Source organism: Bacillus rossius, chromosome 8, assembly GCF_032445375.1.
Source record: "Bacillus rossius redtenbacheri isolate Brsri chromosome 8, Brsri_v3, whole genome shotgun sequence".
In the NCBI taxonomy this organism is placed as follows: Eukaryota; Metazoa; Arthropoda; class Insecta; order Phasmatodea; family Bacillidae; genus Bacillus; species Bacillus rossius.
Window position 1 is genome coordinate 12,814,347 of NC_086336.1, and position 144,179 is coordinate 12,958,525.

At 36.7% G+C, this 144,179-nt stretch overlaps 3 protein-coding genes across 3 annotated transcripts; 1 reads left to right on the plus strand and 2 right to left on the minus strand.

The window, feature by feature from the left end:
* Positions 1-15,214: 15,214 nt before the first annotated feature.
* LOC134535521 (CDK5 regulatory subunit-associated protein 3) lies at positions 15,215-59,377 on the minus strand. Its single transcript, XM_063374664.1, has 10 exons — positions 59,267-59,377; positions 56,372-56,546; positions 53,522-53,760; positions 52,743-53,013; positions 49,381-49,493; positions 44,202-44,339; positions 40,330-40,470; positions 25,481-25,689; positions 19,140-19,311; positions 15,215-15,451 (listed from the first exon to the last, which is right to left on the minus strand). Exons 1-10 carry the CDS (start codon positions 59,270-59,272, stop codon positions 15,380-15,382), a joined length of 1,536 nt encoding a protein of 511 aa, XP_063230734.1. The 5' UTR covers positions 59,273-59,377; the 3' UTR covers positions 15,215-15,379.
* A 178-nt stretch (positions 59,378-59,555) lies between these two features.
* Positions 59,556-61,387, plus strand: LOC134535522 (trafficking protein particle complex subunit 3). The gene has a single exon (XM_063374665.1). It carries the CDS (start codon positions 59,740-59,742, stop codon positions 60,274-60,276), a length of 537 nt encoding a protein of 178 aa, XP_063230735.1. The 5' UTR covers positions 59,556-59,739; the 3' UTR covers positions 60,277-61,387.
* Positions 61,388-72,712: 11,325 nt separating this feature from the next.
* On the minus strand, positions 72,713-84,618 carry LOC134535525 (transmembrane emp24 domain-containing protein 7). The gene is made up of 3 exons (XM_063374669.1): positions 84,322-84,618; positions 83,924-84,169; positions 72,713-74,093 (listed from the first exon to the last, which is right to left on the minus strand). The coding sequence occupies exons 1-3, from the start codon at positions 84,472-84,474 to the stop codon at positions 73,860-73,862; spliced, it is 633 nt and encodes a 210-aa protein (XP_063230739.1). The 5' UTR covers positions 84,475-84,618; the 3' UTR covers positions 72,713-73,859.
* Positions 84,619-144,179: the final 59,561 nt, after the last annotated feature.

Consider the following 144,179-nt stretch of genomic DNA (forward strand, 5'->3'; position numbering starts at 1 on the left):
TTTCATTTTTGTGAAAAACATGTTTTGAAAATTTGAGTCAATATAAATAATATTTATTTAAAATATCTTCCAACCCAATCGTGGAGTCGTGTACAAAGAAAACGGCAAGACAAACGTTGGCGAGGCCATTGTGTCAAGGTTTGAATGAATACATGGATTGGTGTTTACGTCTGATTTACAGTGGGGTCATTAGAGACGATGAGCGGTGATGTCTATGAGAATGGAGCATTTGAGGAATGAATGGGTTGGGGAAACGGGATAACCCTGAGAAAACTTACTTGTTCACTGCGTCTGCCACATTCACCACTTGCGAAAAAAAAATCCAGGTTTAACCCTATCTGGAATTGAACCTAATGCCTTCAAGTGGAAGACGAGTAATCTGATCACTTAATCGTCATGGCACGGAATTGTCAACACAAAGATCTGGAAATTTAGGTTTAAAATTATATTTACCTTACATAACGCTTCTGTAGGGGTTGAGCTAAACAGGACGTAACAATGGTTCACAAAATTTTCCCAAAGTCATAGTAAAAGATTAACTACACTATCTTTCAAATTAATCAGGGAGGAAAAAATCCTAAATTTAATCCATACGTGTGGTAAATAAATAAAAATAACCCTCCGTGTTAGTTTTATACTGGCACAGTTTCAGAAATGACTAAATGAGAGGAGGATAATGTTAGATCCTTGCTTCACTACCTCACAAACCCATTTATTGGTTAAAACCAACCAAGGTTAGAAAGTGTATTCACTCACATTATTAGATCCAACGTCATCTCTAGAGCCGTGCATATACCACTAAATAAGTGCAGGTTGGCATCACCCGGGGCTTCGCCCCCACAGAGTCCGATATGCCACCACCCCTCCACCCCTCCTATCTTCATGGCACGTCGAACTTCCCGCCAGCGACGTACCTACGTGTGACGTGTTTTAAATAGCGCGCCACAAATACCACAAACTGCCTCGTTCCCTCATGAAATAATCATCCGTAAACCCCAACTGCGCGTGTTATTTCAGGATCCCGCCTACCAACACGTTTTAACTCTGCAGCAACGAATCCCAACTTGCCGAAGGCCATCACGACATATACTTAATTATATTTTGAACTATGATCTTAGTACGCAAATTCACTAAATGTTTTTTTGAGGCTGGAATAACCTTGCCATAATTTTAGGAGTGCAGTTCTGTTTTAATACTGAAACGTTAACGGCACGAATTTGAATGGCCTAACGGTCTTTTCAGATTGGCGTCACACTCCTCCACGGCCATCGTTGTGAGGTCTTCATGTTTGCATCACAACTGATCCTCGTCATCTCGACTTCTTTAATTAATCCAGATACTTTTCTAGCGTTATCGGAGCTCACTTCGGTAGCTCGACTGCTTAGTTATTTAAATAGTGAACCGCTAGCCGTGGTTCGTTCGTTAACGCGAATCTTGCATCAATGGCGGCTTCAGGATGACTTTTCGGGAGGGGCTATCGCACAAAGAATGGTCGTAGTTGCAAAAAATGAAAGTGGTCAGATATTGGCCATGGATTATTATTTACAAATTAAAGGTTTCAAATACAGAACCTTGCAACTTTTGATGAGATTAAAGTTTAACATATGAAATTAAATATTTAAGTAAACATAAATATACACTAATCAATAAAAATTGGTCTCGGGAGGGGCTATGGCCCCCACCCCCCCCCCCCCCTTCTGGAGCCGCGCTTGGCTTGCATCCAACCACGAGGTGACTCTGGACATTAACGTAAGCCAGTCGAGGCGCTAGTTGTACGTGGAACAGTGGCGCGTGTTGGGTCTCAATGCCGAGGCTGTTGTGTTCTTCCTGCGTCCGCCCACGTGTACAGCTCGGATCAGTTGCTTGATGAAGCGACCCCAAGCAGCCGTTGCTGACTGACTGACTGACAGGGATGTCATCATCGCCAGTAGCGGACCCGGGGGCCGAGTCCCCGAACTTGGGCCCGCGAGGAGTCCCAGGCCGCTGAATGCGGCCCCTAACCTCCTGTTCTGTGCCTGTAAATAATACCTACGTTTAGACGGGAATTGTGAAATAACTGACTTTGGAAAATTGTGCTGCGAAGCTTGGTGACTGCAGATGACCTGAGTTAAATTTAATTTTGTTTTCGAGAAAAATGAATTTATTTTTACTTTAAACTCGTGTGTTGTCCAGCCCTCCTTGATTTTTTTTTTTTTGGGGGGGGGGAAGTTATTTAATATTTAGCTGGCCTTAACTGCTCAGGTTATCTTGTTGATTTTTTTTTGCCCACGTGTGCACGAGTTACTGTAAACCGACGTGTGGGACGCCATAAGAGCCCACTTCACTCGGGGAAGCCTTCTTTCCACAGACGAGAGAGCCAAACGAACGATCGTGCATCTTCGGTTTTTTTTTTTTTTTTTTGGTTCATTGTAACTCATGATAACTGATGGTCGATTAGGTTAGGTTAGCTACATTATAAATACTTTAAAACATTGTGGACGGTTGATTTGGTTAGGATGGCTACATTAAAGATACTGTGAAATCATGTAAACGGTTCCCTAGCCCTGGATAGCTACATATTAAAAAGTTATTTGCTAAGCAACCATAAAATGATTTTACAGTATTTTTTAATGTAGCTATACTTACCTAATATAACCAACCATCCACAATGTTTTAAAGTATTTATAATGTAGCTAACTTATCCTAATCGACCGCAAAATTTAATGCCACATCGGTTTATACAATGATATAGAACGGAAAAAAAAGCGAGCATGAACTTCGGGGAACTTCGGGTGTGGCTCTCTCGTCTGTGAAATGAAGGCTTCCCCTTCGCTCGCCAGTCCGCAGCACGGGTCATACACTCCCGCACGGATGACGTCACGTCCAGAGGACAGAGTCTCTGCGGGTCCGTGCCTCTTAGACACGTCCTAGCGTCCGAAAGCGAATCCCCCGACCACATCAGGGCAAACAGAGAACGGAATTGGCTATTGCCAGCTACATAAACCTATATCAGCATTTTACTGGAGGTTTTTTTTGTGTGAAAGAATGGATAAACTGAAATCAGAATAGATTGATGAATGGAATTTAAACATGAGTCATACTAAAGGTCAATGCATTGCCATCACATCTCACTCTATGGGCAGTAACACAAGTCAATGATAGAAATGGGACGAGCAGAAGTTCTCAGATAAAACCCAAAAGCTCAAGCCAATGTCCACCAAATTGCTAAATAGTATCTATATATCTGTTTACACATGAATATAGCATTAAAAAAATTTTCTTCACATTAATGAACTGGACAATGATCTTTCATGTCATGAAAATTATAAAAGTTTGATAAATGCTGTACTAATGTGTTATTCTTTTTTCCCGTAGGTGCTGCAAGACGCATGACTTGTGCTACAATATCACCGAGTGTCCCATGTTCCTAGAGTACTTCGTGCCGTACGTCTGGAAGTGCTACCACCACAGGCCTATCTGTGGTAACTGCCAGTGTTTTGTACCTCTGTTCACGTTAAATGCTTATCGGATATTAAAACATGCTTGATTCAAACTTGCCATGAGAATCCATCAAGCTTGCAACTTGCTTGTAATGGCAAGTATGTTCGTTTGCAAAAAGCTTATTTCAAGCAAACTAGTCTACATGTGTCAAGCTTACAGCAAACTTGTGATCGCACGTATGTTAGTTTGCAGTAAGCTTGATTCAAGCTAACAAGTCCAAAACTGTCAATCTTGCAGCAGGCTTGTGATGGCAAGTATGTAAGATTGCAGTCAGCTTGATTCAATGATACAAGCTAACTAGTCTACATGTGTCAAGCTTTGCAGCAATTTTATGATTGGCAAGTATGGTAGTTTGCTGTAAGCTTCATTCAAGCTAACTAGACTAAAAGTGTCAAGCTTGCAGCAAGCTTGTGATAGAAAGTATGTTAGTTTGCAGAAAGCTTGATTCAAGCCAATTAGTATGTGTGTCAAGCTTGCAGCAAGCTTGTGATGGCGAGTGTATTAGTTTTCAGTAAGCTTGATTCAAGCCAGTGGCGTAGCAAGCGGGTGGCAGGGATGGCCCCCGCCAGGGGTGCCGGAGCAGGAGGGGGCGCCGCCGCGACGGTTTCGCGTTACTGAACCCCCTCCCCCTCTCTTTTAATCCAAGAGGGGGCGCCATTTTCAATTCTGGCCAGTGGCGTCAGTCACCTTAGCTACGCCACTGATTCAAGCTACTAATTGATATATGTGTAAGCTTCCAGCAAGCTTGTGATGGCAAATAAGTTAGCTTGCAGTAAGCTTGATTTAATTTAACTAGTCTACATGTGTCAAGCTTTCAGCAAGCTTGTTATGGCAAGTACGTTAGCTTGCAGTAAGCTTGACTCAAGCTACATGTGTCAAGCTTGTGATTGCAAGTATTTTAACTGGCAGTAAGCTTGATTCAAATTAACTGATCCACATTTGTCAGGCTAGCATTAAGCTTGTGATAGAAAATATGTTATATTTCAGTAAGCTTGATTCAAGCTAACTCATCTACAATGTCAATTTTGCAGCAATCTGATGATGGAAAGTTTGGTAGTTCTCTGTTAACTTGATTCAAGATATTAGTCTAAATATGTATATCTAGCAGCAAGCTTGTGATGACAAGTATGTTAACTTGCAAAAAGCTCAATTTAATTTAACTAGTCTCCATGTGTTTATCTTGCTGAAAACCTGCAAAGGCAAGCTCACAATAAGCTTATTATAGCATCTAGATGCAGAGAACTAGCCAAGTACAACCCTTCCGGAAACTTGCAGAAAGCAAGTCTCATCCTTATAGTCTTGAATCACGCTTGTGTTAGGCTTGCGTGGCAAGTCTAATTCAAGTAAATGAAAAGGTTCCCGTATGCTTGCATGCTAAGCCACATTTATGAGTTACCATATCATAACCAATAAGTTTGCTTGAATCATTTACAAATTTAGGAAAAAAATATAAAATTTTGAAATCTGTTGATTATAATAACCCATGTAATTCATGAATTCATTTTCTAACAGGTTAGCACACTCTGCTGACTTGGGTGATTATTAACTGCTGATGAAGTAATGAGACACACTTGTTTCCTGTAACTGGGTTGCACATGATTCTGCTCCTACCACTGTTACTAAATACTCATATTTGGGCAGGTCTTGGAGATAGATTTGGCTCTAATCAGAACAGTATTACAAAAATTTTATTTCCTTAAAAATCACCTTGCTACTGAAAGAATTTATGAAATGTTGAAAGACCATTTCGGTGAAATATTCTATGGTTAAAAAAAATTGCAGCAATGCAAAATATCTCTTCATAGAAATTTAATAACACTTTTCAACAATAAATTTTATCTCCTGGAATTATTGACACACCATGGTGTATGTGAAACACTAATTTATTTAAAATACGTTACACCTTAATTTTATAGTATTCAGCAGATGGTAAATTTTTGAATTGATAATTAACAAGAGAGAAAAAAAGGTGTATTAAAAATGTACAGATGTGTGTATTGCATTTGATAAGCATGTGAGAGTAGAAAAAATTATGTAATATAAATTACAAATTATAAATAAGTAATTTCTCAATGTAATGATAGTACCACTTGGTACATGCCATTATTGATTATAAATTATGTCTAAATTTCAGATAAGGCTATTTTCTAGTGTAATTTATTATATTTATTTGACTCAGATAAGAAATACAGGTTGTCAAATAAAAATGGCAAGGATTTCTAAAAGTTGTCAATACTTACAAAAATAAGAATACAAAGGTTTTCTTCAAAATAAAAATTGGTCATTTTTAAAAAATAATTAATGCAAAAAACATTTAACTTATAGCAATTAGAAATTAACCCTTTATAGGGCAAAAAGTCGAGAATCGTCGGAATGGATTCTTATTTTGTATTCATGTTTTAAAACATCTTTTAAGTGACAAAATATATAATTTGAACTGAATTTGAAGTTTTTAAATTAATTTAGGGGGTGGTTTTTGAATTTCCTGGTGTGTTACCTGTCTTCTTGCGGCTCACGAATGTTCCTATCATTTCATTTGCAAGTTTTGAGCGGTACATCAGCTGCGTCAAGGGTTTCTGTCCTTTTTTTTTTTTTTATTTCTGTGCTATACACTATATATGAATTCACAATAGCACAGTCAATCAAGTAATAGAAGATTCTAAGCCACCATCTTCTTGATTTCCACCCAATTTCATAGCACAAGAGTTGTTGGTCAAATAAATCTACGCCCCCCATATAAGAGTTGTAGTCTGCAATGGATTTTGGGCATTCTACCTGCTGCCTGTCTCCGTTCTTTTGTGTTCGCAGCACAGTAGTTTTTTCTGCACTGTTGTGCATGTTGCTAATCACGCATACAGGTTTTTTGCCCCTATCTCGCCAGCGGCAAATACTGACATCTCCACACTGAACCCCTTCCATATCACCTAATTTCATTTCTGAGTCCTTTTTCATCAAATGTTTAGGGTAAAACTTTCTGTTCGTCCTCAAAGTTCCACAAGCAAAAATTGAAATCTTTAGTAGATGTGATAGAAGTGTGACTGAACTGAAAAAGTTGTCAAAGTAAACACAGTACCCCAATCCTTTCAGTGGCTGAGAAAGCTTCATTACAACTTTCTCACCCAAACACCTGGTAACAGTACCATCCCTAGATTTTCCACTGTAAATATCAAAAGACCACACATATCCTGTAACTGCACAAGCTAGAACCCATACCTTATAACCTCTTTTCGTAGGTTTCAAAGGCATATATTGTTTCATGCAGTTTCTGCCTTTGAATGGTATCATACTTTCATCTATTGATAAATGTCTTGTTACTGGAGAAAAAAAAGCTCGGAAAACCTTCAAAAGATGGTCCATGAGAGGACGTACTTTATAAAGTCTGTCGAAGTCAGGGGATTCTTTTGATGGCATTTGAGTATTATCATTTAGATGCAAAAAACGCAGTATCTTCAGAAATCTTTTCACAGACATTATACGGGATATTCTGCTAAACTGGAAGTTTTCGTCTCTTGACCAGTATAGGCGCAAACTTGGTAATTTATGAAAACCCATTATTACTAGTATTCCAAGAAATGCACGGAGCTCCTCTTCAGAAAAATGAAGATGGCATCCATTTTGTTGGGCATAAAGATTCGTTTGATTGACAATGTGTGACAGAATGGAAAGTGGTAAAAATAACTGCAAAACTCCCCAAAGACTAGATGTATCAATTTCCACTAGAGCACCTGTTTTACCAGTAAAAGCAGCATCCCGAAAAGAGTGTGGATCTTCGCCCAATTTCTTCCATTCTAGTGATGGATCTATCCTCTCTTCATTTGGTGTGTCACTTTCATCACTACTTGAACTAATGTCAGGGTGTAATGGAAATGGTGTGAATGTTTTTCTATTGTTAGGCGCATATGAAGGATCAGTTTGAGAGTCATCAGAATCCAAATCACTTTCAGATGAGTCATGAACATTTTGTGAACGATTGATGGTTACTGGAAAATCATCTGCATCATCATCTCCACCAACATCCGAGTTTACTGCTTGCTCATCATCTAACGCAAAAAAGTATTCAATTGCTTCATCAGATGTAAGGTGTTTACCAGAAAAAGCCATTTCACCTAAAACAACAGAATTCAATTATTAGAATTTGTAAGTAAATGTCTAATACATCATCAAAGTAAATGCAATGATAAAATTATAATAATAAGTATATCATCACACACATATGAACACTCATACGCTCATTGGTAGGATAGTTTACCACCATTTTTATATATTTTATATATATTATATATTTCTATGCTTTAGAGTTTTTTTACTAATGAAAACATAACTACTACGAATATAAGGCACACACAATTATACACCAACTAAATGTTTTTACTAAACTAATTTTTTTCCCTTTTTTTTCCACCAGCCAGGTAAAATAATCACTTCTCACAACAGTTTATAGTAAATATTATCCATGCCATGTATTTAGAAACCCTAAATGTTGCTATGCTTTACTTTATTTTACTTTTTTTCAAAGAAATATTCAAAAGATTTTTTACAGATTTATAGGTTATAAAATAGTTAAAAAAATAGACTAAAAATTATAACCAATGTTTTTACTCAGTATCAACCAAAAAAATTAATCTTACTGTGAAAATATATTACTGATATTTAGAAAAAATGTTGCTTACCTGAATAAAAATATCCTTGTAAGAATTATGCAGTCACATCATGAGAAAATATGCAAAAATATACATAAATAACACAAAAATAACAATGCTCTGATGGTCACTGGTAGGATTATTTACCACCCCTGGCTTTGTAGCTAGAAAATGGCTGCATACCAACTTTCTGGCAGGAGTGAACTGCCCTGCCATTTGTTGAGTGACAGTGGAACTTCGGTAAACTATTGTACCGTTAACCGTTTAGCCTGCTCAACAGGTGGTAAATATTTGTACCAGTAACCTATAAAGGGTTTTAACTAATTATTTGTTATATATAAAAGAAAGAATCATATTGCTAAAAATTATCCTAAATATATATAGCTTAAATAACTAAAAATCAAAATGTCACTAAAACTATTTTAGGAGATTTTTTTAAATTTAAATAATAAAGTTGCATATGAGGTACGAAGTAATTACTGTAAGTCAGTATGCAGGAAAACATCTGAATGAGAAACTTGTTATCAAGGTGTCATTGCAGTTAGAATGCCCTCCATGTGCCGGATGAAGTGAATGGTTTGCTCTTGTGTTGAAGCAGTGCATCAGGATGGGCAGTGCGCACAACGGCTGTGCGAGTGCGACCGGCAGCTGGCCGAGTGCCTGCGCAGATTCCCGTGCCCACACACCAAGGCCGTCTGCACGTCGTCTCCCTGGAGGCTGCTGCAGAACGTCTTCATGCAGTAGCGTGCCCGCGGTGATGAGCCCTCGTCGTCCGTGCCACTCCCTCATCGTGACTACTGCCTGCGCAAGTCCCCGTGCCCCCACCACAAGGCCGTCTGCACGTCGTCTCCCTGGAGGCTGCTGCAGAACGTCTTCATGCAGTAGCGTGCCCGCGGTGATGAGCCCTCGTCGTCCGGGCACTGCGATCCTCCCTACCACTCCCTCATCGTGACTACTGCTTGCGCAAGTCCCCGTGCCCCCACCACAAGGCCGTCTGCACGTCGTCTCCCTGGAGGCTGCTGCAGAACGTCTTCATGCAGTAGCGTGCCCGCGGTGATGAGCCCTCGTCGTCCGTGCACTGCGATCCTCCCTACCACTCCCTCATCACGACTACTGCCTGCGCAAGTCCCCGTGCCCCCACCACAAGGCCGTCTGCACGTCGTCTCCCTGGAGGCTGCTGCAGAACGTCTTCATGCAGTAGCGTGCCCGCGGTGATGAGCCCTCGTCGTCCGGGCACTGCGATCCTCCCTACCACTCCCTCATCACGACTACTGCCTGCGCAAGTCCCCGTGCCCCCACCACAAGGCCGTCTGCACGTCGTCTCCCTGGAGGCTGCTGCAGAACGTCTTCATGCAGTAGCGTGCCCGCGGTGATGAGCCCTCGTCGTCCGGGCACTGCGATCCTCCCTACCACTCCCTCATCGTGACTACTGCCTGCGCAAGTCCCCGTGCCCCCACCACAAGGCCGTCTGCACGTCGTCTCCGCAATGTGGTTCTCCTGTCTGCTCCCTCATTGTGGCTACAGCACCGGGAGACAACTCTAGGGTTACCAGACATCCTCTCTTTCATCCGGGCGTTCTTATTTCCTCTTCCTGTAGCAACATCAGCAGTCTGGATGTCTGTCCTTGTTTTCCAAGTAAAAACAAATACATGCAAATCTCTTACTGTCACAAATTTGTGACAGTGATTTTCTGAGATAGACTAGTTACATTTAAGTGTGCAGTTCTTAAAACTAGGACTGCAAATTTTTTGCATATCATTTGGTTTGCAGTGTCTTATAGTTGTTTCATAGTTTATGCTTAAAAATTTATTTTCAAAACAAATTTCCTGCCTCATACAACACACTGATGAAATACTAGGGTGTGTGTGACTGATTAACTGTTACCTAAAGTGTAGGGATAATAAATATGCAGAGCATAAAAATGTTCGCTCTTGCGCGTTGCACTTAATGACCTTACTAATTTTTTTTTGTGTGCTGTTCAGCTGGTAACCCTAGTTATCTTGGATCGTGAGCATTCAGGGACTTTCTTTGAGAAGATACCCTAAAAATAAATTTTCCACTTATTGGGTTAGGTGGAATAATTTCTTTAACAAAAATTTAGCAGTGAAGGAGAGGACCTATTCACAGATTGAAGTATAAAAATCAACAGTATTAGTTTAGGTGGTACATATATTGAGAGATAAAACATTTTAAATAATAGATTCTGTTTGTTGTTGAAAGATTAATGTTTATTTATTTATTAAAATATGTTTTAGGTTTAAGTCTTAAAGTAAAAAAAAGAAACTAACACAACATAGACATCTTAAGGAAGGGAACTGCTGGTTCCTTATTCTAAGCGAGGCAAATATTTGATGTGACACTACAGACTGAGAAATAAACATTATATTTGTGCAGGGTGTTCTCGCTACGTGGATGAATATGTGACTTTTCACTACGTAATTAAAAACTTCAAGATTAAGGGTAAGATATTTGAAAAGAAAGTTGTGTTTGTGAGTAAGGCAAAGTACACCCAATGAACCTTCACCAACTTTAGGAATCAGCATACTGGACCACTCTCCTGGTTTAATGCCAATGAAATAACAATAAGTGTTCTCAATAAAAGTATTAATCCCTTATTTAAAAGTACATGAAAATTGCTTGAACAAGAATAATCTATTCATGCAGTGAAAGTGTCAAAATAACCAAAACTTTGAAAGTTAATAACAAGAAGTGTATAAGAATTAAATTTTGTTTCAAAGTTAACTGTGATAATGAACTTGGTAAAGCAGTGTGAATTACTCTTGTGACACAGTGAAATTGTAAATTAAGTTGAAATAACTACATATGCCAATGTGTAGTTTAATGATTCACAAATAGTCTACGAATAATACTATTGTGAAACTGTCACATTTTAAAATTTTATCACAAAATTTTCTATATTAAAATTTCAAACCACCATTCATCATTAATATTTACATCTGCTATTCTCAGCTGTTGTGTGTTCATGACTTCTTGAAATCCTAGTACCCAAGTTCATCTTTTTATGTGTCTCATCTTTCTCACGTATTTTTCCGAGCCTTTCATGTTCTAACAGGGTACCTTCCAAAATATATACCTTCTCGCTTGTTCCTATCATGGTAATGATTCCTTCATCTTCATTTACTTTTCTATGGTTTCAAATGGAATAAGTTAAAACTTGTTAATATGTTTATCACTACAATATGATTGCTAATTTCTTTCAAGGCTCGCATCTTGCAACTCGCAATCAATGTTGTGCAATCCATTTATGATGAAGCCATAAAGAATGGGTCAATGTGCAGTGCATTTATGTATTTTTGAGATAATTCATCAAAATAAGTTAATTTAAAAATTTATCTCATGTTTTTCTAAAGCAAAAAATATTAAGACACCCAGCATTATCTGAAGACAACTGTTAAATTATATTGGAAATTAAACCACCATTTATACTGGATTACAGCACAAATTTTCTAAACTACAAGACCAAAATATGTTGTCAACACATTTTATAAAGTAGAGGTAAATGATATTATTGATTTAAGTAACTTATTATTTATTTCTTATATGAACAACATTCAAAAATTATCTGCCCGATTCCAAGGTTTTTTTTAATAATTGCAATTGTAAATTAAGATGAAGGTGCTAATAGATTACTCAACTTAAAAAAAAATTTTTTTTTAATTATTTTAATGAAATAATCTTGCAAAATTAACATTGTTAATGAGTGGCATTTTATATTATAATCCAATGAATTACTTACTGAAGAGCTTTTCTCCCTGAATAATTAAATTCTGTATGTCCTTTCTATGGTTAAAATTTTTTTTTCACCAAGGAGAGCTCATTTAGTTTTTGAGTTTTCCATGCAATATTTCTCACTTTCACAAAATTCATGGAATTGGTAGACTAGTATCCATGACGCCAATTATTTTTATTCTCGTTGGCAGGATTGTCGAAAAGTGGGAAAGATTGCGAACATTGCCGCGATTAGACTTACATTGTCGGGATTCTTCTGTTTTTCTCCCTAACAGTTTCATTTGTCATCCATCTCTACTGATAAAAAACCAGATGAGCTAACAAATATTTTGTGAACCACTTTCTCAAAATCACTTCAACCAAATTTGTTATCAATTTAGCAACTGTCAGCTTAAAATCCATTATATTCAACTCAATTAGACTCAAAAAGTCATTACACAACTAAAAAAAACTAACAACATAGTAAAATTTATATGTTTTATTCGCTCTTATGATGAAAGCAATAGGAAGCCCAAAAATTGTGAACCACAAAATTAACGTAATACAACATTTCACTGTTTCTAAGTTTCATTCCAGATTTCGAATTTTTTGTGGACACAAAGTTAGCCACAAAATATGACAGTTTTACATGTGTTGATCAATGCCATTTATAAAAGCATCACACAGTATATCAGATCTTAACACAAAACCGAAATTTTGGTACCAAGGTATTTTGATACATCAAATGTATAACTTTTATTCTAGCACAGCATCATTTGATTGTACTGATGGATGACACAAATGTGTTATGTTATTCTTTGTGCTATGTATATCAGATGTGTATCTTCAAATCTTTAGTTATTTAGTGAAAAACTGTGATGGGTTTGTTTGCAAGTAAAAGTGCTACGTATTATATTTCTTTTCACATGATGTGACATTTAAAAAAAAATTGTTTTGCAAGCAGATAAAACATCTGAAAAATGTTAAAAATAATGCTAAACCTATATTTTTATTTGTTTATACTGGGTGTTTTAAAATATATATTTTTTAGGAGGTCAAGAAATAATTGTTCACTGTATGAAACGACATCTTATCCTGTGTTTTATTCATAACATCTACAAACATACACATATTGTATTTTCTGCACTGTTTATTGTAGATGATACGAGTTTTTGTGATGCTTTATTTATTATCTAGTGCCTGCATGATAAGTATTATTATTTTTGTGTGTGTGTGTGTGTAGACTTATTAATTTTTTTGTGGATTATTTCTGTTACTTAAAACTGTTACTAAAAAATAAAAATAAAGTAATTTTTTTTTAATAAATAAGCCATAGAATAAAAATGTTAAGAAATAAAGAGAAAAAATTAATGTTGTGTACTTTTAGAAATAGCATAGTTTTTTTTGCACAGATTGTTCACACAGCTTTTATGTTCTCACACTAATTTTATGCAATGCTTTTATATTTTTGCACAACAATTTTGTTCCACTTTTGGCCAGTTTTATTCACTGTTATTATGAATATTCATAGTTCACGTTCAAGTACAAACAAGTACAAATATAGTTTTAAAAAAATTAAATTTTGTTTGATTTAAAAAGTTAGTTGTTGATTATTTTTGTTAAATATATTTTTATGTATACTGATATGTTTCTAAAAAATTAAACTTTACACAGTTCAAAATGTTTTAACATAGGTATCTATAAAAAATTTAGTTTATGATACAAACTAATTACATGTATTGTTACCATCCATTTAAATGTAATGGACTAATAGGAGATAATCTAAAACCATGAAAATTGTACAAATTAAAAATATTTTAAAATAACTTAAAAACATCAAGAATACAATAAAATCGTTTGAATAACTGATGAGACCTTTTTAATTATTTCTACAGTAAGACCAAAGCATGACCACATTCTATATAAAAATCTACCAATAGCAGACATTTTACGTAAATACAGTGAAGTCCCACTAATCTTAACTGATTGGAACTGGAACCTGATGTGATTACCATATTTTGGGATTAGCCAAATAATTGCTGTAATGCAACAGTGTGTAGTAAATACATCTCTATAAACATTAAGTTATCACACAACCTATAACACTTTTATAAGCACATAATAGGGTCAAGACCAAGACTGCATAAATAATTTTTTAAATAAAAAAAAAAATTAAGTTTAATTTGGATTTGGATATTTTTTTTATTTTATTTATTTATTTATTTTTTTTTTTTACCAGAAACTAGTTTGATAACCAGATTTTCAGATTAGCAGCTTTAAAATTAGAGATTCACTACTGTACTGGTAATTTTTGTATGGATAAATAAACAAAGGTAAGAAACAAATACAACCATATAAACCCTTATAGTTTGTTTTATTAAAAATGTTTAATTGAATGGATAACTTCTGTACATTTTAAATCAAAGCTTGCAAAGATTTACAAAATGTATCAGTAGCCCTCGGTTAGTTAGTATAATAGCTTTTGCATTTCACTCAGACAAATAGTAGTTTGTACATTTTTCTGGAAGCTAAGCAGTAGAGCAAATGCATTTTATGAAATGACATTTCAATGCTACTTAGATTTAAGTATTAAGAAATCATCAAAAATTCACTTTTGCTCCTAATTTTATGATTTACACTTTCAATTCACATTGAAATTATTAAAACTTTCTGTCATTTAAAAAAAAAAAACATTTGAAGGAAAAAAAACTTTTCTTGAAATTTTTTATAAACAGGAATAAACAACACGTGCATTAATTTTCTTATGTTACGAGATCAGTAAAGAGTTTATCTGCCTAATTATAATCCTAACAGTGTAAAAAATGAATTTCTTAATTATTAAATGAAGAATTTTTTCTAAAATGAGTACAAAACAAATTTATTTATTTTTGGTATGTACTCATACAATAGAACCTCCATTATCCATGACCCAATTAACCGGGCATTCGGTTAACCAGGTTTCCTTTTTAAAAATTAACTTCGGGGAGGGGGGGGGGGGGGGAACCAAGCTACAAAGTGTAATTCATTAGGGAAGGGAAAAGAAAGGAGTAAAGCTGTGTCTTTTAGGTCATTACAGATAGTTTCATTCATACATACTTTTACAAAATAATAATTTGCACATTTGTTTTGTATAAATTACTAACAAAATCTTGCTGTATTGTATAACCTAAATACATTTGAAATTGATTATCCTTGATTTTCGCTTATCTGTGCTGATAACCCCCCCCCCCCCCCCCCCCCCCCAACAAACTTCCACGGTTATTCAAGGTTCTACTGACATTCATATCATAATTTGTTTTAAAATGTATTTTAACTACAAAATATTTAAAAAAAATTAAACTAAAGGGAAAAAAAAACTACAAAAATTAAGTTTGAAAATATTCTATTATAATATCTCAATCGTAAAACCACACAGTATATAGGTAAGATTTACATATATACATCAACACATTCCATCATGCATTAAACAACACTGGAGAAATACAGAAGAACCTGACAACCGGAATGAACTCATTGTTTCAAATAACTGGTCACAATGTTTTGATACCACCCATTAGATTCACTTCTCTGTTCTTGTATTTCTTAGAGATGTCTTGTTCAATCTGGAAACAAAAATCACAATGGTGTATGAATTTTGTGTGTAAAATAGTGATGACCATTCCCAACAAAATGAAAAAAATATTATTTTATTTTATGCTATACTACAAGCTTCGCTTGCCCAATTTCAGGTATTGTAGACTTTTTACCATTGTAAGAAAAGTATGTGGTAAGTTCAAAAAAAAAAAAAAATTCTAAAGAAATATACAATAAATTCTCAGGCAAATAAAAAAAACAACTTATAACAAAACTGTTTAAGAATAGATCAAGTATCTGATTTTATAACTCCCATTTTAGTATGTTTCAGAATTTATTTAAAATAACTAAATGATTTCACCTTATAACAGATACCTACTTTTTTATTTTTTTTTTCCTAAAGATTTTTGAAACATTTGCATCTGTATTTGAAATAGTGAGTACAGGTATAAAATTTATTTTTGAACGTAGTTGATTCTTAACTATGCTAATTATTACTTAAAGAAAAATCCCACATATATCACCGCCCTTCTCTTTCCCCACAGCGATGCCTCTGTGAAAATTTAGAGCTACATATGCAGTAAATATGCCATTAACCAAATAAAAACAAACTCATCCTGTTCTTTTTTATGGTAGATGTGAAATCCAAAATAATTCTAATAAATTACATATATATATTATTTTAAAATTTATCTTACCAATACTGATTTAGTGGATCCATAAAATTATTTTTAAAAATATAATTCACCCCTGTAACAAATTAAGAGGTGAAATTTCAGAAAACATTTAATAAGAGAGGGTAGATTAAGATATAATTATTTACTATTGCTAATATCTTAAACTAAGTTTGATTTGATAAGAAAATATTATTTTTTAATGATAAAACCATATCTACAATCCTTTATACCAAAAAGAGAATATCAGCAAGTAGTAAAAAGTGTTGGTAGATTTTTCATGTTTATATAAATCACATACCACATAAGTTACATACCGCTTGATTAGCTTCAGACACATGACTTTAATAATATTTATGTTTTGAATATTTATTTGATGATCAATACCCTAAAAAATGAAATTTTTCTTCTGATAATAAACAAAAAGCAGCATATATAATTAATTGATAGAATTTTCATAAATGTTTCTTTTAATCAAAACCTCACCCTATTATGTAATTTAACTGCTTAATATATTTGAATTCTGTGGTTAATAGTTTAAGATTGCAAGAAGTAAAAAAAATTTATATGAAAGAGAAAAAAAAGGTACCACTGGGTATCAAATTCGAACTGCCGGATTGCTACACAATGCTCTTGTCCACTGCGCTACGCCGCTGACTTGACAATTCATGAACAATACCTCTCAAATTCTACTTTAAAATCAAGAGCTCTTTCTTGTTTCCTAAGACCCACTCTGATGAGATATTTCAGGACGTTGAAAGGAATACCTGCCTGCTTCCACTCACACAGTTTAAGCCAAATCGGTGAGCCCTGACTTAGACCCTCCTCTTGTAAGAGGGAAGTTTCCTCTGATACCCTCAAATATATTGAGGTACCATAATTACTTAAATTAAGCTGTAACTGAAAAAATTAAAATTACCAAATACTTTTTTTTCTTCTTCTTTATGTTCTACTAATACTTCTTAGTAGTGATGGGTCAAATACAATTTTTTTCTCAAAACCAAATCTCAAAATTGGTTATTAAAAAAGTGACTCAAATCCAAATCTAGATATCAAGAGTCAGATATAATATAACATATCCGTAAAAATTCAGAAAATTTAGATCTGAAGAAACTTTCAATCTATTATTTTTTCATTTATATAAATAAAAATAAATTTTTGTTCATTCAAAATCTTAAATCTCCGAAAGTTCTTCACTGATTGCTTTGAAATTTTGACAGGACATTGCATTCAAATAGGCGCGTGTTTTCATATACTACCTATGCTACACCTGTGACAGGTAAAAAGATAGACAAAAAATATAGATAAGTAAAAGCATAGATTTGATTTTTAATATTTTTATTGCTTAGCTTAGCTTAGCGCAAATCGTTACAATTGTGCGGTTTGGATCTGGACACGAATTACTTCTCACATGTGTGTTCTAGAGTCAGCAAACCAGACAATCTCTATATATTTACAGACAATGGAACAACAATAAAATTTTGTACCCACAAGCATTGTCAAATTAAACATATAATAATGTGTGCTTTTTCTTTTCTTTCTTTTCCATTTAATCAGACTCTGAGCTACAGCCACTCGTGGCCGCTACAGCTAGTCTATAATAAAATATATTATAATAACTTTTTTGTGTCAAAATTTTACAAGAAGTGTTAAACAAACATACCCAGAGGATTATCTGGTGACAGAATAAAAATTTATTTTATAGCTTCTCCTTGTAGTCCTTGTAAATTACACAGGGGCTTATGTTGCAATTTATGAATTTTCTTTCCTCACTATATTTATAAAAATGAATAAATTAATGGGTGATATCAATCTACCACTATGTAACACATCATCTCACTTGTTACATTTATCTATCATAACATTTATCTATCATTAATCTATCATATAGAAACATATTGCAACAAAAAAAAAACATAAATGTCTCTAAATGAAGAGAAAATTTGCAGAAAATATTTTTGTAAAATATATGAACTAAAAAAAACAGTTTACGTATCTGCTATTAAATACCAAAATGGGTGAAAAACTGAACTCATTTCATAACTACCATACTTACCTGCACATAATGAAATAACTTCTTTACAAAACTGTGGAAACTGAAAGTAGGGTTTCCCAATATAATTGCAAACTTTTATCATGCCACTGGGAACAGCTTAGATGAAAAACAATAGTCTCTACCTCTTAAATGTGTCACTTATGCCACTTTAGACAGCTGTTAATTACAGCCTCCTGAACCTCCACTTAGTTGACAAACTAAATGCTCTGCCCATAAACTGCATCACATCTGCCACTAAGTCCGGTGCTTTCTGAACCTATGCACAGACGTAACAGATGAGATATGCAGGAGGAGAGGGTGCACTTCACTGTGGCAGCTGGGGAAAGCACACCCTCCCCCTTCTATTTCACCCCCAGACAACCACAGCATGTCACCACATTCTTTGCTTTCTGAACTAGTCATAAAAAATAAAAAATATTCTAACTGCAGCTTGGTATTTTAAAAGAGAACATGCAAGATATTATACTGACTAAAGTGAAACCAGAAAGGGCTAAATCTAATAATTTAAATAATTTTCAAGTGCTATGTGCTTGAGTTGCGATTTCTAAACCACAAAGTCTTATTCATTAATTCAGAATAAAAAAAGTTTTGGGTTGCACTATATTGAGAGACGCTTTATTTTCGGGTAAATACTGTATTTTGTGAATAAAATAGTTTTTAAAACATTAAGCATTTTATGTGAAATGGAGTGTCTTTTTCATTATTTCACTGTTAATGAGAATTATTTCTATTCACCAGAAAAGAACGATATCTTTGCAATCACAGCCACCCAGTCTCTAAGTAATGCAGAGTCACTATAGTTTGAAAAACTTAATTAACTATCAATTTTTTATTTGTTTTTTTGACACAACACAAAAAGTTGTCTTGAACAAGAATAAAATTTGGAAGTAAAATGTTTCAGCTGCAAGCAAATGCTGTTTGAAAATTTCTCCAGCTCCACACTTCCCCGCGGACCACGGCCGGGTGGCCGGCAGTCAGACCGCTCACCTCCTCCTGCAGCTGCCTCGTCTTGGAGATGACGAGCTGCAGCTTGGGCGCCAGGGCTGCCAACTCGAGCCGCGCGTCTGCCCTGCGCCGCCGCACAGCCTCCTGCGAGGCAGTCATCTTCTCCACGGCCGCCAGCTTCTGCTTCAGGGAGTCTGCCAGCGTGTCCACGTACCTGGGAACACCACAGCGCTGCACAGAGTCCGTAGGGACCAGACCATGTGGTCAGTTACAATAGAACCCAAGTAACACCGAAATGCAAGTCAATAAACTGCACAACTCTGAAATGCAATTCAAAACACCATACTGCACCGAAATGGAACTTATACTAGGAAATTAAGCTGTATTTAATAAAAACCTGTTTCAAATTACAAATAAAAAAAATTTTTAATGTTATTAATTCAAGGAATATGCATAGATCAGAAAAATTTATTTAATTAGTTTGATTGCACATCTCTAATTGAATCACTATTGAACTAAAAATGCTCATGAATTTATTTTTATTGTTCTGAATGTATCCATTTCTATTGTAAGTATGCAGCATATAAAAATTACACTATTTTGATGGAATAAGTATTAAAAACTGAATTTATAAAAATTATAACAATATCACAGATCTCTTTCGCTTCAAAAACAAAATTGGGCTAAAAAATATGTATAACCATTTATTGTCTCTACCTATCAGAAACAGGCGTTGCTATGATTTATAACATTATAACTAGTCGAATGATGTATGTTAATATATGGTGAAAACACATATATTTTTCACAGTTGCGTCCGTGTGTTCAGTCACGGCTGTGTGTTCATCAGTCGTAACAGTGTGTTTAGTGGCGGATGTGTTCACGCGCAGTCCTCAGATTACTTGATCTTTCTTTCGTGCATCATAATTTTTAGTAACTTAAAAATATTAATTCTTCAATGTCTCCCACGAAAAAAACAAGATCCAGTCCGGCAAGAAGCCAGCAAAAACCTAAGATGGAAGTCAAGTTTAAAACATTTAAATTAGAATAATTAATTGAAAATATTGTAGTGGGAACTTGCACACTTTGAAGACGGGCCTGATAAATGACCCAATAATTTTATTAACTGAAATGAATTGGTATTGGTTATTTTTGATTAAGCCTGGCAGTTTATCAAGCACGTCACTGCTATCCATAGTGTGTATGTAAATTCTGCTATAGAATATATTAAATAATAATTTTGTGTAGGTGATAGGGTAAAATTATAATATTATTTTAGCCTTATAATAGTGTAAGTGTTCTATAGTATGATTAATTGCAGACATAAAGTAACGCATCAATTCAAAGTTGGCAATCACTATAGCATTTGGAATAATAAACCACGTATGTGATCTCACCTCTAGTCAGTAAGAACACAAATATATTCAACTTTCTAAACATTTGAGGTATCCAAATTAAATTGCCTTTCATATGAATTCATAAAATCAGAAAGTTATTACAACCTTTAATGTTAGAGGCTTAGGATAATAACTTTTACATATAGTAAAAGTAGAGTATTCATAAGTTTTTGACATCAAATTTATGGCACGAAGTGAGCAAACCTCAAAACTATCGATGCGAGCCAGTAAGTTATGATGCGATACATAAGTGATAGGAATCTGTTTCTGCAAATATTGAACATACTAATCAAGTGTCGGCTATTAGCTACTGAGTGACAGCAGAGATGATCTTTGGCATCATCTGGACCTCTGGTTCGTCCTGTCGATGACTGGAACATCGTTGGATAGCTGAAAACGCTAACTACGGCTATGAGATGTGTTACTGAAAAGAAGATGAGAAATCTGCGATTTCCATGGCATCTGTAAATCCTATACATAGTTCAGAAAGAGCTCACCAATGTCGACCTCTTGAAAATAGGCTCTACTTCATCGCCCTTGTAGTGCACTTTTCAATGATTGTGACAGATGCTGTAGGAAAACAGGGAACATTATAACTCCCTAAATCTGATGCATAAAATTCAGTTATTCCTAATCCTTTAACTTCTTAAAGAGCTATAACAATTGATGCGAATCTTCATGTTTCTCGTGCGGGCTCCGAGGATTCAAGAAGCCGCTCACAACAAAGAAACGTCTTGCTTTCTTAATGGCATACTTAGGTACATACACTCACTATTCTAAAATCAAAAATTCTTTAACTTTGCTTGTTGTGAATACCAAGGAACAAGGAAGCTATGAGAAATACTACTGACTGAAACTAATAAAACCTTGGAAAAGAGCAAAAAATACCAAAGAAATGTGTTTGGTGCATGGATTTATAAAACTGAATAAAAACTTTAAAAAATATGCAATTGAAAAACAGAAATTAAATATTATCAACGTCCAACACTAGGTGGACTGAAATGGCTCCTACTAAGGTTGCTCTCTTCACCATTACATAACCCAAAAAATAATAATTTACTCAATTAAAATATAAATTATTAAAAAAAATAGAAAATAAAGACTGTAAACAGACTTATTGTTTACAAGGTAGATTTCCTTTGTGCCAAGGTTGATGACTTCAGAAATGAAAATGTGGTACTTAAGACTGCTCATCCATTCGCACTTCGTAATGGCTGAAATTAAGAACTATTACAAATTAAGCAAAGTTTGTTATCTAAAAATAAAACATTAATACTATAGTCAAGCTTTTATGAAATCACCAAGTGGCAAAAAAAAAAAACGAAAGTATTGCAACTTCTGGCGTCTTGGCTAAGGGTAGTCCATCTGTGACCTACATCCAACACAGCATAAGCGCAATGTCTCGAGTGGCAACAACTCTAACCAACATAGTACAGATGAAGACGGATTCACTATTGTGCAACGTGCATGTAAACCTAAATCAATGAGAACCGTGAAGCTAAATGGGAACATGATTACAAAAATGTGCCCGTGCAAGCGGGCACAAGGAACATTCCTACCTTCTAAACAGTGAGCAAACCTATTTCTAAAAAAAACAAAAGCAATGTTTGTTGTTACTCTGTAGCGTTTTGAACGGCACGTGATGCATCGGCCTCCGGCACTCCGCTCCCCTCCTCCTTCTCCCTCCTATCCCCCCCTCCTAGTGTTTGTTCTATGTCTACTCGTTCACGCCCTCCCTGGATCGGCACATGCGCGTGCTGTGGCGTGATCTTATAAATTGAGCTGCAACCATGTCGGGAGCCTCTTTCTTTCTTCTGGTTTTAGTCAGGCTCGGTTGTCAGCAGTAGCTGATCTGTTGTATTCTACTAGCATGTAGTCCGTTAGGTTCAGTTTGAACTACGTGGGTGTGCGACCTCAGGGGAAAATGTAAGTTGGTTTGAGTTGTGTGTGAGGCGGTGGCCCTTACCCTAATGTAGAGTCATATATTCTTGAATTGGTTTGTCTAAATTCCTTTTCGGCCGCCACCTTGAAAATTGTTTAGTTTGGATTAATGCATTAACGTAACTTCACTGTCAACTTCGTTTTTCTTGGTAACTGTCTCCCCGAGACGACGTCGCACGTATTTGATTATTTCTTATTAATGTAAATTCGTTCTTTAATTGAAACTGCACTTTGCAGTAGTTTTGTATAACGTAAATAATGTAACTTCTTTCTTTAATTGTTTAATCGTAACTGCACTTCGCAGTAGTTTGGTAAAACGTAAATAATGTAACGTTTTTCTTTAATTGTAACTGCACCTTGCAGTAAAATGTCTGAATTTAACTGCATACTTGGCACTGCTTTTGCTTCGCGTCAACTGCGCGTTGTATGATGGGATCGCTTACGGTGTAGCCGGCTTACCTTCGAAGCTTGTTGTTAACAAGCCCGTTTTGTCAAAATCATTGTTCTTGATTTTTGTTTTTAGCCTTGCCTAAATTGTATTCACTTCACATTATCAGTAACCTAATGTTAAGATTTGATGTTTGAATAAAATGTCTGTGTACCTGATACCATTTACCTTGCATACCTGATCTGCTCCATACACGTATACCCCAGTCCATGCCAGGTTCTGGCCTCCCATCCCAATGCTCCTAAACTAGATAGGCTTTTCAACTCATTTTGATCCGTCAGTCCTGGAAAATGAGATTGTAGATTATATTTCCAATGTGCTCGACCTATCTGAAGTCAAAATTATGTTATTGTCAATTAACTTTCCTATAGGGTTTGAATACTTTGAATGTTCATTTTTATCCATGTACATTGTTTGTTTTTGTTTTATTGTGATCTGTATTCCTATTTAGTGGTGTTACTGTTCTTTGCATCCATCGAGCACACCCTTGCAATCCCTTTAATGAGTTTTGGCGTGCAGGTCACAAATGTAAATTAAATATAAAATAATTAAAAAATAAAAATTTAAGCATTGGGAGTTTATTTGCTACTAGGGCTGTGTGAATGTGACTTTTTCAATACAAATCAAATGTGAATCAAATAATTGCAAATATTTGCGAATAGCGAATAATTTGTGAATATTTTCTAATTAAGTTCTAGGTATAAATCTGAATAATTATAGTCAAAATTTAGCATAAAATAAATTGTTGTTTAAAAGAGTAATGTTCTTTAGCTTTATATACATTTTTATGTGTCTTCTAATAGTTTAGTAATAAAACACATTCAGTGATAAAAATGTCATCAAAAGCCAAGCCTACACCTTGCAATCAGCATTACGTAAATTGCAGTGCAAAAAGACCAATTCCTTTACATGTTCTGGATCCAGGCATTGCCTCTTGGAAGTGACAATGTTCCCAGAAGCAGAAAAACAACATTCTGAACTTCACTTCTTCTTCTGATGATTAAAAACTGCAAAAAAAGTTTATGAAAGTAAACAGATCTTTGATGTAACAGTTTTAATCTCCGCAGTAAATAGTCAAGCAATTACCAATCAATATATCGAAGAGTTGTTTATTACAACTGCTCGTAAGCATGGTCAATATTCAGTTCTCAGAGATTTTTGGGATCAAACGTGTCAAGGCAAAATAATTTTTAATGAATTTTGTTTACCTTGTCTTTTTAATTTTATCTAATTATTTACGTAACATTTTCGGTAGTTTAAAAAGCGATTGCGCTGGAGCAATTCTAGCAACACAATTCTCTGGCCATGGGCCGCTCTGCTGGCCATAACCACAAACGGACACATTTTATCTTTTGCTGTAGCCATGATGGCCGCTGTGTTTACTTTTCTATTGTCAAAAAATTCTCTAGATTTGTATTAGTAAAATTAATAGAATGGTGACCAAAGAGTATGTGTGCATTAGTTTTTAAAGGTAAAGCTGATGCGCTGGCATTGTTTTAAATGGTTTTACACTTTTATATGGCACAAATATGGCTCGCCCAAAAATTGTGCTTAATTATGCTACACATCACGTAAAGTTTGCAGTAAAATCGTAAGGATTTATGATAATTTTCATGCTACATTGGCTTTAACTGTTCTCAGTATGCCCATTTACCTAACCTAAAATTTGATGTAAGTAAAGGTCTGCTTACAGTTTTTTTTTCTCCATTAAGTCTCTCGGAAAATGATTTCTCGAGGTTCGACATATTATTGTATCACACGTTTTGTCAAATAAAAGTAATATTTTAATTCATTCAAAAATTTTGAATGTTTGAAAATTTAAAATAACTAATTTGGTTTCAAATGTGAATCGAATCAAATATTTGATTTGCACGAATATTTGCAATTTTGAATATTCGGACACCCCTATTTGCTACCATATTTTGCATATTTAGCTAGTAATGAAAAAAAAAACATGGTTTTGCTTGGAGAAAAGAAAGCTATCTTACAGACATCAATTTAAAACTAACACAATTTTGATAGTGGACAAAGGATTATTCCTGTATATTCTTGAAAGTTTTGAGTTATCTGAGTATACTTAAGTGCTTTTTAAAAACCTGTAAGTCTTAGATAAAAAATTGCTACTTATGAAAGGTATATTCTTATGCTTATGATTATGTATATCCTAATACATGTATTTACAGAGAAAAGCTATTCTATAATTCAGTGGTAATAAATGACTTGCTATGCTTTTATGCGGTCTTTTGTGGACATACAGACATAGTTGACAATCCCACAGCAGCCCGTTTCAACACATGCAGTCAGTTGCAAGCAGAAAGTTGAAGGCAAAGGAAGGTCGCTCGTACGCACGTGCTTGTTAGAAGACGACGGTACTGGGATGAGGGGATTTACAACAAACCATCTCACCCTCACAGACATCGCTGAGTCAATTGCTCCACGGCAGTCTCCACATTGCTGGCACCCAGATCAGGATCCCCAACCCACCAGGAGCTCATCTGTTTCTCCTGACCATTCCCCAGGTACACGTCAACTTACAACATTTTGCCCTAGGTACATTCTCAAGGACGAAGTACGACCAGCAGCGGCCGGGGGCTGTACCTGGGCGAGTGCTTGACGCTGTGCAGGTGCTGGATGCGCTGGTCCGAGAGGTCGCAGATCACGTCCTGCACCGCGGCGAGCATGGCCGCCAACCCCGCCGCGCTCTGCATCTGCAGGGCGGCCGGGGCGTCTTGGAGCAGGCTCAGGGAGAGCAGGTCGCCCGACTGCTGGCTCGTCTCCGCCAGCCGCACCTTCAGGAACGCCTCCAGCTGCAACCGTCCCCGGCCAGCGCTGCCGTCAGGCTTCCGCCCACTTTCACTTCAACGGAATTTCAAATCAAATATCAATTGGACGGTCTCCGGGTAAAAGGTAACAAGTCACATTTTGGTGATTTTTAGTTTATTCCAGCAATAAACTCTTAAGTATACTTAGAATATGTAATGATTTTTAATCATTGGCAACTATGTTGGTAAATATGTTGGTAAATAAAAGAATAATGCAAAATTAATTTAAGTATTTAAATTCAATTTTTTTCAATTTTTATCTAAGAGTTTTTTGTTTCTCCTGCAAAAAATGAATTCTTGACTTGTTACCTTTTACCCGGAGACCGTCCAATTTATTCCAGAACATAAAATACTTTCCACAAATGCATTTAAACATAAAATTGAACTATATTACAGGGTTTCACAGACATTGTCTAATAAACTACCTTAGCTTTCGAGAAATGTTGAAGTGGCAGTTTGTACCGCCGTACTTTGTGCTGCAGCACTGGCATCTTCAGGGCTTAGAACGCAAGAGGAGCGAAGCCACACCAGATCTCACTCCGAATGACCATTACAGCCGATGGACTGAGGCCATACATGACTGCTTTATTGACCGATGGAGAAGCCAATGGCAGGAAAGGCCAGTTATTATTGGCTGACACTTCAGCCAATAGTAGTAGTCCTAATGTGATCGCCTACCTGAAGAAGACCCCTGGGAAGTATTAATAGAGAACTTCCACAACGCCAGGCGGAGAAGAGTTTGAGCTGGCAGAAATAATAATGAGGCACTGCCCCATCTCACTAGGTACACTAACCAGCCTCAGGTCTTGGGGTATCGTCCCATCCTCAGGCCTTGCCCTTGCTTCCGCTAGAGAAAGAGAGAAAATGGTCCATGGTTAAGAATAAACTAACAGTAGAACACCAAAAAAATAATAGCACCTACTTTTTCATCTTGTTTTTTCCCCACACAGTTGCAGCCCATTACAACTGCACAGTGCTCAAGCCAGCCAAGGGTAGAGGGGCACCGCCCCTTCTCTGGTCTACCCCTGCCTTCGATAAAGGAAGGGGAGAAGCGGCCCATGGTTTAGTAACCAAACAAACTAACTCTAAATAACTCCATGCTGTTGCAGACCTACCCAAATGCACAGCAGCCTCGGGAAAATACGAGAGTGGGATCTAGCTAGTCCTCCAATCCCCTGAAAATAAACTTTTGAATTATTAATTGATAAACCATCAGTACAGCATGTTATCATAAACAGCCTCAAAAATCTTTACAGCCCAAGTAAATTCAAAGGTTTTCCGCCTTTTTCCGTAGCCTTGCAAGTTCGTAAAATTTTCTGTACAGTCCGCATCAGAATTTCCATGAAGTTTAACCAACCTATCTTGTACTTGAGGTTCACTGCCATTTTCCCTGTATCTCCCGCAACATGCACATCGCCAGGAGGCTCTCCGACTGCTTTGGCTATGGGTTTATAGCTCTGGGCTGCAGGCACAATATACAAAAATGTAAATAGACAAGCACAATAACCAAGATATTCTCCACTAAAATTGGAAATAAATAAATCACTAGCCTGCTAAAAAAAAAAAAAAAAAAAAAATCCTTGCAATCAAACAGCAAGTTCTAGATACTCCAAGCAGTCCATACAACCAATTAAATTAATAACATTTTAAACTCAGCACTAGCCAGCAGACTGCCCCTCCTCCAATTGGCTAAAACCAAACACCTTAGCCAATGAGAGTGAAGCACCATCTTCAACGCCCTGCTTCACTAACCACATGCACCACTTGCTTTTTGCTTTTTCTTCAGCACCTTCCAGTTATTCTGAATGTTGCCAAATGAGACCAAATACCTAAAATAACTACATATGGTTAACTCAACTAACTGCCAAAGACCAGAGCTGGGAGGGGTAACAAATGGAAGATTGAGGGGGAAATGAGACTATGGCGCTCATCTTTCCTATCAGACCAAGTGCCGGGCCCTGCCGGGTAGAATTACTAAAGAAAGGAAGGAGCGTGGGCTTGTCCCCCTTCAAACTCCCATGCTCGACAAGAGCCCCTAAAATAGCTTATGCCACCACCGTGCTGAGGGCTTCGCCCTATGATGATGAATGGCGAGCTCTCTGTTGATTTTCAACCCTGAAGATGCCTGCTGCAATGCAAAGCAGAACAATCAATCAAATAGTTCAACACATCTCAAACTCTAAAGCTAAAAGAGATTTTATACAGTCAAACAATTTTATTTTAAACACATTTCACAGGAGTCTAAGAAATATTTATGGAAGCAAAACCAAAAAAAGCCTTTTGACGGTTTTATTCTTGCTTAGAATTTTCTTTGTGTTGTACGGATAGACATTAGTGATCTTAACGCCAAATATTACTGATTAATGCTATTACTTTGATGACAGCTGTCGTGTCTGTCCTGGTCCCTAGGCCCGCTGTTGCCCATAACCGTCTGGTCCGGGCATGAGTGTAAAAAAGTGTTTGAGTGCTGCTTCGAGTGGTGAGCGCACCCGAGCGTGGCGGCTGGTGTGATAAATGACAGTGCAATCTGACCCGGATCGCATACTGTCTCCCACGTACCTCGTGTGTCCCCCTCCCCTGCTTCCCGCTCGCCGTGCGCCGGTGCGTGGGAGTCAGTCGTAAGCTCGCCTCTCATCCGCGATGGACGCGTCTGAGCGCTGCTCCGCACTTCGAAGCTAGCGACCCGTGAGTGGTTCGCCGTTTAGCAGCCAGTGCCTTAACGACATAGACCGAACTACGGACATAAATAGACCGAACTAAGTAGCGTCTCGAGTGGCCGACAGCTCGAGGGGTTGCTGTTGTCCTGGCCTCCTGTTGCAAGCCACAAGGTGAGAACCCGTTCACTCCCTGAGTTTTCGGCTGGCCGGCGCTCTCGTCACGACAGGAAATAACTCGCAACAGGAGTCAGAGAGTCAGGTGACGTCAACTTTGAAACAGAGGGTGTAATACTACGGTATTATCAGACTAACTGAAACTGTTTGTTATTGTTTTACGTTCGAGGTTAATACCGCTTCCCAATACTTTCGGCAGTGTTTTGTTTCACGCATGGCGGCGCGCGCAGCTCGTGCTGCGTCGTCATGACAACTGCTAAAATAAATAATCGCGCGGCGTTTGGAACAGCTTTAACGAGCCTATGCTTGATTGATATTGACATTTCATTGGCTTCATTAAAAAGGACGCTAACGTGTCGCGGCCGTGATTGGCCCTTTTCAATTAACAATTTAATTTCGGCAAGAGAGAAGAAAAAGAGTGGAAAATTACGCCATTTAGTGCGTGTGGTAGTGTATTCCCTCTGGGAATATTTTATTCGTGGCGATGCTAATTTCGGCGTTATTGGTCTGGAAATTACGTCAAAATACTGGGCAATATTAATTGACGCCCTGTAATTGAATGCAGAAGAATCACATTCAATTCACGTGAGTGACGAAGTATTTTACGAATGACCTTAATCATCCAGAGTTAAGGTATGGTCTGCATCATCGCTATATAATAAAATTGACGTAAATTTTACCGTCAACGTATGCGAACTGTAATTGTATAAACTTTGGATTATCATAAAATTAGTTGAACATTGACTTTCGGCGATTAACGGCAAATTTACTCACATTAGCACAAACTATATGTACACAAGTCCAGAAGTCTTTAGGTTAGGCGTTTCATGCTTGAGCAAGCCGGAGCAAAACCCCAAAACTTTTACTCAGTGAACAACTTCCGGAACTTTATTTATTTTGTATTATTTTATTCAAGAGTCAGGTTATCTACGACATCCCATAGACTTTATTTAATATTTGTTTGTTTGGTTATTATTTCCATGACTCGAGGTTTCTCATTATGGTTAAAACAATAAAATAAGTCTTATTGTGTTATTTTGTTGTTAATTCTTGATTACCTCTGGCGCCCTATTATTAATTCCTGGAATAATGTTCCGAGTAATTTAAAAATGGAAAATCTTAGTTTCATCAAGTACACGTCTGTGTACAGAAGGGAGTAAGAAATTACAAACCATTTTTCTGGCGCACGAAAAGTGGGGCCGATAGTGTGCATATTTGTATTGTGTTCTTATGTTCTAAGTTATAGCAGTAAATATGGAAACTAGGGGAAGGAGTAGACGTGTCAGTCAGGACAGCTCCAGGGACAGCAGTGTGGAGTCTACACACTCTGTGGATGTATCTGTTCCCACATCACCTAGCCAAGTACATAACACAGATTTTGTTACCCCAGTAACACATGCTGGAGCGGCTAGAGTAGATGTGACACAACCCCAAGCTACCACCGCACCACACACACCTTTGCCTTTATTGCCAGCTGCCATAAGTAATGAAACAAGTGCTAGCTTACTCATTATGCTGCAGAGCATGTGGCAGGAGGTGAAAGCTAACCACCAACAACAACGAGAACAGAGTGCTAAGTTAGAGGAGAATCTCCAGGGCACTAGTGCTAGATTGGAGGAGAGGCTCAATAGTACTAAAGATAGTATTAAGCAGCAATTGGACAAACAACAACAAGAACAGAGTACTAGGCTAGAAGAACAGAATGCTAGGATGGAGGAACAAAATGCTAGATTGGAGGAAGTTCTCAGGGACACTAAGGAATCTATTAATAACACACTTCAAAGGGAAATGAGTGAAGTCAAGAGTAGTGTGTCTGCTATTTCTGTGCGGTTGGCAGAACACGAAAGCTACACTGATACACAGTTGCAGCTAATACAACAACAGTGCAGTAGTACTACAACTAGGTTAGCAACAGAGTTGACTACACAGACCAGCCAGCTGAATGACAGGCTAAATCAATTAGCTGAGCAAGCTGCTCAGAACAGCTGTGGCCTGGAACAAATTCAATCCACATGCCAGACCATGATTGAAAAGGTGGTAATCAATCACACCACAGACATGAGGGAGCAGGTGGACACACTAATGAAAAGGCAGACAGAATTTTCACTTGACATAGAGCAGCAGGTAGGCAAACTACAAGAGAAGGTATTGCAGTTGAGGGTAGACAATCTTACTCGCACATCCAGTCACCATGTAGCATTGGCCCCAGCCCTGAACATCAATGCCAATGAAATACTCAGTAGCTGTGATTCACCACAGACTGAGCAACCTGAGGTCCCAATCACACGCTCCAACCCAGCTAACACACACACCACATTGGACCCATTTGCAGTGATGCACCACCCGGCACGCCAATGGTCAGAGGCGATGCCTAGGTTCTCTGCCCATGAAGGAGAGAATCCAATGAGATTCCTTCGACGTTTCGAGGAATACGCTGACATGTTTAGGCTAAGTGATACTGAACGCCTGAAATGCATGGCAACTGCACTGAGGGACCATGCGTATTACTGGTGGGAGGTATTACAAAGTACCATCACTTCCTACCAAGAATTCAAAAGCCATTTCAAACAGCAGTTTTGGAATGTGAAAATACAGGGAACATTGAGAGCACGTCTGCATACCGAACGGTATGATAGCAAGAAGAACCGAACTCTGGAGACACACTTGTCTCAAATGTTCGAGAGGACGCGCTACCTCGAACCAGAGATGGGTGATATCGAATTCATGGCGATGGTGACCTCCCAGCTACCCATCAAGTACCAAGTACATTTGACAGGGCGTAGCTTTAACAATATCACAGAGTTCCGCGAACAGGTCCTCGCTTTCGACCGGCTGGAGCGGCTGTCCAGGAACAACAATAGCGAGGTGGAGAAAGACCTCAAGCCAGCACATCAGAAGGCAGCACCACTCTACACACCCTGGCAGCGTGGTAACGACGGCGGCAAGGCCAACGTCCACTGCACGTCATGGCAGCCTGCGAAACAGTACCGGACAGGGAAGTGGAAGACCAGGAGGGAATTCCAACCTCAACATCAAGGAAACCGCCAGCCGAAGAAACCCTACACCCACAACCAAAACCAGTGGTGGGGAAAGCATTATCGTCCTGAAGATCCAAAGGGAAGGCCACCCAGGTGGGAGTACAGGAGTTACTCTAACCGTCAGCCGCCCAACAATATGCAACAGCATATGTTGCATCCCCCTGTAGCAGACACCGCTCCTGTGAATCAATCACCAGCGAGTTTCTCTACAATCAACCATCCTCCAACCACATCGTACCCCTTGCAGCGTGGATATTTTGCTCGGCAGCAGCCGATCCCACCCAACTGCACAGTAACGCAGCCTCAGCAGACTGCGAATTGCAGCTACTCTCAAGCTGTAATTGAGGAGCATCAAAATAATTATGCTCAGTAAGGTTGTAGGTATTACCACCAACCTTATACCCGGAAGAGACACACCTGGACATGACATGGAGGGGCTAACAACAGAGAAGGAATAGAGGAAGAAATCGAAGAACTGGTAAGAGACAAATTAACAAGAGAAGCCGACCTCAGGAAGAAAAGGAAGCCAGCATCCAGGATCAGTAAATTCACTGTAGGAGACTTAGTTCTACGCCGTACAGCACCAACTAGTAACAAGTGGGCTCATCTAGCGAAGAAGCTATTTTTATTGTACTCAGGTCCCTACAAAGTAGTAGCTGTGGAGAGATGTAACTGCTACACTCTACACGACCCTGATACAGGAAAAATTGTAGGAAATTACAATTTGAGTCAGCTTAGGCCTTACAAAACACCTGTGGTGAATTAGAACACCAAATATGTACCATTATTACTTGTGTTATGCTAAAACCATTGTATTGTTTATGTTGCTAAGGAAATTTAAATATATATATCCTCATGAGTTGATAGAGGTAATCCAGGTGTATAGGTACCTCATTGCTTCGATATGGTAATTTATATTCGAAGAATTAGGGTGTTTGTCAGTTGATGATTTTATTTTAACTGATATTTGTGCTTGGAGCATATGTGTTGCCTGAGCGTTGGTTTGGTACATTGTCCTAGAGGGACATACCAAATATTATGTACTGTGTGTACAGTTACTGTGTTGAGACACAGTTATTATCACCCTATTAGTCGAGTTCGACCATATTAGCAATGGATATACACGTGAAGTTTAAATAAAATTTGGCATAAGATGTGTACAAACACTATGTGACATATTACAATGTATAACTAATGCAACACACAACTAAATACTAAATATAATTAATGGCCTAAAGATTAGTTGACAAATATCCTACTAAATGAACACACTTGGTGGTATGAGTACTTACAGTTTGATCCAGGCTACTGCCTTGCCCCTACCTATGCTTCTTCATCGTCTAGTAGTTAATAATGCACTTTGATTGGGTTCCCACAGGACACCCGAAACTATAAGTGGATATCAACTTCATCCACACTCTTATTAATAGGATGTAAAAACACTCCACTTTATATTGAGAAAAGAAGAAATGAAAGATAAAGAATTTTAAAGATTGTCTTTAATGAACAACTTTAAAAACATAAACACTATACACTAGCACTCAATCAAGAATATTTATCTTGAAGTTATTGTCATTATTTCATAGCTGAGTAGCAAATAATGTCTCTTCTTGTAAATAAGTGTAGCTATTGTGTAACATGTAATGAAGGAAAATATTCACATATGATATGTGAAAAGCATATTTAATATGTTATTGAAAGCCCAATATTATTGACAAGTCTCAATTAAGGAATTGAATGTAATTATTTACTAGGTGAAGATATTATGTTGATAACATCCATAAAATATATTTTATTTATTCATCACCTACTACAAAGGTAAACAATAACCTGTTGTTGTTATTGCAAAGCACTATGCAAGACTATTGTTGCAAATACTGTTTATTTATGCATTACATTACCTTATTATTTAACAGAGTTATTATGTGTTCAATTAATGTTTATATTTATAATTAAGTTGTTATGAATTATTAATTTTATGAGTTTGAGGAATCTCGAGTCATTTAATTTATGTTAGAGTAGGGGAGCAAGAGAAGAAGAGGGGTTAGTGATAGCATGAGGCACGATCACAGGACGCTGTATATTCATATCGCGCGAGTGATAAGAACTGTTATAGGACGTGTGATTAACGTGTGTGTGTCTTCTGATTGCCGACGAACTGAACGAGTTTTGTTGCGGTCCCCTTCGACACCGTCTGCAGCATTAGATGCAGCAGCAGCAGCAGCAGCAGCAGCAGCAGCAGCAGTAGTCCAAGGCACATGTAGAGTCATGTGTTGGACATTTGACTCAGCAGCTCGTACCAGTTGGTACGACCCCAGCGAACACGTCGCAGACCCAGTGGGTCCGCATCAGCACGACACCACAGCATCCATCGTGATGTCATTGGTGACATCAGGTGATGCGATCATCGATGAACAGCACACTGGTCCAGCAGTCTTCACGACGTCGATCGCCTACAACAGTGTATTATTGGCTGAACCGCCATCCCAGCACTGTGGTTTACACCGCAGTCGACCTCTCTGCTCAGCTGTCACTTACCATGTATGGAGATTGGTGAGCTGTCTTCTACATCCTTGCTTCGCCTAATCAGGTAACTGATACTCCACAACATGTAGACAGATCATGTTTACAAACAACAGTGCGACTGTCCAGCCTACGAAGTGTAGTGTCGGTTGGCAAGAGAATAACGTTTTTCAACTTTCATCGCAATGTTGCCAACTTGTGAAGTAACCAGTTCCAGTTATTTGTTTTAACGATCTAAATTGAATTTAACTTTTTGGACAGTGAAATATAAATTTATATCGGGAGCGGCACTGTAATACTACGGTATTATCAGACTAACTGAAACTGTTTGTTATTGTTTTACGTTCGAGGTTAATACCGCTTCCCAATACTTTCGGCAGTGTTTTGTTTTGTTTCACGCATGGCGGCGCGCGCAGCTCGTGCTGCGTCGTCATGACAACTGCTAAAATAAATAATCGCGCGGCGTTTGGAACAGCTTTAACGAGCCTATGCTTGATTGATATTGACATTTCATTGGCTTCATTAAAAAGGACGCTAACGTGTCGCGGCCGTGATTGGCCCTTTTCAATTAACAATTTAATTTCGGCAAGAGAGAAGAAAAAGAGTGGAAAATTACGCCATTTAGTGCGTGTGGTAGTGTTTTCCCTCTGGGAATATTTTATTCGTGGCGATGCTAATTTCGGCGTTATTGGTCTGGAAATTACGCCAAAATACTGGGCAATATTAATTGACGCCCTGTAATTGAATGCAGAAGAATCGCATTCAATTCACGTGAGTGACGAAGTATTTTACGAACGACCTTAATCATCCAGAGTTAAGGTATGGTCTGCATCATCGCTATATAATAAAATTGACGTAAATTTTACCGTCAACGTATGCGAACTGTAATTGTATAAACTTTGGATTATCATAAAATTAGTTGAACATTGACTTTCGGCGATTAACGGCAAATTTACTCACATTAGCACAAACTATATGTACACAAGTCCAGGAGTCTTTAGGTTAGGCGTTTCATGCTCGAGCAAGCCGGAGCAAAACCCCAAAACTTTTACTCAGTGAACAATTTCCGGAACTTTATTTATTTTGTATTATTTTATTCAAGAGTCAGGTTATCTACGACATCCCATAGACTTTATTTAATATTTGTTTGTTTGGTTATTATTTCCATGACTCGAGGTTTCTCATTATGGTTAAAACAATAAAATAAGTCTTATTGTGTTATTTTGTTGTTAATTCTTGATTACCTCTGGCGCCCTATTATTAATTCCTGGAATAATGTTCCGAGTAATTTAAAAATGGAAAATCTTAGTTTCATCACGTACACGTTTGTGTACAAGGGTGTCGAAGATGTATTTTCTCTAAGTATAGCATTATATTACATGAACAGTGAGGATTTATGGTGCGATGTTATGGACAGCTGCGACATCTCATACAAATAAACTTCTGAAGGCTATTTTAACATCAACCTGAAACTAATAATAGAAATATGTATATGATTAACTCTAAACAACAGAGACTGGCTTGCCTGCTTCCCGTGGAGTATTTGAACATCACTGTTCTCCAATCGCACATCCTTTTAGCCAGTATAGTAATGCCCTGAGCCTGCAAAATTCAAATTTGTGCACTACTGTTTGTGCCTCTAATTTCGCAGGGTTTTTCTTTCTTGACACATGTTTTGTTTTGGCATTTTTTAAATGTTGAGTCAAATACAGGTTGTCCATAAAACAAGTCTCAGTTTCCATGGTATTTATTTAATTATTTTTTATTTTATTTATTTAAATTGTGACATGTCTACCAACAGCTAAGGCCATAGTGGTAGACACCATACATATATACAAAGAGGTTACAAAGACACATGGACAAACAAATACAAACTGGAGAACAAAAAAAAAAAAAAAACCATAAAGAAACATAAATATATAATACAAATATCACGGAAACTAAAATACAATGAAGTCAAAAAATATAATAACATATTAGAAGTTAGATAAGATGTTCTTGAGGCAAATTTTTTTGTTGGTTTGATCAAAATGATTCAAGTTTGTTGTAATTAGAAATCAATCTATATAATAGATCATTCCTTTTATTGAAAGTACATAAAAAAGGTGGTTTGCGACAATTAAAGGAAGAAATTTTAATACCGGTTGATTCTAGGACATAAGGACAATTAAGGTAATTATAATAACAATTATGAATAAATAGAGCATCAAGAACATTTCTTCTATCCTTAAGTGAACCTAGAAGACTATTTAAGTTGATTGAACTATTGGTTTTTTGTATTATATAGTGGCCGAGTTTCATTTGAATTTTGTCCAATTTCCCAATGTCAGTTAAATTTGAATTATTCCAAATAATAGAGCCATATTCAAGTTTAGATCTGATTAAAGACATAAATAAGGATAATATTGAATCAATATTAGTAGAATGAAAGGTGATGTACTTGATGAGACCAAGAATTCTAATAGAGTGACAAATAAGTGAATCAGTATGTAAATGAAAGAATAATTTGGAATCCAAAAGTACGCCAAGATCTTTAACATGTTTAGTTTTTAGTATGGGAGAATTGTCAAGGTTGTACCTATAACAGATAGGATAGTATTTTCTAGTAAATGATATAATGGTAGTTTTATCTTTATTAAGCTGTACCAAATTTGTGTTGCACCAATTTGCCACTGCAGAGATATCGGATTGAAGAAGATAGCAATCATGATAAGAAGATATTTTGCGATATATCTTTAAATCATCAGCGAATAGAGTCCCAGTAGAGTAATTAAGTTGATGAATGATGTCATTAATGAAAATATTAAATAATAGGGGAGAAAGGGAACCACCTTGAGGAACACCAGAAGGTGCAGTATATAGAGTTGATTTTATATTCTTTATTGCAACAAAGAAATTTCTGTTTGTTAAATAGCTAGTTAGCCAATTTATGTATTTGTCACTTAGTCCAAAAGAAGAGCATTTAGAAAGAAGAATTTGATGATTTACAGTATCAAAAGCTTTGGCCAAGTCAAAGTAGCAAGCATCAACTTAGCAAGCATAAACAGTTTGATTTTTAATATTTACAACCAATCATACATCAAATTGAAGGTTAAAAAAAGTTACAAATGTTCAATATATGCACCTTTAGTTATACGGTGCACATCCAACCTAAAGTCCCATTCTTCTTACACTTTGGTTAACAAGTCCGGAGTAATGGAAGCAATAGCCTCTCTTTAATTCTACAGGTATGTCTGAACTCTGGAAAATCATTAGGTAGCGGCAGAATGTAGACACAGTCTTTTATAAAGCCCCAAAGGAAAAAATTGCATGGTGTTATGTCAGGCGATCGTGGAGGCCATTGTAAAAGAGCTCTGTCATTTGGAATTTTTCGAATACTTGCAAACTCCGAGCTACATATAGTCTTTCAATTCATACAGCTCTAGTCTGGTCACCAACAAAGCCATCAGAGACAGTAATACACTCATGAGTTTATTACACAGACCAGAAACATTGGGAAAAACCAAAATCAGCATGACCAGACAGGGATTCAAACCCAGCTCCTATGAAATAGTCCGTATCTTACCACTGCATCACCTAACTTCATACCATTCAGGGGTAATTGGGTGGAAAAATTTACCATAGTCCTCCATGAGATACCATAGCAGCATTCGCCTAAAGAATTTTTGAGGCAATTTGGAAAAACCAAAATCAGGATTGCTGGACAAGAATTTGAATTCCAGTACAGTACACTCAAATGTAAGATGGGCAGTTCACCGTTACACTGCTTAACTCAGGCCAATGCTAGACATCAAAGTAAACAGTGGAAAGGCAAAACATTTGGGGAGGAACCAAAACTATACTCTCTCATCAGTTTCTTGCTTGCTGAATAATGCTGCAGAAAAAAAAATTATGGAATAAAAATTTATAATCTCAGAATGTTTTGATATGAAACATAAACAAAAGTAATGTAAGTTTTTTCAAATTATCTTATCTGCTTTAGAAACTAAAAAAGAGAACATTTTTGTGTATAATTACAAAAAGCAAACCCACACAAGAAAGACATCCTTAAAAAATGTTTCTTTATAAGTCAATCTTTATGTTTAATATATAATAACAGTCATTTAGTCCTGGAGTAATACTATAATATTAAACATGCATCAAACAAAGGAGGAAAATACAAAAAACATTATTTACATAATTTAGTACAGATTAAAGTGTATTGTGTGTGTGTGTGTGTATATATATATATATAAACTAAAAATAAATAGTATATATGGCAATGTGTGCAAAAATGACTACAGTACACTCCCAATTATTAGCGAAATTAAGTGGCAGGGCCACAGCGGATAGTAAAAATCGTGGATAATCCGCAAAAACGCCGAAAATGGGGGAAAAAAAAAGGAAACATTAATTTGAACTTAAAAATCTAAACATTTACGTACATTAAAAGTTACAATTAACAGTAAAAAATTTTAAATGATGTTAAAATTTCAGTATTTTACTGAATAATTAACATACAATGCATTTCAGTAATGTAAACATAAAAGTGGTCAACCATACGACTAGAAACAAAGCGCGACAGAGACAAAAATAGCAACGCATGCCAACATACTGCGTGAGTTCCGAGAAGGCCTGTGGCGTTTTACCGTGTACGGTATACAATACACTCGTCAGTAGAGTTCAAATTTGCTCACTTGTAATAAAATACAGATTTATATTAGTGATGGGTCAATTCCTGTTTTTTCCCGGTTCTCGGTTCGGTACCGGTTCTTAAAAATTGGTTCTCGGTTCTCGGTTCCTCGGTTATGACTTAAAAAAATAAAATAAATATTATTCACACATTATTTATGAGGTGTTTTAAGTAATAAACTATTTACTGTTTTGGCTACAAAAAAGCACTAAAAAGCATGTGTCCATAATTACAACTTCAACAATTTACTGTTTATAACACTGAAAATAATAATTTGTTTGTATTGTTCTGTCCTCAATGTTTTTTATTGTATGCTTACAAAGAAATGCATTGGCATAATGATTCAGTCTTTAAAGCGGCTATCAAAGCAAATTAAAAGGTTTAGTATAGTTTTGAAGCTACAGTAAACACACCAACCTTAATAAAACTAAAATTTACTATATTAATTAAACCCTACTTTAAAACATAGGAATAAAAAGAAAAAGTTACAATAATGGAAATAAATACAATGATGGTTAACTTTCAAAGAATTAGAATATTAAATTGTCCATCAAACTTTTTGCCTACATTGAATTCAGTATGTTTGCACAGTCAACAGTAAATTACTGCCACACTTCTGATGCCATTTCTTACACAATTTGCTCTATTTGGCCAAAATAATTATACTTTACAAGTGTCAACAAGCATTTTGTAACTTCCCCCTTCAAAAAAATCCCGTTTGTCTAAATGAGAAAGTTACTAGCCATTACACTAGATGGCTGCAGATGCAGTGAACTTACATTCCAAAGCACTGCACAAAAAAATGCATAAAATTTTATAACGCCGAAAATTATTACGGAAAATTTTTAATCAATCATTAAGTATATTAAACAAATATTCTGTGGAATTTGCAATACACCAGTCACCCTTACTTACGTGTCAATGACTCAATTAACTGCCTATTTTTAAAAACAAATTGAAACAAACATGGCGTCTTTCTGTTCTCACATCTCTGCTGAGGCACGTCATAGAGTTGCACACCTCTATGAACTACATCTATGGCACCTTCAACTGTTATGTTTTGATTGTAAAACGTACTTTGTTTACAGATGTGGCGAGAACATTAAATATTTTCACATGTTATTTATTTTATAGTTAGAGATGAATATTATTCCACGGAAGTCCAAAAAAATAATTCATATGTGGTTTGGACGTGAGTTGAGCCATTTCATGCTGCAGTTAAGTTATAGTGAAGGACTATTTTCGTAAAGGGTTTTGCTATACTGCCAGAACCGGTACCGGTACCGGCACCGACATTTTAGCTGCGGTTCTCGGTGCCGGTTAAAATGCTGAGAACCATAGGAACCGAGAACCAGTACCGACCCATCCCTAATTTATATATGTGCTGTATTTTTTCGTAGCATGCGCGGATAATCCGCACTGCGGATCATCTGCCCGCGGATAATAGGGAGGAGTTTACTGTATCAAAACTGCAAATGAATCAAATAGTGAAAAATTTAAACCAAACATAGCAAGAGAAAACTAATGCTGGTGGAGTAACAATAAGATCTTTTGAACAAACCTCTTTGAGGTCATCTAGGAGTGTGTTCTTGGTGGCTGGGTTGTCCATGACTGTGTAGGCCTCTTCGCCTCTCGCAACGCCTCCTTCCACCCCAGATGACTCGACTTCAATCCCACTTCCCTCCACTGAAATATCCGCTGTCTAGAAAATTATATAAATGTTTTAAATCCACAAAGTAGTATGTAGAGTAAAAAGTTAATAAAAAAAAATAATCTCCCTGAAATTCTTTAATACCACATAAAGCTTTAAGAGAAAAGATAAATCGGAAAATTAACATTAATAACATTGAGCCAAAGTTAATACCATCTATTACTGATGTAAAAATGAAAACTGAAGTAAATCAAACTTGGTAGGTATGAAATTTATGTATATTATTACATTTCCTCTGAAAAGTTCCACAGTTTTAAAATTTATTTATGTATAAATGAAAACTGTATGTATCAACCATACTTGAAGTTTAAATTTATTTATTTTCCCATATACAAGCACCTAACTAAAATTTAGAATAATAGTCATTTTCATAGAAAATTATAAGAATGTCTTTTGTAAAGTATTTCAATATTATATTTTAATACTTTACAAGTAAATGATAACAGTCTACTTTAAGGGTGCCACTCTAAAAAAAGGAAACATGAAAATGGATTAATACAGTTCATTTTATTTTTAATGATTTTGTCTAAGTGTATTCAGAGTTTTTCAAAATCTTCATAAGTTATTAACCATTTTATGTTTGTTTGTGGTGTAACTAAACCACTGCCATGCTTGTCTCGGTAAATGTTAATTTGTATTTTCGGGTTAAGGGATGGTGTAAAATTATTGAAAATGCTACATGTAATAAAACTATAGTGAAGTGAATTTGTTTCAATATGCTTTAATAGCGAAGCCAGTTCACGTGATACTACCTGCAACATGATCCTGTGATTTCCATAGATCCTTAAGAATATAGCATAGCTGAGGCTATTTTCAAAATAACAGGGATGTTTAATGTCAGTACATTACGGCTGAATCCAAGACTGTTTTTTACCCTAATTTGTTTTCCATTGTAAAATTATAAAATTGTTTTCCAATGTAACACTCTTTAAGGTGAAAAACAGTCTTCACCAAGGCCATAACGAACTGACATTAAACATCCTTATCTTTTTGAAAATAGCCTCTGCTACACTATATTCCTAATGGTCTCTGGAGAACCACAGGATCAAATTGCAGCTAGTATCAAGTGAACAGTAGGGTGGCGACAACAATCAGGACAATCTCACGTTGAAAACAGTCTCGGCTTCGCTATTAAAGGACCAAACAAATTAGGTCACTATATTTCCATTACAGGTAATATTTACAATGATTTTCCACTAACTCTTCACCCAAACATACAATTTTTCAAATGTGGCTGGAGTAATAGTATTCTATATTTAGCAGGATTCAAACACAGGGGTGGCAGAGTTTCTGCACAGGTGAACATAAAATGGTTAATTACATGTGAATTTCTTGAAAATATCTTAATGCACCTGGACATTAGCATTAGAAATAAAACAAGGAAAAGAATTGTTAAGAGCGGTACCCCTACAAAAACCAAGAAATTTGATTTTAAAACAATGTTCTAAACATGTGCCAGTCCATGTAATTGAATTGTTTTAAATGAATACACCTATCCCTCACTTAGCACGACTAATCGTTCCTAAAAATGCTCGTGTTATTCGAAATCGCGTATTCTGAAGCATTAGTTTCCATAAATAGCAAGGCTAAGTTATTTAATGTGTTCCAAAATTGTGTAGGAAAATATGTGTTGAATAACACTCAACTATAAATATGTCACACCATTTATCTTTATATAAATCCCATCACACTTTGTATGACAATATGACACCACATAACAGAAGATACGTGGTTATGTATGTACTTTATCGTCAGTTGACTGGCTGACTTGCCCACCCGGGCGTGACCTTCAACTCACATCGCGTACCTTTCCCAACCATCCCTTACTGACAGTGAAACCAATATTACTGTCCGGATATTTACATTTTAATTGTTCAAAAATTAAAGTGCTTATTCGCGTTATCACCACCTGGTTCACACCAATCCTGTCAGGCCAATGATTATTTGTTTCATTGCAACATTCATTTAACAACCTTTTCCACGTGAATCATTTGTTCATTTCTGTTCCGGTATCTAATGTCAAATATATTCCCGCTAGTACAACCAGACATTAGACTTATATAAACTTTTGGTATGAGTCCTTATTTCGTACGATTGTGCGCACAGTTGACTTGCTTAAAACTAAAGTGCAACCATCAAAAGCGTGGCCTTCATGACAATCTGCGTGCCGTAATACTTCTAGTTTTGTCTCAAATACTTGAACACAATGCATTATGAGTGATCAAGCACGTACAGTTGCCGGCAGATGAATGGGCAGACGTTGCTTTTGCTTGAGTGAATTCCCTACCACTGGCTAGACTGTGTTCACGTTCCGGTTTGTGGCCAGGCGGCAACGGTACGGTATGGCACAGCGGTATACGCGCGGACGTAAAAACATTTGGTCCCTTACACTCCATAGCCACAATTTAACTTGCCATAGCTGATGTTTGTACAGTTGTACAACAGCCGATAGCGTAGACAGACCTGCACGCGCATCTCTTCCTCCCTTGTTTGGCTAACTGTATCCCACAGCACATCTGTTGTTTACAGAAGTTGAAATAGACTTCGTGGCATCGTATTCGACTTTTTTTTTTGCCTGCTGAGATTTCATGCTAACTGAAATTTACAGACGTGCTATTCAAGACTGGGGAAGTAAAATTCATACTGCGCTAAATGAATCCGCGCAATCTGAAGATGTGCTAAGTGAGGGATATGTGTACTCCCCACAGTAAAAAAACATTCAAAGAACATTTTACAAGAAATCACTAACATACTTATTTCACTTCATATTTCAATACAATATATTACTATTTAACTAAAATTATATATATTAATTTACAAAATACTTAGGTTTACTTATAAAAGCAGTTGCAGTTTTAGTAGGTAATAAAAAAAGTCATAAATTGCATGTATGTATTACTACTATATTGTTTTAGGATGGTAAATTTTATATGTTTAGCATGGCATTTAATTAAAGTTATGATGAAAATAAAGAATATAAATGTTAGATATTTATTTGTTAAAAATTAAATAATTTTGGGATAATAATTTACTACTGTAAGAAGACTACAGATTTAGTCTAAATATAAATTTTTATATTTTTCAAAATATATTATAGGTGATACAAAAACTCTCTCTAATATGAATTTGTACAATGGTGGCAAGAAAGAACAGCCTAGTGGTTCTGAAACTATTTTTCAGACAGTTGAAGCCATAATGATTCCCTACTTTGAGTCTGAGATTATGATGAAAATTTTCATTTGCAGAAAACTTCTTCTTGCAAAAATTTTTATTACATGCATGGAGATAACAATTTTTTTTTGAGAAGTCAGAACTTTTGAAAACTAAATTTTACTTGCATTTAAACTTTATATGAATTTCCTTCATTTTAAACACATTTTCTCTTGGTCATTTAAAAAGTGCATGCACAATAAATTTTAAAGTATTTTCTTTTGCCCAGAAAAAAAATAAATTTATTTAACTATAGCTTTTCTTTCAGTAAATGGTAAGACAAATTAAAATAAAACAAAGTAGCTAACTAAAATTAAATAAGTTCATAAAGTAAAACTTGATCAAGATTTTTAATTATTTTTCTGTTGTGTGCACTGTTAGAAAAGCCATAGGTTATACAATTAGCACAAGTAGGTAGGGTACTGAGATCATATGTATTAATTATTCTTAATTTAAAATATTGCATAAATGATAATTATTTCAGGTAAACTGTAGATCACTAATTTACGCACCTCATTTGTTATTCCATCAGCAGATGTTATTTTGATTCCCCAGTCTACTTCACCACTTTCCTGCATTGACTCTTTCCCAAAGTCTATTCCAGAATCACTTCCGGCATTGTCGAAATCACCAAAGTCTATAGTATCATTCTAAGGAAAAAAAAAATTAATACATAAATAAAAATCACATTAATTTATAAGAATCCATTCACAAAAGTTTAATAAATATTTTAGTACGTTGGCCCAAGAATAATATTTAATTTGGATGGTACACTCTAGTCTAAATTTGTGGAAGAGCAAAAGTTTCAAAAGAACACATCTAAACACATAAACCCTTTAATGACTATAAAAATATTTTCTGTTAACTTAAAATTATGAATACTTTCATAGTAAAATAGTCAAAAGATAAGCAAAAATAAATAAATGCTAAAAATTTAAGATCAAATAAATTTTCTGGACCAAAACTTTAGGTATAAATATTGTTAGCTTTCAAAAAACCAGTGCAAATATTTTTTTGATAATTATTTTTAGTACTATCTATCCCTCATGCCAGTCCACAATAAAAAAAATATATTTTTGGTTGAGAAGAAATTGTGTTGTGTTGTAGATTAAGTATTGTATACGTGAAAATTGCAAGATACAATTGATTTGTTAATAGTTCAAGTTTGACATCGACAAGGGTTATGTATTTGAGCCCGTTATGTCTCCACCACCTTCTCTTTCTTCCGAGACTCATCCTTTTTGCTCTGTTAGCATGACAAACATAGTGTATGCCATGAGTGCATTTTAACTGCGCACCACTGACCCAGAAGAGAGTGAGCGACTGCATTTATTCTCAGTGTCATGAGTCCATAAAAAAGATGGGACAAAGCACTCTAACGTGACTTTCTATGAGTGAACTAAGACGTATGGGTGACGGGAACAGCTGCTCTATGCTGGGCTCTGAGAAGTGGTAACAACTTGTCCAGAGCTGTTGTGTGCAAATTTATTCATGCAGGGAATTAATGTTACAGGCCCTGGGCATGACTGCAAGCGGGAGAAATGTCATCCGGGCTGCTAATGTCATCTTTAGACTTGCAAAAGATCAGATTGGCCCCTGAGAAAAGGCACCTCGGGCCACTGCAGCAAAGTTTAACTAAGTAGAGTACACCAGCCTAACAAAGTGTAAATCACCCTTTTGTAACCAATTTATATGGAAAATAAAATTTCCAAAAATAATTTAAAATTATAATGAAGAATAAAATAAAAAAAAAATGTGCCGAATACCTAATTTCCGGCACAAGACGACCGCCAAAAATACTATCTGCGAGACAATCTTTGCCCAACCAAGACAATCAAGTGTAGTTGTGACGGTCATTCAGTGATGGTTTTTTTTAATCATAATTGGGATTATAGTAATTTTTGTAATATTGTAATTATCATAGTTATGGAAATAAGAAAAATTTGACTAAGACTACAATAATATTATAACTATTATATTTTATTTGTTTATTGTTACAAATATATATTGACTTTGTAACATAAATAAAATTGATAGATATAGATATAATCAGGGCTAGATTTTAAGGAATATTTTAACCTGCCCAACGGACAGGTGTAATCGAAAATTTGCCTGTCCGCCATCCAATTTGCCTGTCCGCTGTTTTACCCAAATAAAAAAAATTTCAAAGTCGCTGAAAAAGTGAGAAAAAAGGATTTTTGCTATATTTTGCACCTATTTTTATCACACACTTAACATCCTTATTTTATCATCATTTTCAGACGAGTCACTGTGAGTCACTGCACGAATTACTTGGCTGATTCTGTCTTGAACATCTTCGATAAGGAGGCTGAAAGGGTCGATGTTTTCTCTGAACATTATGATACCAGAGATTTATTGCTGGTGCTGGATCAAACTCACTTTCAGAAGGTGACTGTATTTGAACACGCATGAGGGCAGACAGTGTACCATCATTTAGACAGTTTCGCCAGTCTGTCTTTATAGACTTCATGAGCGAGAACCCTCGCTCACAATCTGCAGTATGAGCTGGCAGGGATAGCACAAGATCAATGAGAGAGAGTACATTTTCATACTCAGTGTGGTATTTGAGATTGATATCACTCCAATTTGCTTTGGTTACTGGATTATACAGCTGGTAAACTGTGGTCTTTAGACTTGTCCATTCCAACTCAATCATTTCACACTTTACTCCATTATTCACAAGGGAGGGAGAAATAAAGTGTATCAACCTAACGATGCAAGTGTCACCAAACTCTGGCTGAATGCTTGTAGGCCACGTTTTAAAACCACACAAATTTGTAGCAGTCAGTAATTCACAGAGTCCAGTTTTCTTATCTCCAAGGCGAGATTCTAAATTTTCAACAATTGCATTTATAACAGCTGTTTTCTTGGGTGTCTGCAAAGGAGATCCTTTCAACTGCTTAGCTTCATTTTCAATTAATTTGTTGCATGCACGGAGATGAAAGCCACCTTTGTCACAGAGCTTCTGCAACATGGTGATAGTATCACACAGTGACTTTTGTATTTCTGCTACAGTCAAATAAGGATGTTGCAAAATTTGTGAAAAGTAACTCAAAATGGAGGTTACATCGCAAAAGAAGTGAATATACTGAAAAAATTCCAAATTGTTCAGAGCATCTTCAATAAATTTGCATGAACCAGCAGTTGATGCATTACACGTTGATTCCTGGCGTAAATTTTCTGCAGTGAGGATAAGTGCAGGAACAATCTTGAGCACATTTGTCAAGGCTCGTTTGGTGTGAGAAACCCAACGAGTGCCTCCAACTCTGGTAGGTATGCAGAACTTGATTCTCAGAGTTTCACAATATTTTTTCAAGATCGCTCGGTGCACTGGACTGTGGTGGAAGAATGCATATAATTTCTTCAAGAAATTTTCCACTTTGAGATTCAATGGTGTTTCAGAAAGTGCAGCCTTCAATGCGAGTTCAAGACGGTGTGCTAGACAATGTATAGCAACCAAATTGGGCTGAATTGATTGCTTCAATTTGGTACTAACTCCATTATGCAATCCTCGCATCACTGCTGCACCATCACTTACAAAGCCTACCAAATGCAGCTTTAAATCTGAAATGGTGAACCCACAATACTCATTTAAAACACACAATATGCAGTCATAAATCAGGGCTGCATTAGGCCTTTCTACATGTTTAACACCTACAAACTTACAATGTATTACCCTATAACAGCAAACCTTACATAAACAATGACCTGTTCTTGTACAGCACTGTCTGTAGACTCATCACACATTACTGAAATATATGGTGCACTTCTTAAGTTATTTTCCAATTCCTGGCGTTCTATTTCTGCAATGAAACCCAGAAATTCTTTGCACTTCTTGTCAGTGCGGTAAGTATTACCAACATCCGGCCTTTCTTTGTGTCAAGTATACACTGCCAAACAAAGTCTGTGAAAGGTCGCCCATGTTTAGCCAGGGCATGAGACGTACGAAACAGTATTTCCAGTTTAGTGAAAACATCCCTTTGAATACTTTGTAAGGTCATCTCTGCTTTGGATTGTCCAGGTTTTGTCAGTATTGCATCTTCCATATCTTGAGACTTGTTGTGGGCACTGCTTGTAGCATGCGACGTTAGGTTTTCCTTGCGAAAACTTGAGCAGCCCGTAACAAAAACTGATCCAGATGATTTTGAATGCGTTTCGCAGACTTTGCAAAACATTTGTTTTGTTTCTGTGTCGTAACGAAGCCAAAAAAACTCGGAACACCAAGACGTTAAAAAGGTACCGGACCGGGCAATTTTGTTATATTTAACTTTATATGCTGACTTGTCCTCGTCCGTTTTTCTTTTCTTTTCTGGTGGTTTTGAAGCACCAGTAATGAATTTCCACATTGTGTAACGCAGTTAATTAAATACTTAAACAATCGCCGTGACAAGATAAACTGTAAAAGAATACCGTGTCCTCTGTAAACAAGTAATGTTTATTTTTTGATGCAACAGTTGACAGGCGAATTTTCAAGCAGTCGCAGTCACTGCGGCCACTGTCAGATGCATCTGGAGTACGCCATGAAATGTTAACCACGCGAAAACGCTTTTCTGTTAACAAACTATGTTAAAGTAGGGCAAGGAATTAGTAAAGTCGCGATTTATAAAGACAATAAATTTAAAAAAAATTATATTTTCAAAGTATACAACAGTAAATTACGTAATTGTTGGCTGCACTGCAACGAAATTAATATTAAAACATGGCAACAAAAACAAACATCATCGGTGTGAGACGTTTTGCATCTCTAGCATACGAATACGACTATGTTACGTGAATCATAACGTGAACGTAAGATTTTAAGAATTATGATTCAGAAGATTTCAGCACGGTTTATACATACCTACTTTTTTTCCCCGCAGTATACAATAGGCAGAGTCGTCCGTCACAAAGGAGCAGCCGTTATTGTTTATTTATAGATATTGTCAAAGACGTTTTATTTGCGGTCGCGGTCACATAAATGTTATTAATCACCTCTGCTGCGTTAGTGCGTGCGAATAACCTCGGCGTCACAAGTTGCACCTGTCCACCGGACAGTTGCCTTTTTTATTTTGCCTGCCCGGACGAGATTTTGCCTGTCCCGGGCAGGCGGACAGGCGCTAAAATCGAGCCCTGGATATAATGAACGTTTATTAGAAATACTGTCATTTTTCAACTTATAATTTTCACAATGCATTAATGATTAAAAACTTGCAGTCACATTCCAACACAGTCAAAACATTTTTATGAATGCCATATACAGTCAACTCATATTTTGCATGTTTCACATTTTATGTAACATAACAAGAGCCCAAGTTTTTGAATCTACTAGTTAACGTATCTTTTTAACAGTGGCCTATTGGGTAAAAAATTACATTAGATTGATTGCATTACTTTTTTTTCTTTCTGGTGCTGAAATAGTTTCAAATTTTAATTTTTCCTTTAGTTATTGTCTTATTGATACAACACTGTTCAATTTAAATAAGGAAAATAATATGCATTTCAATTTTAAATTTTGATACGCACAATTAAGTAATTTTGGTGAATTTTGTTGCAGTTCGTATCTTTCCTTGCATTTTTGTGTTAGTTTCGGTTTTGTCGCTGTTCACCATGTAATCTTGCTTTTAAGCATTAATTACCAGAGTCAAGCCACATTTCACCACCAGTACAATTACAAACACTTTGTCTACGTACCGACTCATCAGCGCCATCCGCGTCATCATCAAAGGTGATGTTGAGAGGCGGTTCTTCAACTGCCACCGGTGGTACTTTGTGGATCCACTCATATGTGGTAGTGTTGCCGTTCTCTTTTGCAAACAAAAAAAAAAAGGCGTAACTATTAATATCATCAGTGTGTTTCATGGACACTACATAGCTTAAGCTATATTTATAGGATAAGAAGTAAAAATATTAAGTTAAATGAACTAAAGCACATAAAGCGATATCTCACTCACACAAACCTTAAGGGATCACATGTTTTGCACTTTGCAACAGCAAAATCCGCACAAACCAAATTATATTTTCTAATAATTTATGACAAGTTTACTTCTTTGAAGTCTGTATTATTTCATACAAAATTATAATATACGGATTTCACTGTATCACGCAAATGTGGAACAAAAAAAAAATACTACCAATGAAATAATAAAATCTGTGTACAGCCATACTTTAAAACATTAAAAAAATTAATTTTTAACAAATTCTTAGCATCTGTGTTGAGACCATGTTAGTGTAAATGACAGTTTGCCGACTTTTCAGCATGCCCTGTTGCCACCATCTTCCAGTGTCAGTTGCCCTAGAAGATGTCTGCAACAAGTAGGGACATGATTATATGTTGAATTGCAATAAAACCTAAATAACACCAAAAAGCATATCAAAACAGTTTACATAACACTGAAATGCAAGTTACATCACAGAATTAAGTAGCATTTAAGCAAAACTTAATTAAAATCACAGAAAAATCACTCCAGGTAAATGCTATGATTAGAACTCTTAATGTTTGAAATTCAAGGACATTTTGTTATTTGCAAACAAATAATTGTACCTAAGTACATGGATAAGAAAAATTAATTTAATTGGTGTTTATCGTGCATCACTTATTTAATCTCTTTTAAATCAGAAATGCATACTAATCTACAGTAGAACCCTTTTATAATGTTCCTGCATATAATGTTTTCCTGCTTATAATGTCATATATTTTTAAAGTCCCAATATTTCCCCCATAAGGACAATGTATTTATTTCCTGCATATAACGTTCATAAATAGTGTAATTTCCTGCTTATAATGTTTGCTTTCTAACATTCAATAAATGGGGAAAAAATGTTTTAAAACCAAATTATTCCAACACTTACGATAAAAAGTTTCCTTTATGTATGTTTATGTTTACAATCACTGCCATACAATACACGAAGTTTGTTAAAATACAATTTTATGCAATATACTGAAAGTACACAATGTTCATAGTTATGTATAAGTTGGCACCCTTAGTCAACTCTTCTCTTCCTTGCCATTCCAGTGGGTATTCAGATGCACGTACATAGTCCTACGATATTTAAGTTGCCAACCATTGAGCGAGGGCATAACTAAAAGTGTTTTCTATTGCTTACAAATATTTTTTTTTTCATTCATACGTAGGAATCCCAAAATTAAACATTTTCAGGTGACGAAGGAGTAGACGTTCTCACTCTTAATGTTGTCATCATGAATCGTGAGACAATTTTACAAAAAATGTGGCAGTGTATCTTTAAAGACAAACAAAATTTAACCAGGGAACAAGACGAAGTTGAAAAATTGTTGGCTTGTTTCAGAAAATTCATGTATCAAGTATACTATCTTTGGTTTTAACATTAAAGTTGTTTACAAAGCATGGTGAGTCCATTGGTACAAAGATCGAACATTGTTAAGTGCTAAATTGAGATTTCCTGCTTATAACGTTTTCCTGCTTATAATGTTTTTTTCTTGTGCTCCCTTGAAAAACATTATAACAGGGTTCTACTGTACTTTTTTTTTGTTCTGAATGTATATGTTTTAAACCAATTTATTATATATTATGCAGCATATAAATTTTACCATCAATTTTGTAGAGTATTACAAAACTGCTTTTGTAAAAATTAAAACTTTAACACCAAAATCCTCTGTTTTAAAAATAAAATTGGACTAAAAATAAAACTGAAAAATCTTGCATAAATGCCTAGCCATCAAACACACCACTATTTCAAAGGACATGGCCTTAAACCAAAAGCCATGAAGTAACGTGTTTTATTGCATAATCGTCGCCCCATTATTTTAGAATAAAAAATTTGGAGAAAAAATTTTTTTTTGGATAAACGTCGCATGATGTTTTTAGATTCCGAGCACTCTGTGTAGGTAGTTTCTCCATATAAAACAATGTATTTTAAAGTTGAACTCTAATATTCATTTGGATGTTACCAAATACAAAGTTTTCTGATGTGTAAATTTTCTTTTAAAAACGTCTTTAAACTTTATAATTTTTATCTTTTCGTCTTCATTGCTATTGTATACCGCTCATCAAAATGTAGCCAGCGCTAGTTGGCATCATTCATGTTTGGTTATATTGATTCCCGTATAGAGCGTGCACGTAGTCGAATATCGATACAGATAGCTCATAGATTGCATGCAACGCACGCACTCTGTCTGGTGCCGAGGTAACTACATTTGATAGCCCAAGCTTTCTCGTGGTGTATACTACAATAGTTATGCGCTCCGACTCACGTTCGCGTCACAGTTTTAAGTTTTTCTATTTAAAGTTGAACAAAATGTTTTTATTGCACGAGTTATTAATTTAAATGTTTCTTGGATTGCTTTTGTTTTTATGAATAACTTTACCTAACAAAAAATGCTTTTTTCAAATAATCATCGCACCCCTACTTTTCAAAATTGATTTTAGTATAAAATGTGCAACAATTATGCGATAAAATACGGTACTTAGTGAATACGTTACTTAGTGTACATGGTCACCAAAATTTACAATCTAAAATAAATGTTTTGTATAAACAGCACTTGCTGAAGTACCAGGCATTGCCCAGGCTTTATGCCCAGTGAAGAGGCTTCATTTAGGGGAGGGGAGTAGTTTTTATGAAATATTATATAGACAGTAATTTAACTCTTAATTTGGTCCAAATTCAAATGTGCAATATTTTACCAAGATAAAAAGAAATAATAGATTTTATTTAGATAGTAAACAAACAACCAGACAAACAAAATTTTTTATACTGTACATTATTAAAAAATTCAATTGCAAAGCTTCAGGGTACACTATATTTAAACAAACAAGAAAATGGTAGTGGCAGTATTTTTTTTTAAAATCAGATTTGGATAGTAAATTTTCTTTTATTTTGAACATCCAGTAACCAAAATTAAATTTAAAAGTATGTAAATTCTGCTTTAAATGATAGGAAGGAGTAAGAAGGTTGATTTTTCAAAACCACATGTAGGGCAGTTACCTTCCTTTTGTTTCGGAGGTCAAGTGTGCAAAATGTCGTCAAGCTTGGAATAAATACAAACAACAGAGAGTAGAGTACAGTCCCGAACTCACCGATGACGTGCCTGAGGAGCGGCACGACGCCTCCCTGGTACTCGCTGCCCAGCACGAACTGGACGAACTGCGAGTAGAGCCGGACGGCCGGGTCCAGGGACTTCATCTTGCCCGCGACGGCGGCGAGGGCGGAGGGCAGCTCCCGCACGCGCTCCGCCAGCTCCCGCTTGATCCGCTGCCCCGGGATCCCCAGCTGCTTGCAGAGCGCCTGGAACTCCCCGCGCGCCGCGCTGGCGGCCTTGCCGTAGTCCAGCTCCTTCTTGTCGCATTCCTGCACCACACGCGTCGTCGTCACGTCTGCGCGCGCTCCCAACGTTCATTTCCTTAACTATAAATCTGGTTAAGTAGACAGACATCTCAAGAATAAAACAACACCATGCCTGGGTGAATGTGGCCTCAGGTCAAATTAAAAAATCTAAGTAGATATAAACAAAAAAAAAGTTTAAAAAATTGTAAAACCCTAACAAATAGTTAATACATATGAACTTCATTACAAAATAAGAGCAGTTTTCTAATCACAAATTAAAAATTAAAAAAAAAAATTATAGGTGTGGTTTTTGATCCACATATCTATTGATCTGTATGGTACAGTGCAAAAAGCTTTTACAAAACTTCCCACCACCCAAAATTGGATTTAAAAAAAATAAAATTAATGGAAAAAAAAAATTTAACACAAAGTATTTGCTTGTGTTATGCATGCATGCATGCAAATCTTAGAAAGTTTGGAAGGAATGGTTTACTCAGGGCAACAGAACAATGGAAACCAGACAATACTCAACAGCTAGAAACTGCTCCAACTTGGCGATCTGCTTCTTCATGCCGGGAACCTCGTAGTTGACGTTGCGCACCAGCATCTGGGCCGCCTCGGCAAGGTACACGTTGTCCTTCTCATACAGCCGCACCACTTCCTGCCAGTCCTTCATGCGCTGTGAGCCGTACGAGCCAAACAGGTTCTTGCTGTCCGCTTCCGTCTCCTTCAGGATCTCCATTATCTTCTTGCAGTGGAAGTAATTTATGTCTGCAACATGATCCGACAACTTTAATATACCCGCAATACATTGTTATACTAAAACATTTAAGGGGCCCACCTTATCAGGGGAGTAGTATAGTGAGGTGCAGGGGTGCAAGAAACAGGGGGGGCAAGGGTATTTTGCCCCCCCTATGAAACCTTGAAGTGGGGGCAAACGGGGGCAAAGACTGTGCTGTGTAATCAATTTTTAGATAGTAAAACCGCTTAAATTGCACCATTTTCCACCTTGAAATACAAATTTTCCTGGGGGAGGACATCCAAACCGGGTCTCTACAGTTAGTACTTTCGTACTAGATCTAGTACTTTTATAACTTTATTAGTGGTTTAGTACAGATCTAGTACATTTTTCTTTAATATAATAATATTATTGTAACTCCAATATGTTTTATTATTAAGCGTAATTATTTCTAAAAAACTATGGAATGTATGTGTGTGTGGTGTGATATTTAAGTTTGAGCATTGCAATGTCATAATAACTTCCTAAATTGTTAAAAACCATAACAAATTATAATTTAGTATTTTTTTTTCTAATCTAGTACTTTTTTCTCACCTAAGTTGGTACGAAATATTTTTTCCTTGTGGAGACCCTGCATCCAGACCCCCCGCTTCAATAGGGGGGATCGATGATTCTTTATAAAAAGGTGTATTGCCCCCCCCCCCCCCCCCCCCCCCTTTGGATATTTAGTTGTTCCGCCCCTGGTGAGTTGGGATGATAAGCGCGACACTTGCTGGTACTTCTAGCGCGGTATCGCCTCTATGCGCAAGGCTCTGAACTGGTGCGCAGTCTTCTCGTCGTGCACAGGACAATAATGAAATCTGAATGGTAACCATAATATTACATGGCGGAGAAATGAAGATAAAGATGTAATGCAAGGCCCTTCTGTGCTTTCAATAATCTGCAACAAGCATTTCATGTCTAAAAATTATTCAGAAAAAAAAGCCATCTAAGCCCTATTTTTACAAATACAATTTAAAAAACAAAATAAGAAAACAAAACTAATCATTCACTCTCAGTGCCTTCTTACAGGCTATTCGTAAACAGACACCACTCGGATATTGTGAGTAGTTTTGAAATTGAGTGGTTTCTTCTGAAGCTCTTCACACTTTATGTGTACCCAGATAGGCAGAACTCTTAATTAATTCCATGATTTTTTAATACCTATATTGGCTTTCGAGGATTGAGCAGTGTCGCGCGCGCGCGCGTGCGTGTGTGTGTGTGTGTGTGTGTGTGTGTGTGTGTGTGCGCGCACGCGCGGATGTTGAGCTCTGCATTGAGAACTGGATCAACCTCAAAAACCATGATAGTGTACCAGATAATGGCCAAAAAAACCTGCAAATTTACTTTACCATGTACCTTTACTTACTATGTGAAAGATTTGCCATAATGTGACTGACTACCACCCAGGTAAAGGTTCAAACTGAAAAGAATTTGTGGGTAGATTCTGCAGGTATCAGTGAACTTAAAAGACTATTCAATCATAATAATTTTCTGAATATTATAAATAGATACTGTATTAGTTAGAAAAATGTTTTGCAAGAAATAGTGAGTTTAAGACCAAAATAAATATTTAAAAGAATTAAATTTTTTCTACTTTAAATATTTTACTACACATTGTTGCATTACTGCAATTATTTGGCTAAACCGAAAATATGGTCCACTGTATTTTGTTATATGGATATCACATAGTCAAGAACTCTGGGATATAGAACATGTCAATATAGATAATTTTTAATATACATTTCAAATTAAAGTTTAGATAAGGGGGAGGGGGGGCAGGACCATATCTATTATATAAAAATAAAGTAAATTCAATACAAAATACATTGCATGATACATTGTGTACATAAGAATGGTAAAAATTAAGTCTTGGTCACACATTTTTGGAGACAGTAAAAGAATTTGTAAAAATACTATTTTTATATTTAATTTTAATATGCTTGAAACTTTTCAACAAATAAGCACAAATGGTATGTAATATTAATTACACTGCATACCACATGTCTGCGAGCTTGGGCAACACAAGAAAGAAGTTTGCCACTGCCGTCAAAGTGCTCTGTTGTGCTGGAGACGTGTGATCTCGAATTCAACAGTGACACAAAACTTTCCTTGTGGCTGTCACGCTCACAGATAAGTGGCTTGCAGTGTAAGGGAAACTAGATGAGGTAAGGTTGGTACTGGTGGAAGGTGAAAATGATAGTATGTTATGGAGTAGGGAATAAACAACCACTTGTCACATGTCTCAATCATTAACATGAGCTGGAAGAATTGTGAAACTGTATTGAGAATGATATGTACAGTACTAAGACTAAGAGTTGTATTGAGTGTGTAGTGTAGGTAAAGGTATTTGTCTTTTTTTTTAATTTTTTTTGAAGAAGGGAGAAGAAGTAAGAGAAACCAGATGAGGTAAGGTTTGTAGGTTGGTGTAGGTTTATTCCCTACTACAGTTACATACTAACCTTTTCACCTTTTTGTAAGGAAAACTGGATGAGGTAAGGTTGGCGATAGTGGTGAAGGTGAAAACGACAGTATGTATAACACGAAGTATACTCAGGATAGGGAAATGTAACCAAACGAAGGACAGAATGCGACGCGACTCACAGGCCCCGGACAGCAGCCTGGTGATGCCCGGGTGAGCCGGCATGTCCTGGATGGCGTTGTTGATCTTGGCCCGGATGTCCAGCACCTGGGCCTGCCAGTCGCGGCCGCACAGTCGCCGGCTCACCAGCCAGTCCAGCAGCTTGTTGGTGCTGATGTCGATGGGGATGTCCCGCTCCTGCTCGGAGAAGCATCATGCCCGTCTGCATTCCTGTCCCGTGTCGTGCACAGAACCAGGCCGTAGCCAGCACTTTGTGAAGGAGGGGGTCGGGTGTGACCATCATGCTTTCTTTTTTACGTGACGTCTAATAAATTGATGAACGCCGGCTGCACGCACGAAAAAAGTGTCCCGTTACGCACATTCTCCCATTATGCTCATTGTACGCTTGCGCCGCATCTATCTCTCTTCCACTCGATTGGAACAACCATCGATTTGACTTTTTCGAGGCACATTAAACTTGAAACACTCCCATTCGTTTCCTACTTTTCCTATCATCGTCCTATCCTTGACAGAATAACACATATTGGAAGAAGTTAAATAGCAAACATGTACAAAAGTTATAGTTAAAATAATTTCTTAGTTAGAGTAATAAACATATTTGAATTAATGAGTGCAAATAAAAGTAAATTTATCAATGAAATTGTAGATTTCATTTCACTCCTTCTTTGTATCCATACAAAATAGTGATAATTCAATAAAAATGATTCAATTTTATTTATAAAAATATGCAATCATTTCATTAATGTTTTGTTATGACGTAACTTTAAACTATCGTCCGTAAACCGACTTTACAGACAACCATTTTTTTTATTTAATTTTAAAGGGAAATTGATTATTACATTGAAATCTCAGGAAAAAGTAAACTTTTACAACTCCAAAGTTTACACACATCAAGTTCGTATGAAATACATGCTTACAGTGGCACGTATACAAACCGACATTAAGAGAGACTACTTGGAAAAACACGTCCTGCCGCTTCTACGTCAGGCCGTAAGTGGGAGGAAATATATAATTGTAGCCCACTAGGGATTACACTATTCTCTCTGTAACCTTCTGCAGCTAAGTTGTTATTTTCTGTTTCTATGTTTGCTTGTTTTTTATTCTTTTAAGTCCTGGAAGGGAGGGGTCCTGACTCCATGGACCTTCCACCTGGCTAAGCATGGGCGAGTCGGGGAATTTTTTTTTGAAAGATTGGTAATCTTATTAAAAAATCCTTATTTGTAGTTTTAGTGACTTCATCACAAACGGTGCAGTGTCTCCATTTCATTAGTTTTTTTTTTCCAAAGTGTTGAAATACCAAAAACTAACCTTTTAATAAAGTTGTCAGATATTTGTTGTTAAATGTTTTTTCAGTTTTATTTTTTTTCTACTCTGGATTCTCTTGGCAATGTGGCTGAAGGCAACTGGACCTCCAAAACTATAGTGGACTACAAACCACTTGGATATCGACTAAGTGCTCATCAATTTAAGTCATGAAATGCATTCTTTAAAAAAAAAAAAAAAAACTTAAATGAAACGATGGTTAGTTAAGGTACGCTATATTAATAACACTAAAAAAAAAAAAGTGTCAAAAACAAATTAGGCTTCATTTACATCAGTAGGAGAAATTAATCAAACTTTTACTAAAGTTGTTTATTTCTTTGTTTTTTTCTAACAGCCACTGCTCTTCATATTTAATATTCCAGGGTGTAGGGTACAAAAGCAGGAACACCAGGCAGCTGGTGTACGGGAACTTCACATTCCTGGTCGACTACACATCCAAGGACAGGATATTCTGGAAGTGCACCGAGGCAAAGAGCATGATGAGTTGGGGGTCTGTGCCACATAAGACCCTCCTCATGTGAAGAGAAAAGCTACAAGCATGGAACAAACAAGATTATCAACCATAGCCAAGACTACAGAGTTCTATGGCTGGATAAGGGTGACATTGGGTACTAGCCTGGTTATCTTTACTAGTTTATTGTTCCATATCATGTATCCAAGTTTATCCCTTGATTCTAATGGCATGTCCTTTATACATTGATCCTGTCGTACAAACGGATTGCTGTATTAATTTGGTGCGTCAAAAAATTCTGGACATAAATAAAAATTGTGATATTACGATGAATTATGATTGTAAGTTGAATATGAAAAAAATTTCCACAATACCTGACAAAATTTATTTGTATTGTGATATGCACATTTTTGTTTGGCCAGGATCTTTCAACAAACTAAATTAAACTGAAACAACAAACATCATATACCAGAGCATCAATGGATACAGGATCATTCCATCAAGATCAACGGATAAACTTGGATTCAAGGTATGAAACTTTTACCTAATTATTTATTCATATCTTTTCATTTTCTGTCTGCTACTGTGTAGCTGGTCAGCTATCTTCACATGTAAAAGAGCGTACCTAATGAGTAAACAAAATAACACTGATCATTGCCTTGTGACTGTATAAAGATTTTTTTATTTAAAACAGCCATCAAGACCCTATGCTGAAGAGGAAAAATACCTTCAGACACTTACACTTCTTTGGAATAAAAAAATAGGTAATTTCATGTGTGTATTCATGTAACACTGTGTTATAAAGACTTTGCAATGATGTATGTCCTATATTCTTCATTGATCTTGACTGTATTGCCAGAGCAATATGGTAAAGTTAAATGTTGTGCATTAGTTAATGGAAGCCTCTATTTTAACTACAATACGTGAATACTGTATTCACATAGGTATTTTCAAGTTTAGGTTTTTAATGAACTTCACGAATTTTTTTTTAATTACGTGTGATAAGTTGCACATATGTTTAAGACGTTAATTTAAATTTTACTATACACCCTCATTTCTAATTAATTTTAAAAAGATAGAATTTATTATTGGTAATGGATTTGGTAATAGAGAATATATTCACCTGCATTATGATCTACGTTTTCTTAAGTTCCAGTTAAAAATCACAAGGCTGCATGGATACACAAGCCATACACATGGCATGTTATGGTGTTTGTCATAAAAACAAAACACTCCAGCATACAATATAGTCAAAACACCATCCATTAGAATTACAATATTATAAAGCAATCAAAATATTCATGAAACAGCACATTTAAACATATAAAGCTTTATATAAATTAAAAAATTGAATTTTCTTGATAAGAAATGTATTCATGTTACACACAAAAAAAACATTAGTTTCTAATATCATGGACGATTAAAAGTCGAGGTATATTTTATCTGATTGGTGGCAACCATTTCTATTGTCGCTTGTTATTAAACGTCAATGAAAGCAGACGCCACGCTGAGAAAATAAAAGTGAATTGCTTGTAGACAATTGTTATTTAGTTTAGTCGGTCCAGAAGTACAATAGAATAAAATATATCTTTAGCAATGTCGAGACAAGGAACCAGACTAGATACAAAAACTGTAAATTCAGAGCTGTTTACGTTGACGTACGGCGCCCTGGTGACGCAGCTGATGAAGGACTACACGAACGTCGAAGACGTAAACAAGCAGCTCGAAAGGATGGGGTACAACATTGGAATCCGGCTGATCGAAGATTTCCTGGCCCGCACGAGCTCGGGCCGGTGCTACGACTTCAAGGACACGGCGGAGAAGATCCAGATGGGCTTCAGGCTGTTCCTGGGCGTGACGCCGACTGTCACCAACTGGAGCGCGGGCAACGACGAGTTCTCCCTGCAGTTCGAGTCCAACCCGCTGACGGAGTTCGTGGAGCTGCCGGACCACTGCCTGAACCTCAAGTACGCCAACGTGCTGACGGGGGTGATTCGCGGCGCGTGCGAGATGGTGCAGATGGAGGTGACCTCGTGGTTCGTGCAAGATCAGTTGAAAGGCGACAGCGTAACCGAACTGCGGGTGAAATTCATCAAGCGGCTAGAAGATGCAATTCCTGCCGGTGAAGACTGAATAAAAAAAAATACAAATAAGTTGCATCGAGGAACATTCCTCTTCTTTTGCCAATCTTGTTTTGTCTACCAGTTATTTGTTTTGCAGTATGTTTTCTCTTGAAAATTTTATTTGAAGCAAGATTTATCCAATTGCTTGTGAAGAGTGCATTGTAAAATGCAATTATTTAATATATTACGTATAAATAAGTTTTTGGCTTCGTCCTGTTTATTTTAATGTGCTGCAGGTAGATGGGTGAGCCATTTATGCTTGTTATGGTCATGCTCTGGAAAGCAAGCAGATTTACAACTAATAAATAGGGGGGGGGGGGGGGGGATTATGATTAATTAAAGAAGGTGCTAAAGAGGGATATTTAACCATCCAAAATTATTATTCTCTGAATATTGATTTGGTATTTAAAAACCCCTTTTCATCCACAATTGCCGCTTACAAAGTAAGCATGTATATAAGAATATATTATTATACTGTATTGATGGGCAAAATGTCTAATAATCTATAGGATAATTTTTGTGAAATGATGTGAATAAATACTTTTTTGTTTATTGTATGAGCTGTAAATATCAAATTATGTAATGATGATTCTTAAGGTCCAGTTCATTTCACCACACCGGATTTTTAATTTTTGGAAATAAGTAGGGGAAATACATGACGACATGGATGCTGCAATGCCAATGATAACAAATAGAATTGCGTAACAAAGTAAAATGTATGTAATATTGGCAACAATGGAAATGAATATAGTGCCATTAAAAAAAGACCAATGATAGTGGTAGGAATTATTTAATAAGGAAATACATATTTTTATAAAATGAATAAATAAGTACACAATAGGTGTTAAGTAGATATTAGGAAATGTATTGGATATGTGTAAAAATAAATGTAATAGTCACGAGAGAAGAGCAAGGTAGTGTTTATTTATAGTAAATATAACGATGCAGTTTAGAGAAAGAATGTGTCAATGGCAGTAGTGAACAGGAAAACTATGGTTCATGTCTCATGATGTAGAATGAATTGAATGGAGTGGCAATTGTTTTTGGTGTAAATTTAATATCTACAAGAGAAGTATTGACAGTAAAAGATCAATAAAGGTAAGGGGGTTATCATGGCTTTAGAATGTTTGTGATTTATAATTGTTTTATGTGCATATTGTGTGATTAGGTGAGAAGTGAGTTGTTTGTTATGTTAGTTTTGCAACTTTTGAATTAAAAAAAAGAGAGAGTAAAAGGTTTGATGAGGGTAAGTCAGCTAATAAAAAAAAAGGGGGAGGGGGGGGTTTGTCTGTAAAGTCGGTTTATGGACGATAATTTTACGTGATAATGTTATAAGAAAACATTGATGAAAAATTGCATACTTTTTAATTTTCAAATGTTATTTACAGTTTTTGCAAATTTAATTTAAATAATTTGTTTAAATATAATTATGAACAATTAGTTAAAAAGCCCACCTTAACCTGTTTGATATTATACAAGATTTTCTAGCACGTTGGTTTGCCGATTCTTGCACGCTCGGCTCAGGCGGAACGTGACAATTTTTCCTGCGTGAAGCCAGCGTTCATAGATTTATAAGATGTCATCACATCAAAAATAATTTCTTAAACTTAACATTTTTTATTTACAAATAATTACTAAAATTAGGAATGATTATGTAGTTAATCAATTATGTAATTACATTTAATAAGTAATTTCTACTAGAGGTTTATAACCAAAAAAGTTATCATTTTAAAATAAAACATTGGTTGTCTGTAAAGTCGGTTTACGGACGATAGTTTGTGACGTCATGACAAAACATTGATGAAATGATTGCATACTTTTATGAATAAAATTGAATAATTTTTTATTGAATTATCACTATTTTGTATGGATACAAAGAAGGAGTGGAATCTACAATTTAATTGATAAATTTACTTTTATTTGCACTCATTAATTCAAATATGTTTATTACTTGTGCCAGAAATTAGGCATTTCGACACCTTTTTAAATTTTTACTATAATTTTAAATTAATTTTGGAATTTTTTTTTTCTAATTTTATTTGGTTACAAGGGGCGATCTACTTTTTGTTAGGCCGGTGTACGCCTCGTGTTTAAACTTTGTGCCAGTAGTCTGAAGCACCTTTCCCAGAGACGTATCTGATATTTTGCAGATCTAATACTTGGCTGGCAACCAGCGTAAAATTTCTCTCGCCTGCAGTCACGTCCCGAGTTTGTAATATTATTTCTCTTCATGACCAAAACTGCATAGAGCAGCTTCTGGGCTGCAAGCTGCTACTTCTCAGAGACCTGCTGAGAGTAGTCAGTCTTGTCACGAACGGGTATCCCATGGACGGTTGTTCCCTGCTTCGTTGCGCCTTTTGTTTCCCCCACCCTTCCCCCTTAGTTCTGAGAAATCCAGGAGCAGTGACCTGACATGAACTTAGCCAAGACGATGGCCAATTTCAAGGACCTTCTCCCTGGTCCTAAAGAGACCTCCGCGACACCTAGCCGCAGAAAAAAGCAACTTCACCCATGGTGGCCAGCGAGCTGAGACTACGCTCGTGACACCTGGCGGCGAGTCAGTTCACCGCCTCCATTAGTTCCCCTTTACGCCGCCAGAGCGCAGCGCCGCTTCGCCTTATGGCACTATGCTTCTTCCTCTCGACCTGTAGAAGTCGATTGTTTGTTGCTTCCTGTACCTGCCGGTAGAGACTGCAGCAGTCGCTCTTTGGCGCGAACTACTGAAGTCGTGCGTACAACCACTCGGGCACCTTCGGAAACTTTCGGCCTAGAACCGAACTTTCCCCCTCCTTTGACCCAGGGCCTTACCGCCCGATTTAATTAGGAGCTTTGTCCGCCATTGTGGCACTCAGTCCTCTGACCTCGGCTACTGACCACGTCTTCTCGGAGTCGTCTGCGCTAGGAGGCTTTTTGCGGGAATTGCGAATTCGTGTGCAGAAGAGATGTAGTCAGTTGCTCTAAGGGATGTGATCCCATTTGTTCAGTAGTCGGTCAGTAGTAGTAATTAGTTCAAGTCATGTATCTAATTTTAAAGCTTTAGTATTTTTTTTTTAAATTTTTGGTTTCGTTCGCGCATCCGCGACTTCTCGGTCCGCGGCATCCTGATGTCGGCGCGAGATACCTAATGAGCTCCGAACTCTACACCCTGTTTGACAGGGTCGAAGTGCTGGAGAGACAAATTGCTCCCAGCTCATGGTCCTGCACCTCCACTGCGGGTCACGTTAGAAGAGAGGTTTCCGCGACCCGACGTTATGTTTTGAAGACCCGGGTGGTAATGTAAAATAAACATCCCCCCCTTTCTAGCTACGAACTATATTAATCGAATGAATAGCCTACCAGCAAACAGTGCTTTCCTCAAGAACATGTAGAATGAATAAAACTAATTATTGATGTAATCATTGGACGAATCAAATTTTGGTGTGATACTTACAAATTTTTGTTTATGAAATTGTTTGTTGTTAAAGTTGAGTATGTATTGTTATAATAATATCGGGCCGGCCCATTCTCCAAAAACTTAAATATATTGTTAATATCATTAATTGGGAAACTTACAAATGCCAAATCAAATGGAAAACAGAATTCATTATTTACATTTTTAAATAAAACAGGGAACCTATAGACCAAGCTACTTGTGTAGTGTTAATTTATTTATGATATACCTTCTTCCCTTAAACGATCCACCAGCTCCCAAGTTGCTTGTGTCAGGGAGTTCCAAATTGTCTTGTTCTCAACCTCGTGCCACCTCTGGTCAATAACTTTATTTTTCTTATTATTCTTACCCAGCAAGTTTCCAAGGCTCTTTTTAATTAATTTAAAATAATTTAATTTTGAGGCACGAGGGGCATTACGAACAGATTATTTTAACTATAACTTTTATACATGTTTGCTGTTTAACTTCTTCCAATCTGTGTTATTCTGTTAAGGATAGGACGATGATAGGAAAAGTAGGAAACAAATGGGAGTGTTTCAAGGATGATGTGAAGGAAAATGGCTTACCCAACACCCAGATGCAGTCAAAAATAATATATTTGCGCCACGGACTCTGCAGCAATGCTAGGAGGAACGGGTTAGCAAAGAGCAATGAAAATGTTACATTGAAATGCATGAAAACAGAACTACGCCACGGACTCGGTCACAATGCTAGGAGGTTCAGGTTAGCAAAGAGCAATAATAAATGAGCGTAGTGGGACACAGCCAAATGGGACAATGTGCGTTACGGGACACTTTTTCGTGCGTGCAGCCGGCGTTCATCGATTTATTAGACGTCACGTCAAAAAACATAAACATTTGAATTGCATTATGGTAGAGATAGTGATGGTCATGAACAAGGCTGTGCTGAAGCAGTTACAACCTGTACGTTCTTATGATACATGCTGGGAAATTTAAGGATTTTGGCAAGAGAGAATATAGTTTTAATTTTAATGTATTTCAATAACGTCAATTATATGTTTAGGTTATTTTAAAGTAGACTTAAACTCTGCCAGGTCTAGTTTGTTTAGGGATACAAGTATTTCATTTGGTGACACAGACTGTTGCCATATTTTCCTGAAATCGTAAAGTAGACTAAAGTCCCACCTGGTATAATCTATTTTGCGATACCAGTATTTAATTTTTTGAAAGTGAGATTTCTCAACATATTTAATTGGTATTGTGAAGTAGAATAGTCCCATCCCGTATATTCTAATATGTGAAACCAGTAATTAGTTTGTAGAAAGTGAGACATTCGAAGTAATATTTTATTAGTATCGAAGTAGACTACAGTTCCACCCAATGTAGTCTATTTTGCGATACAGATATTAAATCTTTTGAAAGTGAAATTTTTTGAGGTATTATTTAATCGGTATTTTGAAGTAGACTACATTCCCACACAGTCTAGTCTATTTTGCAATGCTGGCAATTTATTCTTTATAATCCAACTTTTCACGTAACTTTTATTTTAAAGTATTATGAAGTTTTTTAATAAATAGGGCACAATGTTATGTTTCATGATACTGCCATAATTTTTAATGTATATAGACATCATTTCTGTGATAGTGAAGTATCCGCATCACAAAATAGAGTAGAGCAGGGGGACTATAGTCTAAATTACGATACTGAAAACATATATAATAGGTATTCAAAAAATTAAATACTTGGAAAATAAGTGTGCATAGTTCCCAGCCCAAAACCCCATATTCATGAAAGAATGATGGGGTGGTAATGACGTAAAAAAAACGATCTTGATGATTTGATGTAAGTTTTTGGACATACGCCATTGCTAAGAACTTTTTCTGTTGAAGAAAAACTAATAAATAAAATAAATAAATAAAAATAAAAATACTCAAAAAAAGATACAAAAAACACACAAAATTAAGCAAACAATTGCTGTTGTCAACAAGGATATGAACACCACAAAATATTCCGAAACAGGAATATGGTCAGCAAACAAAGAAAAAACAAAGAAAAATGTACTAAGAGAACGAAAAAATCCCCACAAATGATGACAACACAAAAATATTGAAACCCAAAATAATTCAGCACAACAGTTGAAGCGAGACCAAAAACATGACAAAACGAAAAAACAAACAGGTAAAACTATTGTATTTGTTTGTTTTTTCGTTTTGTCATGTTTTTTGTCTCGCTTCAACTGTTGTGCTGAATTATTTTGGGTTTCAATATTTTTGTGTTGTCATCATTTGTGGGGATTTTTTCGTTCTCTTAGTACATTTTTCTTTGTTTTTTCTTTGTTTGCTGACCATATTCCTGTTTCGGAATATTTTGTGGTGTTCATATCCTTGTTGACAACAGCAATTGTTTGCTTAATTTTGTGTGTTTTTTGTATCTTTTTTTGAGTATTTTTATTTTTATTTATTTATTTTATTTATTAGTTTTTCTTCAACAGAAAAAGTTCTTAGCAATGGCGTATGTCCAAAAACTTACATCAAGTCATGCACTCCCATTGCACAAATCTTTTAAAGATAACATCTTGATGATGTCATCAGTATTATGGAATCGGGATATAGACTACTCCCGATTACGGTAGTTAAAAGTACATGTAACTGGGAAAGCAGGTAAGCTATTTTAATGGTGGTCTCCTTCATTAAAGTTACATAACTGAGGCAAATACATAAAAATTGGTCAAGTGGTATAGTTTTCTCTGCAAGTAATGAAATTTTAAAGAAGTGTAGTTAAGGATTAATTGTTTTATTTTTCATTTTAATTCCTTGATGATTTTTTTAATGTAATTATTTTGAATTTTCTGTGGTGGTGTGTACTTAATACAAGTAGTTTACCTCTGAAACGAGTGTTACTTTTGGTAAGGTACACAGAAATAGCTTAAAGCATGAGTATGGTTGAGATAATTAGGTTAGCTACATTAAAAATTAAGTAGTGTGGACGGTTGGCAACAAATTAACAATTCCAAATGCAGCTAATGAAAATTTACCAACGCTTCAGATAATTTTGAAGTATTGTCAATCCAAGAGAATGATTCAAACAAATATTAGAAAAAGAAAGAAAATCTTTGAATTTTATTTTGTAAGATAAGAGGATCTCTTTCAGGATTACCAAAAATTCAATCGGAAGTTAAAACTGGCAGTTTAACAGTTTCGTAAACATTGCACAAGCGAATAAAAAGGGGTTGGTTGGTTGCTGAAACAGCATAAGCAAGGGATTGAAGAATATATCAAGGAAGTTCTGTTTGAAAAAAAAATAATTGTGTTAAATTGCTGTTTGCAAACTAAGACAGGTGGATGTTAGAATTTTTTTTTTGCGTGATTATTGGCTCCGAAGTTCATACAAATTTCATTTTTTAGAGAGCTACTTTTGACACAGGGAATACATATTTTATTACACCTTCAGCCTTGAAACATTGAGCACTTGAAATCACAAGATGCCTGCAAGAAATTTAGCAAACACAAGGAATAGTATCCAAGGACAAAATAGTGACATTTTAACTCACGAGTTAATGGGATTTGAAAAACCTAAAAATTTTAACATGTGTGAATGGTTAATAGTAAATAAAAAAAAAGTGAAAATTTAGTATGGCTAATAAATACATTAAAATAAAGAATATGTGTTTACTTCTTCAATGCTGTTAAATTTTATTTACATCCTTGAGTGCAATCAAATTTCACTCTCATAAAGCCAGCTTACAAAACTTAAGATGCATCAAAAATATGAACAGCACTAGTGCATACATTTATCCCCATAGTTTTTATAGTGTAAGCAAATGGTATTAGTTCTTTATTGGCAGAGGGATGAGTTATACTATTTTCTCCAACTTGACACTATTATTTCACATGCTTACAGGACAGGATAGTGTACAAGTTGTCTTTTGTTTCTAATGCACCTGATCTTTATTTAAAAGAAGGCATGAAAATTCTGATATGCAGCTCAATATATCATTTTCTGGAACATTACTACATTCTATAATAGCTTTACATATTTTAAATGCTTTACTTTAGTGTGGCATACTGAACTATACAAAGTAAAAACTTGAGCCATCATGACTTGATCATAGTGCTCACTAGATGCAGGAAGTGTTTGTGTTTTTAGTGTTGGATTTCAGATTCCTGCTGGTAAAGACTGAAGAATAACTGGAAATAAGTTGTTACGGAAACATTTTTTTTTTCCATTTTGACCATTTTTATCTGAACTAATATAATTGCTGTTTGTTGTTATTGACATCATAACCAAATGTGCTTAGGTGTGTTTAAACTGCATTGAAAATGCATCTTGACTACATTAAATATTGATAATATTTTTGAAGTTATACTTCTTTAGGCACGTTATGAAAAAATTATCAGAGTGAAATTTTAAGATGTGCACGCATCACTGTAACACAAAATTAACAGTTTGAAGCTGCCCGCTAAACCGCTCATTAAGTCTCTAAAAAAAAGCTACCAAAAAAATAGAAATAGAAGCTCTGTTAGTTGCGCATGTTGGCACGCTCGTCGCCTCTGATCACAGTTTTCATATTTATAACATTTATCCACATGTACCATCTAGTTTCTACATTCACAACACGTGTTTTAGTTTCATACAAGTGCGAATTATATACATATGTGCTAATAAATTATATTCAGTAGTGATTTAAATTGAATATTTTGATTAATATTATTTACTATTCGTAAATATTAGTAAAAAAAATTGTGCTTATATACTTTTTCAAGTCCTCCAATATAATTGAGGATAACTATCCGTATTATTTATTGATATAAATTAAAATATTATTTAATATAATTAATACTAAATATTATTAAATTATTAATGTTAAATATTTATTATTGGTTATTTAATATTTACAAAATAAAGAAATTAATTTAATAAAAAAAATTGTGATAAAAATAAACATCGAACATCAAATTAAAATATTAATTTTTAATATTTATTCTTAAATTGAATAAATAATAAATATTTATAAAAATAAAAAAATTTAATGAAAACTTTTTGATAAAAATGAAAAGTGAATATTAAAATAAGAAAAATTTAAAATGAATAAACATATATTGATTTTTTTAAATTTATTATTAAAAATAAAAATTTTTTAATATTAAAAAATCAATACTAAATATTTAAAATTAAGAATCATAATATTAAGTAAAAATTATGTCATATATATTAAATATTCTCTGAATTCTATTTATTTAATTTTTCAAATTTAATCTGAACATTATTGACCGTGTTGACTATCTTTTTCCAGCCCTTTAATTATTTTATTGTAATTAATTATTTGCATGCAATTAAAAACTATATTTTAATGATGCCAAAGAAGTATTAATTCTCACGCGGGTACATAAATACACGCACCCAATTTTTTCTTTTATTTCTTCAAGTTGATCAGTTTATTTAATTTACAAAAAAATGCTGCTAGTAGACAGGGCATTTATCACACTCTCTGCACTCCAACTAGCTAATACATCCTTGAAATGGTATGTTAGTTGAAAATTCAAAATCTGGAAGAAACATGATTTAGTTTCTTTCTATTTAACCCTTTAACTGCATTGTTCGGCCTGTCTTGAATGCTATTAATGTTGCTTACTTGTGGCATACAAATCTCGAGGAATTGAGTGTGTTCCTATACTGTGATGCATGTCTGTTTCAAACTACCTAGTTTTTATTTGGTGCTACAATATGTAAAATCTGTACCACAAAGTGGTGTGCTTTTTTTCCTCTACACAAACCTGTATTTGCATATTGTACATTATTTCTCCAATTAAGATTGCTCGATAGCAACTGCCAACTGCCTGGCTCAGACTGCTACACTCTGGGTGAAAATTGCATCTTCTTTTTCTGCAGCAAAAGAGTTAATATATTTTATTGAGCTGTCTGTGCTGGTAAAATAGTAGCCATGGTTTGTACCTTCACACGTAAATAAAAATGAAGCATTTTTTTTAAGGAGCCCTTTAATACATAATTTTAATTACTGAAGTTTTACATGAACATTAGTAACAAATTTCTTTTACCTCGGAAATTCACGGTAAGTAAAGTAATATATAGCAGAAAATTAAACTAATGAATATCCTTTGTTTCACCATTGAGAAACAAAAAGTAGGCACATAGAGTATTTTAGGCATTACACAAACAGCATGATAAAAATATAGTATAAAGTACAAAATACTGCTTGCTGCAATAGTCCAAAACAGAAGAATAATAACTTTTCATAAAACAATGTGTTTTATGCACTTTGTTTTTACAAGACCCGTAATAATAATTAAGGAGCCTAAAAATTTTGGTTGCATGTGTAAATTCTTACTTACATTAGCCCAACAAAATATGTGACTTAAAACATTAAGCCTGCATGTAATCTTCTAAATTTATGTGTGTGTATATATATATTTTTTTTCAATGGCTTCTCTAAACAAACATATATGCAAGTAAGAAATGCAATAGGATTAATTTCGTCTTTAGGTTTCCGATGGTCCTAGATAAACATTAAGTTTTAGGCCTCATAATGCGTTAACTATCATGCCATCAAGGGCTACAATATCACTGGTATATCCATATACATCTATTATTATTTCCACACACATTGTTGGCCACACATTCAATCACTGCTTGAAAGGTTATTTTATTAATTATGTTACATCAAATAATAGTTTCTTCACAATTTATTAGTAATGAAACTAATGATTGCCGATGGATCAAAACCCAATTTTCTTGAATTCAAATCTCAAATTCGAATTGCAAAGAGTACTTTGAATCTACCCTGTGACACACATCTAGGTCTCATGCAAAAAATATCAATGGTGTAATGCTAAAACAATTAACCCTTTCAATGTTAATTTTACAAAGTGGGTTTACAAAATTAATATACATTGTAATTTTAGTTACATTATAATATATACAAAAGTACATATATTTTTGGGAAAGGTGATACATTATGTACGTATGGAAAAAAAAAACATAAAAAATTTAAGTTGGGAATGTTGAATGTTTGAATTTCTACAGATATTCCAATAGTTTTTAACTAATCTTTTTCCTCAGATATAATGTGTTCAATATTTAAATACATACTAGAAATTAAATTGTATTTGAGGGGTTGAGGATCTCACCAGACAATTCCTATTCAAAATAAACTCAAGCAATATGTATTTATTTTTATACCTGATTGATACTACCTTACAGCACATCTATTCCGAAACAACTTAAAAAATTTGCAAAGATGTGTCATGTGACACACTTACCAAACACCAGTGATAGTCATTCAGCCATACATAATTCAAACTATATTAATAAATTAGGAAAGTGTAGAAATAAATTTCTAAATGCTTATTGGCCACATTGGCTAAGAGGTCAAACTCACATGACATGGCAAGGGCTCCTTTATTATCAGTAAATAATTTTAAAAAGTCTTCTAGTTGGCCTACTTTGAATTTAATTAGTACACTGAACTAATACATTAATATATTTTATAATACATGCAGCCATAATATTATTATGTACTTTACTAGCTGCAGTACCCGGCATTGCCCGGGCTGAACACAGGGTGATATATTGTCCGCGAGTTAAAGCAAAATGAATAGTGCTATATGACAGTGTGGTGGACAGAGAGAAATGAAACACTATTACTGTTTGTATGTCTATGACCTATGATTTTCAGTTTACCCACGGCGATTGATTGAACTGTTTAGAAGTTGCACTACAGCACCATCTAGTGGTGAGTGATAGCAAAATGTATATCGTGAAAATATTCTCTGTGTCAAAATATCTATGTACCGTGTTTTATCGCATAATGGTTGCACGCGCGTAATCGTCACAACCATATTTTAGGCTGTCAAAATTGGGATAAAAAAACTTCTTGCGTAAACATTGCATGATGTTTTTGGTCCCGCTAGTAGATGCCGAGCGCCTTGTGTAGGTATCTTTTCCGTATAAAATGATGTATTTTAAAGTATAAATCTAATATTTATTCGGTCATTACCACTTACTTAATAAATTAACGGAAAAATACAAAGTTGTTTGAGTGTAAATTTTCTTATAAAGACGTTTTTAAATGTTATTTCCTTTATCTGATCGACTGCGTCGCCCCGGTGTAGGTATAATCTAAAATTTAATTTTGGTCATTACCACTTATTTATTTAATTAACGGAAATACATAGGTCTGACGTGTAAATTTTATTTTAAAGACGTTTTTAAAAGATATTTCTTTATCTGATTGTCTGCGCTACCGCGGCGTACCGCTTATAAAAATGTAGCCAGCGCATCATTCATGTTTGATTATGTTGCTTCCCGTATAGAGCGCGCGCACGTAGTCGCATATCGATAGCTCGCCGATTGGATGCAACGCGTGCTCTCTGTCAGGTGCCGAGTTAACTACATTTGATAGCCCGCAAGCTTTCGTGGCAAGTGTGTACTATGACACGTTAGTTCACGTCAGATTCCAGTGGCTTGCGTTCGCGTTAAGAGTTTTGGTTATTCTATTTAAAGTTGAAGAAAGGTTTTTGTTTAAGGAATTATTAATATAGATTGTTTGGCGTGCTATTGTATACTCCACCTTTTTTTAAATAAACATACTTTCCATGAACAGGTTTTGTTTTTATGAATAACTTTACCTAATAAAAATTTTTTTTCCTCAATCGTCACACCCCTAATTTTCAAACCTGATTTTAGAATAAAATGTGCGACAATTATACGAGAAAACACGGTTTATCACTTTTCATGGAGGTCGGTTGAATGGTACAAAAGTTGATGCACTGCAGCGCCATCTAGAGGCAAGTTACAAAAAAAAATAGAAGGCATAGAAACCTTTATATATATATATATATATATATATATATATATATATATATATATATATATATATATATGTATATACAAGCTACATAATGAATTATTACAGTTTCATGCAAATTGTTATTTTGACATGTGCATATTTTTTGTAAAATGTTTTTGTTTGACTGTTGTTGGCTTGGACGTGAATTGTTTTAAAATTAACAGAGAGGCAATGTAAATAACTCCAGAAATTATTTTTCTGTGACAGATTCCAAAATTTATTCTTGTCATTATGTTTTTTTACAGCACTGTAGTTGTATTTAATCCAATCGAACATGAAATCACTATGAATACCATAACAGCAGCAAAACAAACTTTCTGAAGACTAATCTGATTTTCTTAAAGCCAAATGACTTTCAGAATTTAAATAAGAATTATCTGCAACAGCACAACCGTTTTACTCAAGACAAGCATAAAGAAAATGTATTAACAAGCAACATGCAACAGCAACATACTGATAGTAAATAGGTTGTTTTAACTTCCGTGTAGTCTCTTACATGTTGCCTCACAACAAACAATGCAACAAGAAATACTGGCTTAATTTCCAACTACATAATTATAATTAAATTATATTCAGTCATATTTTCATTACTTACATTCTCAGTACAGGGTTAGATAATGCACAAGAGGTTTTATAGATAACACTTAGAATTGAACAGCAAAATCAATAATTTAACCAATTTATATATTTATAAGCCTTCAGATAGAAAATTCAAGTATGCAAAAAAAAAAAAAAAACATTTAATGGGCTTACAGTGAAATACCCATGATTTAACATAATATGTAACTTATGTCAGTGGATAGTGCTTGCTGAGGCAAGACAGTCTACTGGCCACTCCCTGATCCCAGCACCAGTCACAATAGTGCAGAACAATGTTGTGGTGAAGTCAACGAAAATAAAGTTTTCTACTATCATACCACATTCTGTCAGATCGCTCACAACCTAAAAATACAAACAAATAAATATCCAAGAGTTTTAACAGATTTACAACTTAATTTTAAACAACTCGTGTCCCTGTAATGCACTTCAGGTAAGTCTGCTCCCAGCATAATCAATTTGTTTTCAAAAGAAAGATATCGGTGAAGGATAAAACATTTGCAGCGACAAGCACATTAAGAAGTAAATCTGGTCTCATCTGTAAAACTTTGCACTTCCAAAAGACTCAACAAGGCAATGCAATTTCCAGACTCTTGCAATCCTCGACAAATCCTTCACCACTGCAGTAAACACTACGCAGGCTTCAAACGCGCAATCACAGATAAGTGCACTCTTTCAAACTTTCCAAACGTGATAAGGGATTCTCGCCCCTCCCCTTGCTTGTTGGGCAGTTTAAGTTACTATTTGGAGTTCATTTGAGATGGTTTCTTCTCTGAGAAGAAATTTTTCAGTATGAACACCTGTCCCACCGTGATCACGAGGACGGCCAAAGTTTCCATCACAGACCACCACATCACCCGCTCATTCAGGTCCTCTGCACGCTTGCGACCCTGCGCCTCGCGCAGGCGATGGTGCGTCTGGTAGTCGATTATGCTGTTCAGGCTCTTGTGAATCTCCTGAGCCGAGGACTCCATCTGGCACAAACAAAACAAACATGATTTCAGCTCAGTAGACACTATAATGAATAAGTGGTAGTTAGGTGCCCTCAAGCAATTAAGGGGCTGTGTAAAATCTCAAGTTAGTTCCACAAAATTCTCGCAGAGCGCAGTGTCATAGCTATCAATCACAAGAGGATTATCTCTCCACACCATGGGGGAGAACTTACTACCAAGACTGAGACCTAGTTTTTGACACATCCAATAGACAGTATCCTTCCTAATATATATTACTAACATAGCTATACCGATTACGAGAAGTAATGCATAAGCTATTAACAAACAAACAAACCAGTGAAAATTAATTTAATTTTGGCAGCCACATATTTTGTTGTGGGGCATACCAGAAATTTTGCAACTCCTACTAATTTATATAAAACGTTTTTTTTTATTACAAAAAAGTGTTTCTCACACAGTTTAAAACTCTGTTACTAGGCAACTGACATAGTTAAATCAACATTATAAACCCTAACACTTTGGATTTGAACCTTACACTTTTGCTAATAGTTATGGGCCCACATAACAATGGAATTTTTTGGGCCATACAGATGACGGAGGTGATGGAATACTCTAATTCTGACTTGACTGTACTGTATGCATATTGTTTACCTCCCAACTACCATCTGGACATACTTTTAATTGGCTGGCATGGCAAAAATTTTTTTTTGCCTGTGACAATTTCGTGCTAACTGAAATTTACAGATGTGCTATTCAAAACTGGGGCAGTAAAATTAACATTGTGCTAAATAAATTCAAATTATGCTAAGTAAGGGATTGGAGTATATTATATTGAAAACCAACATATAACATTATGTTTAGAAACTAAAATAGTATTTTCCACAACAATTCCTCCATAAGGATTGATAATTTATATTAGTTCTAATTTTCTTTTTAGTACCGTCACTCTAGGGGGTTGGTTGTTACTTATGAAATCTTTAACATCATTGGTAAAAATGGTAAGCATGTTGATTTTACAATATTTTGGCAACTCCTAAAACAGTAGGCACATTATATCTAGAAGCCTGAGTGACCGTTACAGCCAGGGCAAGGAGGCGCTTGGAGGGGGTTAACATTGTGACTGCGCATGCGCAGAGCGCTTGGGTTAGGCTCATACTATCGAACCAGAAAATATAAACCTTTTTCTGTAGTTTCTGTGCAGGATTCAGCCAGATTGGACTGTCCTATTTTGTTTGCGCTTAGAGTCATCTGAATTCGCTGCATTGTGTGCATTTGGTGTTGTGATCAATTTATATTAAACATGGTTTTACTGTAATCGGTCCGGACTTGAATACACTTTGTCTTATAATTATTGTTAATAGTGTTAATTTAGTCTTGTGAATACGTGTGTTATGAAACACTTTCGAGTGCGTGGCTAAATAAATTAATTTGTTGTGTGTTTTGTTACCACGATGCCACCGATATTATGGACGGTGAAAGGGAAGAAACTGCATTTGCAAGCCCGTGAAATAATTTATAATGTATTGTCATTTATGGAGAATGAAGCTAAAACTATAGAACCATTTATTCCAAAAGAAAAGGCACAGTTGAGGACAGCTGCAGCTACTGATGTGTCTCGTAGCGCAGTGCAGAGAATTAAAGTGGAAGCAAAAAAGTTGAGCATCGGAGAAGGATGTTCTTTCGTTCACCTGATAAGAAGAGACAGAAGACACTTATACGACCTAGATAATTTTGACCAAGCTGAAAAATGTGTCCCCACAGTGGAAAAAATACGGATAAAACTGCAACAGGACATTATTTTCCAAGGTTGCAATGCAACTTTACCGAAATTTTTTAAAAAGTTTGGTTTTCGGTGGCAAAAAACTAAGTCGCAACGTCTCATTTTGATTGAAAAGTCTGATATACGACAGAAGCGAATCGAGTATTTGAGAAATATACGACGTTTCAGAAACGAAAATCGTAATATTGTGTACATGGACGAGTTTTATGTTTTGTTGTCCAATGTGCAACAGAAATCCTGGAGTGATGACTCGATCCATGGCCTGTTGATACCTGTTTCTAAAGGACAAAGACTAATAATGGTTCATGCTGGCGGTGAAAATGGTTTTTCCCTAATGCCTTAGTGATGTGGAAATCTCAACAGGCTACAGGAGACTACCATCACAACATGAATCAACAAAACTACGAAAAGTGGGTAAAATAAAAACTTATACCCAATATTCCTGCTAATACTGTTGTTGATTTACACAATGCATTGTATCACAACGTCAAGATAAATAAGTCGCCAACATCTAACTCGACTAAACACGACATGCAACAATGGTTGCGAGAGCATGGTATTCCTTTTGCAGATGACATGCTCAAGCCAACACTTTAAGCAATTATTAAGCAGCATAAGCCGAAGCAAACCCTTTATTCTGTAGATGAAATTTTGAAATGTTACGGGCATACAACACTGCGTTTGCCACCATATCACCCTGACTTAAATCCCATCGAAAATATATGGGCAAAAGTGAAAGGGAAAGTTGCCTCGCACAATGTAACGTGTAATTTACAAGACGTAAAACAGCTCTGCGAAGAAACATTTAATAGCATAGGGGCAGATGACTGGAGACCATACTGCGAGCACGTGAAAAAACTTGAAAACGAGTACTACGACCGGGATGCACGTTTTGACATAGAAAGTGATCCCATTATTATTAACCTAGGAGGTGTGGACAGTGACAGCAGCAGTGATAGTAGTGATGACGACTGTAATACGGGTTATTCAAGCGACGAAATGGAAGGCATCGCTCCATTGCCAGCGAGCAGCGAATAGGTCAGGTGAGAAGTCAATGTTTTTAGTTACAATATAGATTCGATGGTTGCCTCCCCACCTTGTTCCCTCCCTCCTTTGTCACACCCCCCACTACTGTAAATCTGTGATGTGTCCCAAGCTACTAGATATCCTGCGCCTACTGTAGAGTGATGAAGATGTGCGCCTCTGTTAATCACACTGGTGTTGTGATTGACAGTGTGGGCCACAATCATTTCAAGTACGTGGAAAACATACATTCCTATTTACCACAGGTAAACAATGAATGGCGGTGGCAGTGTAAAAGCACAGGTATTGTAATTTAAGATATAAAAATTTCATTTTTAACAAACTAGTAGGTGTTATGAAATCATCCCTTTGGAGTAAATTTAGGGACGTGTGTAGAGTGTGAAAAGAATGTTTCCCAATTTTTTCCCCCCCATTCTAACAAGCCATGCTGACTGATGATTACCCATCATGTGTACTAGTTATTTTGTTCTATTAAAGGTTTTATAGGTGCTAGGTGACAACTTAAGTAATGCTTACAGATTACAGAGATGTATTTTACTGCACACTGTTGCATTACAGCAATTATTTGGCTAATCCGCAAAGGTCTCTATCCCAATTAGTTCAGATTAGATACAGTAATTTTGGCATAAAAATGATATAAACGAGAGTAATATTGACAGCAATTAAATAATACTACAAAGCCATGAAAAAAAAGGCAGTATTTTATGAGGTTTAGCAAATATTATAGTGGAGTAATAATTTAGTTTGCATCATTATGAGAGATATGTTATGTTTCTTTGGTGATGTTACTCGAGATAATTGTTTTCTTTGGTAGGTAAATAATTACATGTATTAGGTAATGTAAAATCATCTTGTTTTTCCTAGGGTAGGTTAGTGTAACAATAAAAGTAATAACAAAGCAAAAGGTTTGGTAGGGCAGCATTTTTTTAAGTCAGCCTACATAGTGATATGTTAGGGATATTGTTTAAGTCGCAGTGCTGAACTTAAGGTACAAGTGCGGGAATAGGGTGCTTTGGACGGGAAATATTCACACGCTTGTTTAGTATGTGTTATGATCCTTAAGGAAATTACATTAGGGTATGGAAAGTAATACAACAGGTAAGACGCAAGTATTATACTTACAATACCTGAAAAGTTCAAGCCATATTGTAAAAAATAATAAACATTAAATCATATGTGGTTTCGCAAAATGTAATAAACCGGGAGGAGCTATAGATTACATACTTCACGATACCCAAGATGTTAAAATAATGGTTGAAAATTTTTTTAAATGATAAAAAAAGGTATTGCATATTGCTAAATATACTTAACCAGGTGGGATTATAGTAATTATATAACTCGATTCGCTGGGTAATATATAGACCAAATGATGTTCTACACTAGAATAGGTACAGCTGTAGTACCTATATAATATGATATGGCCATTCCATACCAAAATGAGCCTAAGTGCAAAAAATTTAAAAAAATTATAAACAATGTTTATTCACATAATACTGTAGAAAAAAGTCTCACAGTCCATTGTCCAAAAAATTATTATGATTCATTAATTATTTCTTTTGTTTTCTACAGTTTAACTTTGTCTATCTGTGTGGGGAATCAAGAGTAAAATTGTTAATTTAGTTGGCAATATTGTTTTTAAAATTGATAATCAGCTGATGCCTTTGATTTTAGTGCAGTGACCTTGTTGAAAGTTTATACTTTGCTGCAGCATTCTCAATAATAGTAAGATAATTAAAATTGTTTCAATATAGCTCCAGTTTATTTTGATATCATCTGTGCAACACCCGTTACCAAAAACATATAAAAGTTTACATAATAACTAAACCATAACACTTATAAAATTAATGTCTAACAAAAGTGAGGTTATGTCTCTCAGTATCATTTTGATTACCAAAGAAAATATTAACATTGAAATTTAAGGAGTAAAAATATGGTAACGGGCATTACAAGCGCTATTAACATGTTGATTTTGTGTACAAAAATTGTTCAGGTACCATATTATTGTACTGGAAAACAATAACTTAACCAAAAAGAATTTTGTAGATGTGTTATGAAACCAATTCTTGTTTTAAATGGTTCACTGTCATGTCAAAAACATTCAAGAAAATTATTTCGAAACTTGCATGGAACATCTGAAAAAGAAGGATTCTTTAGAGACATATGCCATTGTTCAAATTGATTTTGCTGAAAATTATTCACTGACGTATCAAGATGAAATACAAGCAGCTCACTGGAGCCATCAACAAGTTGCTATCTTTACAAGTTGTGTTTGGTTGTCTAAAAATGAAAAAAAATCATATGTTGTTGTAAGCAATGATGTGACCCATAGTAAATATTATGTGTATACTTTTTTAAATAAAATTGTCCAAGACATCAAGAAGAACTTTCCTTTTGTTGACAAATTAAAAAATATTTAGTGACAACTGCACTGGTCAATTTAAAAGTAGGTACACAATATCTGTTATGTGCAAAATGGAAGAAGAGTTACACATGACACTTGAATGGAACTTCTTTGCCAGCAGTCACGGATAGGGAGTTGATGGAGTAGGTGCAACAGTCAAACGACATGTGTGGATGACAGTAACAGGAGACAGAAGAATTCACATTGAAACTCCTAGAGATTTCCATGATCACGTAAACAGGAAAGTTACTGTAATAGAAAGTTTTTATGTTGACAAGACAGAGGTGTTACAGAATGAAACTGTACTAAATAACTAGTACTGGAAAAGTGTTTTTCCAATTCCACAAATACAAGCAAGTCATCACTTCAGGGTGTACGATTTTAATAACACTCTAGTTGGGAAGACATCATCAAGTTTGATGTCAAAAGTTACGATTAGAGCTGAAATTGATAATTCTGATTTTGAACCATCTGTATCTGTGTTGACAGAGGTTGGGTGTCGTCTCCATTACAATTATGTGTACTCAGATTCAGGCAGTGAGGACAATCCTGAAAGTTGCCTGTTTATAGAAACTTTTCCTATTGCTAGCCCAGGAGATATACAGTCTGGTATGTTTTTTTTAATAAATGTTCCAAGCTTGCGAGGTCGCAATAATTCAGAAGGAACTGTATATAGATATGCTGCAATTCCTCAAGGAAGCGTAGATGATGAAAAGTGTTTGTCAGTGATGTTTTTTAAATCTCGTGGACAAGACAAAACTGTCTTTATTGCAGATGATGGAGACATTACATATGTACATTTCGATCAAGTAATTAGTAAATTACCAAACACAAACGTACAGCCAAAGGGTATTTTCACAATTCTGTACAAATTTGAAAAAAAAAAGTAATGTGTTTGAAAGAGTTTAGGTAGACATTTACTTGTAGTAATAAGTCAGTTTATAATTCTGTTTTGCTATTGTGTAATTTTTAATGGAAACTTGAGCATGTCATCAGTGCTATTTCAGAAATCTTGTGAACTAGGCTAATGAAAATTGTCATTAGGAGGATATTATATCTGTTCATTTAATTGAAGTACTTAATTAGTAAATAACCAAACCAACCAAATAGTATACATACACAATGATGTTGAAATTTGGAAAATATTAGATAAGTTATGTTTAAAAGAATGAGTAGATGTATATAAATATATTTAGTTTAAGCTGTGAGAACTAAAAGTAAATATACCTATATGCTTATTTGGAGATTAAAAATATTTTTTAGCGAATAGACAAGTTACACCTCACTTTTATTTCATTATTTTGTCATCTTGGACCTATAACTTGGACAATATCCATGGGTACTTAGGATGTGTAACACCCGTTACTAACCTTGTAACACCCGTTACTTTACTATTTTTTTAATGGATTGGTTAATAGTTTGTCTACAAACAACTTCTTGACATCAGTGTGAAGCCTATAAGCTTGGCTTGGATTCATAATTTTATTCCAATTTTTTTTAAATTTCCGTTCACAGAGTTTCGAGATTAATCACTGAACTAAAGTAAGATGTCCATTTGCTGTAACACCCGTTACCATTTTTTTCCTTACTTTATTTTGCATTTGATATGCTAATAAACTGCTTCTACAGCAATACTTATATTCATTTTGCTAAGTGCTATTAACAGGTATGTTAAATGATTTCTTAACATTTTTAGTTTATTTAATATTGACTTTTTTTGTTGTCCGGACGTAACACCCGTTACTATGGAATGCCTGGATACCTAAAAGTAAATTTTATAAATAAAAATACTTTGTGCCAAACAAGGTAATTATCAAATGCCACTGCTTTTTAAAATGGAAAGAAAAAATCGGAAAACATGGTTTTCGCACACTACACACATCCCTAAATGTATTACGAAGGGATGGTTTTGTACTTCCTACTAGTTTGTGAAAATATTAATATTTTATATCTTAAACTACAGTAACTGTGCTTTTATGCTGCTACTGCCATTCATTATTTACCCGTGATAAAGAGGAATATATTTTTTCCAGACACTAGAGACATTCCTGCATTAAACCTAAAAGATTTCATAATTCCTACTGGTTTGTGAAAAATAACAGTTTACAACTTACATTACAATACCCATGTATTCATGCAATTGCAGACATTCATTTTTACTCCTGTGGATTTTTAATTTTTTTTAAAAAAAACTGTAGTCAATGTAGATGTAATAATAAAATTTGTTTATAAATGACTGTATTGCAATTGTAAAGAATTTTTAATGCTTATATTTCATGTTTGTTATTTTATTAGAATAAGTAACTGTATTACAAAATATTTGTTTTGTTACATTGCATTTAGAAGTAGCTGACACATTGACTCCTGCAGTCTTTCCCGGAAATTCTTTGATTACAGCCGTTGTATGTTCTGTGATATGGCTGGTGATTCATGTATCTAAGTTTATCTCTGGATCATTAAGGCTTGATCCTATGATACATAATGCTTGCTGTGTTAGTTCAGTACATCGGAAGGTAAATATGTAGTTGGGCGGTATTTGCGAAAAAAAAAATGTTAGAAATCCGAAAATACTTTTATTCTATGCTTTTTAACTTCCTCTTTTCAATAAAAGCGGCGGAGGTAATAAATTCCAAATACTTTAGGAGATATTGAATTTTTAAATTTAATCATATGTAGGTAGTTGAGCGGTATTTGCGGAAAAAAAAGTTAAAAATCCGAAAATACCTTTATTAGATGCTCTTCAACTTTTTCTTTTCATTAAAAGCGGCGGAGATAAGAAATTCCAAATAGGTACTTTAGGAGATATCGAATTTTTAAATTTCATCACAATTATAGCAGTGCATTCATGTGGCTTTCACCATTGTTTCTTGTTTACGAGCATCTATTTTTTTATTGGATAATGATGTCACGTGATTGTTCGTGATAGGCCAGAATTCAAATTAACCAATACGTGATTATTTACTTCATTTATTGTTTAAAACGGTGTTTAATTACCACCTCCAACTTAGGCGAGTTTTTAACGTTTCTAATTTTAAAGTCTTATTTTTTGTTGTTGCGCAAGTAATAAGTAACAAAAAATTTTTACGTGAGTTGTTTCTGTTCATCCTTTGTCCCGGTTTGTTAGGTCAGGTCAGTTACATTATAAATACTTTAAAACTAAAGAACCATTGAAATAATTTCATATTATTTCTAATGTACGCTTAGTTTCAAAGTATTTATAATGTAACTGAACTGACCTAATCGACCATTTTCATTAATTAGGCATTCACAAACACACGGCAAAATAAAAAATGGCGACGGTCGAATGATAAACACAGGTCTTGTATGCAAAATAAGAACGGTGATATCTCCTAAAGTATTTGGAATTTCTTATCTCCGCTGCTTTTAATTAAAAGCGGAATTTGAAGAGCATCTAATAAAGGTATTTTCGGACTTTTAACATTTTTTTTCGCAAATACCGCTCAACTACATATGATGAAATTAAAAAATTCGATATCTCCTAAAGTATTTGGAATTTCTTACCTCCGCCGCTTTTAATGAAAAGAGGAAGCTGAAGAGCGCCTAATAAAGGTATTTTCGGATTTGTAACATTTTTTTTTCGCAAAAACCGCTCAACTACATATTTACCCATCGGAAGATCCTGCACATAAAAGAAATTGCGAAATAAGAAAGAAATATGATTGCATGAATTCATAATTAAATGCCAATATTTTTTTATTATGTACAGGATCTTCTGACAAACTGAATTAAAACAGCAAGCATCATTTACCAAAGGATCCAGCCAACAGGATCATTCCATCAGGTTCAATCTTTCAGGATACAGGGATAAACATTGATATATTAAACGGAAGAATAAGCATATTTTTAACTATCCTTAGATGGCTACAGCTGTGCAACAAAGAGATACACGATCGCTGGTGACCAATAACTGGTGTGGCAGTGTGAAAACACGTATATAGTAGTGTAAGATTTAAACGGCTATTTTTCATGAACCAGTACAATTTAATAAACAATGTTTTCAGAGTAAATTTAGGGACATCTCTAGTACTTGAAAAACATAATTCCAAATGCTGGTATAGTAATGTAAGCTATAAACTATTATTTTTCACAAACTAGTAGAAATGAAGAAACAATCCCTTTAGGGTAAATTAAGTGTGCGTGTGTAGTATGTGAAAATATGTTTTCTGGTTTTTTTCTTTACGTTATAAAAAGACATGACGTCCAATAATTACCCAAAAACAAGCATGTGATGTTCCCTGGCCAAACCAAAACCCACACATTCCCGCTCCTGTCCCGTAATGGAGAGGTGGTAAAGTCATCATCACTATTTTAGTTATGTAATCAACAATATGGCATAGAAAAATTCACTAGTTCCATTGTTTGTTTAAAAAATGTGTCGTTTAGGTTGTTCTAAATTTTGAGGTTCTGTAAGACAAAAACAAAATTTCATGACACAAATTATTAAATTATCAACAGATTATTCCTCTGCTTGAAAGTGAAGGTTTGAACTATAAACGTAACTACTCTAGCATGGCATACTACGCAATATGGAAATATACTTCGATAAAGAGAAACAAGGAGATACAGAAGCTAAAAATTAAGAAACAAAGTGAACTTAAATCTTACCTGAGTCATAACTGTGACATGTTCTCCCAAACCAGGTAAAGGCTGTTCTTCTCCAACCTGGAAGTCCATGTATACAAGTTTATGGGAAAACGTGGAGAATTCATTGCTAAAGCAGGCTGCATAGACACCTCGCATAGGCGCGACAAATGTATGTGTGTCAAACTGGCTCTTAACTTTTCTATAGATGATTTCTCTGTTGGGAGCTTCAAGTGTTACATCCACATCATATTGGCCCCCTGTTACCACCTGAAAATAAGAATTTTGAAATTTTACCTCACCGATTGTACACATTAGATCATATTGCAATATAATACCCTTCTTGGTTATACTCATAAGAGATGTTTCATTCAAATATTTTCAATAATTTGCAGAAGTGAATAATCCGCAATAGAATTTACCTGAAACTCTAACGTCGAAGATACATTTTCCATTATTTCCTGGTAAAAGCATTCCTTGGCATTGTCAGGTAATTCAAAAGTTAATTCGACACCGTCCACAAACTTCAAAACCAACACTGCTGACAGTAGAGTACAAATAATCCAGTAATCCATGTTTTCTTTAAATTAAAACGGTAAAGAATAAATCTGTAAAACTACACTACAAAATACTACAACTGTACATAAACAGTTCATCGAATTTTACTAAATAATCTGTAAGTCACAACATTAACGTGGCCGGAAATACGAAACGTAAAACACAGCATTATTGGAAACATTTAGCCAACGTGACAAATCTAAAGTAGGTCTTAATTTTTGTAAATCTCTTAAATAATTTTAGTTTAGTGGTGTACAAATAGATAACAAGTAATTCACTAAATTTACTTAATTACAAGACCATACAGTCCTGTAGCATAATTAAAATAATAAAGTCAAAATACAAGTATAGTACTTTGGTACGATTTGGCCTTATAAACAAATGAACACGACTGTTGTAGTTATATTTTAAAAATCACACGCTAGGTGGTGCTAACCAAAAAGAATTGTTTTTGTTCACTGTGTAGTGCTTCATCTAGCGGCGATTCAAGTTACTAGAAGTGTTGAATGTCAATTATCTTAAGTTAGGCTTTCTGCAATGTTTTTGTGTATAGAAAAATAATTGATAACGCATCGTGTTAAAAATGGTAAGTACAAGAAGTTTTGCTCTCAGCCGTATTTCATATTACTTTTCTAGGTGGATTGAGGTACATAATCGTTTCCTTACATGTCCTGCGGGAATTGTGTAGTATTCCAACCCATACTTACAAATTTACATTAAAATTGAATTATGACATTTTTTTTTCTATTATTCATTTTATAGACTTGTCATTATGTTTTTGTGACATAAACGACGCAAGTATATTGTTTCGTTTTTACACTCTTTATTTACGAACATGTTACACGATGGGTAGTAAATTGAAGTTCGGACGCGGGTGTCCAAAAATACGCCTGCGCCATGCATTAACGTAAATTAATTTAGCTTAGAATCCTAGTAATGTAAGCTCTTCTATGTATCATCCTAGTATCATTCAATTATTGTGAGAATCATTTATTAGAACATCAGTTTTTCCTTGAGTTTGGCAGCCGGTTTCAATGAGTGCAATTAATTATTTAATTCTTTGGTGGCAAAGTTACGAGATAAAGCATTTTTTTTTACTTACAACAGAAACTATACATCTTATAACCTACAAATCTTATCTCAAAACCAAGATGGGTGTCAGAAAGTTGGCAAGAGTGTAGCGAGTGGACATCATTGCTTACTCCTTTGCCTTCTTTCCTTTGAGTTCGGACAGCAAAGTAGCATACTCTCTGTCGTCAAGAATGATTGAGTAAATGCTGTCTTGATGAGTTCAAACACAGCCTCGATTGTCAGTGAGAGTGCTCTTTGGTGCTCACTCTCACGTCAGAACTTCGTCAGAGAGAGAGAGAGAGAGAGAGCACTTTACAGCCATCTGAATTTGTCTGAGAGATTGCAGAATGTCATTTCGTTCGTACATTTCACTTACCGGGTATTCAAACGTCTTTTAAATCATTGCAATAACCTCAATCTATGGTTGTAAAGAAACCTGGAGGATATTAGATAGTGCGAGTGATCATCTCTCATGCTGTGGATTTTTTTTTTGCTCTCAGAGACAGATTGAGATGATGAGCTAATCCTGTCTCTTGCAAAGTTCTGAGATAAATGTGAGAGCACGTATACAAAAGAGCCCTCTCAATCAATTGAGACACTATCTTATTTGGCACACACTCTCTGGCTAACTCTCAAACAGAGGCAGTCACCCTTGGCCGTTCCCTTGGTATACTAGTCCACATCATTGAGGTATTTCTTGAACGAAAGTTTTCCAGGTCAGTAGATTTGTCACTGTAGAACTTTTGTATGACCACAGAGGACCCGAATGTGATGCCATTATATTTCTTTCTTGGGGGAATACATGAAGTCTCGTGCATGAAACTCCAAGTGAGCACAGAAGCCAATCTCATTGCAAGAATCAGGATAGTTGTCACACAAATGAGGGAGCAGCCAGCTGTGATACGAGTCCTGGAGCTATACAGCGAGATCAAGGGCTATCACTTTAAACAATATTTTTGTACCAGAATTTATTACAGAACACTTTTTTTTCTATTCATCATGTTAATATGTACCTACAAATTATGTATCAAGTACATACAGTCTTTGAATATTATTTGCATTAGCACTTTTTTTTTTGTTAGTACTTACTTACTATGCAAATGTATTTGAGACCATAAGTACTTCCAATATATCAAAATAGGTACATGTGCACATACCTCCCCCCCCTCCCCCTCCCCTTACATGCCCAACATTGGCCAAAATTATTTTCACTTATTCCAAGAGCATTATGTAGATACATAGCAATACTTTATTTTTGTCTTAATTAAACTAAGCTTTAGAACCATGTCGTAAAATGATGTAGTTGAATGCAGAATGTTGGGTAAAAATGCACCCGAAGTCACTTTAAATATTTGCCATAAGAGGTAATGGGGCATTTACCATTATTTCCCCCCTTGCTCCTGGATTTCATCATACCTAATAACTTTGGGTATGTAGCATGGGGCTCTTAAATAGATTGGTACAAACAACAAAAATCTTATTTCTAAATCATGATTAATATTCACCAAGGCTGAGAAATGTAATAAACATATTTAGTAACTTGGCATTTCTGAAATATAATTAATTGTAGTAAAAATTTTTACAAGTTAACCTTGGCCACTAGTCATACTTATAACACAAAAGTTAATACACTTTATAGTCAGAGGTTTTATATAACTGAAATATTAGCAACTACTTAAAGGCCTGATATATATATATATATATATATATATATATATATATATATATATATATATATATATATATATATATATATATATATATATATATATATGCAACTAAGGGTTCAACCTAAGTTTTCTGTTATGAATGTTTAGGATATTGAGTATCTTGGTTTAAGGTTATATTGGTAATATCACTTTTTGTTTTAAAAAACCAAATTATTAAGTCAATTGTTTTACTTTATGGTACATTTTGATTATTATTAATATTATTTAAGGGCTTTCAATAGTTTCTCATACTTATTTATCCTTGTCGTTATTCACAATATATTGTAACTGTGTACACAAACATTTATGCACTAATGTATAACTTTTGTAGGTTTCAAGATTCTTAAGTACCAATAATTAATAAAATTGATTTGTCCATAAGATGGAACATTACCTTAACTATAAATAAATACATTGGTTCCCTTAAGAACACAGATTTCAGTATACATTAACAATTTTAAGATTTTTTTTTGTATTTAACTAATTCATATTGGAGAGAGTTATAATGAATAACTTTTAGAAAAATATAATATATCAAATTCTCTGATCTACCTAGAATGCTTTTATGTTTGCATATTCTTTCTGTGAGCAAAATTGAGTTTTCAATAATAAAAGTTCTTTACTGTTTGTAAGTTTATTTTGTTTAATTTTGTTTATTGCATTCATTTGTTATTGTGTGTACAAATTTGCAAAACATTTTTTTGACAAACCATGTTACACAAGTTACAATGACAAAAATTAATATAGAAATATGTGTTTATTCACACTATTTTCTGAAACTACCAGTACCTACCTAGGTGTGTTGTAAGTGTAATCAGTCAACAATCTTGATAGGTATAGGAAAAAGGGAACAGGTGAAAAATTAAGAATAAACTGAACTATATATTTATAAATGCATGTTACAGTTATTTATTATATCACAATTTCTATAATGTCATATAATTTTATATTCTGCATATATTAGTGTCCAAGTGTGTATGATATTTGTAAGCTCTCCAAAATTGTGTTGTATTATATATATATATATATATATATATATATATATATATATATATATATATATGTATATATATAATACAAAACTGTGTTGTATTATATATATATATATTTATATATATAATACAAAATTGTGTTGTATTATATATATAACACAATTTTGGAGAGCTTACAAATATCATACACACTTGTTATATATATATATATTAATATAAAACAGTACAAATTACTTCGTTACTTTCATACGTTTATTTTAAGAATGTTCTAGTGACAGATTTTGTTAGAGACTTTACAAAACTTCTTCAGTTACAATAACCTAATATTGTGCATCAACGTAGATAGTATTTGCTTTTATATTTGAGTCTTAAGTCAGCATTAATACATAAATTAAAACTGTAAAAATTTTATATACTTTCCAGGCTGTCTAGGAAATGTCTTAAACAGTTCCCTATCTTTATTAGACATCCCATATTAATCTAGGAGCAGTATTGCTTGTGTAGCCTAGGTAAAAATCTACAATAGTTGAAATTTATTTAAAACTACTAGCTTTCTCCTACAACAATCAAGCAGATTTCTACATGTTTCAAATGTTAGTATTACTCAAACAAGGTCTAGAACTTTTCAAAACAAAATTTTGTGGCGTGGAAATTAATAGTTCCTAAGTTGGAATTAGATGTAATTTTGTTTTAGATCTAATTAGGCTGGACTTTGCTTCGTACTCATATTGATAACATAATCATTTATGTGTGATATTGTGTGTAAAATTTGGGACAATAATGAAGATGTCATCAATATAGCACTGGCTAGATAATTTCCACCCCTACACTAACAACATCAGCACAAGGAAATTGGTGTTTTGTCATGGAAATTAAATTGAAGTATAAAGAAAAAAAAAATATTAAAAAACTTACTATGCCAGTAAGTATGTTATAATACACTAGCTTGGTTAAAATTATAGTACACCTTAACGATACACAAAACATTTCTATATCACACAGTAAACAAGCAGCTCCAGACTAAGGCGCTGTGTTGGATTCCTTTCGCAGATGGGAAACTTGATGGAAATTGCTTTATTTTATTTCTTTTTTTATTCTCATCCAAACGACGAGGAGTCAAAGTTTTTTTTTAATTCATCCGTAAGAAGCATCAATAATTTTCTACTAAGCAGATTGCTCACATGGTCTATTTCCATTCGTAGATTGTTGTCATCTCGTTGTTGCGTTTGTACTGTGGAATTAAAAGCAAATTTGTTTATATTCATGGCACAATTTAAGTTCAATGTTTCAAAATTATACGCTTAATGGGCTTTTAGAAACTAAAGGAAGTAAAACAATAACGTGAAGAACCCTTAATTATTTTTCTCTCATTTTGTGGTTTCTTATTTATCTATTTATTTTTGTCCTGTGTATCCTTTATGGAGTCAAGGCTCCGGGATATAGAACACGTCAGGTCATACAATGTAAATACATCTACATGCATTGCTATTTAAAGGTTGCTACGGTCAGGGAAAACCTGTAAATATCAGGGAATTCTACGTACCCTGGGAAATCAGGAAAATTAAAAATATTTCTGGAATTACTGTACATATTTATGAAACAACACACTTTCTCCCACTCTGTTAAAATTAAAATGTTTCAATTTGTTTAAGTAAACATGCCTATTTTCTCCTGTCACAAAAACGACAGACAAGACAGCATATATCAAACTACAATAGACATTATCACGTGTCCCACAATTTTGACTAATTGATAGGCACTGTTCTTGCTGTGATGTACATTGAGACGGCGATTTTGACTGATCGATGCAAGCAGTAGACGTAAAAATTCTTGTAAATTCCACGGCGCATTGTGATTTTAGCCTAGCTATTATCATAAATGGTTCAAGTTTTGCAAGTAAATAAACAAAAAATTTAGAAGAGACTCAGAAGGAAACCCAACTAATAGAAGTTTAAATTTCTTCAATTACCAAGCAACATCCTTAAAATGTTGTAATTTTTTTTTTTACTTATCACAAGTTTTTATTTTTATTGTATGGGGTAGTGTATAAAGACTTATCAGCATTTTTAAATGCCATAAATACTGTACAATCTACGAACCTATTATAATACCTTTGCCATTTTAAACTTGCAAAATAGAAACTTTACAATTACTTCTTTGAAATGTGTCAGTACTTTTTATATTTAATATTTTTATCATGTTGTGTGTGTGTTCAATTGCGTGCCTACGCATGTAAATTCATATTTTGGTACATTTTGACAGTTAATTAATTTGTTTATTGTATTGTAATTGAAGTATTTATGCAGTATTTAAACCACTCAATAAAAAGAGTATTTAAGCTAACTAATGCTAAGAGATTAACTTTCTGAAAGGACATATACAACTAATCAGATAGTCGTGCTGCTTACGAACTTTCGAACTTTCCAAAATAAGTTATGTAGTATGATTACAATCATTTGTAATGTTCTGGAAAATTTTACATTTATACTGAAAACCCTGGTAAAGTCAGGGAATTTCATATTCAAAAATATGTAGCAATTCTCTATTTGTACAAATTAAAATTTAAATAAAATACATCCCTAAAACACAATATTAGTACATATAAAAAATACATCCTTAAAAAACAATATTAGTACAGTTCTATAAATAATTCCTGTACAGTGTATACTATAGTAATGGTAACATTAAGTTTAGTTAGGTAACTTCAGGGGTGGCTCCAGTCTGGGCAAGTCGGCCAACTGCCCAGGGCTCCTTTTTATTTTCCCTGCTTGTCCAGTGTTATGTTATAACTAGCTGCCCGACCCGGCTTCGCACGGCTATACTAATGGAAAAAAATTAAGCCACATCACCCATTTACAGTAATGGTAAATAATAAAACAATCAGTGAAAATTTATTACAATGCTGTATAATGTACCGGAGAGAAAATGAATAGCACCGATGGTTTCCCGACTCGTGCACGCAACGTACAACTGATGTACCCGTACTTCGCTACGGCAGTCTACAGGCAGATCACTCTTGCGCCGCTCATTATACATGCCCCTCCTTGTGGGTACGCCACTGCCGCGCGATGCCCGTTGCCATGGAGACGCAGAAGGCATGAACAATGCAAAATCCTGTTGCCTTGTTTTAACCACCCATGGGATCTAATTTTCGGAAAATGTCATCCTGCGTAACATAAGGAACATTACTGTGAAGTTTCAAGTCTGTAAAATATAAATACTTGAAAAAAAAGGGTAATTTTTGATATTTAGATACCAGCTAAATTATTTCAACGGTGATGAGGACTGCACTAACAATGAAATAGTCGTTGTCATAGAGACGCATGAAGCATCAACAAAGCAACAGCCGTTGCCATGGTGATTTCCTACCAAAAAATGGAAATTTTGATATATTACCCCCCCCCCCCCCCTCCCCCCTCCGAAACTCCCCTTGGGATCGGATTTCCGCAGAATCCGTTCTTAGTGAGCGTCTACATCACAAAATGAATAATTATGCTAAATTTCAAGTCAATTGGGTCTATAGTTTTAGAGATCTCGTGATGAGTGAGTCAGTGAGTGGTATTTCGCTTTTATAAATCGCAATAAATTAAAATTGCGACTATAATTTGAGATTTAAACTATCCTATCTCTCAAGTTGGATCGAACTGCACATGGTGTGCGAATTTTATTATAATCGGTTAAGTGGTTTAGGAGTCCATTGAGGACAAACATTGTGACACGAGATTTATATATATTAAGATTAATGGTTATTAAATTGTTATCAGCGTGTAGTTCAAAGTGATGGCCAGTACCTTTTTCAATTCATGATTTCGTATTAGAAAAACTTTAAAATATTTTATTGCCTGATACAAAGATGTGATTTAACAGGAACTTGATCGAAAGAACTTATAAAATTTAACCATAGGATAAGTTATCAGGAAAGAATATCAAAATTTATGAAGATAAATGAGCAAAATGTTTTCGAAATTTTTAGTTCCAGATTAGCCTCCCCCCCCCCCCCTTTTTTTTTAAACTATTTGAAATAGTTTATTTTTCAAATTTTATTTTTTAGCCCTGGGGGCGATTCCTCCTCCCCCCCCCCCCCCCCCATTATTCCTTCCGGTAAGCATCCTCTTCAAAATATTATGCCCCTGTAGAATTACATGGGCCAGGGCCCTGCAAAGTGTAGGGCCGTCACTGGGTAGATTGTTTTCGTAAAGCAAATTCCAACACACTATACATTGTACGAGTTGAGTCCGCAAGACTCGCTGGTAGTGATGTTTACCAGTACATATATATAACCGTGCTACCAAAAGCTGAAAATTTGTAAAGACCCTGTCACACTATCCAACACCTTCCAATATGCTGTGTCAAAGTTGGAGGGCTATGATGTCACTAGATCAGCAATGTTTGTTTGACGATTTGGATGACTTAGTTTCCATCAAATATTTTGCATAGAGGACTGGTTCTAAAATATCTTTGAATGGTGGATGCAATCTGTCTATCAAAATCTTGCCAATTACATCCGTTTCCGTCTCGACGAATCCTTGATGATGGGCGATAGAAGAGGTTATGAAAGGGAAGTAACTAAAATAATTTTAATATGAATGTCGTATGCGAAAACATTTTATGAGTAAAAATGAAATTATGTTTTTATATCTTAAAAAAATCTCTGAAAATGTATTTCATTATGTAACTAATATTATTGTGAATTAAATTTATTCATGTTCGAAACATTAAAAAATGTACAAAAATTATAAGAAGTCTAAAAAAAATCCGTCCAGCACTGTGATGCATTAATTAACTTCAAAATTGAGAATAAAATAAATTAAGAAGTTTGAGAAAGCTCAGGCCAGAAATAAACTTTGATTGTGTGACGTGAGTTGAAACATGTTTGAGGTTGTTTCCAAATATATTTGACGGAGAAAACTATAAGCCTTTTTCCGTCCAATAATTCCCCTCCAACACTGTTGTCAAATACGTCGGAGACAGATATTTGCCAGTGCGTACGGGCGCAGGTGGAGATGGCGGGAAACACACAGAAGTTACCACGGGAGCAGCAATGAAGCCAGAGGGGAGCTACCGGACTACTTACTCCCTACACGCGATACCTGTATTGGAAAATAACAACAATTTAGCTACACAAGGTTACAAAGATATGGTTGTGGAAATATTATTTTAATCCTTAGTTGGCAACATTAGCGCATCTCCTTCATATTACAGACTTCATACACAGTAACAGCATAAATTGTTTTTTCCTAGTTAAGACTATATTTCATCCAAGTTTGCATATGTGTAAGTATGTCTTCCATACAAACTTGACTGTGTGTTTCATGTATTTATTAACACTAATATATATGTGTATTTATGACTTGTCTGTTACGAAATCAAACAAATAACTCAAGAACTATGTATTAAAAAAAATTCATTAAAAATGAAGGAAATATAAAACGTCCAGTTTTCTTTTCTCAAGCAATATCATTCTATGAGCAATCTAAAGGTCTACTATTCCCTGGGATTTTAGTGTGCCAAAACAATTTTCTTTTTAAATTTACGAAAATTCCATTACAAAGAACACTAATCGTAAGAAATGATGTAATGGTTAAAGTGGATCACAAAACCTTGGACTACGACCCTGACGGGAGAGGGGAAGCCTTCATTTCACAAACGAGAGAGCCACACCCGAAGTTCCCCGAAGTTCATGCTCGCTTTTTTTCCCCCGTTCTATCTCATTGTATAAACCGGTGTGGCATTAAATTTTGCTGTCGATTAGGATAGGTTAGCTACATTATAAATACTTTAAAACATTGTGGATGGTTGGTTATATTAGGTAAGTATAGCTACATTAAAAAAATACTGTAAAATCATTTTATGGATGCTTAGCAAATAACTTTTTAATATGTAGCTATCCAGGGCTAGGAAACCGTTTACATGATTTCACATTATATTTAATGTAGCTATCCTAACCAAATCAACCGTCCACAATGTTTTAAAGTATTTATAAAGTAGCTAACCTAACCTTTTACAATGAACAAAAAAAAAAAAAAACCGAAGATGCACGATCGGGCGTTTGGCTCTCTCGTCTGTGAAAAGAAGGCTTCCCACGGGAGTGACTCGAGTGACTCGCGCGAGCGCCGAGGGGCGGACACGCCTGTGCGTGGCTGGCGACTCGCTGTCGCCGGCGGGTCTTCGCGGATCGATGGCCCGCCCTTCCTTCCCCTTCCCCCCTGCTGGCTGGTGCGTGTGTGTGCGTGTGTATTAAAAGGGGGGGGGGGGGGGGGGGGGTTGGCTAGGGCGCCGGCCGGCGCCACCAACTTTTTTTCCTTCCAATCTTCTCGTCATTACTATTTCTGTAATCTTAACACTAACGTCTCTTTGCAGGCGTGTATAAAAAAAAGGGGGGGGGGGGTAAGGAGGGGGCCATAGCGCCTCCCGAATCCATAATTTTATTCCCAACTTTGATTTTATAGGATATGTTTGTGTTAACTTAGCAAACTTTAATTCAATTGCTATATTTTTCTTTCTGCAAACGTTGTTTGAAACTACTAAATAACAAGTATTCGAGACCATGCATTTGCAAATATTCCAAGCCTATCTCGGACTTATTTTAGAATGGGGGACAAAAATGTCATGTTTTTTTAACTGCATCCTTTCTTTGTTCGCTAGCCCCTCCCGAGAAGTCTTCCTGGATCCGACCCTGGTTCTGTCACAGATGTGTGGTATGGTTGCTGTAAAAAGTCGTGCAAGTGATTAAAAGTACAAGCACATCCGGGAACTTTACACACCATATGTAATATCTTTTGGAAATATTTGTGGCAGAAAGACAAATAGGGCCTACAAGCGAGTTATAGTGTTGAATTCACAATAATATCCCTTAATAGTTATGATGAGGTAATGAAAGAAATCAACATGTGTGACACCCTACCTCAAGGTCATGTCACGGATGTCAAAACTTTAGCTTCCGGCATCTTCGAACAAAGTTGGTCAAACAATCTTGAAGGGTTACGACGACACCGAAAACGTCACTAACGCAGGCATATTTTTTTGGTGAAAAGTCGGATGACTTGAGGTTTCACCACATATTTTCCTTATAGGACAGTATGTTGAATGTTTGACAGAATGGGCCAGTCATAATCGTGCCCAACAAAAAACGGAAATTGCGGGACGTTTCCGTCACGACGAAAATTTCTGATCTTTTTACACGATTGTAAATTAAAAATCACACGGTACATGTTGCACAATAAAATAAACGATGATCAACGATATATTAATGTTATCTAATGCATCGTGCGTATTCCAGATATATAATTTTACTTACCTTTAATGCTTGAAAATTATAAGTTGAAATTCTCCATCCAGCGCATTGTGCGTTAATTTAATTGTGAAATATTATGAGCTAGCTCAGTCGAATAATACCGGTCGTTACCACAACGCCCAAATACCACAACGCCGAAATACAGTAACGCCGAAAAATGTTGCTGCGGGGAGGGGGGGGGGGGGCCACAGGAGCAAAATGAAAAACAACTGAATGAATTTGTGTGCTAACCTTACCTAACCTAACCTTTGTGGCAGTCCTGCAATGACATTTTTCGGCGTTAATGTATTTCGGCGTTGTGGTACACAGCAGTTTTCTAGCTGTCGGCGTTGTAGTCAATTTGGCATTCGGCGTTATTGTACGTTCGGGGTTATTGTACGTTCGGCGTTGTGGTATTTCGGCGTTTTGGTGCGTCCCCGAATAATACACTTTGATGGTGTGAATGGAGTAAAAACATGCTTGATGTTACCTTTCCAACGTAAATTTGGTAGAGAAAATTGAAAGTCAAAGTTTGGCTGATGCAGTTGGAGACAGACTTGCGACGGCGCGGAGGGTCGGGTAGTAGCGACCCCTCGCCCCTCGGCCCTCCTGAGCAAGCGTGCACCCTCCTGCCTGCCGAGGCTTCATCAATAATGCACTCTGAGCCACCCCCTCCAGGTGTTTACGAGCCTCGCTGCACCGGAGTCGGGTCCGACTCGGGAACACGTGTAAGGCTGGGCTCACAATCATGGAACACGAGCGAGTGCACAAGCGGGCCATGCGCGCACGACTTGTGCGAAGTCGGTTCGCATTGCAGCCGTCCCAGTGTGACATGGAAGAACGGGGGTAGGTGCCAGCAACGCCGATAACGTCTTAAGAGCTCAGGACGCAGCCAATTGTCTGGTTAGCTGAGCGTGGCAGGGGGTGAAGGTGGTGTCTGGGCATAGCTGGATTTCTATTATACGGCGTATCCGCGTATCCGCGTATCCGTATCCACGCCCGTGGGGGCCCCAGGCCGGTAGGGCTTATGCTAAGAGGGCTAGGGGGAGCAATACCTTATGCAGTTTACTTTTCTGTTAATTTCAGCCAGTGAAATTTCGCGATGTATCAGACATCGGTTGGCAGTGTTAGTAAGTAACTATATTAACTATCAAATGATCATCCCGTGACGTCGGACCAGCAATATGTGAGCACAGTTTTTCTACATTTCATGAATAAGGATTATGTAAAAAAAAATATTTAACTATTCTAACCCCGACACATTTTTTATTTATAATTTTTGATAGTGACTCATAAGTAATAGCATTGATTAATTTAAAAGCAGGAACTACACCTGAGCATTGTAATATATCGACAATTTCTTGCCACAATATTTAGTGATAAATATAAACAGTTATCTTGTCCCGCCAAAATGGCTTCCTACTCTACTCTCATTAGTTGTTATGCCATGCGTCTGTAACAGAAATAAAATATATTTATTTTCCTTATATGCGCACGACCTGTCTCCCATGGACAGGACCGTCCTTTACGCTATTGGGAATCATAGGTTTGAAAAATGGCGGTCAAATCTTGTGCGCGTGACCTACTGTATCTGTTAGTTGTATGGTTATGCCGATCCGAACATAGAGGCATAAGGCATCGGATTTCGGACTCGTGACTTTTGACTCCTATGGCACCGACGCCATATTTTATTGCGTAATTTACGGTCGCCATCTTGGATTATTTCATTTCCGGTTGCCATTTTAAATTCTATAACTTCCTACCATCTTGGATTACATCGTCATCACTTTTGACATGTAACATCACCGACATCAACACCTCCTCTTCAAGTCTTCCTCCTCCCATTCCGCTCATACATCCACAATCTTGGATTTAATATTTTAATACTCTCCCATTTCACTTATAAATCCACCATCTTGTATTTAATTACCTCATGCTCTCCCATTTCACTTAATGAACCAACATCTTGTATTTCATTTTCCAATACTCTCATGTATACATCCACAATCTTGGATTATATAATCTTGAGCTACATCATTAACTTTTATTATTTATCCGCGCTGCAAGACTACTTTCACTTATTATTAATTCTTTTGATTTCGAATGTATGTATTGTATGTAGTTATACAATTTTACATACCAGAGTTGGTTAATTTCATCCTTTGCCGAAGCAGTGTATAACATATAAGATTGCGTCACCTGATCATCCTAAATACTAATTAAAAATAATTTATACCAAGGATAGTAGGCTCAGACCACTTAACATCAAGAGATGAATAAGCATTAAGCATTTGACATCACAGACCAAACTCCAAAACATTCATACAGAAAATGTAATATTATTTATTCGACTTTAATTAAAAATACTTCTTCACATTAATTAAATTCAAACCCAGTTACTTATTTTCTTTTCGATTGACATTTTAACTAAGAAACATAATGTAAGAAAAAATACATATTGATTGTAATAGTTCTATATGTATTATAGGAACAAACCATTATTATTAATATCCCTACATATATGAGTATATTTACTCATTTTGCATCCAAACAAAATATTCATATTTCGGCATAGGTTTTGTAAAATATACTTGATTACCATCATTGTTTTATTTATTTATTTATTTATTTTCTTAGCACCCAATAGACTCAGTTGATGAGCAGTGGCTCTCTGAATATAGGGCTTGTCAACATGGTTACAAAATTTATGAAATACATGCATATTATTACATACACTATTTCTAATATATGTACAATATATACATTATCTAGCATAAAAGTTATATTACAAATTTCTAATAATGGATGTAATGTTAAACAATTAAAATAAGTATTAATTAGCAGAGTTTCTATTCACATTAGTCACCGTAGTTCACATCATAGTTAAAATTCACTCACTTGTATTATGTTAAGTATATACTATAACTATCTATACAGACACAATTGAGCTTTACATTGATGCAATTATTGTTCACAAGATACTTCATAGAGCAGACTAGGGTAATGGTTATGAGCTAAAAACATTAATTTAAGTAGAAAATTTAATGGTGTACTTGCAAAGGTTCAAGATATATTCTTCAATTTCTTGTACATTATATAGATACTGATTTTCAAAAACGTATTTTATTTTATTGTTAAATTTATGTATATCAGTTTCAGAAGTAACTTGTTTAGGTAAATTGTTGTACATTTTCAGATTATTCGATTTATAGTAATCACCATAAATTATTCGGTCAAATTAAGCGAAATAAAACTGATATGTATCAAACACACATTTATTCACAAAAATTTTATAATACATAGTTTCTACACAAAAGCTAACTTTTATATTAGGTCAAAATTACTCATTCTCAGCTCCAGGTGATTCACCAAATTTATTGTCCAACCAAATTCTTTGCCCAGACACTCATCTTTTTCCATGCAAAGTTCTTCTATACTCTAACAGACTGCTCTACTTCGTCAGAATTATAATTTGTAGCAGCCGATGTCTTGAAAGTATGCTTGTTCACTTGGTCCTTGTACGACTCCGGTTTACCACATATACAATCCAACCATAAGTTATATTTTAAATGTTCCTGTATTGCCACATTATCCGTAAACTGATATATTATATTGTGCTCAATATCACGAAGGAAAGTACAAATATATTTTGCCTCGCTGAAAGTATTGTGATAGTAGTATTTCAAAACTCCTCAAAATAAAGATTTTGCCAAGTAGAATCCATTATAATTTGTCTGTAATGCGGCGAGCACAGTGTTGTGTTCAGATTCATGACCAGATGACGATACTAATGGTTGCTGCCGCTCTGCTTTAGTGCTGGAGCCTGTTGCGCATGGGAACCTGTAGCCTAAACTGAGGAGTCGAAACGTTCACAAGCTGTTCTGCAGGCAAGCGACTGCGCCTTTGCATGTCTTCAAGTGTCTTCTCAAATCTTCGCTGCGTGTAAACTTTCTCCGACATTCATTACAGCAAACCATAGTACGAGACGGATTCTTCGCACAATTAGTCTTCTCGTTGGAGCTTGTTGAGAACAGTATATTGCAAGCTGCAATTTATATTTGAAATGGGAGAGTCTGAGGAAATTAAATCCAAAATGGTGGATTATGAGTGGAATGGGAGAAGGAAGACTTGAAGAGGAGGTGATGTCGGTGATGTCGGTGATGTCACAAGCCAAAGGTGATGAATGAGATGTAATCCAAGACGGTAGGAAGTTCTAGAATTCAAAATGAAGGGAAATTATTAGATCCAAGAGGATAGCAGCGATGTCATAGGTCAAAGGTGATGATGACATAGCCCAATATGTCATAGGTCAAGAAGGGGCTAGTGATGATGATGTAGTCCAAGATGATGTGAGTGATGTCAAGTCAAATGTGATAATGAAAAATCTAATAAGGCTGCCTCCAGCAGATGAAATCCATATGGCGATATAACCATAACAAAAAGTAAAACATATTATGTCATTGTAACAAAAAGTGCAATACATAGGAGTGGGGCACTCTATTACGATATGGTGGTTGTGATTTCATTGTACAATATGACTACATAATAAGTGGAATGATAGAGCATGAGAAAACTGAATCCAAAATGGCAACAGTAATATGAAAATCCGAATCCACAAGCCACAGATCTCGTAAGTTGTTATGTAATACAATATGACTGTATATTAATGGAATGATATAGCATAATCAAATAAATTCAAAATGGCGGAAATTTCTACAAAACCAAATAGCGGATGTATAATGGTAATTTGAAAATCCAAAATCCGGATCCTCATCCTTTGTCCTGGTCAGTGGTGATGTAATCGAAGATGATAGAAAGTTCTAGAATACAACATGGTGGAAGGTTTTAGAAAACAAAATGGCGACATGAAATGACATAATCCACTAGGGTGATCGGAAATGACAATTCAAGATAACGGCAGTAAATTATATAATCCAAGATGGCGTCTAGGAAAGAAAAAAATCCAAGATGGTGACAGGAAATGACGCAATACAAGATAGCGACCGAAAATGACGCAATCAAAGATGGCGGTGGTGACGTCAGTGGTCAAAAGTCACAAGTCCAAAATCCGTTGCCTAATGCCACTGCGCTCGGATCGGCATAACCATACAACTACTGTTTCTGTTATTTTTTTAATTTTACACACAGATTAAGTAAGGTAAGGTCGTAAACACCATGTTTTTTTTTTAAATTATTGTCTCGTGATTACTATTAGTTAATGATACATACTTTGTATTTGTTGTCCTATCACAAATATTTTCCACAGATATTTCCTAAGTGTTATACAATGGGTGTATAAAGGCGCGCAATTGATAGCAATTACAAAGACTTTTGCACCGTTAATATAACAAGTAGGCAATATCAGTGGAAAATATTTGTGACATTACAACAAATACAAACGAGTTATAGTGTTGAATTTACAGAAATGGCCCTTTTCTAGTAGAAATGACGAGCAAAAAATCAAAATGTCTGTGAAGTATCACATCTAGGTCGCCGGCACGTCGTAACTTATCTATGTAGCCCGTGTGATGTAACTTGTCTCTAATAGGACAGCTCTCAAAAGTAGTACCAATGGTCTACATATCCTGCCACTATTTTCGTGTCAAAAGTGTTTCTAAACAACTTCATGTGATTTTCTTTATTCATAAACATTTGTTACTTTCAAGTGTCATTCGGGAAAATTTGTGTCACTTCTTTTGAGACATGTACAATACGAGATTAGTTATAGCCCAGTGAAATTAGGCCCTGGAAACCCCTGACGTGGAAAAAATTGTTGGAAAGCTGGAAATCATCTTAAACCCTTTGGTTAGCATCCAAATAGAGTATCCTGAGTTTTCGCCCTCACAGTTGGTGAGCTTAAGGAGGGGGGTGGAAAAAACTGTGCAATTATCGGACTTTTTTGTGTTTTTCACACGTAACACGAAAACAATGCATCTTAGGTTAAACTTAGCAGTAAGCATAATTAAAGTGTATATTATTATGCGTCGAATAAGACCACAAACGTCCAAATCGGTTAAGTGGTTTGGCCGCAATCGACATTTTAATATTATAAATGTTTTCTATATATGTAAATATTTTTTTAATTTCTCGCCTGTTTACCTTTATATATTCTCTAAACCACAACTCAGATCAATAAAACCCACAGTATAAAGTTGTAGAGCATTACATTCTAAGTTGAACAGATACCTTAATTGCGAAAATCCGTTTGGTTAAACCAGATATATGCTCGATAATCTGAAACCCCAGTTATGAAGAAGTTGTTGTATACCCCCCCCCCCCCCCAACCAAATATTCGGCCCAACCTAATCCTATACATACTGCCAAATGGGTTATAGAAAGGAATGAACGAGGCTTGTGATTGACCAAAAAAATAAATAACTATATTTACAGTTGCGAAGAAATATGTGTATTCTCAGAATTCAAACGAGCGAAGATAATCTTCTACGTTTAGATGTCGATGGTTGGTGATCTTGAGATGTGGATATCTGGGGAACGACTAGCCTGGAAGTAGATGGCTGCTGTTCAGTGCAGGCACAGGATGGGTCGTGTTCAATGTCGTTTGTTTCGTCACCGTCATTCATTTGATCGGGGTCCATTATTTCAGCATCTGAATAAGAAGTAGAATAATATATCTGCAACAGTAAATGAATGGTAATTTGAATAAGTGAACAACATTGATAGGTACCTATTGTGGTGGAAATAACTGTACAAACTAAAACAATATTACCAGGAGCATTAAATGGGCAATAGACTTACCTGACAATACATCAGCTGCAGAATCTTGCTCTGAGTCAGTGGCTTTAGCTGTGTCTACATTTGGTACGTTAGCACATGACTGCCCCTTGCAAGCTACACAAATGTAGGAGTAGTTAAGCCCCGTTTTACAGCAGCTACAGCCGGATCCCTTGCATCCTTTTTCACATTGACAGTATATTGTCTTGAGTACATTCAGTGGGGCTGCCTCTTTCTCAGTAGTGATGGGGACCAATCCAACTTTGCTGTTTATCCATCCCCAGTTGAGTGCATCTTTATCGACCCCGAGCCACTTTTGTACCTGATGGTAGGCCCTAAAGCTATGCTCTCGAGCTGCTGCCTTTGTGGGGGGCAAGGAAGCCAGGTTCATGTTGCTTTTTTCCACTGTTTTGGCGAACACTTTGTACCTCAGTTCATCCAGGGAAACCTTATCTCCATAAACAGCCTCGAGAAATTGTTCCCCCATGGCTGCAATCTGATCTTTGTCGACTACAGGTGAAAGAAATACAGACACAGCATCTTGCAGTACCTTTCTTTTTTCCAGGGTCTTGACAAATTTCATTTTTCCCTATCTGAAAAATGCTGAGGTTGTGTCACATCCACTGAAGGCGTGCAAGAAAAGAATTTTTTTTTGCAGTGTCTGAAAACTTAAACTTGGAGGGTGAGTAATGGGTGCTATCGTTTGCCCCTTTCCCTGGTTTCATGAGCACAACCGTGGTTGTAGTTGGTGCCAATGCATTAAGCAGTGTTAGGAGGTCCGTATCCTCTCCCACTATTGCTACATATCGATGTTCTTCAGCAAGTTCCAAAGCGGCTAGGACAATGTCTTTGTCTGCATCTTCTTTGGCTATCTTCACTGCAAACTCGCACTCTTTTTCAAGTTTTAGACGATTTGCGAGCATTGATATGAGGCGCCGTTTGTTGCTGTCATTAGATAGAAGCTTGTCTTACGGCATTGTAGCTATCATACTTTCATCGAATTGTACAGTGGATGCAGCGGAAGTTGATTTCCGACGAAGGCGCTCTGCTGATTTGGTGCTGGTTTCATTGGCATTTTCAGGGTAACCATCGAAGATTATGGCAGTGCCTTTTATGTTGTAGTGTTTTTTCACATATTCCACATACCTACCTATCTAATATTTTGGAATACTGCTCCCTTATCTGCCAAAAAACTCTGTGCAAAAGAAAACCTTCATCAATGAATTAGACTGGGTCATACAAATCATGATTTTCCTCATCTTCATCTCTCAAGGGGCTTTATAAGTCATATAACACGGATTTTCGAGTTTTCCTCATGCCTGATTCATCAAATATGGAAAGAGGGTAGGATGCCAATTCAAATTCAAAGTATGTTTTGAGATCGGAATTGGACTTTTTGAAAAGAGATATCCTCCTGAAGATTGTGCCGGGATTGACTGGCTTTTCCTGTTCATGGATCGTGACTTTGGAGTTGAAACTTTTAAATGGAATCACTCGCATTTTCCTTTGAAATTTCACATCTTTGAAATTGCTGCCAATTATTTGTCTAATGACCTTCAGCCCAATTTCGTATGCCTCGTGACAGTTTATCATATCGTCCCCTACCACTCCGGTGCCTATTGACATAATGCATTCTCCTTCCGGGAAAGGGCCATGTGTTGATAACCACTCAGTAAATTTTAACACATCCAGCTCATCTCTAGTGATCCTTGATGGCCTGGCATCCACGTGTTGCTCTACTGTACTGAAAGTGACCCCACAAAATTTTTCTAACTGTAGACATATCTCCAAGATTGCAGGCATGGACGATACCCACTTCAATAGAACACTGTCTGTTACACCTCTTCCGCGACTTACACCTCCTTCCGTTTTCATAGATTTCATCAAGGTCTGTTCTTTGGACATATCTGACCATAGGCCAGACCAAAATTTGTCAGATCTTCTTACTGTGAAGACTAATAATGTGAAGTGGGGCGGGTTGTGAAGGGGGGAAGGAATAGAGGGCTATTTGTGACGCCTAAGAAGACGTTTCCACTTCCGCCAAGGGGCGAGGGTGGCACATTTTTATGCTTGGCCTGTCTATATTTTAAACCGCCCTGTTACCGCGTAAAATAGCTGGTCCGACCCTTCTAATCTCCCACCCCCTCAGCAGTCAAACTTTGTCACTATTAAGACCCGAGGGAAATGACCTGACTGCTGCTTCCCGTCTCTTGTTTCCCAATCCCGGTGTCGCCAGCCGTCAATCTGCCCAGCTGGTGCTGGATGAGTGATGTATCTGGATGGCATTCGGCTGGACGAATGGACACACGGGAAAGAGGTTGATCATGAGGGGGAGGGTGGGGAGAAACTGGAGGGGGGGGAGGAAGAATTACTTGCAGCTGAAGGGTAGAAACAATAAATAAAAAAAGGAGGGAAGGAATAGGAGTGGGTGACTGCCGCCTCTCCAGCAGACGGAGTTAGACCGCATGGCGACACAGAGCCATAGTGTTTACGTTCCACTAAGCTGTGACACAGTTCACAAAGATTTATATTGTGCTCAGAATTCTACTGGAGACAAAATGATGGTGCGGCCCTCATATATGGCAGAGCCCTTACCGTGAAACGGATTATCCGGTTTTTTTTACTGGATTTAAATTATCCGGGCATCTGTGGGTCCCAATTAACACGGATAATCGGGAATTTAGTATAGTTACTTTTTTGTGTCAACCACAACAAGCCTTATTCATTCATATAACACATTTTTTAGGTCCACAGACACACACACACACACACACACACACACACACATATATATATATATATATATCGACCATCAAAACACGAAGTGGCGTATCTGTAAAATGCCAACTTTTCAGGAGAGCAAAAATAAGAAAAGCACCTATGTTTGAAGTGCTATACCGCACAATCCCAAACTAGAAAACCCTTCATTTAATTTTTTATATATATTTAAGATGTCTGACTTGGGTTACCTATAATTACTTTATTTATTACAAATTTATATTTTAAGATTTATAATAAAATATAAAAAATGTTGTAGTTACGCCACTTCGTGTTTTGTTGTTTTCATTCATTGCAGAGTTACGCCGCGAAATAAAACATTTAAATAATGAAAAATGTTCAAGTTTTATTACTTATAACAATACAAATCGTTTGTTAGTACAAACACTAAAGGTTATTAGGAAAGTATATCATATTAGCAGTAAATAACTCAATCACTCAGCATTAATTATTGGGCCTTCTTCACACAGTGTATTATTAAAAAAAATTTTTAATCGAGTAGCTTCACATAATATGTTATGGTTTTAAAAAAGTAGAGGTTTGAAAACTGCTTACATAAAAATTTTTACTATAGTGAAACTAACATGTATACATTGAAAAATCTACACTCTTAAACAAAAATTTCTAAACAACAAAAACTAGGCAAAATAATTATTAACAGAACTACAATATCCACTTAGTGATACTCAACTTTGTTGGTTTCATAAAATAAAAAATTTGTTTTAAAAAAAAGTAAAATAAAATAACCTGATGTCAATTGCAATAAAAACAGTACTGTTTAGCTTTAAAAACCATACAAAATGATAAAAAAACTTATCTTAACTAAATAATATTGATTGATAAAATATCAATAACAAAGAAGAAACACTAATAACGATATTCAAGTTTCATCTCTTCTAGACAACAATCTTTGAAAAGTTAATTAGGTAAGGACCTGTAATAGTTCTGAAACTCTGCAGCCCTTACAACGGGAGTAGGTCCTTCGCAAAGTGATATCAGATCCTTGAACTTTTCTTTTGTTATAGCCTGCGGTAGAACGTTGAGACGATCTAGGGGCATCTTCAGGTTCTTGTCAGCATCACGTTTTAAAGTAAATGACCTGTACGTTTCATCAAGATGGCTGTTCTTGAAAAAAACTGTTGTAGGATGGTCTTTCTTAAAAGCATACTCTACCATGTTAGGCCAATTTATGGGTTGTCCTTTTTCGTTATCCTCTCGAATGGTGAGAATGCGCAGTTCTTTGGAGAGTCTTTTAAAGTCCAAAAAGTCCCTTGTTTCCATTTGATGGACTATGTAAGGATGCGCCCTTCTGGCGAGTTTAATTATTGGTACCAGCTGGGAAGGAACAAACAGATCGCCTGCTTGATTTATGGCATGGCCAATCGCACTGTGAGCAGCATCACCTTCATTTTGACCATGGTAAGGTTCAAAAAATCTCAAACTAATTTCAGAAATGTTAGAGCTATTGAACAAAAAGTAAAGGAACATTGCAGGCAGAATACTATTTTTGTTCTGGCCAGAACAGCCATCAGCAAACAAAGTCACTTTTTTGCCTACGTTGTTTTTATCATGCTCCTTAAGCATGAGGAATATGCAAGAAGCAATTTCAGATGAACCTCCTTTACTTATTGACTCATTCCAAGTAAAACAATGACAGTCCTTGGTTCCCAAGTCGTATATTGTAAAGTTGTACACTGATAAGCGTCTTTTATAAAATACGGCGCTCTCGTTGGTTTTCGGCAAGAAGATTACTTGCTGAAGGTCAAATACTTAACAAACATTAGTTTTGTTTTCAATTGCTGCTGCTTTACACCTTTCCTTTATTGCTCTAACTTTTGTTTTTTCCGCAATGTGTTGGTCATACCTCTGTTTAATTCTGTCCTTTGTGTCTCCATCGCCTGTCTTGTAAGTCATACAGAGAGTACACATATCTTTTTTACGATGATGAAAACTTAAATTTAAACTTCTAAAAATAAGTCTGTATAACCCGATGCTGCCCTTGTTGGCGTTGGGATCTTCACTTTGGTAAAGGTTAAACATTTTTTTAATATTCAAATCATCATGTAGAAATTCTCTGGTTGTATTAGCCCTGCAGTAATGCGCTTCTACTCTTGGAAATCTGTTGATGTGATCGGTCATTCGCTTACGAATATCTGCATCTCTAGCTGCTAGGGTTTCCTGTCTTCCTCCACGCTTTTCTGGTTCTAAAACACCTGTCTCTGCTACTTTTCCAACAGCTGTTCTTGCTGTTCGTTCACTAATACTAAGAGTATTAAGAAAAAACTTTTTGCACACTGCTTCTTTTTCATTTTTTAATGTTAAAAAATACTGTTTTGACTGTGCTCTACGACTGTCGCCAACTGTAGTTTTGCGTTTTGTTGCCCCTGACACTATGTGTCTTGCAATGAACTCTCGTTGTAATTGAAGACTACCCATAGCATAGTACGACTTGAAAATATTTTGTCTGTCTTCATCTGTAAATTTACTACAAGACTTCTTGGTTTTCTCACAGAATCTACCAATGCAACGGTCTTTAATTTCTCTTGGAGCAACTAAATTGTAAGACTTTTCTTGTGTATAGCCGTGACCAGTGTTTCTCCTTTGTTTTCTTTCTTTCTGTCTATTTATTTTGTACCGTTTTTCTAAGGGAAATTCTCGTGCAGACCCTTCTGTAACAAAATCTTCTGGCTCTCTTGGCTCTTCGATGAGCGTTTCCAATTTTTCTAAATTATCTGTATGGTTTTTGCACTCATCACTTTCCTCAAAATGTCTAAAGCATAGTAACTCAAGACATCTCACACAAGCTGCAAAAATCTCTAAGTTACAACCGTTGGAAGTACATGTAGAATGCATGGGATCTGTATTATCAATATTATTCTTTTCTGCAAACTTAGGTTGGGGTTTCTTCTTTTTCTTCTTTGGAGATTTAGCAATGAATCTTTCATCGCTGCTATCAGTTAAAACAATATGGTCACATTCATTTTTTGACCAGTGGGATTTGCAAACAAGCAATCCACAACAACATGTTTGAACACCTACTAGTTTACATTTTTTTAATTCGCACAGTTCTGTAAAATCTGGATCCGCGTCGCTGTCATCGGGTTCACTACCAAAACAATTTAAGTCTACATTAGAGGCTATATCTGTATTTCCAAATGAAGTGTTGGGGTTGTGATCAGCTTCGGTATCTCTGTTATTGCTCTTAAGGCGGGAAAGAGGCACAAATTCGGCCAATGCCTGTTCGTCTTCATCAGACATGCTATCTGAATCACTGTTTTCTAACAATATTATTGTTCCAAAATAAAATGTTTTATTGTAAAGCATTTTAACTTTGGAGCCTTTTTTAAAAGCATTGCCCTTATCAACTGGAATTAAATCAGTTAATCTCACCACGTTCCGGGTGCCGTCAGTCCACTTCACTAAAGCGTCCATCTTCTTTTAGTCCACTTCTTACTTGCATGCAAACTCCAGCGTCGATCTGTAAGATACAATAAGTAATGTATTATAAATATACAAAATTAAACTTGCAATGTATGTTGTAACGTCCACTTCAAAATAGCCTAGAGTTAATTTTACCTGCAGTAATAATTCACTAATAAACAGTTTATCAAACAATGCATTTAAAGGTGAACATAAGTGTTCTTGATGTACAAATTATATGCAGACTAATTTATTAACCCTTAACCACAGACATGAGGTCCCCGGGACCACACAGCGTTCTGACGCCCTCTGCCATCAGTAACCAGTAACCTCGTGGACACATGATCTTCAGTACCTTCCTACCATTCAGTCTTCTCTCTGCCGCCGGAGCGATAAGTGGTTATCTGACACCTGACTTCACGTCTGTGTTAGTGTCAGCATTATTTGCAGCGTGGGACCTCACGCCTGTATATACGCACAAAAGTTTCACGTCTGTGGTTAAGGGTTAGTTATGGTTGTAGGCCTAATAAGTAATATTTTAACAAAATGCTTACCTGGGCTCTACATCTAAAGCATGTGTTGTGATGGACAGACGAGCAGATAGTGGTGCAGATCAGTATATAGATAGTGCGGTATTGCGGTATCAGTCTTCCTTCCGGTGTTTTCCCTCTATTCCCATCTTTGTGCAACAAAACAATTAGGTTGCATTTTCCGACCGCCCCACATGTAGTTACGCCACTTCGTGTAAAACGAGAAATAGTCAACAATTTTTTTTTTCGGAAAACACGAACAGGCGTAAGTTAACTTAAGTCAGTACGTGTTTTGCTGAATAGTCTCCAAAACACTTACGACGAAATGAAAAAGCATTATATCTTCAAAACCATTGGGAATTAAGTTACGCCACTTCGTGACATGATAGACCACGTAAAGATATGTCTGTAGCCAGTATATCTCAACATCGGCATTTTTGCAGTTACGCCACTTCGTGTTTTGATGGTCTATATATATATATATATATATATATATATATATATATATATATAGGGTGGGGTGAGTGGTTGGCACAACATTTTTATGATAACTGGGATTTCAGATTATCGGACATATCTCGCAAAGAATTAAGCGGATTTTTGCAATTAAGGTGTCTATCCAACTTAGAATATAATGCTCTACAACTTTATTTTGTGGGTTTTGTTGATCTGAGTGGTGGTTTAGATCATATCTGACGGTAAACAGGCGAAAAATTAAAATATTTACAAATATAGAAAAAATTTCTAATATTAAAATGTTGATTGCGGACAAACCACTTAACCGATTTGGACGTTTGTGGTCTTATTCGACGCATAATAATATACAATTTAATTATTTTTACTGCTAAGTTTAACCTAAGATGCGTCGTTTTCGAGTTTCGTGTGAAAAACACAAAAAAGTCTGATAATTTCACAGTTTTTACCACCCCCCTCCTTAAGCTCACCACCTATGAGGGCGAAAACTCAGGATACTCTATTTGGATGCCAACCAAAGGGTTTAAGATGATTTCCAGCTTTCCAACAATTTTTTCCACGTCAGGGTCTTATTTAACTGGGCTATTACATGAGACAGGCTTCACAGCCCATTGTCACCCACTTTTATTTATTTATTATTTTTTTGGGGAAGAAAAAGGGACGGTGAACCCATTATATAATTTACTGAGGCACATAATACAGAACTAATTTCTTGGAGCTCTGGTTGATGCATGTGCTCTGAAACTTATCGCTGTCCTGCCTGGATTTAGTTTGCGGTAATTTAATTGAGCAGCAGATACGAAGGATCGCTGCGAATGATGAACGAACACGAAGAAATATGCGTATGGTTGACACTCTAGGCCGGTGGGAAGCCTTCTGACAGCCAGAAAATAAATGTTGATAGGCGCAGTTGGGATGGCTGGGTCCCTGTGAACACTTTCCACTGTAGCTTGGCTCGACAGTGGCTCGCTCTTCTGTCCGCCTCTGTCCGCTTCCTTCGCACACTCGCCCACACCGCGCTACAGTACAGTCGTCAACTATCGCTCGTCGCACCCGACTGCTCGCCAGGCCTTTTCGCTGGTATCGCCTCCCGATAGGTCCAGTTCGCTCAGCAAGGGCCACTTGCCCTCTCCACCTCTCGCTGATCGCACGGGTATCGCCAGTATCACTCCCCGAGGGGGAGACTCTCTCCCCTACTCGCAGAACTCTGCGAACACTCGGAACTCCCGCGGGGGCCGGCGTCGTCGCTTATATACCCGTGGCGTCCTTCTCGAAGGGACGAGAGCGGCGGTGACGTGTCGCGTCATACCGGGCCGATCCGACGCCCGAAACACCCAGAACCGCCATGCTTATTCACGTCACTCTTCGCGGTGGCCTCTGCAAGCCCGGAATTCCCAGGCCGCTAAAGGTGACAATAGCCCGAGGCGGGAGGGTGCGCGTGGAGAGGTGGGGGGAGGGGGGCAGCGAGGCCCCTTGTAATCAGGCCAGGCACGCGTGGCATGCCTTACGTCAATGGATGGCGCGTGACGTCAGTGGCCGTGCAGGGCCGCCAGCCCGCTCCGAACCTGCCGCGCATCGCGTTATTGTCTCTCGCTTTCGTAACAATATCATTGAACATTTCGTATGTTTTCAGGACAAACATCAATGGACAAAAATGTACGGGGAAAAAACGTTTTTTAACTGTTTTACAATCTCAAGTTGTCGGGTTGGTGACGACTTGCGACTTGCGACTTGCGACTTTATAAACGACCGTTTTTGTCTTGTTTTGGTTACGTGTTGCGTTATTGCGTCGTTGCATTCATTTCAAGCGTAGTTTATAAACCCGGCCTTAGTGTGTGGTGGCGACACGTGTCCTCGGCGGGTGTGGGACAGCGAGGCGCCGTGGAGAAAGGCGACTTCTAATGCCTTACACGGGCTTCTCCCGAGCTCCTGCGCAGTAGACCCCCTCTCCCCCCTTCGCCATGTCAAACTTACCTGGCCAGTAGTTCACTGGGTCGCCACAGTGTGTAGTATGAACAATCTGGAGGGCCGAAATTCAAAACTCAAGCCTATGGTAATTTTTTTTCTCGCTTTTATTTGCTCTTAATAAATTTTTAGTAAACTGAATTATTTCTTACAATTAAAGCAATGAAATTTATAGTATTTATAGAATACCATACAGTCTTACTCAGTTTAAATTTATTTTATTTAAAAACAGCATGTTAAATGTTTTTTTTTTTTTTTTTTTAGAACAAACTTGACCTGATAGTGAAAATAATGTAGTTGATGTGTTTATACAAATAAAAGATAAATGAAAATATGAAATACTTGTAATACGTTAAGAATTTATTTTATAAAATTAAATTTATTACTATAGAAGCATTTATCTGCCATCCTTTGACATTAAAGTTTTTACATCAACACTGAATTATGCAAATATCACCAAGCTTTAGTTGTATGAATATTTTTAAAGTGACAATGATCTTAATAGTAAAAGGAGATGTGTTTTTCAAAGCATTGCAAATTTTTACATCAACTATAGCCAACACCATAGTGTGACGAACATCTATTTCTTTGCTACAAATAGTTACTCTTGTTGGTGACAGTTCGTTTATTTGTTACTGGTTGATCTCTTAGATTCATCTGGGATTAATATCCAAGTTTTCTTTTGTAAGGGCAGTTTTTTTTGTTGACAATATCTAATAGCTAGCACAACCCCCTTTTCATAATACGAAATGTCATTGATGACATACGCAGACAGCATTTGTCTAACTACTTCATCTGGCATTAGTAAAATATGTTCTATGGTGTGGTTAAGAAGGGGGCTTGTAGATTTATTTCTGTATTTAGTTCGGTGACAAAAATAGCTTATTTATGCGGGTGACACATTTGCTTTGCCTCGTGTAACATGTAATATGATGGATATAAATTACAATTTCTCTCTTTGGATTATAGCTGCAGTAGATTGTATTGGTAAGTTGTTATTTGTCGTTCGAGGAAAAAAAACCAATGCATTTCAATTAGTATACAGTATAGCCTTTTTTTTTTAACACATTCTTGCCTTCTTTATTTTGGTCGCTCGTTGAGGTAATGCTGTAGATAATTCTTTGACAATACATGCTCACTTGCTGCAATTTTTTTTTCTTTCCAGCAGGCCGTAAACTTGTTTCAGTTGCAAACGCAATTTGTTCAGAAGTCTGGGACTGCAGTAAATGTTGAACTTTTCTCCTTTTACTCTTAGTGCTACCATGTTTGAAAAGCTTCTTAGGACGTTCAGCACCAGTTTGAGGTTACGTGTTTGGTCCAGGTGCATTACAGTGTCGCGTAACTTAAGATGAAACCATTGCTAACACTTCATTTCCCAGTTTCAATATCCCCCGAAGACACTGAAAGTTTCTCTGCACAAATAATGCCTGTCACTTTGCGCCCAACGTTTATTCAGTTTTTTTAAATAATGTCTTAATTTTTTCCAAAGCAAAGAAACTCTCTTTGTATTTCCAAACGTCTTATTGCCTTTTTTTGTCTTCTCACTGCACGACCAAATTTTTAAGAGCTTGTCACATAATGTTCGCAGCACCTCATAAAAAACAATTGAAAACCTAAGCGCAAAATCTGAAAGCAAAATAATTTAATATTGTTGCGATTTACCGGGTTTGTAAAGGATAGCTCAAAATGATTTTATCGCTACACAGTTTTATTTATTGCCATTACTTATGTCACTTACAAATAGTCTTCTAAAATGCCATATAATAAATTGCACTTAAAAATAATGTTGCTTCCCCAGTCACTCGATTCATACAATCCACACACCTCGCTGGGCCGCAACTCTGGCGCAACTCTCGCCGCAGCACCCCTCATGGATCTCCGCCGCGGGACTCCGTCGCCGCACTCCGCCGCCGCCGACGCACTTGCCTTCGCCGAGGATTTGCTCGACGACTCGCTCGGTACTTCGCTCGGGACTCCGCCGCGCCCGCGACACTATCGTCCGGAACTGAACTCCCTGCCCTGGAACCTTCGTCCAGGGACTTCGCCGCTCTATCGCCCGGAAAATCCGCTGCGTGAAAACTCCCGACTCCACTGAACTCACTCCCCGCCCTGGAACCTTCGCCCAAGTACTTCGCCACTCTGCCGCACCCGCGGCACTATCGCCCCGGAAACTCCGCCGCGGGAGAACTCCCGACTGAACTCTTACTGACTGACTCTGAGGCCGGCGTCCTCTTCTTATATATCAGCCCAGGCGCCTTCTCGAATTCACGAGCGCGGCTGGGGCCAGTCGCGTCATTCCGCGCCGACCCGACGGCAGAAATCTCTCGAAACGCGTGTCGGCAGCTGCCAGGTGGCGCGCGAGACTCCCCAGCTGTCAGGTGTCAGATGTCTAGCTATCAGCGTTGCGCGGGGAGCGGGGGGAAGGAGGGTGGAAGGAGGGGGGAAAGCGACGATCCTTGTAATCTTCCTGGCGCGCGCGGCGCGTCTCATGTAGCGGCGGTCACGTGACGTCAGTGGCCGTGTGGGGCTGCCAGCCAGCTCTGCACCTGCACGTGTCGCGGCTTTCCTCACGTTCGTAACAATATAAAGGATAATCTGTGAACTGCAGAAGTTTCGTGAGGGTATATTGCGGAAATTTTTTTTAACACTACTTGAAATTTATGCACTTAACATTTTATTGTTTTTTTTTGTCAGTTACTAAATTATCATTGTATGAATAAAAAAAATCACAACTAAGCACTTGTTTTCCTTAAAATTATAGAACATACTTGTATGAACGTCCTACGTGTTTGCAAATAAGGTAATCCCACTAGCACCGGTTGCAACAGCTCTGGAAAGAGCGGACTGCGCACCAACACTGCCCCAGGTGGGTCTCTTGTCAGCTATCCAGAATAGTCCGGTCAATTTAGACATCCGAGATTACAAAAATTCGCACCCAGCTGAAAATTGGTAGGATTGTTCAAAACACCATTATAAATGAAATGTGAAAAGAGCTCATCGATCCGACACCTGGAAAAAATTTTTCTCGGGGTCAAATGTCACAAAACGGGTGTTACGCGATTTTCAGCAAAACTGTATGTTTTAGCATAAAATTAGCCCAGACAAATTTGTAGATCAGATAATTATATATAAAAAATGTCTAAATACTTGTTTTCCTAAGAGCCACCGTTTTTGAGAGATAACGATTCAAAAAGATGAAAGATTTGTAATCGTCATAATATGTCCATCTGGTGTTACAATTATAAAACAAAACATGTAAGTAAGACAATTTAGTGTGCAATTTATAGTTAATTATGCGTTAAGTGTGTGCGACGCGCGGTGCTTGGCTAGTTAGATGACTTGCCTCCCATCAAAGCGACTCGGTTTCGATTCCCGTCGTGGTTGAATCTCAGATTTTTCGCAAGTGGGAAACGTGGCGGACGTTGTCTTGAGTTGAGCCCAAGGGTTCTCCTAGGGTACTCCCGTTTCCTCCACCCATTCAGTTCACCGCCCTTCACCGTCTATAACGATCTCTGTGTTGACGAAACGTTTGCCCATTCGTCCGTCCGTTGCACGAGGCAGGTGGCGGTATTACAAGCAGCTGATTGGGAATCGTGACAGCAACAGCGAGTGTCGTCACACTTCAATTAGAAGGGCCTTGCTTTGGTAGCCCGAAGCAATTAGCCTCACGAGCAGTAGACATAACCATTCCTCGTGTTTGAGTGGCTGGCGCTTTGAGTGCCTCGTAACTGCCGCAACAAAGATGAACAATAAGTAAGTACATTTGTCTATACTCTTCTCTGTCGCATTGTTAATTTTTGCTGTGTCGTGAGTGTTAAGTTTTGCTTTGTGTTACTTTCATAATTTGTGTTAATTTTTTTTTTGTTTCATCGTTGCGTCTTATTTCACGTTTATAAATAATGTATCGAGTTTCTGTGTTTTTTTATTAATCGTTCATACCATTTATACTATATATGTATGTATTAATGTTTGACTGCTAAGATACCCTGTAAATCTGTATATTATAATTTATTTTTTATTTTACTTGCAGATTTAGTCACTCTTATCTTGTATTGTTATCTTGTAGTTGTGTTTGGATTAAACATATTTTAATGCACTATAGCAATACATGTTAACTGTCATTAATTACCAAAGCTGAAATCTAATTTTGTACCGCTATCATAAAACGACGTAAGCGAAGGTTAGGTGATAAGAAAATATAAAAGATAGAGGGCATATATATCCCTCATCCTCAACCACTCCGGAAACAGGTTATGGAAAATTCAGCCCCGAAAAGCCCAGTGTTTGTGAACGAAGGCGTTTATTTTGAAAGTTTCTTCTTGTTTCAGTTCAGTATTTTACCGATCAAGATCAAGATCATGTCCTCTATCCTTACACCGAAAAAATGTTTTTGTTCTCTTACAAGAGAAATCCTTGGAAACTCAGTTGCCAACGATATCACTTGTAAAAATTGCAATTTTTCAAATGATATCGTTGGCAACTGAGTTTACAAGAATATTCATTGTAAAAGTACATTTTTTTTAAAGTGTAAGTTTCACTTTATATTAAGTACGTAATATACAAGCATGAAAAATATATTATTTCTGTACAGTCAGTCTCTTATCTACACATTTGATGCTTATTAGCTCCGACAGTTTGAGAAATCTACTTTTCCCTAATTTGGTTTCGTAGTATGTTCCCGATTGTTCCACGTATTAAACAATTAAACTATCTGCGTGTTCTGATTATGTGATCTTGTCGACGTAATTATATTTTTTAAATGGCACATGCTCTGAAAAAAAAACAGACGAACTACTATGTTCCCAAGGTTTCCCGAAATAAAATGCTGTGTCTACTCCAGTCACAATTAACTTTTATCTGCGTCGTTAAGAGTTACTGTCTCTAATGTTCTCGTTGTCGACGAAACGTAGAAACCAAAAAATAAAAATTAAAAAATCAGTAGGCCATATTGCGAGTTTGATTGGTGATGAACTAGAAAAAAAAGAGGGGGTTAGGTTTGCAAGTTTTTAACGTGAATACGTTGGGTAAATGGGAAATTAAAAAAAAATTGGTTGTCTGTAAAGTCGGTTTACGGACGTCATAAGAAAACATTGATGAAATGATTGCATACTTTTATAAATAAAATTGAATAATTTTTATTGAATTATCACTATTTTGTATGGATACAAAGAAGGAGTGAAATGAAATATACAATTTAATTGATAAATTTACTTTTATTTGCACTCATTAATTCAAATATGTTTATTACTTTAACGAACAGATTATTTTAACTATAACTTTTATACATGTTTGCTATTTAACTTCTTCCAATCTGTGTTATTATGTTAAGGATAGGACGATGATAGGAAAAGTAGGAAACGAATGGGAGTGTTACAAGTTTAATGTGCCTCGAAAAAGTCAAATCGATGGTTGTTCCAATCGAGTGGAAGAGAGATAGATGCGGCGCAAGGGTACAATGAGCGTAACGGGACACAGCGTAACGGGACAATGTGCGCAACGGGACAATTTTTGGTGCTTGCAGCCGGCGTTCATCGATTTATTAGACGTCACGTCAAAAAGTTTAATCAATCGTTTATAATTTCATTATCAATGTTATCTTTTGTTACTGTCTCAGTACAGACTTCGCCGCAGCTGAGCGCTATCGGTGACACATTATTCTTACTATATCGGGTGACATCCCCGCCTTAGCTCTCTTCCTCTCTCTGCAGAGAGTGGTTCGTTCGACACCAGTTGAAATCGTCAAAAGTTGTTCTTTCTTTCATTGTCTTTTCTTGCAATTCCGATTATATGAATTCGTATATGACCCGGTATTGTAATTTTTTTTCGCTGTATTATTCGTACTTTCGTCTCACAGTGGTTATATGGTAAACTTAGTTTTAAAATTTTCAAATATATATTTTTTTTGATAGTTCATTATTTTTGCACGAAGTAATTTTCTTTTATTTTCACATTTATTAACACGCGAATCCAACATCTGCTCTCAGAGTATATGAGTCACCCGTAATCGAACTTTCGAGAAACTTGGCTATTCTATTACTTGTGTAGTGACTGTGTATAAGGGCGCATGCGTGAACTGTTATCCTGCTATATATATGCGCAACTTGAATATACTAGGCTAAATCTATCTTATTTTCGCTACACGCCACTTTTCAAACTGGCATCCCCATTTATAAGACGAATTCACTTCAAATTAAATTTGGCTACGAAAATGGTAGAGAGATGGTTTTCAGTGTGACCACAGATTGAATGACGGCTAGTGGAAATGCAAAGCAGTGAGTATATATCCTCAAGGACTACTAAGCCCTTGTCCTTTTGTTTGCAAGTGCGTGGTGTATGGACCTCGTGCCGTGCGGAGTGTGTTCTTGGGGAAGCCTTCATTTCACAGACGAGAGAGCCTCACCCGAAGTTCATGCTCGCTTTTTTTTCCGTTCTATCTCATTGTATAAACCGGTGTGGCGTTAAATTTTGCGGTCGATTAGGATAGGTTAGCTATATTATAAATACTTTAAAACATTGTGGATGGTTGGTTATATTAGGTAAGTATAGCTACATTAGAAATACTGTAAAATAATTGTATGGTTTCTTAGCAAATAACTTTTTAATATGTAGCTATCCAGGGCTAGGAAACCGTTTACATGATTTCACAGTATCTTTAATGTAGCTATCCTTACCAAATCAACCGTCCACAATGTTTTATAGTATTTATAATGTAGCTAACCTAACATTTTACAATGAACAAAAAAAAAAACCGAAGATGCACGATCGGGCGTTTGGCTCTCTCGTCTGTGAAAAGAAGGCTTCCCGTGTTCTTGCAGGCGGCAAGTAGTATGAAAGGGTTGGTAACGTATTGACGGTGGGTGGGGGAGGGGTGGCGTTTGTATGAGGAGGGGGGAGACCACCTACTCGCCGCAGCGAGCGATTATGGTGGAGGGAAAGAGGAGGGGGGCTAGTCGCGCTGAGCTGTCGCGTAGTAACGTAAAGAGCCTGGTTCAGTCGGCGTCACGACGCCCTCGTGTACGTCCGGTTGTCTGGCGTCGCGCGGTGACTCACGTCGAGACACGGCGGGATCGGTGCGTGTGTCGGCGATCACCCCGAGGTGAGACGCAGCTCGTGTTCCGTCCAGTGCAAGTGGTAGGAAAAAAAAAATACGATGAATTAATGCCTGGTAGGTACACCATGCACCAAGCAGGTTCAATCCAGTTATTGGGAGCAAGGTGTTTAGCATGTTAACACACCGATCTGAATTTTGAAAGACCTGCTTTCGATTCCCGGTCCGGTTATTATGATTCAGTTTTTTTATTATTATTACTTTCAGGCCGAGGACGACTTTTTTCTCGGTATCCTTGATTTTGTTCATTTGTTGCGGTCGCGAACAATCAGGCGTCAACGCAAATAGAAATAAAGTAACCATATTGTGTGTATATCCTCCCTCACACCTTTACATTAAGGGGGATAGGGTATATTAGGAATGTTATAATTAGAATTTTTATTGTTATTATACAACGGGAGAAGGTATAAAACACACATATAATGTTAACATTAATTTAATATTCTCATAATTATAATTTTTATTTTGTAATTTTTAGGCATTGTGTATTAAGATTATCAATGACTGAAAATGGGGGAGGTAGATACATTTTATTAAAAAAATGTGAGCTTTTTTTTATTACGTTCAACTCTGATGATTTGTGATTACGTAAAATGCAAGAATACCCGGGTCTATACATAACTCCTTGCATGCCTACTCAGGTTAATGTATATGTTTTACTAACGAACTAGGACCGACGATGCGAAATAAAGTGTAATGCAAGTCCCTGTAGTGGTTTTAAGAATATGTACCAGTAGTTTCATGCCTAAACACGCTTTTTAGCCATTTTTCACTCCAAAAAATTAATTAAAAATAACAGAATCAGAATTATTCATCAACCCTAAGTGGAGTATGCAGGCAAGCAAGTGAATAAATCTGTACTTTGAACATACTGTACTTCTGTAAATCTGTACGTGTAGCATAGTTGCGTGCGTGTCTAGAAAACAGAACAAGTAGGGAGAAATAGAAGTGTGACTTACAGTGGAAACAGAAACCATGTTCTGCGCGAAATGTGACGCTATCTGTTGGGCGGGCTCATAACTGCTTGTAAAAAAAAACTCGAGACTGGGAGGTTAAAATTCAAAGTGTTAGTTTTATAATGTTAATGTAACTATTTGACGACTAATATCTTAGTAACATAAGTTTAAATTGTGCGAGAAACACTAAATGCTGTTTTGTAATAAAAAATAATAATTTTCTATGTAAATTAGTAGAAGATGCAAAATTTCTGGTATGTTACGCCACAAAATATGTGGCAACCGAGATAAAGTGAATTAATTTTCACTGTTTTTTTTATGTATTCTCACAATCAGTATAACTATGCTAGTGATATATTATGAAAGCTACTATTTAGAGTCTGGGACCAAAATTATTTTTAAAAAAATTTGGCTTCGGTCTCGGCAGTTATAGTATAGGGACCGGAAAAATTCGCGTATTCAGTGACCTATAGGATAGCCTCCATTATCCTCTGCACTTCTCAAGTAAACATGCGTGTTCTTTGGTTACTAAATCGTGAGTCGTATCCACTGGGTTAGCTTGTGATTCGACGCTTTTTGGTTGATAGTCTCTCATTGGCCCAGAGAGCTCCAGTTAAACCGCGAGCCAATAGCTGAACCAGCAGAATTGTACACATGTAGGAATTTCAGCCTATCACGAAATGAATCCGCTAATTTTTCCGGTCTCTAGTTATAGAGTGGTCGAGAGGGGATCTTGGAGACTCGAACCCCGACCTCCCGCGCCGGAGCCGGACGCAAAAAGCACGCCGTGCGCCACGTCACGCGACTTCGCCGTACTCCCGGGCAAGCCTTTTGCGAGGGTCGCCAACGCGTGACCGCGCTCGCCGAGGGGGTCTGCCCCCTCGTACCTCTCCTCCCCTAGCACAGCCCTGATGCACGACGCGGCGAGGAGAAAAAACCCCGTGAGCGTGACTGTGACGCGCTTGTTTTCACAGAGCACGCCTTGTTGTGTGCGTGTACCTGCCGCCCGAGCGTGCAGCGGCCAGGCTATTGTTTCCAGGCGCTGAACATAACATACATACATACATAACTTCAAACCTACAAACTACAGCTTCAACAAAAACCAATCCTTAAGTTAGCACTACCTTGCCCGAAAATAACCTTAAAAAAATCACTAAAATTTTATAAAGTACTGTAACTGAAAAGTTACACAGAAGTAGTCAAAAAAATATTCAAAGTCCTTCATCCTAGAAGTTTCTTTAATTGATCGCAACAAACTTAAAATTAGCCATAGTGATTTAATATTATTTTTAAAATTTTTTTTAACAAATATATCAGCAATGTATCAGCGTTTGACTTCATTATATATATATATATATATATATATATATATATATATATATATATATATATATATAAAATCTATCCAAGTATGAGTTCAATTACTAACGCACACACACTCCTAACTTCTTACATCCATGCTGTAAGCACTACTATATACTATTACGAACGCGTGAGACAAGGCTGTGACGCGCATTTGTCGGCTCCGCACGGCCACTGATGTCACGCTCGCATACCTTCGGATTAGAGCTGGCGGGTCTCGCCACCCTTCTTGTCTCCGCGTATTTTTCCTCAGCGATGTTATAAATCCCCGAGGGGCCAAGGAATTCCGCGGGCTTGCAGAGGCCGCCGCGTGGAGTGGCGTGAATAAGCGCCGATGTTCTGGACGCTTCGAGCTTCGCGTCGGCCCGGGATGACGCGACATATCACAATCACTCCAGTCAGATCCAGAAACACGGCCACGGGTATAAAAGTGGTGACGCCGACCTCCGTGGCAGTTCCAACAGGCGAGAGAGTGAAGTGCTCGTTCAGCGAGCGACGCAGATGCAGACCGTGCGTGTGCGACCGAGTGGCGCAAGACTGTGTGTGTGTGTGTGTGTGTGTGTGTGTGTGTGTGTGTGTGTGTGTGGACAGGCGCGAGTTAAGGGGCGAACTACTGTTGAGCCTAGCTCCAGTAAGGAGTGTGAGCTGTGGACTTGACAGGTACTTTGTGATTTGTGAACAGACAGTCAGTGGTGATTTAATTAGTTATGTAAATATTAGTAGCAATTAGAACTGTATAAAATTAATAGGGCTCTCCTTACAATTCCGTTTTCTCCACTTGTAACAATACGAACGCTGTTGAAGTCAAGTCGGTTTGGAGGTTACGGTGATTTAGTACGTGTTCATCCCATTGTTTCAAACTATTTTATTGTTAGGAGGATGCGAGGACGCTAGCGACGGGGCTGGCAAGCCAGCCTGCGGGAGAGGCGTGATGCAGGTAGCGCCCATTCCTTTATCACCGCTAAATGGTACTCCGATTAGAACCCGCGTCTGTCTTTCTACCTTTCTCGAGGGTTCGACACGTTCCCAAGTACTGGTCTGCGTGAAGTGGCATAAATAGTATGCCATTGTTCTCGCAGCTTCGAGTTGTCGGGAAATCTGATGACTCGACACTTAGAGAAGCTCGACTTAGAAGGTCTACGATACATTTCCAGGGTGGAGATGAGAGGTATATAAACGGGGAGGATGAACAAGGCCAGTGGAGTGAAGATGGTGAGTGACCCCTTGTAGGGCGACAAGCGGGCGCGACGAGCGACGGATCTCAAGTGGGAATATCGGAGCTTCGGGTACCAGTGCATTTGGGACGGTGTTGTGTGCGCGGCGGACGAGTGATTAGTGCGAAGCAGTGTGTTGAGACCGAGATGTGCTGTAAGAGACTAGCAGTAGGGAGAGCAAATCGCGATCTTAACGAAAGTGTTGTAGGTATATTTTTGTACTTATAATTAAACTGTTGTAATCTAATTAATGGCGTAAATATTAGCTAACAAATAAAATTGCAATTAGTTAATTGGGCTATTTCTTCGGAACATGTATTCCCACAGTCGTAACCGTAGGCCTATACTTCATCATGTTGTATAGAATCCCTTTTCCTGTGTACAACCCATTCTCAGCAGTTTCATTGTCATTCTGTTCACGAGTACTGGGAAGACCACTGGCTACATTACTATCTTCGTAAGTTTGCTTATACTATTAAGTCTACTAGCAAAACCTCTTTCTTGCGCATGTATTTTGTTCCTGTGTGCAACGGCACACAGAACGAGGAAGACTTAATGCTGCGTGGTTTATACGGCTATCCGGTTATACGGAACTTAAAAGATCCCCGTTTATTTGCAGTGCATTCGTTATACGAACATCGGAAAATATATTTGTAAACAGTGTAGTAAAACGCAATAAGTCTTGTCCGGAAATAGCCGTAGCTGAAATTCGGCTTGGAAAAAGACCTCCGTATAGGCCCTTTGCCAAATGCTCACTTTTTTTTTGGATGTGAGACGTCCAGCGTTGAGAATAAATTTGGTGAGAAGACAGTTCTTAAAATATAAGCTGGAGGAGGCAGTTGAAGCGGTGACAATATAAAGTGGTCGGGAAAACGTGTGTGCCAAAAAAAAAAGCCTAATCACGAGCAACGTCCGCTATGTCTTCCCATTAGGTGAAAGACGCAGTTAGGATCAGCCAGGACTCCAAAGTAGTGCTGGGACACTACGCATGTCAAAACTGCGTAACGATACGAGCAATAGTGCGAAATCACAAACGCTAACGACAGTAGCAATGGACAACCATCGAACAACAAATAAAACCAATTTGTAATTTTTTTTAAAGTTATTTTTGCCCACGTTAAATACCAATGTCACTATATTGTAAAAAAAAAGTGATTGACTCAGTAAATTTGAATACCTATAACCAAAGTCATTCACATGAATAGATACAACTGTTTGTTGCAATGTTATTATTACTGTAAATGTTCCAATTGTGCAATGAATAATATGCAATAAAAAGCTTATTAAGCCCAACCACGATGCCTATAAAGGATAGACCGCGCGACTGAAGGGGTGTCTGTATGTGTGAATCATGGTCCAACGAAAGTTGTGATTCACTGAGGTCCAGAGCTGCCAAAAATGTTTGAACTCTCAGTGTGGGATGTGTTACACTCGCGCATCTCAGCTTGCCTGTCCGTGAATCACACGCCTCGTCGGACTGCTGTCGGCCTTATGAAACACGCTTCGCCCGTGTCGGTATCCCACACCTGTCTCTCTCCTTCTCTTATTCATTCTCTCTTATCTCTTTCTTGCTCTTTCACTCCCTCTGTTGATTTCACTTCCTCAATTCTCTTCCTTCTCTCTATTTATCAATCTAATTATCTTTCATTTTCTTACTCTCTCTCTTAATCGCTCTTTATTTTTCTCTTATTCTCTCTATCTTAATAGCTCTTTATTTTTGACGTGACAACGTTTAATAAATTGATGAACGCCGGCTGCACGCACGAAAAAGTGTCCCGTAACGCACATTGCCCCGTTACGCTCATTGTACGCTTGCGCCGCATCTATCTCTCTTCCACTCGATTGGAACAACCATCGATTTGACTTTTTCGAGGCACATTAAACTTGAAACACTCCCATTCGTTTCCTACTTTTCCTATCATCGTCCTATCCTCAACAGAATAACACAGATTGGAAGAAGTTAAATAACAAACATGTATAAAAGTTATAGTTAAAATAATCTGTTCGTTAAAGTAATAAACATATTTGAATTAATGAGTGCAAATAAAAGTAAATTTATCAATGAAATTTAGATATCATTTCGCTCCTCCTTTGTATCCATACAAAATAGTTATAATTCAATAAAAATGATTCAATTTTATTCATAAAAGTATGCAATCATTTCATCAATGTTTTATTATGACGTTGTCACGTTAAACTATCGTCCTTAAACCAACTTTACTGACAACCAATTTTCTCTCTTACTATCTCTCTCTATCCCCCTCTCTTCACTGTACCTACTCTCACATCGTATGTGTTCGACTCCCACTGCACAGCGAACTGTCTGGGTGCGTTCCAAATTAACGTGTGCCGTATGTGTCGAGTAACGATCGCTCCGAACGTTTCTGGTGTTCCTTACCGGCCCACTTGGCTCGGCGTCGTGTTTTCCACGTCGACCCATTTCTGCCGTCACATTCTCTATAGAGGAAAAACCTGGCATTTTGTTGAGTTAATTTAATTAAGGTGACTGTGTGTTTTTTTTTTTTTGTGACAATTCCTTGAATATTGCTGCCCAAACAACAGACAAAAGGCTCTTGGCGTATTGTAGTCGAAGCTGTTATCTGGAAACCTCGAGAGAGAGAGAGAGAGAGAGAGAGAGAGAGAGAGAGAGAGAGAGAGAGAGAGAGAGAGAGAGAGATCACAATTATCTATATGAATATTACTCCCTTTAGAAATACACCATAAAGAAAACCTGTGAGTTTTACTGTTTCTTCACTTCAAACATTAAGCATTTTGGAACACGCTAAATCTCTGAACGAAATATGAAACTCATAACAGGTAGCGCTATCTATGCGGGAAATGCAGGGACTGTCTCAACAGCGCTCTCTACGCTGCTGGTTGAATGAAGATAGAAGGCGAGCGCGCTGGTGGCAACTGTATATAGGACTGTATAAGATACCTATATCTATTTTCTGAAACATGTGCATGCGCACAGAAGTTAGTGCCATGAGCAGAGGTAACGGAACAAGTTTAGTCCTATGGACATTGGTAGTTTTTACGGTTTACCTTCTCTAAAGAATATTTTCTTGGCACTTTCTCGACCTTTTACTCTAGAACCTGTTATTTTTTGTCTTTAATGGAGACTTTCTTGGAATTGGTTTCGCCTTGCGGTCTGTCGTGTGGTTGGTGCACGAGATCAGGTGATTGAAACCACCTGGATTGTGGTCGCCGTTGTCGCATTGCGTCGCGTCGCCACGCCTGAACGATCAGTTGCATAAATAAACAACTTCCCTTCCATGCCCTTCCAGATGGAATGAGATTGAAATCAATCAAGGTTTTGTAAAAGCTGACTTTATCCGCTAGCGATGAATTCGGGATTTTATAAAAGTAACAGTTTTAGTGAATTTGCCATTAACCTAGGTAATTTATCTTTCGCCGTGTATAGCCTATGTCGTAACTAAGTTTATAAATTTAATAAACACGTTTTAAGGTGTCAATGTTATGCCAAAGTAAAGCGTCTATGGAATATATATATACATATATATACATATATATATATATATATATATATATATATATATATACACACACACACACACACACACATTTCTGCAATCCAATAAACGCCTTGGTTTAGCGATGCATACATACATTGGGTATTTTTTTTTCGAAAATAGTGTCTGTGAATATCTCGTTTTTAACGAAGTAATGTTATCTGTTAGTGAATAGTGAAAGATGTCCAGCTTACGCGGTCCTGGAGGTTGCGTATCAAGAGCCTAACGGATGGCGCTGTGTGAGGACAGTGATGAAACTCAAAAACAAAAGAGAGTAAGTCACAATTGGCAAACTTTGTAATAGAGCTAGAAAAAAAGCAGCTCTTTTAATGATACGGTGTTTTACTTCAACGTCTTTATGAGTGTGGCCTGTAAAAAAATGAACGTGTGATTATTTTCTTCGAGGGGGGGGGGGGGTATTTTTTTTCCAACAGCAACGGCTACATAACATTGTAATTTGACGTAACGTTTGTGTGGATCAATTAAAGATTTTGTCATAATATTCTCTAATAACTGTCGTTTAATTCTTTGGAAAAAAAAAACTGCGGAGAGAGTTACGATGTCTTAATGTCAGTAGACATTGACGTGTACGACATAATCTGCGGTAAAACCAAAATTTCCAAATTCGGACATGTTTGGCTCTTGAGGTTCTTCGTGTGTGTGATTGCTGGCTCGCTCCGAGCAAAGTACATACGTCAGAGAGTCCATCTGCCGCTGCAGTAATAACCACGTCTCCATCCGGGTCATGACGCGATGTTTCTCTCCCCCCCCCCTCTTCCTCCATCATCCTCTTTTTCCAAACATGAAGCAGACGCCTGCGAAGGCGAGCGACCATTCGTCGTCCCCGCGAACTTTCGGGGAGCCAAAGATTCATTGGCACGGAGTCAGGCGCCCGAGACGTATTTCGCTCCTGAAACTTCTTGGTTCAAATATAAAGAACACAATTATTTTCCTCAAGATTTTAGAGTTTTTAAAATGTCGCTGGCCAAACACAGACATCCTTTTATTTTAGCTGCGATGACTTAGACGTGCTAAAAACCTACCCTCTCGGACGCAAAAAAAAATCGGAAACTAATTTTTACGACAATTGTAATACTTTTAACAATTGTACTTATTTTTTTTATGTTAGTGACCTTGCCTAAACTAATTCTATTATGATAGTTGCGATCGCCTAGTCGTTTAAAAACATACCTGTAAAAAAAACTTTTTTTTCAAGAATTTTATTTTGGTAATATTCCTAATTGGACCTACACGTACCTTTAAAAAAACAATAAAATTACTATCGTTGAAATAATCCTAAAAAAAACACGTTTTTTATTAGTTACACGCTAAAACCAGTTGAAAAGTTTCACTATCCACCTCCTGGCTCCATCAGATCAGTACGATGGTACCGAATTATTGTATTGTCATCCGGATTACATACACTTTCAAAGTTTCAAATCGATCCATTTATAAGTAGGTTAAAATTTACTTCCATGATTTGTTTGAATAGTTCGTTAGCGAGTTAGTTACAAGTGAAACTAATAAAAGCGTGTTAAAAAATGGCGGCGAGTGTTCGCCAAATGCGTTCAAAGTGAAACATCACATTTAAATAACCAGCATGAACGATAGGATAAAATATTCGATTATTCACCTGAACGATATAACTAAATAATAAAAGTACACAATATAGGTTGTTAGGCCCCTTTTGTACAGTCAGGTAAGTAAAATCTGAGCAAAAACTTCAGATGATAATCAAATGGAGAAAAAAATACTTAACTTTACCTCAGGTCACGTCTGCGCAAACAGAACTCTACTTAATTACCCGGCGGCTGTGCTGTAAACCTACTATTAGTTTTTAGTGACGCCGTGAGTCATCGACTCGACTTACACTACTTGCTGTACTTCAGTAACCCGAACATGCGAGAACGCGGATCGTACGGGCGCCTGACTTCGGGTAGGTGAATATTAAGTTTTCCCTCCCTGGCAGCTGGCGAGCGAGAGCCCGTCCGGCCGTGGGCGTCAGGGAGGATGTCGCCTTCATACACTCTGTTCGAGGCGATGTGAGAGCAGAGGGGAGCTGAATTGTTGCCCCTTGGAAGGGCAGCCCTTCAGGATTTTTCTGGCAATGGTTTGTTTGTACAGCGACTGGAAGGGCAGCCATTCAATTTCTGAAAACATGTTTCTTTAAGTGTTTAAATAGTCCTGAAAACTTGCCCCTTGGAAGGGCAGCCCATCGGGATTTTTCTGACGGTGGTTAGTTTAGGTCAGGTCAGGTCAGGTCAGGTCAGGTCAGGTCAGGTCAGGTCAGGTCAGGTCAGGTCACTTTACAAACTAACCACTGTCAGAAAAATCCTGATGGGCTGCCCTTCCAAGGGGCAAGTTTTCAGGATTATTTAAACACTTTAAAAGAAACATGTTTTTCAGAAATTGGATGGGCTGCCCTTCCAGTCGCTGTACAAACAAACCATTGCCAGAAAAATCCTGATGGGCTGCCCTTCCAAGGGGCAGTATTTCAGTCGCCCCGATGTGAGTCCTCCTAGGGACAGGTGTTGCTAGGAACGGTTGAAACAGCATGCACAGCTCCAGGTGTTACCGCGCCATTTACGAACAGCTCAACCTTAGTAATATGTGTCTGATGGCGAAAAGCATTTAAGAGCCATTGCACTTCTCTTTAAAAGTTTCGTTTCATGTTTTCGTCTTTAATGATTTTTTTTTTTTTACAATGAATAGAGGCTAAATTTGGTGTTTTCACGGAGGTTTTAGGTATGAAGAATTCTGCATGCAGTATTTATAGGTATAGGTAAGAGCAAGGAACCTTTGTCTTTAATTTCTTTAATATTCCGCCATAATATTATAGAATCACAGCTTAATCCCATAGAGGCACGTTACCAACGGGAAGACTGCGCGCAAGTTCAGCGCATAGTGCGTAAAGACGAAGAGGCATGCGATGCGCGAGCCATTGTCGCCTTTAGCGTCCCCGCGCTTTCAGAGCTCGTGCAGTTGTGTGTTAAAAATAAGTTAGTTACTAAATACAGAATGAGTGTTCTAAAGTACTTCCCAAGGCTTGTATACGTTTTTTTTTTTAAAGTTGGAGTAAGAAACTGGTAAATTGCATATAATCGTGAAATATTTCAGGTGTGTAATGTAGTAAGCGTCTAGATAATGTTTAACTTAATTAAGTTATAAAACCACGTCAAACTTTTTGCTGCCGAAAAAAATAATTTCTTTGAAATAATGGGGGGTAACGCCCGTTTTTCCTATAAATATTGGGTAACGTCGATGAATGATTGGTTTTATTTTACGACAACCAGTTTTGCAGTGATTTGTAGAAGTTTGAGTAGACTCGCGAGATTAATGTTCCATGATAAATGCTGTATATTATTATTATTATTAACCAGTTTTTCATATCCATTTCAATGATGTATACCAGCCTTGGAAATCATTTAAGACTATAATTCATATATTGTTTTCAATTGATTACCTTTTTCTTTGTGGTGAACATGCAGTCGCGTTTGCCAGTCGAATTCAGACTTACATTTTTATTTGTAACAACCTGTCATAATCTAGCAAATTCTGTCAAACCTGAATGAGTTCTTCTTTAACAGGAAAGTGGTAATTTCCACATGTGGATTTGCAAACATATCTAACCACCATTTAAATAAAAGAAACTAAATGGTGTTAGTAAGTTGTTTTGATCATCGTATGCCGCCTTGCCCAGTCGTGACTTTAGGCAAATTACTATAGTAGTTATCTATTTGAGTAACCCTCAAAAATTCTTAGAGCTTAGATTTGACTTACCTGGCTGTGCAACTGAACCGAAATGTGTAGACAGATTACTTTAATTCAATAAAAAATTGCTTAAATTTTAATTACCTATTTGCAAGAGAACCGAAATGTCTCTTCAACGATGATTGGCCAGCCTTAACAGTAAGACTTGGATTTTATCCAACTTCAGCGACTATAATTTTACTACGCTGTGAACTGCAACCGATTCTTATTAAGACTCATTTACTACGACTAACTACTCATTATAGCACAGGCTTTTGTAGAACAGACTTTGACTGCCTATTATTGTAAAGTAATAAAGAAAGCAAACACAAATGCAGTAGCACCATATAATTATTTTGTTAATTTTACAATAATGCTAGCTGAGCCAGCGATTCGTTTACGTTGACAGAATAATTAATTCACACAGGTTTAGGTATATAATTGTCAGAACTTCATAAGCGTTTGAGATATTGCGATAAAATAAACACTAAATTAATTCTGGGGTTACGATTTAAAACCTTTGTGAATATCAGTTAAATATAATCCGTAGTTTGTGAGCTAAATCATTTCGAGCAGACGGACTTTTTTTATATTGGGATGTTTAGTTGTTTTTTTTATTTGCTAACACGAAAAAAATATATCATGCGTAACTATTCAAAAAATACAGACAGAAATACTGATTTCATTTGTTTGTGCTGATGTGTTGATTGAGCTGTCTTACTCTGAATGTCAGTTTCGACACCTGTCGAAGAAAGTGTCTGTTGATCTTGAACAGAGTGTATCTGTAGCGAGCGGCTCTCTTGAACATCTGTCCGCGCGTCGACCGATGTTTCAGAATTATTTCCAACGCACCGTCGACTGGTTTTGTAAATTTAAACTCCGAGGTCAGTTGGGAGCAGGCCTTCGAGGCACCTGCTGCAATCGGATCGAAAATAACACTAACGTTCGATTTTTATTTTAGTTGACAATTTAAAAATAAGCATATTTGTTGAACGTTATATTCCAAGACTTGTTTTAAGAGCCCAAATATAGTTGAAAAACACTGCTCTCTTTAAATATTAACAAAATTTAAACCTTCGTTACAGAATAGATAAAAATTAATTTTTCAACATTATTATTTATGTGGATCCCTTTAAATGTAGATAATATCTGTGACTTCCCCCCCCCCCCCTCTTTAGAAACGATAATATTGTTTAACGGTAAGGTAAGAAATATTATCGTTTTATAGAAGCCCTTTTACGAAATTGGCAATAACTTATTGGAACAGCAGTTTTAAACTACGCTGCTCCTTTTGCATCTACGAAGTACTTAAATTAAATTAATTAAAAGAAAAATTAGCCTGAGGAAATTGTGGTAACCAGCCTAATCAGTTAGGCTCTTTTCGTGGTTTGTTTAGAGTTCAGTTGTCGTATATTGTGGACAAATTGGGTTCCAATATCGTATTCAGTGCAACAGGACCGGTGTTTTTACAAACCAGAGTTTCATATTTATTTATATATATAAACATTTAATCAACTGATGTTAGTTTTTTATGTTTTTGACGTTTTACTTCAGCAGTCACGTTAGTAAGTTACTAACCTTTGCGGAAAATTTATCATAAAAAATAAGTGTGGTTTTATCGAGACTTACTGCCGTTGGTTTCACGTGAAACTTCTATGTCAGCGAGTCGCTTTTAGTGTAATGGTTTAAAATAAAAGGGGGTTGTCTGTAAAGTCGGTTTACGGACGATAGTTTTACGTGATAACGTCATAAGAAAACATTGATGAAAAATTGCGTACTTTTTAATTTTCAAATATTATTTACAGTTATTTCAAATTTAATTTAAATAATTTGTTTAAATATAATCACGAACAATTAGTTAAAAAGCCCGCCTTAACCTAATTGATATTATAGAAGATTATCTCGCACGGTGGTTGGCCGGTTCTTGCACGCTCGGGTCAGGCGGAACGTGACAATTTTTCGTGCGTGCAGCCGGCGTTCATCGATTTATAAGACGTTATCACGTCAAAAGTACGGCAAATTTTCTATGCATTTGACATTTCTAAACAAATTTCGCAAAAATACGATTGATTCTAAGAATTTCCTATACAAATATATAGGTTAATGATTTCCATTGCACGGTTAGAAACGTTAACGAAATGGTTTTCAAATTGTAATAATGTTTTTTGCATTTAGTTATGTAAGTGTATGATACATTGTATATTTTAACCTGAAGCATAAGTGTTAAATCCGATCAGTGCACCCCTAAGGCATCACAGCACCTACATACCTGCGCGCAGCATGCTTCGTCTTCCTCCAGGCATCTCGAGACTTACGTCAGCCCAGACAATTAGCTCTTGTTCTTGACAGCGACAATTGTGCTGACGTCACTTCGCACTCTTGAAGTTCGTCTGTGTGTGTCGCGGCGGAAGTCGTGCATGATGCCAGCGGCAGGATGTCAGAGATGCCGTCGCTCGACCGTGCCGACGATAGTTCCCCGCCAGACGCTTGATGAAGCGACCCCAAGCAGCCATTGCAGACTGACTAACTAACAGGGATGTCATCATCGCCAGTAGCGGACCCGGGGACCGAGTCCCCGAACTCGGCATCGAACCCCTCAGGCCCGCGAGGAGTCCCAGGCCGCTGAATATGCGGCCCCTGACCTCCTGTTCTGTGCCTGTAAATAATACGTTTGGACGGGAATTGTGAAATAACTGACTTTGAAAATTCTCTGCGAAGCTTGGTGACTACAAATGGCCTGAGTTAAATTTAATTTAATTTCGAGGGAAATTAATTTATTTTTGTACGTTAAACTCGTGAGTTGTCCAGCCTTCCTTGGTTTTTTTTTGGGGGGGGGGGGGGGGTGATTTAATATTAAGCTGAGCAGCTGGCCTTAACTGCTCAGATTATCTTGTTGATTTCACAATGATCCGTCTCATCGGTCCGTGACCAACAGCCAATCAGGTGGCCCGGATAATTCCATCCGTCCGTCCGTCCGTCAAAACCTTACCAAGCTTTAACTTTCGATGGACGAATGAAATAACCTTCAAAATACCTATTGCCGGCAACATTCACAATCTTTAAACAAATTTCGGACTACTGAAAATATCTTAATATCACAGCGAAAAAAATTGAGTTTAATGATTTATTAAGTGCTTAACTTTAATGATCGTTAGTATAATATATCTATAAAATATATATTTTCACTAATCTGTTTGTGTTGTAATGATATCATCCGCAGTAACGTTTCTTTCAGACTTGCCTTCTTCTTTAAGAAAATTTATTTTTGATTTTTCAGTTTCAGTTACTGAATCAAAAAGACCGCTAAGTGTAAGCACTTTGCTTGCCACAAATTCCGTGTCATCTGAAGCAGCAGTCGTATTTGTGATCGTCCTTAGCACACCTTGGTTTTTTTCCTAAAATTATCATCCTCAGGCGGTATAAAGGCGTGGGATGATCGTTTAATCCTCCACGGGTGCGAATCTGCGAAAACAAATTTTCAATAATGTCTTGATTAAGACGATGGTTCAATATGTAACTAATACCATGTGTCAGTTTTAGATCTCTGTAAAGAAGCTGTAATGATTTCGTAGACACAATGACACCTTTCTGGAAAAATTGCATAGTTTTTTTCCCGCAGCAACGCAATTTACTTATTGTTTCAATCATTTTGTTTAAAATTTCGTCTTGAGCAGTTAATTCTTGGCCGTATGCTTTTCGGGATGGTTCGCCAATATTACGGGGTATATAACAGTTCATGGTGTCAAACCATTGGTCACACAGGAGAATAAAGTCTGCAACATTCTTGTCAATTCCGGGCAGATTAGTTTTCGAAGCGATAGCAGTGGTTCGTGACAATAATTCACTTGCTTTCCTTACATCCTGCCGCTGCGTTTTTTCCACCGATAAATGTGTCTTTGTTAGTTTGTGGCATATTTTGAGATTTGGGGATTCTTCTGTATTTATAAGGGCTTCGACTGGTCCTTATTAATGTGTATGTTACCAGGTTAATTGAACCCTGTATCCAAAAAATAATTCCTGATGAGTTTCAAAAGATGTGGCGAATCAGCAAACATAAATTTTCTAGGTTTCTGCACTAGGGTGGTTAAAAAATGTCTTGTCTGTACTAATTCCCATTTCCTTCCATAGGCCTACATTTCGTCCCCTAAGATCACTTACTATGGCTTTCACCACGTATCCTGCACCACGAAGCTTATCAATAATTGACAGAAGAATATCTTTCGTCATTTTTGTGTCAAAATTTATGTAAAGTGGCTGCTTCCATTTAGAAAACTAGCCTCGAGCCATTACAACTTGCATGTATGAAAAAGGTCCGACAACTTCATCTTTTTTCACATCGTATTCCAGAGTTCTCTTTACTTTAACTTCTTCAAATTGCATGACTGATATGCGTTCTTTATCAATCAGTTTGATCCGGCAACTTCAAGATACTGAAACATGTGCTGAAGTAGGCTCTCACGCATTTCCAAAGATGATGCCCACCTTTGAAGCGTGGACATACCTGGCAAAGAGATATTAATTTTTTTTCTTCAGAAAAAGATAGCAACGTTTGCTTAGGTACCTTAATGTGAACGCCAAATATATTTCTTTATTAGTCCACCTCACATGTTTCCTTATTCCAAGAAGCAACCCTATTTGATTTCTCGTAAACGACGACAGCACTTGGAAACATTTTTTTTAACCTTTAGAATCTTTTACATTCTGTCTCTTCAGGTTATCATTTTATTTCTTTAATTTATTAATATTTTTGGCGTCTGAGATAAGTTTATTTTCTAAAAGTAATATTTTATGTTTCAGAATTTAATTTTCTTTTTTCAGATTTTCTTCTTTATTTTCTACTTTATTTCTAGCACTGAGGCTGCTAGATTAAAATACACTTATTTCTTGCGGTTCTTTTATCAGCTCTGTTGCAATTTTTTTTTGTTTTGTCTTGAATTGTACGGAGAATTACGTTCTACAGAATTTGTATTTAGTATTTAGAGATGGTACAGCAGATTTCTTCAAAACTTTCTTCGGTTCAGTTTTTAACAGTTCATCCTGTAGATCTCTTTCATAGTCCTCGACCATAAAATGATCTGAATAAACATAAGAAGTATCAGGATTAAATTTATCTTGTCGTTTGCAGCGTTGCACCCATTGGCTTCTGAACACAATTTCTTTTGGAAATCTGTGGTATATGACGTTTTTTTTTGTTTTGTTTTTTTCACGACGATTTTTACAAACAGCTACAGCACACCCAGTTCCGGGCATTTTACCACACAGCAAACTAGTATTGAACCTGCATTAATGTTATAAAATATTCTTTCAAACGCTGAACACTGCACAAGTTGACGTTTATCAGGCTAGGAAATAAAACTCTAAACACACACGCGAGGTACACATAAAGTAGCTGAATTCGTCGTGCACATAAAGATGAAACTAGAAGTACGCGTGTCATGAGATCGCCTCTATGACAGTGTGTCCAGTTTTGTCGGGACGGAAAGATAAATTTGTGAAAGCGCGCGCGTCTTGACTGGGAGATGGGACGGGAGCAAGGTCGAGGCGGTGTACTGCACGTGACGTCACTTCGCTGCCTGCGCAGAAAGATGCGTGCCCGTCTGAGGAAACCTCCCCTTCTACTAACCTTGGGTGAAACCGAGCCCCAAACGCAAGATTGTGATTTTAATGCTGAATGCGTAGGCGATCGTCGTATGGTTTTTGGTATTTTTAAAATGCGATGTCGTCATTGTAGAAATTCTTCATCCACTTATAAAATATAATTTCACTACATCGGCTTGAAATTCATTTCTTAGTTGAATTGTGTTCACATTAAAATCATCTCCAGAAATAGTTTTTTTCTTTTTTAATTTTTAACATTAGCAGTTAAACGTAACATTACCAGTGAGGCGGTTTGGATAGTTTGATACTGCAGAAAAGTTTTAGATCAGAGGTCTCACTAAATGCTACTACGGAGTGTTCCAAGCTAAGGTGTCACTTTTTTTTTTTTTTTTTTTTTTTTTTTTACAGTTTCTGCAACGAACGTTCAGACTTTGACAGCTTAATTTTGTGACAGTAAACAAAAACAAACACAGGATTCATGTACCACCAGGTTAGCTTATCATGTATCAATAATTTTGTTAGTTTCATAAGAATATTAAGTTGTTGATGCTAATTTATTTATTCGTGGAAGCACCTTTCGAAAAAGTTAGCCTTGTATGGAACAGAGTGTATTTGACATTGGCACCTGTGCAGTGCCAAGTGCTCTGCAGCCTGTGTTAGTCAATATTCCCTTTATTTGCTTTCCACATTGCGTTTCTGTTGCTGCTTTGCGTGCGACTTGAGTCCGTCGCGTGACCAGTTGTAACTTGCTTGTATGTATTTAATCCCTCTGCAGAACTAAGAAGATGCAGATTAGCTTCGCAGCACTGGACGACATGTCTTTCATACTCCAGACGCCTGGGGAATCGCCATTACTTTAGCATTTCTCGTTCTATTCCATTCGCTACTTATTACACGGATGGCTGGATGCAAAGGGGTTGAATCCAGTACCGAGAAAGAGAATACGCTCCTTCCGACTTAGGTGTAGGGCGTAAAGCCTATTTTTAAGTTGCCCGCTTAGTCAGGGGGGGTGTTTGTGTCAATGAGGCGGGATGATAAAGTGAGTCGCTCACTCGTGCTTCTAGATTGGTGTCGCCTCTAAGCGCAAGGCTCTGAACTGGCGCGCGTTCTTCTCGTTTTACATAGGGAAACTATGGGATTAGGTTGTTTTCCGTACCATTATATGGCCGAGAAGATAAAGGTTCATCGCAAGGCCTTTGAATGCTTTCAAGAATCTTTACCGGGCGTTTCATGCTTATCAATTATTCTGAAAATACATGTTTGTAAACACTCTTCTAAAAAATACCGTTTTAAAACGAACTACAGAAACAAAACTGCCCGTCCGCCCTCGGCGCATTTCGTTAACAGACACCACTCGGATATCTCGAACAGTTTTCACATCGCGTTGTTTCTTCTGAAGCTCGGCACTCGGTAAGTGTGCCCGGGTAGGCTGACCACTCACGGCCCGTCCACAACAGTCCTTATCACAATGTGAATGACGTCACATTGTCGCACGGAAAACAGCCAAGTCTACAATTTCTTTGTCTGATGTCCGAATGTACTGATTTCTAAAGTAGTCATCAGAGCGCAGTAAATAGAGATCGCCAAAATAATTGTTTTTAGATTGTTTTTGTTTACTATTTTCATGCTTTCTTAGTGTATACATTAGTATACATAGTTTATATATTTGTGGGAGTTTACATAATATTTATCTATATTATGAAGGCAAAAGTAAATGCTAATAAATGTCAATTGTTTTCGATTTACCTTTGGAAACGGGAACCGGAAACAGCAAATGTCATGAGCGCTCATTTTTCTATGTTACCAAAGGACACGTTGGGACATAAAGTTGAAGCTGACCAATGTTTTCGGACAAGGAGGATTCCGACCGTCGTCCACGCCATGCATGACGTCAGAGGGTCACGTGGGCCAATCAGTGATGTGTTGAGGTAAAACAATATTTATTTCTTTAGTGTGGGATGCGGGATGCTCACTAACGTTCGCAAGAGAAGGAAGGCTTCGCTAGACACCAAGGAGAAGGAAGTTCATCCTTTATTGACGTAACGTATAATAAATCAATCGATGAACGCCGGCTGCACGCACGAAAAAGTGTCCCGTTACGCACATTGTCCCGTTACTCTGTGACCCGTTACGCTCATTGTACGCTTGCGCCGCATCTATCTCTCTTCCACTCGATTGGAACAACCATCGATTTGACGTTTTCGAGGCACATTAAACTTTAAACACTCCCATTCGTTTCCTACTTTTCCTATCATCGTCCTATCCTTGACATAATAACACAGATTGAAAGAAGTTAAATAGCAAACATGTATAAAAGTTATAGTTAAAATAATCTCTTCGTGAAAGTAATAAACATATTTGTATTAATGAGTGCAAATAAAAGTAAATTTATCAATGAAATTGTAGATTTCATTTCACTCCTTCTTTGTATCCATGCAAAATAGTGATAATTCAATAAAAATGATTTAATTTTATTCATAAAAGTATGCAATAATTTGATCAATGTTTTGTTATGACGTTGTTACGTTAAACTATCGTCCGTAAACCGACTTTACAGACAACCCATTTTTTTATAGTTGCTTTTTTGCTGTCTCAAAGCATAGTATTTGACTGAGTAAAATTTTAATTTTGTCCGTCGGACGCAGTTTAGGACATTGCAATGGTATACGGGCCCAAAATCGGCTCCCGGGAAGACGTCGGCAATGACGCGTGCGAAAGCGGTTGTCCGTCGGGTCGCTGGACGGTCCGGTGACCGTCTGTCCGGGTTCGCTCCCCTGCGAGCACCAGACAATGCTGTTGCGGCGTTGTTTCCTCATCCCTCCCCCCCCCCCCCCTCATTGAGCTGACCGGAACACCGTCTCCTAATTGGCTGCGCCCCGAGGTGCCGAGGTACGACACGGTCAGTAGCTCCACGCCGACTTCCTCTCTGCTCGCGCTCCAGAGACTTGGTGGGCCGAGATGTCGGGAGAGGTCTGAAACTACGTGAGCGTGTCTGTCAGTACTTGCCAGAGATTTGTATTTTTTAAACTCGGTAACGAGCAAATTCATGTGTTCTCGTGTTGCAAATACACTCTTATAATACGAATCTCTTGACACAAAATTTAACGTAGGGTTCTTTAAAATAATGCCGATCGTGATAAATATGTACGCAAATATTATTTTTTCAACTCGTATCTTCACGGGAATCACACGTAGTTTCCGAACCCGCTGCTGGAGTTCGGAGCAGCTACGTTGATTATTGAATCATTTGACTAGCAGATATAAATATTGAACTATAAGTGAAACGGCTCCGATGAAAGCGAGAAAGACCTGAGATAATACTAAACCCCGGCTTTGGACCTGGTTTTCGCCATGGAATTTTATTAAAGTACTGCTCAGCTTGTTAAAATTCATCAAATAGTTAGAGTAGTATGTAAATGGGCATACTGAAACAGGATGCAGGATGTGGATTGTGATTGTCTGTCCGCCATCTTGGATTGTGACGTCACGGCGGCCATCTTGGACTCAAAAATTCCTCAAAATTCCTCAAAATTGACTCAAAATGACTCAAAAATTCCCGTTTTAAGAAAAAATTTCCCGTTTTAGAGGGAAAAATTCCCGTTTCAAGGGAAAACTTCCCGTTTTATTCCGTAAAAATCCCAGCGGCTAGAAATGTCCTGATAGAGGCTTAAGCATCCTTAACTCAAGCCTCAGTTAAGCCTCTTATCAGGATGTGACCTTGACCTTTGACCTTGACATTGACCCCGATGGCCATTTTGGATACGCCATCTTGGATGACGTCATTTCGTTTTCTCGAACATTCCGGCATTGTGTTATCCGCCATTTTGAATTATGACGTCACCGTTGCAGTTTACGTTACGCCCGCCATCTTGAAAATCCGCAATTTTTATGTTAGATTATCGGGATGAATTTTAAAAATCATTAAAAATTATTTAATCGAATAAATAATAAAAATCTTAAAAACCACTGTTGCAGTTACCGTTACGGTCGCCATCTTGGATTATATAAAGGTTGCATATTTTGTTACACCCGCCATCTTGGTTGAGTACCATGTCATTCTTACACTTTACGTTACGACCGTCATATTGGATGATGACGTCTCCGTTGCAATTATCGTTATGGCCGCCATCTTGAAATCATGTAATTATTTAGCTAGAGATGCGGGGAAAATTCCAAAAGTCACCGAAAAAATCAATTATTAATTTTCAAATTGAATCAATGGATTTCTGTCCACGGTTCGATTCCTGACCAGTGACAGTTGTAACTAAATATTAAATGAATTTTAGATTCTGTTTTCCATTACCTTTCGCGGAGTTTATTAATCATTCACTCTACGAAAAACAACTCAAGTTAATATTCCTTACCATCGAATAAATACAGTACCGTTGTGCATTACATAAAAGTCTAATTTTCCATTAATCTGAATAACCTATAAGCCGTTCATGTACAAAGCCACACATATAGATCAATTGTCTTCAGTGCATGAGACCGAGTCATGTCATTATCAGACGTATAGGCTAGACATTTCAGGACAGCATGACCTTCGCCGTTATCTAATTATATTCAATTAATCAATCATGTCATTTTTTATACATACTAAAGGACCATGTGACCTTGACGTATATTTTAGTAACACCAAGAGGTTTTAAACTAGTAAATATTCAATCACTACATTTTGTACTACGCGCAATCAACAAAAGGAAAGCACCGACAACGAAAAGGCAGCACCGCCAACAAAAAGGAAGCACATTTGGAAGCACCGTCAACAAAAAAACAGCACCGCCAACGAAAAGGCAGCTCAATTGGAAGCACCGACAACGTAAAGGCAGCGCCAACAACGAAAAGGCAGCACCGCCAACAAAAAGGCAGATCATTTGGAAGCACCGACAACTAAAAGGCAACACCGCCATCGAAAAGGCAACTCAATTGGAAACACCGACAACGAAAAGGTAGCACCGCCATCGAAAAGGCAGCTCATTTGTCATTGGCTCCAATATTCATTGGCTCCAATATTTATTGCCACCAATATTCATTGACTGCAATATTCATTGGATCCAATATTCATTCGCTACAATATTCATTGGCTTCAATATTCATTGGCTCCAATATTCATTGGCTCCAATATTCATTGGCTCCAATATGCATTGGCTCCAATATTCATTGGCACCAATATTCATTGACTCCAATATTCATTGACTCCAAAATTCATTGGCTCCAATATTCATTGGCTCCGATATTCATTGGCTCCAATATTCATTGTCTCCGATATTCATTGGCTTCAATATTGATTGCCTCCAATAGTCATCGTCTCCAATATTCATTGGCTCCAATATTCATTGTATCCATCAGTCATTGACAACATCAGTCTTTTGGTTCCAAAAGTCTTTTCAAAAGGCTCTATCAGTCTTTTGGCTCCAACAGTCTGTTGGTTCCTATAGTCATTGGCTCCAATAGTCATTGGCTCCAATATTCATTGGCTCCAATATTCAATGTCTACAATATTCATTGGCTTCATTATTAATGGGCTCCAATTGCTCCAAATGCTCCAAAAAGGCTCCAAATGCTCCAAATGGCTCCAATTGCTCCAAAAGGCTCCAATATTCGTTGTCTCCAATATTCATTGGCTCCAATTTTCGTTGGCTTCAATATTCGTTGACTCCAATATTCGTTGACTCCAATATTCATTGGCTCCAATATTCATTGGCTCCAATATTCATGGGCTCCAATATCAATTGGCTCAAATTGCACCAAATGCTCCAACAGGCTCCAAAAGACTCATCAGTCTTTTGGCTCCAACAGTCTTTTGGCTCCAATATTCGTTGTCACCAATATTCATTGGCTCCATTATTCATTGACTCCAATATTCATTGGCTCCAATATTCATTGACTCCAATATTCATTGACTCCAATATTCATTGACTCCAATAGTCATTGTCTCCAATAGACATTGGCTCCAATAGACATTGACTCCAATAGTCATTGGCTCCAATATTCATTGTCTCCAATATTCATTGTCTCCAATATTCATTGTCTCCAACAGTCTTTTACCTCCAAACGTCATTGGCTCCAACAGTATTTTGGCTCCTAAAGTCATTGGTTTCTAAAGTCATAGGCTCCAACTGCTTTTTGTCTCGTAAGCGCCAAATATATTTGGCTAGAATGCTACGAGTCTAAGAGACTATGAGCCGCAAGGCTACAAGTCTAAAAGGATCTAGCTGGTTACGAGTTATACATACCTGCGAGGCTACAGAGCTACGAAGCTTCTAGAACTCAAGTTTAAGTGACTGCGAGGATACAGGACTACAAGTCTGCATGAGTACTTGACTACGAAGCTACTCATCTACAAGGCTCCAATTGACGCATCTGTCTTCGTCGGAATTTTCTCTTTTGCTCCATCTGCTCCAACAGCATTATGTTATAAGATTACAAGGCTACTTGATTACATAGCTTCAAGTCTACGAGGTTCAATTGCATCATTACTACGAGACTACGAGACATGAGGTTACGAGACTATGCGATTGCAAGTCTTAAAGGTTACGTGATCGCGAGGCTATAGGACTACGAAGCTTCCAGAACGCATGGTCACGAGACTGCATGACTAATTGGTCGCGTGGCTACGAAACGTCTTGTCTCTAACTGACTACAATAGCAATATTCAGTGGTGAGATTTAATTTATCTCATGCAAAGGTACTTGGTACAAGTAGTTCCGCTTTTCAACATCAGATGATGACACGTGTTGCTTGCAGGTAAATAATATTTATTTATTTTATGTGGGATGCGGGATGCTCACTATCGATCGCATAAGAAGGATGGCTTCGATAGTCTCCAAGGAGAAGGAAGTTCATCCTTCCTGCTAGTGCTTCCCAGATTTATGATGGTCCGCCATATTGAAATGCAACGTCACGGCGGACATCTTGGATGGGTGTGACCTTGACCTTTGACCGAAACCGCAGGATTGATCGCAAGCACACGGATTAACCATCAAAATATTGATAAGAATAATCAGGAGCACACGGAGAAAACCATCATAAAATTGGCAAGAATAATCAGGAGCACACGGATTAACCATCAAAATATTGATAAGATTAATCAGGAGCACACGGAGAAAACCATCATAAAATTGGCAAGAATAATCAGGAGCACACGGAGAAAACCATCATAAAATTGGCAAGAATAATCAGGAGCACACGGAGAAAACCAAAAAAATATTGACAAGAATAATCAGAAGCACACGGAGAAAAACGACAAAGTTTTCTTTGATATCATAAAATTACAGGAAAAAAATATTTAATAAATAACAAATAAATTAATAAAAAATTTAAAATGGCAAAAAAATACAAAAAATACATAAACAGATTCTGCTAGCTTGTGAACTTTTCATTGTTGAGCAAAGATATATTTCTAGTACAAGCCAGAATTTTATGTATTTTTTGTATTTTTTTGCCATTTTAAATTTTTTATAAATTTATTTGTTATTTATTAAATATTTTTTTCCTGTAATTTTATGATATCAAAGAAAACGTTGTCGTTTTTCTCCGTGTGCTTCTGATTATTCTTGTCAATATTTTTTTGGTTTTCTCTGTGTGCTCCTGATTATTCTTGCCAATTTTATGATGGTTTTCTCCGTGTGCTCCTGATTATTCTTATCAATATTTTGATGGTTAATCCGTGTGCTTGCGATCAATCCTGCGGTTTCGGTCAAAGGTCAAGGTCACACCCATCCAAGATGTCCGCCGTGACGTTGCATTTCAATATGGCGGACCATCATAAATCTGGGAAGCACTAGCAGGAAGGATGAACTTCCTTCTCCTTGGAGACTATCGAAGCCATCCTTCTTATGCGATCGATAGTGAGCATCCCGCATCCCGCATAAAGGAAATAAATATTATTTACCTGCAAGCAACACATGTCATCATCTGATGTTGAAAAGCGGAACTACTTGTACCAAGTACCTTTGCATGAGATAAATTAACTCTCACCACTGAATATTGCTATTGTAGTCAGTTAGAGACAAGACGTTTCGTAGCCACGCGACCAATTAGTCATGCAGTCTCGTGACCATGCGTTCTGGAAGCTTCGTAGTCCTATAGCCTCGCGATCACGTAACCTTTAAGACTTGCAATCGCATAGTCTCGTAACCTCATGTCTCGTAGTCTCGTAGTAATGATGCAATTGAACCTCGTAGACTTGAAGCTATGTAATCAAGTAGCCTTGTAATCTTATAACATAATGCTGTTGGAGCAGATGGAGCAAAAGAGAAAATTCCGATGAAGACAGATGCGTCAATTGGAGCCTTATAGATGAGTAGCTTCGTAGTCAAGTACTCATGCAGACTTGTAGTCCTGTATCCTCGCAGTCACTTAAACTTGAGTTCTAGAAGCTTCGTAGCTCTGTAGCCTCGCAGGTATGTATAACTCGTTACCAGCTATATCCTTTTAGACTTGTAGCCTTGCGGCTCATAGTCTCTTAGACTCGTAGCATTCTAGCCAAATATATTTGGCTCTGACGAGACAAAAAGCAGTTGGAGCCTATGACTTTAGAAACCAATGACTTTTGGAGCCAAAATACTGTTGGAGCCAATGACTTTTGGAGGTAAAAGACTGTTGGAGACAATGAATATTGGAGCCAATGACTATTGGAGTCAATGTCTATTGGAGCCAATGTCTATTGGAACCAATGTCTATTGGAGACAATGACTATTGGAGTCAATGAATATTGGAGTCAATTAATATTGGAGACAATAAATATTGGAGCCAATGAATATTGGAGTCAATGAATATTGGTGACAACAAATATTGGAGCCAAATGACTGTTGGAGCCAAAAGACTGATGGAGTCTTTTGGAGCCTGTTGGAGCATTTGGTGCAATTTGAGCCAATTGATATTGGAGCCCATGAATATTGGAGCCAATGAATATTGGAGCCAATGAATATTGGAGCCAATGAATATTGGAGTAAACGAATATTGGAGTCAACGAATATTGAAGCCAACGAAAATTGGAGCCAATAAATATTGGTTACAACGAATATTGGAGCCTTTTGGAGCATTTGGAGCCTTTTTGGAGCATTTGGAGCCATTTGAAGCTGTTGAAGCATTTGGAGCCTTTGGAACATTTGGAGCCTTTTGGAGCATTTGTAGCCTTTGGAGCATTTGGAGCCTTTGGAGCATTTGGAGCCATTTGGAGACTTTTGGAGCCATTTGGAGACTTTGGAGCCTTTTGGAACCTTTTGGAGCCATTTGGAGCATTTGGAGCCTTT

Coding starts and splice junctions, on each gene's coding strand:
- LOC134535521 (XM_063374664.1), bottom strand. Junction 40,471..44,201: donor CTGATGGAATAACAAATGAG/GTGCGTAAATTA, acceptor ATAATTTTCTAG/ACAGCGGATATTTCAGTGGA. Junction 25,690..40,329: donor TCCTAGATGACCTCAAAGAG/GTTTGTTCAAAA, acceptor GGACGGTTGCAG/CTGGAGGCGTTCCTGAAGGT.
- LOC134535522 (XM_063374665.1), top strand. CDS start 59,740: ATGTCGAGACAAGGAACCAGACTAGATACAAAAACTGTAAATTCAGAG.
- LOC134535525 (XM_063374669.1), bottom strand. CDS start 84,474: ATGGATTACTGGATTATTTGTACTCTACTGTCAGCAGTGTTGGTTTTG. Junction 84,170..84,321: donor CTTCGACGTTAGAGTTTCAG/GTAAATTCTATT, acceptor TCTTATTTTCAG/GTGGTAACAGGGGGCCAATA. Junction 74,094..83,923: donor ATGTCACAGTTATGACTCAG/GTAAGATTTAAG, acceptor TGTTTGTGCCAG/ATGGAGTCCTCGGCTCAGGA.